Source organism: Platalea leucorodia (genome assembly GCF_965183815.1).
Source record: "Platalea leucorodia genome assembly, chromosome: 3".
Classification (NCBI taxonomy): domain Eukaryota; kingdom Metazoa; phylum Chordata; class Aves; order Pelecaniformes; family Threskiornithidae; genus Platalea; species Platalea leucorodia.
Genome location: NC_138825.1, coordinates 65286409 through 65429696, shown reverse-complemented (window position 1 = coordinate 65429696; position 143288 = coordinate 65286409). Strand labels below are relative to the sequence as shown.

The 143288-nt window shown below is 44.9% G+C and overlaps 4 protein-coding genes across 9 annotated transcripts; 2 read left to right on the top strand and 2 right to left on the bottom strand.

The window, feature by feature from the left end:
- Positions 1–12334: 12334 nt before the first annotated feature.
- On the top strand, positions 12335–14610 carry TCF21 (transcription factor 21; the record flags this gene model as incomplete). The annotated part of the gene is made up of 2 exons (XM_082306733.1): positions 12335–12784; positions 14424–14610. The coding sequence occupies 2 exons, from the start codon at positions 12335–12337 to the stop codon at positions 14511–14513; spliced, it is 540 nt and encodes a 179-aa protein (XP_082162859.1). The 3' UTR covers positions 14514–14610.
- Positions 14611–25834: 11224 nt separating this feature from the next.
- TBPL1 (TATA-box binding protein like 1) lies at positions 25835–40361 on the top strand. 5 transcript variants are annotated; one of them, XM_082306846.1, is made up of 8 exons: positions 26567–26688; positions 30355–30520; positions 32379–32565; positions 33202–33284; positions 34199–34262; positions 35997–36100; positions 36203–36297; positions 39161–40361. In XM_082306846.1, exons 3-8 carry the CDS (start codon positions 32431–32433, stop codon positions 39229–39231), a joined length of 552 nt encoding a protein of 183 aa, XP_082162972.1. In that variant the 5' UTR covers positions 26567–26688; positions 30355–30520; positions 32379–32430; the 3' UTR covers positions 39232–40361. The 5 variants fall into 5 exon arrangements, with proteins under 5 accessions (XP_082162971.1, XP_082162974.1, XP_082162972.1 ...); XM_082306845.1 differs by lacking the exons at positions 26567–26688; positions 30355–30520 and adding an exon at positions 25835–25971; XM_082306848.1 differs by lacking the exons at positions 26567–26688; positions 30355–30520 and adding an exon at positions 26380–26425.
- Positions 40362–46499: 6138 nt separating this feature from the next.
- Positions 46500–80381, bottom strand: SLC2A12 (solute carrier family 2 member 12; the record flags this gene model as incomplete). Its single annotated transcript, XM_082305605.1, has 5 exons — positions 46500–46757; positions 49182–49314; positions 51494–51616; positions 70927–72249; positions 80249–80381. 5 exons carry the CDS (start codon positions 80379–80381, stop codon positions 46661–46663), a joined length of 1809 nt encoding a protein of 602 aa, XP_082161731.1. The 3' UTR covers positions 46500–46660.
- A 30061-nt stretch (positions 80382–110442) lies between these two features.
- SGK1 (serum/glucocorticoid regulated kinase 1) lies at positions 110443–118996 on the bottom strand. Of its 2 annotated transcripts, XM_082307936.1 has the most exons (13): positions 118632–118996; positions 116058–116120; positions 115875–115950; positions 115365–115440; positions 114816–114920; positions 114272–114355; positions 114037–114168; positions 113641–113753; positions 113314–113437; positions 112882–112977; positions 112613–112768; positions 112417–112506; positions 110443–111677 (listed from the first exon to the last, which is right to left on the bottom strand). In XM_082307936.1, exons 1-13 carry the CDS (start codon positions 118861–118863, stop codon positions 111510–111512), a joined length of 1515 nt encoding a protein of 504 aa, XP_082164062.1. In that variant the 5' UTR covers positions 118864–118996; the 3' UTR covers positions 110443–111509. The 2 variants fall into 2 exon arrangements, with proteins under 2 accessions (XP_082164062.1, XP_082164063.1); XM_082307937.1 differs by lacking the exon at positions 116058–116120 and having other exon boundaries at positions 118632–118994.
- Positions 118997–143288: the final 24292 nt, after the last annotated feature.

Here is a 143288-nt window from a genome sequence, read left to right as displayed (position 1 = left end):
AGGGGGAAAGGAAATGGAGAAGGAAGTTTTTAGAGGGGATCAAGATGTTAAGCCTTAAGACTGTTTGAATGACCCATGATGACTACCCTGCAAGGTTTTATCTGTGTGATGATGGGTTTTAGGGTTGATTTTTTTTCTTTTCTTTTCCTTTCTTTTTCTTTTTTGTGTTGGTGGGGAGCTCCAGCCAAAAGTGCAGAAAGGCACTGGTAAAGGAATGCAAAGTCCATCCCCGATCACTGATGAGGAAAATCATCTGATCCATAGCAGCCTCCTTTTCTCTGCACTGAGCACACTGATCATGCAGATCCTGAGAGCTCTTTGCTGCATTCCCAGTAAAATGGGAATTTTTCCCTCTCGAAAAGGGAAATTTTCCCTCTTGAAAACACCGCTTATGGTTTTGGTAACTGCAATCACAAAATATCACAGGCTGGATTGATAGTGTTTTACCCTGAAAGCAAATTTTGGCACTTATTTGTTCCCCTTGGGCTTGGGAAAGAAAATCTTCCTTGGGGGTCTGAAGGCTGATTCATTAAATCTGAGCTGTCTGCTGAAGTGCTCAGTAAAAGTGACTGATTTATTTGGATTTGTCACTATAAAGGTCTCTGGAGACAGCTATTTATCCTATGGGATTCTTGACAAATTGGCCGAGTGGTCTGGGCAGTCCAGAGGGAGAATGGTCTTCTCTGACCCCTCATACGGCCAGAGAACAGGTAATCACTCCCCCGATCACAAACACGCACAGAAATCACATCGTTGCCAAGACTTCTCTACCCACCCAGGAGTTGGTCATCCGTGGCTTAGACAAGGACTCAAATCTATGCTTGATCTCACCGAAAGGCAAGTCTGAGCCAAAAGTATAGTCTATAGCTATAGGACTAGACAGGTAATGAAGAGCTCATGGGATGGATTTATGCTGATGAGGGTACGTCCCGCTGAACTGGAGCCTGGCAAAGGTGTTTGTCTGTAATACCGTAAGATCAATTTTATCAACTTTATCAACTTTATCAGTATATTTTAACTCCCTCCCAGCAATGCGGACTAGTCAGGCATCCCTCTAACTGCAAAAGAGAAGAGATTGAGCATGGCAAAAAGCGGAGGAGGGAATCTGCTGCTGTTTTCTTACGATCCCACTTGTGTGACTTTCCCCGTGCCGTAGTACATAAGGTGGTGTAGTGTCTAGTGTCAGTTCTTCCCTTTAATTATCCGCTAGCCTGCCTAAGAGCTGTATAAACACATTATGGTCACTTGCAAGTAATAGATACTGCAACTGCATCCGTCTTTCCCGTTTAACTCTTTCTGTCTGTCCTGCCTTTTGTGCTCCTCCGAATTTTATCAAACAGTTCAGTAATGTGCACTTTGGCCCAGCTTCTTTGGAGCTGACTCAAGCTACTGATCCATTTATAGTTGTCACAGGGAAATAAGCACCTTCAGAGCATGATTAAGGCCACTTAAGATCTACGTTGCCTCTCAGATGTAGATGGAATAAATTCAGGATGCCATGTCCAGAAGTATTGTTCCAAATGACTGGAATGGAGGTGATAAGAAAAATACTACTAAAGGGAAGTGCAGGAGAAACCTGGGAGAATGACAGCCCACCTTGGAGTTAGCTTGCCGTTCCTTAGGGATTTTATACTGTCGGCACACAGTTCTCCTCCCCGTTCACACCCGTGCGGTGAAAGAGAGGTTTGGCTGATGCCAGTATAGTAATGCAGCCCTGAAAAGTTCAAACTGGAGGAAACCAAGTTCAGTGGCAGCTGGAAGAAAGCATGGGGGGATTCAACACAGCACGAGAGGAGATCCTGCGGCAGTGACTGTTGTTTGCAAAGGATGCACAAGGATGATCTGGTCTCAGTGTGTCTAACAGCAGAGGATTCAGGCCCTGAATGAATCATTCCAGATTCCGTTCAGCATAAAAATGGTGTGAAAGTAGCTAAAGTTCATGTTGCAACCTCACAAAGAAACACCATAGACTTTTAAAAGGCACTGGGGGTGGGGGTGAGTCCTGGAAAGGTAACAGCAATGGTCTCTTTACTCTCCTTGGTGGTTGGATGACTTCAACCCAGGGGTTTTGCCTGGCAATCTGTCTTGCTAAAAGTCAGGGTAAGATAAACTGTACTCTGTCTCTGATTTCTGCAAGAAAGAAAACAATTGAACGACTGGTCATTCATCACTGAACCACCCTCCCCCCTCTCCAACACCTTGTATAGGGTTGTATATCCTGGAGCTGTTTAGCTTTCCTCATCCATTTCTTAAAAGGAAAACAAAGAATTTCAAGTAGCAAGATATGTATTTTACAGCTTTCCTGCAATAAAGATAGTTCAGAATTGCAAGGGGCAGATCAATAAAGAAATTACTTGGCCGTTATTACAGTTGCTATATTCAACACATGTATCAGCACATGCCACTTACGTTAAAGTAAGTTTAATATCAAAGGATCTCCTTTTTTAGCCCTGCCTCTACAATTGTGCTCATAAATACGTTTACCTATTCATAAAAAAATGCATTCTTTTTTGTGTACCAAGGAGCTCAAACTCAGCTCAGATGCAGTTTATGGACCTACAAATGTGTGTTTTTACCATTCAGCTGTGGAAAATGGAGAATATTATTGGAGAAGTTCCTTTAACGGTTTGAGTTAAATCAGCTATTTAAATTTCTGAGAAACAACCCTACATGGAACAACCTGCAAAAATTATAAATCTGCTGTGAGACAAGCAGACTGAAAAGGGGAAGGGTGGCAACAAACGTAGTCAGGATATATGGCTATAGGAAAAAGCAGTACCTCGGGTGATAAGAAACAGCTAGGCTTGCTCTGATGAGCTGAGTGTATGCTCTGCTGTCAGGGAAGCAAAAGAAGCTGTACTCCTCCTTCTAGCAAACCCAGCTACGTGCTGCCTGTGGTACAAAGCACTCTGCTTCGGGTGCTGAGCCTGCCTGGCTGCTTCCCACACCTGTATGAAGAGATGCTTCAGAGCATATTATCCTGCACACGTACAGGTAAGTACCAAGGGAGTCTTAGAAACCAGTGAGGTGGAGTGGGGGAACTCAAAAAGAGGACACCGAAACAAGATGGGCTTAAAAGCTGACTTCTCTGCAACCCCATTGTACCCTGAGAGTCTGCATTGGCTCTTGATTCAAGGAAGTGAGATCCTTCATGGAAGAGACAATTAGTTACAAAAAGGCATAAAGAAGCCTAGTAATGGATTTTAACTCTCCTAAGGGAATCCTGTGTTTTTACTGAGGAAGGATTACAAGAAACCAAAGTAACACTTTATTTTTCTTCACAGAGAGCCTGGGGACTTTGGAGTAATTTAGTCAATGGTGATTTGCTACTTGTGCTATAGTGGATGGTACTCATGGTCTGTTTATTAAACTTTTGGCTTGTCACTCATCACTAACACGACCAAAACTCATTGGTGTTCTTCCTATAAAAGCAACTTTTCTGTCTTTCAGAATTACTATGAAGTTGAGGGACGAGTGCTTTCATCTAAAATCAAAGTCAGGCAAGTATCCATTTTTTAAGACATGCGAGTGTAAAAATGCACCAATGTAAACATCAGGTATCTGAGTGAAAAATGTTAATTGGCATTTCAAGAAATGGGGAGACATCACAAAGATATTTTAGGCTTTCAACATATTTGTAGTATTCTAACATCAATCATTTTCTTGCAACTAACTATCAAGTTATTTATCTTAGCTACCCTCGGTATCCATTACCATAGTGCCTAAGCCCCTCATAATGTTTCTGTAGGGCAGGGAAGCGTTCTCATCCCTTTTTCACCACTGAGGAACTGGAGCAGAAAGGATCCCCCTTTCATGGTTACCTAGAAAGCCGGTAACATAGCAGAAAATCAACCCACATACCCTGGGTCTCTGGCTAGCACCTTAATCAAAGAAGATTCTGTCTCTTTTAAATTAGCCCAGTTTGCACTTCATTAATTTGCACAATAAATTGTAGAAGCACGGCTGTGTTACACATATCACTGAGCCATTAGCTATAAGACTAATTCCACTGACACTTAGAAACACAGGGACAACCTAGGGCTTGCATCACAAAACGGGCTCTGGCTACACGCTGACAAGGAGAGGTGAAAGACTACAGGGCATGGGGAGAGGAGAAATAGAAAGATGACATGGTGTATTGCTATGGGTGCTGCACCGGGCAGTTTACAGAGGCTTTATCTGGAATTGCTTGTTCTTCAGGACAGAACGTGGCTGTCATCCTGGGAAGCCCAAGCTGGCCCCAGACAGCCTGTGTGCATTGGCACCCTAGGGAAGTTTGCATCATGAATCCCCTTGAAGCCCCTGTCCTTGAACAGACTGGCTAAGCAGCTCTTCAGTGAGCATTTTGCATATGTGGAAAGCCTTTCTGAGGAATTAATCTGCAGTGTTGAGAGAAAACTTGTGGATGCTATGTCACATATATATGTCATCTTTTCCACTCTGTGGAAATCACAGTCAATACAGCTCATAGTAATCATATGCACATCTTTGTTCCATCCTTACAGAGTACAGATCAAGATACTTCTGCCACAAAATTTTGGTATATGGTAAATGGCATGGTATATGATGTCTCATAAATTTGCTACGTAATCCAAATGGCCTGTGTGACAAAGAAAGATCTACTTTATTTTGATGCAAAGTTTGGCTAACAGAGATCTTTTGTGGAGGGTAGAACAAGATGAAATGATATGGAGGTTGAAATAAGGCATCAAAATGAAAATCCTTCAGCTAGCCACAAAATCCTTTGTTACTGTTTTAAACCAGGACGTTCTGGATAACATCTCTCTCTTCACACCACCCTCAGCCATCATCCCATCTGATCTTAAAACATAAGCAGATACATATCTGAGTCCCATACCATTCTTTCTTAAAAAAAAAAAAAAAAAGCTGCTTTAATGGTTGGTCCCTTGGAAGAGAGGCCTCATCTTGCCAGCAGTTTTTAAAAACTTGGCTTTTCTGCCTTGGATGGACTCAGAGCAGCTATTAGGCGTTGTTTTCTATTTCCCCTCACCGAACTGCACAAGCATTCAGGGCCTGCTAGGCCTGGCTAGCAGAAGGTCCGATGGCTTGTCTCTCTGTTTGCCTCCTTTAACCAGGTTTCCTTCTGGGTTAGTCACGCTCCCGGTTAAGAACCGAATACTAGGCAGTCTGAGCATCACTCCAGATCTGTACACACAAAGGGAAAGAGAGGAGTAGGGAGGGAAAAGAGAGCAAGACTACCTTCACAGTCTGTGCTTGGGGCTTTTTCTCCCTTCGTTTCTGTAGTTTCAGTTCTTTAGTACTTTCTCAGTCTCATGGGACTCCACTGCAACCCACGTTTATGGCCTTCTTTTTATGCTATCCCCTGTTTCATTTTTAAAGCTATTTATTTCCTCCAAATTACTTAAATAGACTTTTATTATGCGCTTTTGCAATACCACTTTCTAAAACAACACCATTTTCTATATGTCTTATGAACTACGATACGCACCATAAAACCAGAGGACTGCACTGTGGCGAAGTGCCATGACCCCACTTTGGGGATGTTCCAGGAGCTCCGAGAGCCAGAGTTTGTGAGGCATGTATAAGGCCTGTCAGAGTCAAAAGAAATGCACAGTGACTGTGGTCTTTCTAGGTCACCTGAGTAGGATGTGTAATCTGCTTTCTCCTTTGCCTTGCCAGCTAATGTTCCCATTTAAGACTCATCCGCAACACATACCATCTTCAGCTAACTACTGTGTTGGGTGAATCCCTATGTACAATCGCACATATGGATAGCTGAATATTACCAGCTTTCTGTTTTATTATGTCAGTATTTTTGGCCCAAATATTTTTCCAGCTATGTATGGTCCCTCCTTTTGATGTCACTGCAGTTAGGCATGTGTATTTAAAGGTTTAATGTGGCCACCTACCAGAGCTGGTAAAATACAAAGCCCCCATGACAAATGGAGTGCACGGAGTCCAACAGCACAAACTGTGGCCAACTCGATCTGTAATAGTGTAAAGCAGCCCACAAAGAGTCAGGGTCCCAGCATGTGATGTTTCATTTGGATGGAAATGGAGGACATAGGCCAACCTACTGCATTTAATGATGGATGCTGTGGGAACCCGACTTTCAGAAGCTGTGAGCACTTAAGTGAATAGGAATTTCAGAAAATCTGTGTCTACATGCATGTATATCATGCCATAAACCGTACAAGTAATAAAAGCTCACCAGAATAGTTGACATTCTTCCTGCCACTCCCTTACAAAGTGTTCTTCTTTTCCAAATTTCCCTCTGAAGCAAAAACCTTTTCTTTTCCAAAATTTTATCTAATGTGCTAATTATTGGAAGGCAAAAGAGAACTTATTTCTTATCAACAATTTCATCATGTCTTAAAACCACAAAAATGCAAAGGATTAGCCAACAAAGAAACATCACGGAAAGAGATATTCAAAATAAAACAGTTATGTCTGCACTTTAATCCTTCAGTGATAATTTTGCATAAGATGTATTGGCTTTTTTGCATATTTCTCCTTTGACCACTTCATAAAAGAGTCTGCAGTTTACAATGTCAACTGTCTAGTAATATTTCAGAGATGCATCCTGGAAGTATCGGGTCCCTGCGATAGAGACAGAAGAGGACACCTCTCCTCACTGTCTGTGAGTCTCCTTTTGTATAGGAATAAACGTGCATTATAGAACAACCATGACTCAGCCACTTAGGTTTGCATCCTACAAGCATCCAGCAAAAGGAGATACACTTGCACATCTGTGAAAAGTTAATTGAAAGTTTGGGCTCAGTGCTCCTGTCGAGGATTAGCTCTCTTGTTTCTTCTTCGATGCCTTCTACAACTTACATGCGTCTTGTTTCTAATGTACTCAGCTTCTAGCTGATAGACCCTTTGCAGGACATTGCTGAACACAGCAGCAGTACCAGAAACCCTCACTAGAGACCTGGCATAGGAGGGGGAAGTGAGTCACACCAGGATTTGATGCATCCTTCATGGTTAGGACACTGCCCTTGTTGTCAGTATCTCTCTTAGGCATTAGGATATTTAATCATGACTTCGTTTCTACAGAGGCAGCTTTTGCCATTCTTGTTCATACAGTCTGTTTTGTTCTGTGAGTGGCCCTGCTGATTTTTATGGAGCTACTCAAAGGAAAAGGTACCAGATGGCATAAGTCAGGGTGACAGAAATCATCCAGATATTACATGTACAGGTACTCCCTGCACTAGACAAGAACACTACTTATATGTGTAGCTTTTAGATTTTGTCATAAATGTGACAAAAAGGATTAAAATATAAAATCCGGAATTACATATTTTGCGTTTCATAACATATTTTTTCAATATCCACTAAAGAAATTTTTTTCAAACTCCATTTCCCAGAGTTTCAATGGTTTTGGGTTTGTGACATTTCAAGGTTTACAAAGAAATGGAATTATGACTGCTGCATAACTTTCTACATATATTTTCTTGAAACTGCAGTTTATTTCCTTTTAAATTTTCTAATCTGTAATCAGTAATATTGAAATTTTTCCATTCTAGGTATTAGCAAAACTTCCAAATATTTCTAAATGAGAATAGAAGGAAATATTGTTGTTTTTTTTCCCCACAATAAACGATTCTGCAAAACAGTTTCTCAAAAAGCTCTGATTTCTCAGGGCTTTGAAGCAAGACGTTGGGATTTCTTGGGGAAGGGTAGTGATGCTGGTATCACATACAAATATGTGCCTCTTGGGCCAGTTCTCCAGGAGAGCCTTTTTACTGTCTTGGCAGTGATATTAATTTTTCTCTTTGTGTATTGCTTTACGTTATTTATCACAATGTCTTTTACCTTTCAAACCAAAACTGTGACCAGAAACAGATACATAGCACTAGAAAGGAGCCGTGGGAGGGTTTCCGTGCCCTGGCCCTTCTGAAAAGCTACCGCACTGTTACAAACAACTTTGATCCATTTCCCCAGCGCCGTCCATCCTCTACAATGGACAAGAGAGAATCCCATCGCAAAAATATCACAGGACTATTATATTACTAGTAGTATGATATTATTAGTAGTAGTTATTAGTATTATTCGCATACAATAGTGTATTATTAGTATTATTTCACTTAAGGTATGTAAAAGTATGCTTCTGAAGTCCCTCCACCATTTTACTTAGTTTCCAGGTGAGAAAGACTAAGCAGGAGAAATCTCAGTGCAACCAGATTTTTTTTTTAAATTGCAACTTGAAAACACTAATCTGGTTGTACTTTTATTCCTGTTTATTCTCAAACCTGACTGAACACAATTCATGATCAGCTGGCTGCCTGTGGGTGACTTCCTTGGTTATTCTCCAAATACAGGAAAACACCTGTATTATACTTGGGCACCAGCTACTGATTATGTTTTCCTCAACTGTGGGTGATCTGAGGTTTTTCTTGGGTGAAAATATGGTGCCTTGATAAATGACACAGAACATTAAAAAAAAAAAAAAAAAAAAAGCAAGCTATGCCATGCAAAATCATGAGACACTTGGAGAAATTTTGGCCTCAAGTTCCAAAGCTGTTCTCAGATTACCATGGTATTCCAGCTCAGGGGAGGGAAGGTTGGAGGCATAAAAAGTTGGGCTTTTTTTTCCAGGAGAAAACTGTAACCTGCCATAGACCAGCATAAGCCTATGTGTGACATCTTCCCTACCTGACACCCTTCAGACCAGGCATCCCGAATCTATGGCCCCTGCCATGTCCTAAATGACCTTATGGCTCAATGGGTCTCAATTAGAAGTAAGAGAGAGATGCACTTTCCTGTGTAGCCAGAGCAATGCAGAGAAGAAAGTCATCTACAGATTTGCACTGATGTTCCCCATCCCAGTATTTCAACTTCCTTTTTAAAAGGAATGTACTGGAAAGGCCAAAAGGACTTTAGCTCCATCTGTCTTTCCCAGCCAGTTATTAACCCAGTGGCTGGTCTGTGGTCCCAGTCATTTAACTGGAGAAGTAAGTGGCCACACCATCGCCGCAGTGGCTGCAGCCATCCCAGCTTTACCCTTCCCACAGGACTGGGTTGGTCTCCACCCCGTTGGTCTCTACCTCAAACTGGGGTTGCAATTCAGAATGAGAGTCAAGAGGAGTGCGCAGAGCAATTCAGGTGAGGGGAGAGGGATCGAAACCACGAGCCCGATTAGGGGTACAAGCCCTGGTCTTGCCAGGAGGGACGTATGGAACAAGAAGGTTGGAAAAGGAGAGGTTCAACTCATGTAACGAACAAATAAGGAACCAGAAGTTACCTGGAGATGAGAGGATGCAGTTTTTTAGGTCTGCCCAGGCTGTCCCCTTTGAAGAGGGAAAAAGGGACGATTATGTTGTTAAAAGAGTGTATAATAGTCTGTATGCATAAAGGACTCAAAGTACATTATACTACATGTATGTGACTATATATCACACACGCACAATAATCTCCACAAAATGAACACAAAAATGTGTCCTTTGTCTCCACAAAAGTGTGTGGTCTGTATTAAATCAATTTTACTGACTCTGACGACTCAAAAACATATGTAAGTTAGTAAAAGCTACAGATGTGTGGCAATTCTAAAGGCTCATAACACACATGTATGCATACCTTGATTTTCAGAACACACATGCAGCAGCACACTAAAGGCATTTTTAAGAAACCACATCATTCCTTCTGCTTTTTAAAACGAATTTTTAGAAATTACTAAAGCAAAGTTAAAAATAAGTGATAGAAAGGATGTGAGTATATACTTTTTTGTCATTTTGTTCTTCTGGGAGCTCCTGATGCTGAAATTTTGATGGGATTTTGCGCTCTCTGGTCATTCGTGCTTAGAGACACAAGCAACTTCAACTTGGTTTTCTGTCATCCTTGCTGCAGTAGGAGTCTTGTAGCTCATTTCTAACATCAATCACTTGGACTATAAATCTCTGCAGTGGATATGGCCATTTAAATCTCCACCTGCACAAACAACAATCAAGCCTAGAAAATAAGGAGGCTCATAAATCTCTGTGCTGGTGATTAGTAATATTTTGGATCTGTAACAAGGATGTTATAAAAAAAAAGGAAAAAAAAACCCAAAGTTAATTCATTCATTAGGACTAATATGCTGACAATCTGTTTAGTTTGTACACAGAGAAAACACAAACAGGGCACAGTTAACATAACATGACTTTAGAGGTTAGTGAAATCCCAAGAGCCCAGGGCTTGGAGATATGATATCTTAATGTACTTATCCTATTGTGAGTGGGAAGGTGTTATCTTCCAGCCAAACAGTAAAGAGCTGGTTTAAAGTTTAGATCTGCCCTTTTTCTTCTGGCTTATGTGAGCCAAGGAATCAAGATGGATCAAGAGATAGGAAAGACTTCCTTGCTAGTCATCAAAAATGACACTCTGCCTCCTACTGAAACTTTAATCTGCAGACAGTACATCGCGCTTGGCAAACATACCGGTTTGGCCCTCCACAATTTTTGTTTGGTTGGTTGGGTTTTGTTTAGTGCACGCAGAAAACCCAATGTGATGCTCACGCAGATCAGTAAGAGACTTCCCTGAGGCTCCAGTGACCTTGGATTAACTCCGAAGCCACTGCGTGCTACGGTGACATCTCAGGCTGTACATTTTTGTCCAGAGCTACGTGAATCCTCAGGTAAGCAGCTGAATAAGTGGAGTTGCTCCTGCAATCAGATCAGTCACTGTGCCCAGACAGGTCCCATGTGCAGATTGTGCCCAGTCCTTTAGTCCTCCTGTGTTAAAAACCCAGGCTGCTGGGGTACCTGTGAGGTTTCAGGAAGCGTGTGAGGAGGGAAGGAGCTATGGGAGCAAGTTCATGCTTCACAGGCCTCGTTGGGCTCCACATGTGGGTTTACGAGAAGATTTTATATGGAGAGGGAGAAGAGCTAGGCCAAGGGTAACTGCTTGTAAAAGCTTGCTCTGCAGAGACTGAATACACATGTGCATAAAGATCGTAGCTACAGTGTATGTCTGCTCATTCAAATTACACAGCAAGCCGCTCATTCACCATAGTGGTAAAACAGTTGGGAATGTTTGGCTTCAGTGGTTGCAGAGTACGGCCTGATGCCCTCACTCCCACCGCTCCCACAGAAGGCGCCTTATCTTGCCTCTTTATTCAGGCAAAACTCCCTGACTTTTGAGCATGCATGAACCAGCAGACAAAGCGCTCCCCGGGCACAGCAGAACGAAACACTGACATCTGCTCTGCAACAACATGCCGAGAAAAGGAGGTTTTTCTGTGCAGTCTCTACCATCCAATACCCCGTGCCTTTTCCTTCATTTCAGTGCACACCCTAGCCGCCCCATCCGCAGCCATGCTGACCCTCCCCAGCGGCACAGTGCGTTCCCGCGGCTCAGTGGGGCTCCGTGGATCACCGGGATCTCGGCCCCCCAGCACACCTGTGGATGGGGGCAGCCTCCGCGACACTTACAGCTGGGGGGACTCACAGAGTGAGAGGGGACCGGGACGTGTCGGAGGTCACCCAGGAGGGCTGAAAGAAGTCAGATCCTCTTGCCTCCAGCCCCTGGGCTGTGACGGCAAGGTCCACACTGCTGGCCGGGCGGCGGAGCATTCCCTTCCTGGAATACACTAGTAGCTGGACAGGATGCATTCGCAAATATAATCATCCACAAATCTCCCCCAGATTAGGTTACAGGACAGCATTTCGACAGCATGCATTACGAAGCTCCCTGGAAGGCTTGGCTGGTGGATCTGCTGCTCGCTCTCTGCTCGTGACCCATTTTGGCTTTCATCAAGAATCATGACACCAGCTGCCTGGGTCATCTAGGAGGCAGGGAGGGGGAGAGCAACCCTGGGCTGGAAAGGGAAATGGGGAAGGAGAAGAGGAGGAGGAGGAAGGGGGAGGATAGAAAGACGGGGGGGGGGGGGGAGAGAGAGAGAGAGAGAGTTGCTTTGCTCCAGTTGTGACGATTTGAATCCCAGTTCCGAGCTCTCGGCAAAGGCTTGCTGGGATACCTCATTCCCAGTCCTGTGCAAAGGTCTGTGATTGGGGATGTGGTGTGCTCAGCGGGCAGGGCCCCTCCCCTGGGCTGGATCCGCCTCTCTTATCCCCCAGATAAATTACTAGTGTCCTCACTAAATTCCTCGGCTTTCTCTCTCTCTCTCTCTCTCTCTCCCCCTCTCTCACACACGCTCACTCCCTCCCTCAAACACGGGCAAAGCGGGGTTGGGGGGCGGGAGGGCAGGGATCCTCTCTGGACTGGTATCGCGCCTTAGTGCTGAGGGGGGAGGGAAGGGGAGGAAAATACTGGCGCCCCTTCTCTCCTCCGCCGCCTTGAAGTAGACTTGAGGCGCTGCCCTTCCTCCCCCCCCTTCCCCCTTTCCCACTGGCCCTTTGGCATCTTCCAGACCATGTCCACTGGGTCCCTCAGTGATGTGGAAGATCTGCAGGAGGTGGAGATGCTGGAGTGCGATGGCCTGAAAATGGATACTAACAAAGAGTTTGGGGCGTCCACCGAGAGCAACGAGGAGGGATCCAATGGCGAGAATGGCTCCCCTCAGAAGGGGAGAGGGGCCTCGGGCAAGAGGAAAAAAGCTCCCCCCAAGAAGAGCCCTTTAAATGGAGTGAGCCAGGAGGGAAAGCAGGTCCAGAGAAACGCTGCCAACGCCAGGGAGAGGGCGAGGATGAGGGTCCTTAGCAAAGCCTTCTCCAGGCTTAAGACCACCCTGCCCTGGGTGCCCCCAGACACCAAGCTTTCCAAACTGGACACCTTGAGGCTGGCCTCTAGCTACATCGCTCACCTGAGGCAGATCCTGGCCAATGACAAGTACGAGAACGGCTACATCCACCCAGTCAACCTGGTAAGTCACGGCCCGCCGGGGCCAGGCACTCTGCGTGCGTGTGCATGGCGAGAGGCGGGCGAAGAGCTGGGATGGGGCGTGTGCAGGGAGAAACCTTCGCTGCGCTTCTCACAGAGAGTCTGGTGCCAGTGGGGTGGCAAGGGGTGCTGTGCCAGGGGACAGGCTCCCGGCTGCCCTCCTGCCCTGTGCCCTGGGGAGCTGAGCGTCCCGGGCCCCCATCCGCTGCTCCTGGCAATCCCCTCCAGGGGACAGGCAGGGGCCACGCTGGCCACAGATAGGCAGGGACATGCTTTACTGCCCCAGAAATGCCTGAGAAACCTCAGCAAGTTGATGGCAGCTTTTTACCTGCAAGTGGGCAGGTATAGGAATTTGGGTAGAGAAAGGTATGTTTTAGGAAGGACCCAAGCCAAGGACCCAGGGTTTACTCTTATCCCTCCGCTCTATCCTAACATTTCCTGCCATAATAATCCTCAAGCCCTAGCTTTTTAAAGACAGAGCTCTTGGGGCTCTGAACTCAGCTGCTCAGATTTGCTGGGTCCAGGATGTTTCTCCTATCTGTGTAAACTGGCAAAGGAGAAATAAATACCAGTGCAGACTCCCCAAGGCGGGTGTCTGCCCCAGGCACACTCCACAAAGCCTCCCTGGGCTGCACAGTGTCCCTCCTGCTGCTCCCACCACACACAGAAAGTTTTCCCGAGCAGCCCAGGGTCTCCCTGCCATACCCGGCCACCAGAAACATCCAGTTTTCAGCTCTCAAAATATGTGCAACTGATGCAAACCGGGGGTGGGCAAGATCTGCCTGGGCTCTTTTTAGACATACAGCCTTTACATTGCCCACACGTGTGGACCCCGCCAGATAAGGGGTGGCAGAGGGGATCTGGGGATGTTTCTCTGGGGTCTGGCTCTGCCTTTTGAGCTCTGGACTCTGGGGGAAAGTACATTACCCGCTGTGTCATCTGATAAGGGCCTGGGAGATATTTTTTTGGCTAAAACCAAAGTCCTCAAAAAAATAAAGTAAAACAAAACCAACACCCAGCCCAGAGATAACCCCCCCCGCCCCCGCACAGAGGCACACCAAAACTTGCCCCCCGAGCCGCGGGAGGCCAGGGAGGGCGGCCGGGGGATGCCGGGGGATGCCGGGGCTGCCGAGCGGCTGCTGCGCCCGGGCGGCTCGGCGGCGGCGGGCCCACGGCGGGGCGTGGGGCGGCTCCCGCGGGGAAGAGCCCCCACGCCGCTCACGATCAACCGCGGGGGGCGGCGCGGCTGCGGCGGGGTGCCCGCGGCGGCTGGGCCGGGGGGACGCCGCGGTGCCGGAGCCGCCGCGGCTCCCTCCTCCCTCCCTCCCGCCGCGGATCAGAGAGGCTCCGCCGCCCCGAGGACGCCCGGGGGGAGCCGGCCGCGGCTGGGGGGCGAAGCGGACTCGGCCGCCGGCGAAAGGCAAAGGGGTCCTCGCCGAAGGCAGCGGGCACTGCCCCGGCCCCAGCGCCGCTGAGCGCTGCCAGAAGCGGGCTCAGGCGTTGGGTGGCGGGCTCGATCCCCCGGGGCGCTCCCGAGCTGGACCCGCTGGCGACATAAGCGTTGCGATGTGCATTTCTCCGTATGTAACCCCCTTCCCACCCGTGTCTTTTCCTGGCTACAGACTTGGCCTTTTATGGTAGCCGGCAAACCCGAGAGTGACCTGAAAGAAGTGGTGAACACAAACCGCTTGTGCGGCCCGACGGCATCCTGAGCCCCGGCGGCCGGGCCAGCAGCGTCCCGGCGCGGCCGGGGAGCGGGCGGCGGGGCGGGCAGGGACACGCCGCGGCCCCGCCGCTGCCCCGCGCCCCGGGCAGAGCGACGGGGAGAGCCGCTCTCCCGGCGCAGAGGAGACCAAATGTGCCCTAGCAAAGACTCCGCCCCGAGAGATCCCGACTCTATTTAACTTTATTAAATGCGTGTACAGTCGAGTGTCCTGCAACAACAGCCTTGCTGGTTCAAGCGCTACTAGAGAAAAGAGACAGAGATCAAACAAAACCTGCCACGCGTCTGTCTTCTGTCTGAGACCTGTGAAATATGTAGATGCCTAGAAAAACTGACTTTGACAGTCATCTCTATGAAGTAATTCACCCTAAAGATATATAGATATATTTTCTTCAAGCAGGTTTTGCTCTATTTCTGTGAATAAACCTTCCTTTCTACTGAACACAGAGCGGTGTAATGTTCGTTTCCGACGCCCGGGCTCGGCGGGGGAAGGCCCGCGCCTCCGCCGGCCTCCGCCGCTCCGCCGGCAGCCCGCCTCTGCCCCCGGGCCGCGGGCGGGCTGCTCCCCCGGAGCCGCAGATACGCAGCAAATCGCCGGGGCAGGGGGTGGCTGGGCCCGCAGCCCCTCCTCGCCGCGGGAGCCCGGCCCGGCCCCGCCGCCCGGGCGCTGCGGGAGCAGCCCCCGCCGCCCGGCACCGCTCCGGGGGGACGGGAGCAGTTGGCTATTGATGAAGTACAGTCGGATGGAGGGTTCCCCTCTGGCCCCGGTCCTCGGCGCCGGGAATTTTTAACTTAAACATCTCCCCGCTATCGATCAGCGCGCCCGTGGGAGACGGGGCCGGGATAAACAGGAGTGCGGGGCGCTCCCCGGCCGCGGCCGCCGGCAGCTGATGCGCCAGATCCCACCGCGCTGTTTAATGTTTCAGGGTTATGACCGCACTGTTTACAAGACGTCTTCGGTTATTTATACTGTTATTATTAGCAGAGGGTCTTTAAATTTCCGCTTCACTTGCTCGCTCAATACCGTCCCTCTGTTCCGTCTGATACCTGGGTACTTTCTGGAGGAAAGCGGGAGAGGGGCAGCGCCCTGCCCGGGGGGTGCAGGGGGGCCGGGGGGGCACGGCGGCCGCCCCCGGGCCAAGCCCTCCGTCCCGGCCGGGTTTCGGGGGGCGGCGGCGGGGGCCGGGGGTGGTCGCGGGCAGCGCGGGGCCCAGGGCCGCCCCGGGGAGCCGGGTCCCCCGGGCCCCCTCCGCAGGCGGCCGCTGAGCCGGCCCGGGCGGCCCTGCGGGCTGGCTGGTGTTTCTTCTCCTGCCCGCCTTCCCCCCGCGACGACTGGGTGCGGTAGCGCGTCCTCCAGGCGACCCAAATTCAGCAGTCGGGTTCATGCGTGGGCTAGGTTTAATTAAAGCAGCTCGCTGGGAGCCGAGGGCTGTGCAAACATCTCGGCCCTCATTACGGAAAGGGCCAGGGCCTGCTGTATCGTCCTAATGGTTTTGAAGGGGAGGGCTGTTTAATTTCACTTTTTCACAGCTTTATCTCCATCCTGCACAATTAAAAGCAGAGCTCCTCGCCTGCCCTAACCACACGCAACGTCACGGTTGTGAGCGGGGCTGCGCCAGTTGATGCACGCAGGGCTTGGCTAACTTTACTGCCGAACACATCACCTTGAACAGCCAGAGCTCTTGCTGAAGACATGAGCAACTCTGGTAAGCGCAGCTGAAAGGGGTGATCTCTTTGCCCCAGGCATTGGGAAATTCAGTGGGAATTGCTGTTCTCTTAAAGGGAGACAGAATAGAGCCCTCTGACCTGAAGCTGAGTGCAAATGACTGATCCAGCAAACGCACAAATACCGTTTTAGCCACCGAATTTACCCACTGAATTGAAATTAACCGTTGGATATAACCACTCAAAATTTCAACTTAAATCCGTACTAACTAATGCTGCTCAAGACTCACAGCAAGGTGCTGTTTTCCTTCTAGAAAGCAGAAATCGATAGGCATCTGAGCCGTGCATAAAATTAAGAGTTAAATTCCGAATATTCTCACACAGTCGTCTTTGCCACCCTGCTTTGCATTGCTTACTCAGTGCACTCAGCATCCTTTCCACCCTTTTGAGCCAGCCGTGTTCACTCTTCATTTGCCCCCTGAAACACGGCATGGAGAAAAAGAAGGGAGAAATGCAATAGTCCCCCGTGAAATGCGAGGAACACAGCCGTGACCATGTGCCCAAAGCTGCAATGTAAGCGGAACGGTAAGAGGAGGCTGTAGACACCGTTATTTCTCGTGCTGCTATTCACTTTATCTAGCAGTCTGGATTGCAAGCCTCTCGGGGACTGAACTATTCCTCAAGCATCCTCCACCTTCCTCAGTCCTTGCCTCTGAGCAACAGTTCCGCAAACAAACAAAAAGGCAAAAAGCAACAAGCAATAAACAAAAGCAACCAGCAGTTGGTAACAGAAAGGTAAATGACGGCTTTACTCTGACTGTAAAACAATGAGTGGCTTTATCTCCATTTTGAAGACAACGAACGTATTTTCCAGAGGCGTTACGTGGCTGGGAACCCTTGGTCCACTGACTTCGTGTGTAAGGGCACAGCCCTGACAGTATTGGCAGTTGTCTTCAACAGCCCAAGTTTCTTAGATGAATTAAGAGTCCTGCCATGTATCTCAGGAGAACAATGAGTGAACTCATTCTTCCCCTTTGCTGAGCACGATTTTACAGAAAAATATTTGCAAACAGAAAATGTATGTTTAGTCTGACTGAAGCAATTGATGATTTTGAAAGGAACTCGTTAATGTGCTAAGGAAAAAAAGGGAACCGGTTTAAATATTGATGTCAATGATTTTAAAGAAAATACTTTGTTTGCTTTCTTGCTTTTCTGTACAAAGTGATGTATTTTTAATACTTACCAAAATATAGTTATAACCCTTCTCCATGTGGAAACAAAGCTGGTTTGATTTGTCTTTCTGTATCTACATGGACGTAGATGCAGCTGCGTGAGTGTCTGTATACATTCCCTCCTAATAACGTTTGAACTCATTGCCTGCTTTCAACTGAATTTGACAGAGGTCTCAAAGATAACTAAATTGCTACATTTTTTTTTTTTTTAATTTTGAAAACAGGCAGCTGAGTAGAGAAAAGAAAAAATCTTTAAATTCTGCAACTAAAGGAAAGGTTTCAACGTGAACTCAGCCTTCATCAGATACCAGAGCATACAGAGCAGAGTGCCAGCTGTAGATGAAGCTTCAAACACTGCTTGAATCACAGGATACAAGTTCATAGAAAACCTGCTTATGGACCTCTGTGTTTTAAGATAAGAACTCTCTAAAAATAGTGTAGTCCCATCCAATTTTAATACTATTACTCTTTTTTTGGGGGGGAAGGAAACAGTTCCACCCAACTACTTCACGACCATTTTTCAGTTCAGCTAGAGACTAGAAAAATCCTTTATTCGCAGAGCTGCACTCAGTGCTCGGGCTCCTGGGTTTGGCGCTCGTGTTGTACTGCTTAGCAGCAGTTTTCACAGTCCGTAATGTCTTTAGGAGCAAGCATTTTTTCCGTCCCTTACAGAAAATACATTTTAGGCTTAGCTTATCCTCTTGCTGGGATGGAAATCTGCCAGCCTGAGACGTCAGCAGAGCAAGAAAGCCACTTTGCAGACACCTGCACAACGCCTTCCTCTCCTGGGCACTGACTGGGGCAGCAAGGCCACGGTGATGGTCGTGCCCCCAGGCTGCAAGGTGCACAAGGAGAACATATGCTAGATAGATAGCTTATTTTTTAAAGTGCCTCCAAGGTTGAAATTCCCAGCTCACCTCGGAAATTAAAAGACACAGAAAATCTGTGTGGTTTCTCCTGTAGGGAAGCTGGTTTGAATCCCAGATATAATGACAAGATCACAAGCATGTGTGTGTTTGAAGCATTTGTACTGGTAACCCCGGAGTTGCGTCGGCCTGGAAAAACATGATTCCCTGTAAATGAATCGCATATACTTTTCAGAAGGTAATCTTTCTGAAACACTGTTGTCATTGCCATTCATTATTATTTGTAGCAAAAAAAATAAAATATGCAGAAGACATTAGCTAATTACAAATAATAAGCTGTCTAAAAGAGAACAAAACTCACATATATCTGGTGTACAAGTGGAGGGTATAATCCGATAGAAGTGCAGGGTATTTATAATTTCTGTGTGGATATCTGAATGCAGATTATCACTCAGTCTCCCAAAAGGGACAGATTTTCAAAAGAAATTTCAATGACATTGAAATGAAATTCGGTTTCAATGACACTGAAATTTGTGGCGGCGAATGACAGACCATTCTGTAATTTCCATGTATATACATAGTTAGAAATACCTCCATACAAAATTTCTCCCAACAGCCAGTGATTCAAATCATCCCTATGCATTGCTAGTCGTGTCACACTGACTATTCCCGTATTAAGGCTGTGCTGCCAAATGCAAGCCCACAGGGTAAATCCAACTTTGGGCCCACTGTTCAGCCGCGGATCGCTTTGTGCTCTTCAGCCCAGCGTGCTTTATGGATGGGAAGCGGCACAACCCGTAATAATGGTTTTTTTTGTCTCTAGTGCTGCAAAGCTACTGGAGTGTCACAGCTTGGTGAATTTCTGCAACCCTGAGAAGATGTCAATAGGTCTGACATAAAACTTATGCTCCAGGAGGGATGGGAAAAAACGTGTTGGGGAAAAAAACATGATGGGAAAAAACCCCTGCGAGGACTGCTGCCGGTAAGACTCCAAACCCAGCAAAGTTCTGCAAGTAACTGATTTTTCTTCAGTTCACTTCAGACACCGGTGTATCTGAGCGAGCTGTATAAAAACGACTTTGAGTAGGCCTAGGCATGCAGTCATCGCATTTCCCAAGTGCAGCGTGGACATAGCCTAGGGTCACAACAGTCCTGAGATGACGCATTTTCTTGCCTTACGGTTTTGCCCTTAAACCGAAACTTGTAAACAGATGAAATGCGTTTTTGAGCCAATGTGCATGCATGCACACAGCTACACCATCCTCGCATGGGGAGCAGAGAGATCCAAACCTCCTTGCAAGGAAAAAAAAGATCGTAACAAAAGCAGGAGAATAAAAACCAGTGCGAATCCTTCCTTCACATTAAATTCTAAGAGGCCATTTTCCTTAAGTAAGGAGAAAAGCCCCAAGCCTTATTTACATCTCAGGCTGCTGTGTAAACTATAAGAACATATCCGACTGTAAATATGGATTATCTACACACTCGAGTTTTCTCTTGGTTGTTTACATGCTGTTTAAGAAACAGGGATCAGAAACACTATGGAAAAAAGGGAAGGGTACAGCTACACAGCCAGGAGATGAGGAAAGGGGGAACAAGGCATTGAATAATTCCTCTTCCTCTGACTACTACTGCTCAGTCCTTGTGAAAGGACGGGCTGGGGAAGGGAGGAAGGATCAGCAGCTCCATCACAGCCGGGTGGAGCCAGACCACCGGGGAGATGGAAACCGGGAGCCTGAGAGCTGCAGCTGCCTTCTCTGGGAGGAACATCTGCGAAATCCTGTGCGGCAGCAGCAGGGGAGGAGGAGCGGGCACAGGCAGCGAGCGTTCCCAGGGATGCGCTCACCCAGATAACTGTCCCCCTGGACGGCTTCCCAGGCTGCTGCAGCGGCACTTCCCTCCCTCGTCAGGGATGAGGCAAAGACCATCGTGTGCGACAAGCAATCCAAGCATCAGTGCGGCCTCTTGCTTCAGCATCCTGTTTCTTGTGATACTTGTTGATGGCCGAGCTGACCACAATGGGAACAGTTCTTCCTCACTGACAACATGTTGTTTTGTCCTTACATAGGGGCTTTTATAGCACTGGCACCTCAGAGTCAATGCAGAAATTAAACAGAAGACGGCAGTTACCTTGGAGCATTTGCCGTCACCGCATGACCAAATGTTTTTCTATAGGAGGTCACTGTCATTATACAGATGGGGAGAAGAAGAGGCGCGGAGCTGCCAAGCGGCTGGCCGAAGGTTCACACGTAAGATTGGCACAGGCTTAGCGCGCCAGCTCTTGTGGTGCACGAACTTACGAGCTGTTCTCCTAGGCACACTGAAATCACTGGGGACCTTTGCTCTTTGAATTCAGTATGAAGATAGGAGTGAGAAGAGTGTAGGGAAGGATCCTCTCTCTCTCAGGCTGTATATCTATATCTATACCTACACTTGCTAGCATAGATAAAACAGGCTATGGACCATTCTCTGGCTCCGACAGCCAGTGCTGTGGCCGGGGTCGCACCCACACATACCCGTGTTTTATTCCACTCTCACCAAAGGGTAAGAACAGTCCCTGGCACACGCTATTCCCAAACTGTGCTTGGACACTTTCTGGGAGAAAGTCAGACAGGCCAAAGGCATGCCAAGGACCCTGCCAACAACTAAGCACTCTGAAAAATAAGCCTTGGCCCTGGTTTATTTATCAGTGCCACTGCAGCCTTAGAAGCCAGAGCGATAAAGGGACTTGATGCCTTTGTCTCACCCCAGCCTCGTGCTCTTCTCACTTGTTTTCTCGATTAACCTGCTATCTTCTTTTATGGGCCAAAAATTCTTAGTGGGGACCGTCTTTGCTACTTGTATCTCATAACTAATATATGTTAAGACCAGAGGTCACTAGAAGCAAGAGGCCAAGTTCAAGAACAAACATAACACAAGATATAAACAACATTATATCCTAAATTATGACATTGAAAACCTCTGTTCATTTGTTGCCCAACTCTAAGCTCTACAGTACCTTTTCTACCCGAGTTGTGAGTTCCCTGACGCCAAAATTTGACACATGCCCTCAGAGTATCTCTTTCTTGCCATTGCCAAGCGGCGTCTTGGTTAACCTCATGCCAAGATCTGGAACTGAGGTATTCCCCTACTTAAGTCCTCAGGAAGGCTTCAGACAGGCAGTAGGCGCTGTCTGTGCATGCTTAGCATCCTTCTGCCGGGGTAGGAAGCAAGCTGGCAGGGCGAGCCGAGGCCAGCACCCCCAGATTGCTTGGCTACCGCTCCACGTAGCGCAGCAGGGAGGCTGCTGAGGAGCCAATGTTAGTACCTTCCCGTAAACTTTTCTCCCTGATTTCCCTCACACTCGGTCTTCTGATTCTACTGCTTTCACCGTGTTTCTCTATTACTGCCCACAAAGGTCGGTATGCATAGTCTGTAAATACCACTCAGCTGTAGAGGCGGAAACTACAGATATGTATTAAATCGTTGTAAAGTTTACTGAAGAAAAACCTCATCCTGATCATTTGACTTTTATTTTGGGGTACTTCACTGCCATTTTCTTCATATGCTTATATTAAATAGTATATCTAGCTATATGTATTACACAATATAAACATACACACACAATGTAATATATATACACTATATAAAAATGGCATAAATATTTACATACTATAAAATATCTACATTTTTAATATAAATACAAATATATAAAATAATATGTATTAGAAAATTAAACAATGTCTGAATATTGTAGAGCTGGTTTAAGTGCCACTTATGGCAGGATGGTAACAGTTTAACAGCGCTGGCATGAGTTATTGTACTGTACATCATCAGAGAAGTGTGAGAAGGCACAGTTGAGTTTACAGTTTCACCCGATAAACTAAGCCTGGGAGCGAAGGATTCCCTCCCTGACTGATCTCCTGCCACAGGTTTAAGCTCGTTCCCTGCTGGCTGCCGGCTTGGGAGATGTCTCGCAATTAACCTGCAGTATCGTATATGTGTAGCTGATGACCGTTCCACACAACATCATTTCTATGGAACGTGCGAGATACGGGTTGCTCCTAGGTACCTCCTCTTCAAACACAAACACTTCAATAAAGTCTTCTGCACAGAGCCCACAGTACTTAAGACGCAGCTGTATGAAACTCTTCATCTAGCCTTCACTGTGGGCTGCCTCGAGGGGCCATCCGGCTTCCTTCTCTCCCCCTACACTTTCCCACAGTCTACCTTGCACTGGATCTTATCTGATTGAAAATTAATCCTGTAAAAATAGAAAAACCCAGATAACCAAGCGTTTGCTTCAGATTGATGAGTGATTTTTTTACAGAAACCTGCAGTTACAGCTGAATAACAACATAATGAAATCGCATCTTCGTTCACTCTCACTGCTGTAATTACAGATCAAAAATATGTGCAGTGTCCTAAGGTTCGGTTATCCTTATTTTTACTGCGCTAGTACTGATGGTCCCAAGCAGCCCACGATTCCACGCTGCAGAAAGTCCAAGCACAGGAAACAGCCTCCCCACACCTCCATCTCCTCTTTACTTCCCAAACAAGGGATTGAGAAACAAAGGCATAGGAAAATGAAATCACATAGTAAGGAAGCGACAGTGTCAGAAACGGCCTCTGTGCGTTCCCTATTTGATGTCAGTACAGCATCTGGTAAGTTAGAACAAGCGACAGCAGGAGGCAGACGAGGACACAGTTCCTGCAGGTGGGAAATCCTTAGCATCTCAGTCATACTTGTGGAGGAAGCCACGGAGCCAACTTAGAGCTGCACAGAGGAATGGAGACCAGGAGGGGGAGAACGTAAGGACAGGATAAGCAGTTTTGTAACTATATAGGTGTGGAATAAAATTGCAGGCACAACTGATAAACTTGCACGTCAAATTAGGTAGGTGCCCAATCACCTTATTTGCATTCCATGTTAATGTGATTATAACTACTTGCATACATTTACACATTTTCCAAATACGTATTTAAAGATGCAATCTTCAGAACATGTCCTAGTCTGAATGGGAAAAGCTCAGGCTGACAATGCAGCCAAAACTTTGAAATGGTAAGGATTCATCTCTTCATCAGTAAAAAAAATGTTCTTAATCTCCAGTGATGACTGCACATTTCTGTGGAACACCTGCTAGAAAAAGTTATGTCCTGGAAAGAGCAAGCATGTGGAGATAGACAATGGCTGTGTATTTGCTAGAAGACATTTTGTGTTCAATTTATGTAGACCTCTATGAGTATGCAAAAAAAAAAAAAAATAGAAGCTGTCAGGATGCAAGCAAAATCAGGGTGTATAAAGCTTTTCTTCATAACTTGCCTATGCGATCAGCTATTCAGAAAAAAAAATACCCAACATCTGTTGTGATAACAGCTATACAGCACCTCGAAAGAACCGTCAGGGAGAAGGCATCACAACAATCTACCGCTCATTGGCAGTGTTAATTGTAACAACACAGAGCCTTCAGGCTGAAGCCCATAAAGAATTAAAAGAGCCTTAAAGCGCTCCATAAAAATGCCGGAGATCCCGTCCAGGGTTCCTGAACTGCGGTAACGGTTGCTCTCAATTCAGCATCCCCGTTTCCAAAAGCTCTCCTCGCTTGGCCGTCTTCACCTGGAGGCGGCGGATCCGCTTCTGCGAGAAGCCGCCGGGCGGCCGCGCTGCGGCGCTGGGCCGAGAAGCCCGCCCGCCCGCCGGCGGCAACACCCGCACCCACCGGCGGCAACACCCGCGCCCGCTGGCAGCAACACCCGCACCCACCGGCGGCAACACCCGCACCCACCGGCAGCAACACCCGCGCCCACCGGCGCCGCCGCCGCCGCGCTGCTCGCAGCTGATGGGGAGGGGGAGAGTCTGGAGCAACTGCTCTCGGCGAGCGAACCTAGTAATGCATTTCAAGGATTGAACGGAACCCAGCGGAGGGAAACATCCCAGCTCTGAGGACTTCAAAATTTAAATTTCATGCTGTTCCCTCTATCCCAATTAAAGTTATTCTGCCATCACGTCAGATGCGGAAAGTACGTAATTACAGGACCTCAATTTCAAATGGTCAATCCAGTGAATCCTTTGCACCACACACATATAGATATGCATATATATGCTTTTCATATGAAGACGGATGTGTCTTTATAAACCTGAAGTCAGCCTGACAACCTTATTTCATTCTCCAGTCTGGGTGCTGGGTCCTTAACTGGCCACAGTGCAGCCACACGCAGTCGTTCCTGGGTTCCCAAGTGAAGCACAACAAAACGCTCTTCCAAGAGAAAATATAAGTATGGCTGAAAGGCAGTTCATCACAGGCTCTATGCCCTACAGACAGCGTAGGTGGGACAGTGCCAAATTTGGAGGACTGCCCTGGACAGAGAGCAGCAGTGCTATCCCAGCCACCCCCACTGTGTCCTCAGGTCCCCTTCCTTCCCTCCTCAAAGCGTGCACGATGTGCCCACTTTGCAAAGATTAAACAGCCTGCATATTGGAAGACTGCGAAGCAGCAGTCGTAAGTCATTTTAACATTAAAACCACAAAAAAAATGCTGAGGGCCACACATTCCTCACGGGACTTGGGAATATTCGAGGCTTCTCAGTCACCTGCTCCTATCTTTGTCTCGCTTGGGGTCAGCAGTCTGCTCACACACCAAGGTACCACAGTTTACTGCTGTGGACTATCCCTTCAGTACCAAACAATGTGGCTTTAAATTAAAAAAAAAAAAAAAAAAATTTAAAGCATTTTTAAGACAAGAGGCAGCGACCAGAATCCTGCTGCAGCAGCAGCAATAGTGGCATTATGTTGTTGCTGTAAGCCCTAATGATTGCTGGATTGCATCAAGAGCACCGCTGACCGCTCGGTTCGGTCAGACTGCGCACATGGAACAGCCAAGCCAGCGATCAAGGTGTGTGTGGCAAACTGAAGAAGTCTGAGGGCGAGTAGCCTCTCAGAAACGCCAGGTACGTGCCACCAGATACGTGCCATCAGCGTTCACACCATCTGATCTGCAAACTGGATCCGATCTCCTGCCGGTTTGCTGGCAAAGGTGCTACCTCAGGCGATGTGGTTGGGATCAAGCCTGTTATCAGCCAGGGGCCCACCAGCGCCAGGCCCACAGGCCCCGGCCAGCCCTCCCGCTGCACCGCCGGAAAAAAAATCACCAGAACCCGCCCCCGCCGGCTGCTGCGCGGCCTCGGCAGCTCCCCCGGGAGCTGAGAAGCAACAACGCGCCTCCCCAGGGCCGCTTCACGACGGGCGCCGTGGCGCAGCTGACGGTGAAGCCTCGCTGCGCCCGGCCTGGGGCGCTGAGCCAGCGCCAACACCACCCCAGGCGGCGGGCACTAGCGGGCCCCAGCGCCGGGGAGCGAGGGTAACCGGCCGCTTAGGCCACGGCAGAGCAGCCCGGAGCAGCCCGGAGCCGCCCGCCCGCCCGCCTCCCCCGCCCCGGGCGCTACCGCCGCCCTCTTCCCGCCGCGCCTCAGGGGGCGGCAGACGAAAGCGGAAGTACGCTGCTAGCGCGGCCCCCATTCCTCCCTCCTCGCCGCCGTGACTTCCGGCGGCCGCTCTAGCCGGCGCCGCGTCTATGCCCGCGGCGCTGGGGGATGTTTATTGTCGCGGGGAGTCGGCCCAGGACGCGGAACGCCGCCGGGCGCCAGCGGCGGGGCGCCTAGCAACCGGCACCCCGCGCCGCCCCGCCCCGCCCCGACCGCCGCCCGCACGGTAACGGCTGCCGCCCGCCGACGGGCCGCGCTCCCCCTCCTCCTCCTCCTCCTCGCCGCCGCCTCGGCGGGCCCGGCCCGAGGGGACCTGCGGCCCCTGCCCGGGGGGACCAGGCCCCGCCGGGGCGGCCGTTGGGCCCCCGCGTCCCGCTCCCCCCGTCCCTTCCCGGCTGAGGTGAGGGAGGCGGCGCGGGGCCTCCCCACCCCCCTCCCCCGCTCCTCGCCGCGGCCCTGCCGGCGCCTCCCGCCGCGGTGCCGTTCCCCCCTGGGGCGGGCGGTGCGCGGCTGGGCGCAGAGCGTCCTGCGGGGGCAACGGCCCGTTCCCCGGCAACCGGCGAGGCTTCCCCGAGGGGCGCCGGCTGCCCCGCGCCCCGGTCCCCGAAACAGCGTGCCCGGCCCCGGGGGCTTTGTAACGGCCGCGGCCCCCGCGGCGGCGGCGGCCGGCGCCGCTGCGGGTAAGGAAGCGCGGGCATCACCCGGCGCTGGCGAGCGGCGGAGGCCGGCGTGGGTAGGCCGCCCGCTGCCTGCGCTTTGTTTCTCCTGCGCTGGCCGGAGAAGTTTTCGGCTGGGGCTGAGGCGGGGGGGGGTTGGGGGGGGGGAGAATGCTTATTTGTGAAGCCGAGTGTTGTGGCACTGGTGCGTGTAGGGCTTTGAGCGAGATTCCCGGCTCTGTGAGAAGAAAGAGTGCTTGGATTTCCTCCGTCGAGACGTGCAAATGGTAAATGTTTGACTGGGAGGGGGATGAGAGACTTACCTGTCGTGTTAGAATATTTCATAACAGGAAAACAGATTTTTATTTTTCTTACAATGTTTAATCAAGTTGGAATGGCCACCTAACCTGTTTGTTCAGATTTTTATCATACTTGTGACAATTTTCCACATATCATAAAGACCTAAAGGATTGTTCTTAATGCCTGGCGTTCGACTATTGCTGGATCTTGTAAGGGAAAGACGACACAAAATTGGATGCAAGTGATTTTCACTTTAAATAGGAACGGATCTTTTTGATGAGAAAGAGTTGAGGAAAATGGCCTGTTATGACTTATTTAAGAATATGCTTCCTGGTCTTGTTCTATGAGCTGTTGGGCTTTCTTCCTGCAAGTGGATTTGTGTGGAAAGACCCCAGGTCCATGGGGATGCAGTAGGCTGATACAAGAGATTTGACAGCAGGATTGGGCATTTGTGTCCTACTTGCTTATGGTATAGCTGGTATCATCATTCTGTTCATTAATCTGATTTGACAAATCCCTACTTTGACGCTGGTTTTATGCATACTTGGAAATTTTCTCTTTCTCCAAAATATATTTGTTTTAGTTCTGCAGGAAATAGTCATGACTGTGCAAATCTTGAAAAGTGAAAAAGTGAAGTGAAAAGTGAAGCTTCAGGATGGCCTTTTGCTTTAGGGACAATTTAACTTGCCCCTGGAGACAACAGAAGCTAAAACCACACCTCTCTGGCTCTGTGACTGTAACTACAAAAGTTGTTTGGATCAGAGGATTTTCTCTACAGCCAGTAGTAGCTGTGTTGCTGTCAGTTCTGGGGAGTCATCTACCTACCACCGGAACTGTATCGTATCTAAGAATTCAAGCAGATTTCAGAGGTCTGTTGCCTCTGGCGTTTCATACGGACCTCTTTCCTGAGGGGCTGAACACAAATCTTAAAAAATGTACCTTCAGTGGAAGGAATGTAATCGACTCCCTCCTCGTTCCTGATGGGCTTTATTTTGTGTGTCCTCTCTTCTCATATGGAAACCTCATATGGAAATTCCTGTTAACTTCTTCAAAAATGGTTTTCAAGCAATAGTTTAATGAATGCCTACTGGCACAGTAGTGACAGCATCCCTTCAGCTGGGCTGTTGGAACTCTTTGTGGGGTCAGTCACTTGGTGAACTGCTTTGGAGCAACGTTAAAAATAACCAGTAGAAGTTGCTTATACTTACGCTGCTGGTTAAAAAGGTGTTTGTTAAACTGTTCTGACATTAATGTAACCATTGTTAAATGCCTCCCATCTACTTCTATAGCTCTGAGTTTCTTGGATCAAAGGTATCCAAAAGCTTAAAATAATACTTTGTTCATATACCCCATCCCAAGTGCCTTTCCTCTCTCTTTGATGATGATGGTGTGGTTGGTTTGGAACTTTTTGAAGACAGAGAACGCTGGCTTTTTTTAGATAGTAAGATTTCAGTGCAGGGTGTTTGTCTTCATGTGTGTTTATATAGTACCTAAAATAGTATGGCTGTGGTCCTAACTGGGGATGTATGGGTAATGCTTTGTTTAAGAACATGAGTGCTTATTCCTTCCTCCAAAGTGTTTCTTATTCTGCGAAGTTTCTCAGGTTTCAATGTAGAATATGTTACTTTACAGTGTCAAATATCCTTAAGTTAGCTTTTGTTGTTGTTTTTATGTTCATTATCATGCTTTACCTATCTACTTTTTTTTCCTTCCTCTTTTTTTTTTCTTCTTAGGGTAATATTCCAGAGGTATCCCTGAAATCTATGTTGAAAAGAAAGAACAAACTTTTAAAATTTCCTTGATAAAATAAAATATACAAACTTCTACAGAGATGTATTTAAGCTTCTCTGTCAGGGTAGATTGTGTTACACTAGTGCAAGAGAACTTGAAATCCAAGTTGGCTAGTTTCTTGTGCTGGAGAAAGCTGAATGAAGTACACAGTTTAAAAGAAATGCCGCACATATAGACAAGTAAATGATTTTATTTTCAGTTTTAGCCTATTATTAAATTAGCATTAACTGGTAAAATACAATTTTAGAAATGAGATTTAAGCTGCCAAAATTCTAAGGTTCAAATGAGAGAACCTTTGGGCAAAACTAATCAACAAAACCTAAGCTGAGCTCAATAAAATCAACTTAGTCATTTGCAAATCCAGAACTGGAAAGAACCAGATGTTTGGTTTCTACTCAGTCCCTCTGTTCCACAAGTGTAACTGCATAAATATGGAATAGTAACAGGCTTATATGTAAGGCTGTTGCTTGATCTCAAAATGTTTTTGTAAAAGCATGGGAGCATTATTTTCCCCATGCAGAAATTCAAGTTTTGGGAAATAACATAATGCGTCAGGGCTACGCAGCAGGGATACAGTAGTGTGTATCAATACCACACAAGACAAGAGAAAACTGGGAAAGAGGATGTTATTTAGGACTCCTCCGGGATATGTTTAAATGAGAATGTCTATCTTTCTTTCTGAGAACATGGTAACATCTTGAAGAAACATGTTCTTCATTTTTTTTTTCCATATAGTGCATGTATTATTATTTTTTTAAAACATTTAGCTTGCTTCTGTTCACATGGTTCCTATGAGTTCAGATTTCATTGAGACTTCCCAAAGAAAGGTAGCAGGATGTCGTTTCTCTAGATTTTTTTCTTTGTCTGCAGTACAGTGTGAGACATTAAAATGAACGCTTAAGGCAGAGGCTGTAATAGGTTATGCTCACTCACTTCTTGGACAAAAGTATCCAAGTCTAGAAACATTTTGGTTTACCCAATATTTCTAAACCACGCCTTGGAAGAGGTTAACACTGTATTTGTACACTAAATGGGAATGGGTGTATTCAAAATTGTTGACACTTAGATTCAGGTTCTTAAAGAACACGAGTAGCATTTAGCAGCAGTAAATAAAGAGTTTTCTCGATACAAATGAGAAAAACTTGGTAATTAATATTTGAAATGTTCAACATTTGAGTGAAAAGTTCAACAATGAAGTGCTTCTGTTAGATCAAGTAACATTAAAGTAGAATAAAAGCAGTTTTCAGTATTTTTACGCTGTATGCAGATACTGCTTCTATAACAAATTATGTCCCTTTTTAACTGAATGTCACAAAACATAGTCTAAAATATTAGCTGCAGCTCAAATTAAATTTCAGTTAAAAAGCTCTTCCCTAAATATCTGTTGTCCTGAACTTTCAGAACATGGCTAATGAAAATGGGGGCACATTACTGTAATGCTGTGTAATTTTTCTCCCATTAAAATCTATGCAAGTAGATTGTACTTCTAACCAAGGTACACCATAACTGCTGAAAACATCCTTACTGACAGCTCCACAGCATATTAATGTTCTTTTTTCCTGTAGATCCCCCTTTAATGATCTTTTCCTTTCAAGCTGTAATTTTCCTCTCTTTCAAACACTTTTTCCTTTGTCCTGAATGAGCACGTGTCTTTTCTCCCCAGATCTGTTTAAGACAAGCTGTCAGAGTTTTATGGGGACATTATCATGCAGTATTATGGTTTGCTGAGAGGTTAGCAGCCTTTCAAGGGTGCGGTGCATGATGGTGTTATTCTTTCAGAATGTAGAGATTGAGGATGCCAGTTGAAACTTGCTGATAATTGGGAGACACTCTGATTTGAGGTATCTGGTTTTCTTATACAGCAGTCATTCCTGGGTTCCAGTAGATGAACTCGGCGAGAGCCAGGATTTGGAGCCAGGGTGGAACACAAATGCCTCTGTGAAGATGCCACGGGTTCCAGCTCCTTGCTCTGTGCTGGCCCTGCCTGCATGCCATTCGAAATCTGCACATGTGCTATCTTTGGATCCGGTGCCATAAATTGCTAACCCAATCTGTAGTAGTCCATCAAAACCAGATGGGATAAGTCATTTCTAACTTTGAGGATTCATATAATTTTTGGTTTTTTAAAAAAAAAAAAAAAAAAAAGGATCTGGGAATACTAATTAGTTACTGTTTGTTCTCTTCTTCTTTGCCTGCTTTCCCCCCCACCTCCACACATAGCCTTTGGTTTTTCTGGTTTTCTCTTGCTGTTTCTTTGTCTCTTTTCTGTGTTATCACCCATGTCGGCTTTTCTTATGTTGGACAAGCCAACAATTACAGAATGTTTCTTTCAGCCAGGAACAGGCTGCACAGTAGAAGCAGCAACCACCACAGCAGTTGACCCAATACGTTACGCACATCTGCCTTGTAGTTTATTACTTCTGTATTGTCAGTGAGTTGTAGTCAAAGATGCACCTTGAGTGAGTTCTTGATTACAGACTATGGCATGATGTTTAGGAAGTCATAGTCAGATGAAAATGCTGATAATAACGTTAATTTTTAATCTTGAAAACTTCTGATATAGAACGTAAGGCCAAAACATTTAAAGCGGTAGAAATGCATTACAGTCTGTTACATATATCGTTGTTCCTGATGCATAATCTCCTGCTTCTTCCATGGCAATGACCATGTAGAGCATTTCATATATATAACTATTTTTATTTGATTTTGCTCTTTGCTTTCTGTTGTGTTCATTTTGGATGAAATACTACTAAAATTTTAGATGAATAGATCAAGATAATATTGCCTTTATCTCTTAGGCTATGCTCTACATAAGCTACTTCTCCTCGAGTAAAACTAAGATTTTTACATTCTTCTACGGAGAAGAATTCCTTAACGAACTACAGTATTTTGATATAAGTCCTTTTCACTATATAGCAATGTTCTTGCTCTTTTCCCCTCCCTTTTCCCCAAATACTTCACCTGAGATTTATTTGAGATGTCTGCTGTCTTGGCTTTGGTATGCTTAGAGAAGAGATGTCGGGCAGTCTCGGGCTGGGCTGCGCGGTAGCCCAGCTCCCTGTCTTACGATCCTCCTCCCCAGTTTGAGATATGTGTCACCGTCAATGTGCACGGGCAGACTGGACGCTTCCTGGCTGCCTTAGGTTTGCTGCGCGTGCACTGGGCAGAATCACTTGATTTTACGCTACATGGACAATACGTTCATTCTGTGCCGTTCCTGTGGGCAGTGCAGAAGGGGGTGAGAGGCCACTGCGGCTCAGCCCAGGCGGTCGCTGCCACCAGGACATTTTGTATAGTTCGTGTTATGCTGTTATATTGGGAGAGACGGGCCAAGAGTGCTGGGTGAAGATGGGAAAGCTGTGGTAGCAGGCTGTCTACAGGCTGCAGTTTGTGTGACCTGTGTTAGTTCAAAGTTATTCAACAGGCTCATCCATTCCAGCACAAACGTCAAGCTGTTCAGAATTATCAACTTCAGCAGGCAGAGAAGTGCATTTTCCTGAGGTGTCTAATGACATCCTCAAATGAGCTGAGGAAAGATTATCCACTGGAGCTATGGAAAAAGTTTCAGTAATCTGTACTGTGTCCTAACATAGTTGGTAGGAGTTGTAACATACTTAACTGACAAGTTTAAATATTTTATATATATATATATGTATGTATACACACTTTATTTCTGTTAAGTCTGGCAACATGGCTTCAAACAAGTAACCTCCTATTTTCTAGCATACAGGATGCAGACACCCTCCCTCCCCACACACGGTTAACTTAAATGAGTCAGAGCGTAGTCACTTCTGCTTCTTGTCTCATTTAAGGGACGGATGTATACAATGGCATTAATAGGCAATTTTCTACTCGTATGTTTAATTTTATCATTTTCCTTTCTCAGGATGTGATCTTCGTGGTGAGCTGGTGGGAAAACTGAGTTGTAAATCACCCCAATGGATGCGGACAGTGATGTTGCATTGGACATTTTAATCACAAATGTAGTGTGTGTTTTTAGAACAAGATGTCATTTAAACCTGAGAAAGATCGCATTAGAAGGAGCAAATGTGATATACAAGCGTGATGTTGGGGTAAGAGATTCAACATACCTCAATTATCTGTTCTTATGAATGTTCCTTAAGCTAAGCATTCTTGTGTCTGATATTTGTGTATGGCTGATAGAGAAAAACATAGTTTTATTTCTGTATTTCTGTCTTGATAGGCATTTAGTCTGTCATACAATAAATGTACAGTAAGGGGAGGGGATAAATACTGTCTCAGAAGACTGCAACTAGTGAGGTGAATGTTGGGTATAAGGTATGTGATGAGACCTCTTACACTTCAGGGTAATAACATTGATGGTTTTGTTAAGAAAATATATCCTGATAAGAAGTCAGCAATGTGGGAGTCACTATAATAAGAAAAAAAATTAGCACAATGCTCATGGCTTTCAGCTTTTTATCCAGAGGAAAATACCTTTATTTAATCTGTTTTGTGAACACTGAATCACTGGCTGAGATATTCCATGCTTATTTTGCTCTTCTCAGGAGCTGATTCTTTTTTTAATTACTGAAAGAGATGAAGGAACAGTTCAAGGCTATCAAAAATAAAGGAAGTATTATTAGTGTAACAGTTGATTTGTCTAATGGTTTGGTTTTGTTTTGTTTTTCAGTATGAAATTGAACTACCACTAATTCCCAATTCTTCCACTTTTATTTTCTTTTTAGAAAGTATTAATGAAGCTTAGGAAACCTAGGATTACGGCCACAATTTGGTCCTCAGGAAAAGTTATTTGCACAGGAGCCACAAGGTGAGTTCATGAAGATTCTTTCTCTAGTTGTAAATTCTTGTGTATTTTAAAATATAATGTTGGAAATGAAGAAGATGACAAGAGTCAGTACTTGCCAATGTTAGGATTCACTCACACCAGATCACATGTAGATCCTTGCCAAGCTATGTATTTGGGAGGAAGTTTTCTATGTGAAGTGTCTGCCTCAGACTGAGTTGAAATCTCAAGCAACATCAGTTCAGCCTTCTGGGAGAGCAGCAGGGAAAACTACTTTATGAAGAAAATCGTAGAGATTTCATTTGACAACTCTTTAGGAAGTCTATGTTTTTAGCCAGAACTTGAAACTTGGGAAGGGATGACCTTTTTTGAGGAATATCTCTTGCTATTTCACAAAAACGCACCTGAATTTCATCGAGTTATGCAGTGTTGAGGGACTGGAAAGAAGCAAAAGCAAGCTCTCAGTTCGGATACTTCTGAGACTCGCTAAACTCTTAACAGCTGAATTCCTTTAAGGTATGTCTGCATTGTGGATGAAGGTTAAGGTACAATAGTAAATTTGCATACTTTCTGTACATGATCTCTGTCTCAAAATGGAAGGTGATTGTTCAGGATGTTAACTCCAGACTACCCGTGATCATATTGTCTCTTAAGAGTATTTAGTGCCATGTATGATAAAAATACGTCTGCAACTTCAGCTGGAGCTAAGTGCCAAGATATTCTTCAAACAGGGCATCAGGAACTCCATTTGAATATCTAGGTAGTTAAAATGTAATACGTACAGTAGGATAAAATGAAGGCTGTCCATGTGATCATGGTTCATGCATTGCATGATTTAATGGTTCATTTTGTAGTCTGAGTAGCTATTGTGGTATGTGTGGGCACAAATATATGCTCTATTTCTGTTAATGCTAGATTCTTTTCTTTCTCCTTTATAGTGAAGAAGAAGCTAAATTTGGTGCCAGACGATTAGCTCGTAGTCTACAGAAACTAGGTTTTCAGGTAATTCTAATGAAAAAGGACTTGTATGACTCAAGCAATGCTGGTACTCCATTTTTTAGAAAGAAACAAAAATGAGGGAGCATAACAACTTAGCAGTAAGCATGTTTTCACTCAGATGCCCCTTTTCTGTCGGCATACATTTTCCAGATGCTGGTTAAAGAGAAACTGTTTTATTTTATCGATTTGAGTTTCGTTTGGCAGCTCAAAGTAGTGCTTCTTCACTGGCTAATGAACAACAAAATTTGTTTAATAAATGAACGACCCACAGATGTTTCTTGGGTAGAATTTACAATATCTTGAAAGATTTATTTGGAAGAAGTGCTGAAGAGTATAAACCTAGCTGTCATATCAACATACTTTTCCCTCGTTTCTGATGGAATAGCAGATATGTGTGCATTTTGTTAAGGGCAAGTTTGAGCCTCTTTAAGTGGGGAAAAAAAGTGCTTCTGCGCTGTCAGGTTGCGTAGTGGCAAATAAGCCAAATAAAATACTTAAGACATGAAAGCCCTCTTTCTTCTGGGTTTGGGTTAACATTACCAGTCAAAAACACCACTTGCGTTTCATAGTAAAGGTTGAAAACCACCAACATGAATGACTTAAAATGACACGTTTTAGTACTCCAAAACTTACTGGTAGTCAGTTGAGCTGTTTACCCCCAGTTTCAGTTCACGGACAGATAATTAAATAGAAACAGTGGCTGTCCTTTGGCAGGGAGAGGCTCCCTTTGATTGTAGTACATGAAGGCAGTGGTGACAGCCTATCCTGGTCATGCTGCATCAGACTCAAGCAGAAGTTAGACGCTCTTGCTGTTACAAATGCATACGTTAGCCTCAGCCTCTTAAAGTTGGAATGGAACACTAAATCAGTGAGAGAAACAGTGGTTCCAGGGTGGACGCACCCAAGTTTTATAACAAAGTGAGCAGTTTAAGTGGAATGTATTTTGAAGATTAAATTGATAGTTGACCTTTCATAAGGATAAGTTGCTTCTACTGGTAGTGTAATTCTAAAAAGTTTTGACTGAGGAACGGTCATTTTAAGTTTAGGCAATCTCAGAAAATGAACAAAAGTTTCTTCAGTGATATTGCCAACACTGACTTCTCAGCAGTGCATTTGTTTGCTTAGGAATTGTCTCTTGGCTATTTTATTGTCATCTAAAATGGCTGTGGTAAAGAAATAACTGAAAGCCAGTAGTTTGAGCTGGGTTTCAGAATGTAACGGAGTAGAAAAACAGCTTGCTGTACTGGCCACTGGGGATTTGAAACAAAACAATTTTCACTTTTTTCTTATTCTTAGCTTTAATAAAAATGGCGTATAGCAACAAGGCATTAAAGAAGTTTTCAAATAGCATAAGATTCTTGTAACAATGAAATTTAAGCTTTTTCTCCGCTTATTTTGATGTTCTATGAGCTATTTAATTTATTTTCAGTTTGGAGGTGCTTAGTACAGCAACATGAGTTGTTTCTATGTCTCGTTCTTAAACTGTACTATAACCATATAATACAACTGTGAAGTATCTAGTTCAACAGTTACTGTACCATAGAAGGATAAAGTAAGCGATTTGAGTCCATTAAGTACTGTTTAGATTCCTATTAGAAATGTATCAATCACAAGGTTTTAGTTTTGAAATCTCATAAAAATATTCTAATTAGCATTCTTCTAACTTTTTTGCAATCCATACATCTGCCTCACTGTAAACCGAATTTCTAATGTCTTTTTTTCCTCTCTTTTGAAAAGGTAATTTTCACAGATTTTAAAGTTGTGAATGTTTTAGCAGTGTGCAACATGCCCTTTGAGATCAGATTGCCAGAATTTACAAAGAATAACAGACCTCATGCGAGGTACGGTAGGATTTTAAAGAATTATAGTCTTGCTGTGTTTCTTAAGGTTTTATTTTTTCAGTTTTAGATCTATCTTTTTTTACCTTTTATTTTGTTTTCTAGTTATGAACCAGAACTTCATCCTGCCGTGTGTTACAGAATAAAAACTCTCAGAGCTACCTTACAGATTTTTTCCACAGGCAGTATCACAGTTACAGGTATTTTGATGTCAAAAATAAATATTTAACTTGTTGGGAATATTTAACTTTAGGACCAGTAGGTTTAGGGAAGGAAGACATTTAAAACAGTCAAAAGATATGTTGAAGGGATTTTGTTTCCCAGTGCTAGCACCTAGTATGTTTTTGAGTGAAACTGCCAGAAGAGTTGTAGAGAAAGTGTTATTATTGGTAGGCTCAAAAATTACTTTAAATGAATGTACGTAGTCTGATTTTTATAAAAACAGAAGTGAGAGAGGACTTGAGAATGAAGATATTTATTGTTTATGTAAATCTTTGAATTTTCTTCCTTCTTTTCATCTTGGTAGTGCTGTAAACTACACTGCATGTAGCATTAGCATCCCTTTCATAAATACATGTTTCCAAACTGGAGATTTATGGAAACGTATAGGATAGCATAGCATTTTGTCATAACTGAAGTTGACCAGTATTTGCAGTTCTTCAGACTTGTGCTCTCTTCTGTTAAAGCTCAACTGAGAGAGAACTGCCACCTGAATCACAGGCATCAGTGATTTTTCACCCGTGATCAGTGATGTGATTGTCCTGCGTCTTGGAGATGCCATGCCATGTTTTTTTCCTCTCCCTAATTTTCACTTTCCATTCTTTGTTATGCTTGCTTGTGCGGTGTCCACCACAAGTTTCCAGATACGAGAAGTCAGGTTTTCTAGAGAATACCTGTTAAAATGGTACAGAACCAAAAAATATCACTTTATATCACTTTAGTGGGAATTCTGTCTTGCAGTCGTTAGAGCTCAGCTCAGCTGCTGGTGTCAGAAGTTGGGTAGGGATTTTTATTTTCATACCTTAATTCCTTAGCCTAGGCTTTATGGGGAATGTTTCTCGCAAGATATCGGGAGAAGTGTTTTTTAAAGAAGACAAACTCCATCAGATTTGGTAATCTGAAAATATAGGGCTAAAAAGCATTTCAAGATTGCCATATATGTTCTGAACAGAGCAACTGGTGTAGCCAAAACTAGAAACTAAATTTAAAATAAGTAAGAAGCTCAAGTAGCACTGCAGTAATAAAAGGCTCTCAGCGTGTCTTGTCAGCCTCCTAATGAGATTTAGCCTTTCTGCAAGATTATTATTACTCCATATATGGGACAAAATTCCAGAATTGTCCTTTCAAATATGAAGGCAAGTATGGTAAACATCGAAGTTTTACTTCCTTCTGGTTTACTTGTTACAGTGAGTTTGAAATACCTCAGACCTGTGTTGGTTTTGAAGGCTTCTGTTTTTCCTAGGCCTTTCTTCTAGGGGAAAAAAAAGTTCACAGTCTTACACTTCTTGTTCTAAAAATGTTTTAAATTACTTTTCAACCTTACTGTACTCCCTCTCAAGTGTATTCAGATGAGGTTCCTTTTGACCATTCATGTTTCTGTAGTACTAGTACTTGTCATGCCACTAACTCAAAGAATTTTATTTGAGATACATAATTAGAAACGTTATAAAAACAACCCCACCTTCCTAGTTTTTTTTAATGGGACAAGGATAAAAAAATTTAGAGTTACATTGAGAAAAGAAAAAGAACTGATATGTAATAGGAAGTAGTATTAATTTTTCTTCCTCCAAAATGAGCGATGATTTGTTTTTGGGTTTGTTTTGTTTTGTTTTTTCTTCTCTTATACTCCCTGCAATGATGATCCAGTTTTTACATCTCCTCAACCGTACAGGGAGTAGCAGTTTTTTACAAGAATTATTTGCCTACTTGTACTCTTGCTTTCTGAAGGCTTTCTCTAGAACTTGCATTTCTATAATAGCAGGTAAATTCAAGGAAGGTGCAGTATCTGCCAGAAGGCAGGTACCTTTCAGCAGGCTTGTTTTAGGTGAGTGCTTAACTCAACTTGACAAGTTTGAAAATACAGTAAGGATCCTATTCCATTCCATTTTCTTTCTGACTGTGTAAATTAAAACAATATTTCCAGAATTACTTAAGTAATTTATAACTTAGTTATTTATGATTTTTGGGAACCATTTTGAACAGTTCTCTATGCTTGGAAGAAACTTTTGAAGTTTAAGTGAGGTAAAAAAACCCTGAGTTCACAGGCATCAAAGCATGTGAGAAATTGCTGGTTTCATTTATCTGCATCACCAAACTTCCAGGATGAATTTCTTCTGGCATGTTACTGCTCACTTATTTGCAATCTTAATTCTTCATTGCGTAAAATGGTCTAGCACCATTAGAAAGCATCACTAGTTCATTCTCCCTTTTCTTTTCTCAAATGCTCATAGATCGTGTTAGATAATCTTCATCCTGAGACAATAACCATTCCCTGGCTTGCAGGTTTTGTCCTGAGATCAGTGGTGGAGCTATTTGCAAAATCCAGACTAGAAAGTAATAATCCGTAATTTTCAAACATAAGATCATACCTGGATTAAATCCAGAATTTTTTAGCAGTAGTTTTTATTGGTAGGTTTTTAAAAGAATAGATAAAAGTGGCTAGGCTTTGAGTAATACCAATTCCTAGAAGATGAGCATAAGTAAAAGTATTTCGTTTACCTCTGACACTCTGCCTCTGCTGCCTTCTCTGGGCTGACTGTTTAAGACAGTAAATCGAAAAGCACCCAAGTTGTTATGAAATTAAAATGATGGTATTATTTATTGACCAGTGTAGAACATCTTGCAGATTTCATGTGGCAGTCTTTTCTTGTAAGTAGAAGTGATCAGAGGAACACTTTCTTAAGTTGGGAGGAATGGGGGGGAAATTATTTTTGTCTACAGTATAAAGTTGTGGTAGCTACAAATATTAAGGTTATTTTAAAGATACTATTGTTGTTTTAATTTCTGATTCCCTGATTTTTCTCTTCCTACTCTTTTTTTGGTTTTGTTTTTAATATGTCTCAGGGCCAAACGTAAAGGCTGTTGCCAGTGCTGTGGAACAGATTTACCCATTCGTGTTTGAAAGCAGGAAATAAATTTTCTAATTCACCACTTGATGGTTAGGTTCCCTAACCAAGCACCTTTAAAGACTGCTGCACATTGGACTAAAAGCAAAAAGGAAAACTGGACCAACCATAGCAGAGGAATACAGACTCTTTTACTTGCTCATGGCCACAGTATAAACTCCAGTTCTTTTGGATTTTACTCTTAACAGTGCTGTATTGTAAAAACGGAAGTTTACAAGATATGAAATTGCTGCTTTTAAAAAGACATTCTATTTATTTTTGCAGTAATTTCTGTGTATTCATAAGCAAAGCTGTCACGATGTGCACTACCTTTAAAACTTTTTTTTTTTAGTTTGAGCTTGTGTTTTATTTGTGAATAGTCTTTTACATTTTTGTATGCTGAATATTGGGCACCAAAGAAGCTGTAAAAGTTATCTTTTTCACCTTATGAATGTGCACAAATAAAAGTTTGGAAAATATTTCTCTTCATACCTGTTCTGTTATATTCCTTTCCCTTTTTCTATTACAGTTAAAATTGTATAGTTGCGAATTAATTTGAAACAATGTAAGAATAGTCTTTTGCTGATACCTTCTGTTTCTACTTGTAGTATGTGTAAAACTTTGTGCGTGGGTTAGATTGAAATCTATAGTAGTTACGTATGTTTATCCGAGGATGAAATTTGGTTTGTTCCCAGTTTTCTTAACTACATGCCAGACTTCGAGTATTTTCTTGCTGTTACCTGAAGAGAAGACATTTCTAAATATAAAGATCTACAGCAAGTGGTTTCCTATAGATGATGAGGAAATCTTATCAACTAAAGAAGCTGCTGTAGGAAAACCAACTGCCTTGTCCACCTACTGGATGCAAAAGGAGAAAAGTTACTATGTGAGCTTCGGTTTTCAGGAAAGTCGTGTTGTGCTTCAACTCGAGAAGACGGTGTGGTCACGCTAATCCAGCCCCAGCTTATTGCTGAATGATTAATACAGACCTTTTCTACGCTCTTCTTACTGTATAATATTCTCATGACAGGAGCTGCCAACAAGCAATGAAGCTTGATTCTGGCATGTGTTATTATTGGTATTAATCTTGGACTTGGAAGCCAGTAGATGTTTCTCTCAATAAGTGCACATTTGAAGCAGAAGAGAGGTGAATGCTTAAAAGTAACTGCAAATGCTACTTTTAAAAAGATACAATAAATATGTATAAATATATGTATGTCTTTTTTCCCTATCTCACTGAAGAGAAATGTAACACTACTGTTGTGTGCTGCAGGTAATATACAGTCTTAGCAGGTGCTAAAAACAGTAAACCATGAGTTGTTACTGCACCAGAAGTCACAGTTGCAAACGAAAGGTGGAAGAAGATCCTGAAGAAGCAACTGCCTAGCATAATGTACTTAATCTGTCTGAGGGGATGGTATAGAAGTTGGGGTTGTCCATAGTGACTTCATGCAGAAATTAGGGAAAGGAAGGAATAAATAGGGAAATGCTCAACCAAACCCTTCAGAACAAAAAGAAAGAAGCAACAATTTGCCACAAGCCTTAAGTGATATATTCATATAAGCCCTTTTAAGCTCAGTGTAGGTAGGAAAGAGAGGACTTATAACCATGAAGTTACTAAGTTGAGTTCAACAGTCACAGAATTCATGATAAAGAGCAATATGTAAGCTCTCCAGTTTGTATAGGAGATGATGTGGACCTCAGCACTCCTGACACTGATGAGGATTTTGTGAAAAGTCACAGAGAGCAATGGACAAACCACCATTAGGGAACACTAGTGTATTATTATTACAATTTTAAAAAGAAAAAGCAGAAGGTATTTGAACAATGAACAAAATTGTAATGGTTTTTCCAGGAACAAAGTGCAGTCCTAAACTGATGAATGAGGATTTGGCCGTTATAACTACAATAGCTGTCTGAGATTAGGCTCGCCTCTTTTTCTTTTGGATCAAATTACAAAGCACTTGAGTGCTACCAGTGAAATTCTGGAGCTTTTATCAAGCATATGCGTCTCCTAAATTTATCTGTGGAGAAAGAAGAACGTTTTGCTTTTTTGTTAGCACTGTCACGTAGTATGAAATCTGCCTGTTGGAACAAAAATGAAAGGTAATTATAAGCTGCCATGTATTAAAATGGGAACTGTTTCTTTTGCAGTGCCGCTTGGATCCATGCTAGCAGTCTGAGGCCTTCATAATAATCCATAAGGGACCCAAAAAGCACACTACTAAACTTGCAGGGTAGCATTGAGAAAGGGAATAACAGCAAATGAAAGACCCCTTGAAATGTGTGCTTACCTATCCTTCCAGCTCCCAGGGAGCCTCAAACTGTTTGTGACAAACACGCTTGAAAACCTCTGATGATGAAGGGCGTTTGGCAGCGTACGCTTACGCTCAGGGATATCGCTCTCTTTCCCATCGCGGCTCTAAATGAGTAGGTCCCCGCCTCCGTCTGGAAGAAGCCTTGCTGCTGCTGCTGCTTATTTCTACATGGGTGCGCATACACGCACACGCCTTCCCCACCATCACGCGTTGGCCTTTCTTGCCTTTGCCGCGTTGTGGTGCCTCCGCCCAGGCCCTCGCTATCCAGTCCTGCCGTCGTGACGTGGACCCTCGGCCAGACGGCACGCCCCTGCGCGCTAGCCCTCATCTCCGGGTGTGAGGAGCCGTGCTTTGGGTTAAACTTAACCTGCCGATCGATCAGCCCTTCCTCAACGGCCGTGTTTTCTAGAGCCCTGTTCAGCAGTCCTTGGATTCTCCAGGTGGATCCCATGCAAAACTCCGCACAGTGCTCAGCGGCGGCACTAGCAGCACCATGAAAAGTTTATTTCGTGTTCCTTAGAGAGAAGGGTTGGTTCTATTTATACAACCTACTAAGGCTCCTTTTTGCAGTAGAACGATAACTCTGACTCATTGCTAGCTTGTGAGTTGTCATAGCCACTAGATCTTTTCCTGCAGTTTCTAGCTCCATTTCATCATTCTCTGACTTGCAATTAGCGTTACCAGAGAAATTGGCGCTTAGGCTTTCAGATTTGTATCCTGCTTTTTTCAGACCCTTCTCACAGATTTGCGAAGTTCTGAATTCCAGTGCAGTCTCTCCCAGTTTAGTATTGCCTGCAAATTTAATAAGCATATTCTCTTCTGTAATCCAGTCCATTAATGAAGATACTGAATAATTTTAGATCTGGGACAAATTTTTTTGTGGAGTGCTTCAGAGACCCAGGGATGTGATTTGTAAGACGTGTCCCTTTTTTCCCTTGTATTTTCATAGTTGATGAGGTTGTGACTGCCAGTTCTGTGTCATCAGACGCGCAGGCTTTGTTATAAAAGAGTACAATTAGGGCTACATCCATAGGGCTATATAGGGCTAAGTCTGTAGGACTACAATTAAGTCTACAGCTATAACGATTTAAAAAGACCTTGCCTACGGCGTCATCACCTTTTGGAGGTATCTGAAGCTATTAGGGTCTCTGCAGTTAAACCAGTGTTGGAACTATGCCTTCTTCAGAAAGATGGTATTTTTACTTACTTGTTCCTGCACTAAATAGCTGTGCATGGGGAAAGTTTAAAAGAGCTCGTAATGAACCCAAAACCTGTAAGGTGGGGAGGTAATTTCTATGGTATTTTCTAACTTAAATTTATTTTTGTAAGAACACTCACAAAATGTATTACACAGAGGTTTATTTGGGAAGCTGCAATGCTGAGAGAGATTTTGCAGAAGCCCCTTTCACTAAATGTGATGTAATAGAAATGGTAAGGCGATACGGGCTTGGATTGCATGTGCAAAGGTCTGCTGTCTAGTGGCAACTATCAGAAAACAGTACCAACCAGGGCAAATGGGGATGCTATTGGAAAAGCGGGTAAGCCAGTACCTGGTAACGTCACAGATCAGGAAATGGATGAATTTCCTGCAATATAGTCTTACTAAAAATACATTCTATTACTTGATTTAATCTCAGGTACTTGTTAGTATAAGAAGGATGTTGATAAACTAACAGCATATGTGGGAGACTACCCAGAGTCACCTTAATGTTTCTTGTTCTGAAGCTGATTTAGTAGAATGCATGATACTGATAACCGTCCTCTAGCCTAAACATGAAGCAGGTGGAGAGATTTCAGTAGACATCAATGCTAAAAAAATGAGGAGGGTACTAACATGCAGAAACCTGGAAAATGGTGCATTCAGACTGGTTTTTGATGATCATTTTACCAGTGTTCAGAATTGATAGTGGAATTTGTAGGTTTTATAAGAAGAAAGTATCACTCTTGGTCTAAGACAAAAGCTTCACAGTATTAGCAGGTCCAGCCTGCAGCCCTTTGCTGGCACTTGAGATCTGTTCTCCTAGATCTTTTGCTTTTCTTCAACAAATGCTTGCCAGGCTTCCAGGCTTGACACATACTCATTAGGCAACACATGGCACCAACCATGTATCCCATGTTTTATTATTCTTTCCATTTCAGTAATAGAACAAATTTGTCTAGCAAGAAGGCATTGATATTTTTCAAAACTATTCTTTGCTTGAGCATACTATGGTTAAAAAAAAATGAAATTCAGGCTGTGTATCACAATGTGAGCTGATTCCAAAAGTGCAAAAATCAGGATGCTGAACTGAGCATTTGAAATGAAAAAACCAACAACAACAACAAAAACAACAACAAAAAAACCAAACCCCACCAAATCCTGTGGGTTTTGGCCACGTTCTGGTTCTTGAATTCCTCACACCTCCAAGTTAAGTGTGAAAATTTAAGGTAAAAAATTCAACCTTCTATGCATGAAACATCTACGCTTAAAAACTTCAGCTGCCCCATTTCCCCCACTGCCAGAGTCGATCTCTGACTTCACCTCTCCTTGCATTTTGTGTGCCCTCCTCATCCATGGCTTCTCTCCCACTGCCCCAAATCCAGCTCTCCAGCTCTCCCCATTTTACACTGCTATTAAACGTTTATGTGGCTGAGCTCTAATGCATTTTGCATCCTTTTTCTGACTATTTGTAAAAGTTACAGGAATACTCTTACCTTTGCCAATTCCTGCTGCTGCAGCGTGGAGTAAACTGTTACTGCTGAGGTCAGGGGAGCACAAGGAGGCTCCTTGCTGTGGGCTCTCTCCCACGCAGGGGCAAAGGGACCTCTTCTCCTCGCCTCTTGTGGTCGATATTGGAACCGTAGACCTCAAACAAAATTCTAAGCAGTTCTTCAATTTTTATTGGAAAATTCAAATAGAAACCAAAGTTTTCCATGTCTGTGGAAAAGGTGGAAGCACCTGAAATCCAGGGTGGAATTTTAGCTTGGGATGGGAACCTGCTGATTCCCCATAGGGAATGAGAGCAAAAGGCTTTCGAGCTTACTGCTTCTGATGGGGCCTTTGGTCCTAAGTCTCAGGTGCACAGCCCCACTGTCTTTCCATCTGTCCTGGGTGTGCTTGGCCTCTTGTTGCTTACAGACTATGTCAAAAGGGCTCACATCGACCCTTATGAGAAGATTTTACTTAATGTTTGGTATGTTGTGTATGCCAAAAACTGCATCTTGCTCAGCCTTATGCACACTATCATAAGCATCCCTGAAAGCAGCCCGGTCTTACAGCTCCCATGAGGTTATTGTGAGAACCGCTGGCTCTAGGATCAGGACAGAAAAAATAAGGCAGCCATAAGCTGACCAGTTAGCCAGTGGCTTAGCAATTCAGTTTCGCTTGCTTTAGATGACACGGGATCTGCATACTGAAAAATCCTGCATTGTGGTAACTGCTTACCTGACCTTGGTACCAGAAGTCCAACAGGGTTGTGATGTTGGTTCCCTTAAAGCTTACGATGCAGGGAGGTTGTGGTACAGATTTGGCCAGTAGGTTCCCATCCTGAGGTAGCTAAATTTCCAATGACTTCTGGCAAATCATGTCCTTGGCTTCAATAGTTTCTTTTCAGGTTTTGAACCCATGCTCACTGTCTGAATAGACGTGCTCCTATAAATTTACGATGTCAGTATCTACAGGTGTGACCATGTGAGAATCTGATGAGAACTGATCTGCTCTGCTCAGAGGTAAAACTTTGCCTCGATCAGTAAGTTACTGTTCCTTCAGTGCAGGACACAGTCAGGTGGTTTTAATGCTATGAGACAGCAAATAAAGCGGGATCATGTGCTTGGGCATGAAGTAGTTTCTGCACTCCAGCTGACAGTGTCAGTCTTGCTTCCTTAATCAAATGCTGGACGAAATGCTGCTGTGTGGCTGCTGAGGCAGCCAGCAGGCTTTTAAAGCATGCTTTTTTCTTTAAACAAAGAGCCATTTATTTAACCGCTAATAAATATTTATCTACTGATCATTCTAACAAAATCTATTAACCTTCTATAAAAAAAAGACTTATGTTCCTTTATGGGAGCCATATAGATAACCCTTTGTAGAGGCTTGGTGAGTTCTTCAGGATACACTTGCTAAGCAACAATTTGACGCAATTTATGATTTGCAGTGATTATGGTTTCTGAACTCCCTTTGTGCTGCCCTGTACCACACAATTCTCGCTTTCTGAACCCAGAAGTCAAAGTCTAGTGTGCCCTGTGTTGAGAAATAAAACGATTTTGGCATCAACTCTGCTACCTCCAGCTTCCAACTTTCCTGGGACTGGGAAGCCAAAGAAATCTTATCTCCTCTTCCGTAAAGCCATCCTCAATCTAGAGTAATTGATTATGCAAATGTCCCCCCATTAAACAATTTGGCTATGTTTTCTGAGGAGGATTTCCCAGCTCACTGAATCCTGGCCCTCCCAGGGAACTGTATGTAACGTTCCTCTTAGAAGCTGAGCTTGCTCTGTGCTAATTAAGTTCTGATAAACAGGAGCCTTTTCAAGTCTTGTTAAGTTGAAGCCTAAATTACTTTGTAAACAGTTCATACCCACTTGTTCTGCACTAACATCATCCTTTACGCTCCATAGTTGTCCATTTTTGCTCCGCAGCGTTGTCTTCCCTGATGTACTGACAGTGTTGTTAACCCTTTTCAGCCCCTTTTTTGCTAGGCTAAACAGACCTGTCTCTGGTGGGCTCCTCCTGTGAGACTCTTCCTTCTCCTTGGCACCCCAGCCGTTCTTTGCACCCCTTCCAGGCTGAACTCTTGTTGAACACGGATAACTAGAATTGTGCACAATATTCCCATTTCCATTCACCTCCTCTAGAATTGTGCACAATATTCCCATTTCCATTCACCTCCTGTGTGTAAGAGGTGAGTAACCTCAGGGGAGGCGAGGCATGGTGGTTTGAAACAGACGGAGCCTAGATATCCAGTCAGTTACAAACTACAACAACCTTTAATGTTGGCTGTAAACTGCCACTGAAAGAAGCTCTACTAAGAAACGAAAGAGAGAATATCTTGTGTATAATAAAGATACCACGTGCCCCATCAGAGTGTGAGCATCGCTGAACTTTTTTTTTTTTTTTTTTTTAAATCAGTCTTTTGGTGAAGGCTGCTTTGATTGCCCCGGGTCTTAGTAGAGCTGCCCGTTCTCTCTCTTGGCAAGTTCCAACGGCACCAGTTTCTCTCTGCGCTGGCTCACCCAGCACAACGGGGTCCTCACGTATTTCCTGGAGAAGCAAAAAAAAAAAAACAAACACCACCCCGCAGAGGTTTGCCCCGGAGTACGGCCGCCGGAGCGGCCCCCCGCTGCCCGCGCCTGCGGGCCGGGGCCCGGCGTGCGGCAGGGCAGCTCCGCGCCCGGAGGCGGCGGCCCCGCGGAGGCGCCGGCGGCCATCCCCCGCCTGCCCGCGCGGGGGCGGCACCGCCGCACGCGCCTCCCGCGGCGGCCGCCGCCGGCTCCGGCTGCGGGGGCTCCGTGTCCTCCTGCACCGGGGAGCGGGGAGAGGGCGGGGGGGGGGGGGCGGCAGCGCGGGCGGGGCCGGCGGCGCCGGTTCCTCAGGCCAGGGAGCGGCCGTCGCTGCGAGGGAGCGCGGGGGCGGCGGGCGCGGGGCTGGCTGCGGGGTGCTGCGCTGGGGCAATCATGGCATTGCTTAGGGCGGAAAAGACCTTGAAGACCATCAGGTCCCACCGTTAGCCGAGCGCTGCCACGTTCACCACTAAACCATGTCCCTAAGCACCACATGTACCTGTCTTTAAATACTGCCAGGGATGGGGACTCAACCACTTCCCTGGGCAGCCTGTTCCAGTGCCCGAGTACCCTTTCGGTGAAGAAATTTTTCCTAATGTCCAATCTAAACCTCCCCCAGCTCAACTTGAGGCCATTTCCTCTTGTTCTGTCCCTTGCTACTTGGCAGAAGAGACCGACCCCCACCTCGCTACAGCCTCCTTTCAGGCAGTTGTAGAGAGCAATAAGGTCTCCCCTCAGCCTCCTCTTCTCCAGGCTAAACCACCCCAGCTCCCTCAGCCGCTCCTCATAAGACTTGTGCTCTAGACCCTTCACCAGTTTCGTTGCCCTTCTCTGGACACGCTCCAGCACCTCGACGTCCTTCTTGTAGTGAGGGGCCCAAAACTGCACACAGTACTCGAGGTGAGGCCTCACCAGTGCCAAGTACAGGGGCACTGTCACCTCCCTGGTCCTGCTGGCCACACTATTCCTGATTTAAAATAATTGCTCTTTCCTAGCCCATAAACGAACTCCTTCAAGCCTGGCTGAGTTGCAGGGTACCCTTTAGAAAAAAGATTCTCTGGTAATTTAAGAAAACCCAAATACAGGATGACCCATCACACTAGGCTGTTCACACGTTAATTACTTCCACTGTCAAAAAGTATGTATCTTATTTTCAGTTTGAATATTTCTACCTGTGCCTTCAAGCCTCTTTCCCTGGGTGTCATTCCTCTTGCCGGCAGGCAGCAGCCTGCTGGCAGGCTGTCAGCAGGGAGTGAGTGAAGGAGTCTGCATTGCCCCGCCGAGCCTGGGTGTGTGGATGAACCGGGAGATGCTGCCTCGCCTGCAGCAGCATGCCACCAGCTGGGGTGAGGCCTGACCCTCACCCCAAGCCATCAGCTCTGCAAAAATTTTGTCCACTAAATTGTTTCCCCTATCATTTCTCTACCCTTTTATTCATTATGCTGATAACTTCTGAGATGAGTCCAAAAAAGCAAGTAGCTGCTGTAGAGCAGCTCTCTGAACAGATCAGGAGAGTGCTGCATTTTAAAAACCAGGGCTGCTTAGTTTTTTCTGTAATTTTTTATGGCCAAAAACAACTGAAAGGAACGGGGGCAGTAGCAAACTGACAGTAAAAATTGCCAGTTAATTTATGGTCAATGACACCTGCGTTTGGAGATTGTAAGTAAACAGCATGTGTATCAGCAGACCGTTTAATTCTGTTCTCCAAATTGATGTGCTACTTTTGTTGAACGTCTGTAATTCCAAGGGCCACTCTACTTCTGAGGGATGAGAAAAGACAGGTGGAGTCAAAAGACACAAAATCAGTCAGAATGGGTCATATTAAAGGAGCAGGTACATGGCATTCACATCACCAACACTCTCTCCCTCTCATGGCTCTTCTACCCTTTTTATGTGGTCAGGTGGGGACACAAAACTCATGATGGAAGAACCTTTTTTGTGTAGGAGCTCATAGAGTCTACAGAGCCACAGGACTCGGGAAATGCACAAAAAATGCCCATCTAGAGGAGCTATCAAAACTCACATGGAGCCTTGAAGTTTTTGAGATAGGGCCTCTCTCCTTCCCTTTTTCTGTGTGCAAGCCAAGACACACAGCCCTAAATGTGAGAACACAGTTATCCTCCTTCTCCGGGAACACCAGTCAGCAGAAGTGCTGGGGAGCCAGGTCTGGCCGCCGGCGTTGCTCACAGGGGTGCTGGAAACCACCACCCCTTTAGGGCCAGCCCTTCAGCACCAACAACATGTTTGCTTGGCCACTGAGATCAACATGTACAAGCTTAAGCCTTGAGAGAATCTGATTTTTTTCCAGAAAAAAACAACACAGTTTCCTTTTTTTCAGCATGCAGCATTAAAAGGCTTTGTCCCTCTGGCACCCGGGGGATGCGGTCACACGCTCCATACTTACTGTTTAGCTAGCTCCATGGATATTTGCTCCAAAGAGCATCCTTTCGTCTCTGGTATAAACACAATAACAAAAGCCAGGGATGCTAGGCTCATTATTGTGTAAATGAAGCAGACCCAGGACAAGCCAATGAGCTCTACAAAGGAAGAAAATATGTCTTTTTAAATTTTTAAATATTACAATTTTTTTCTGTTATCATATTTTTATAGGATACATCCCTAATGCACAGGAGATGTTAGAAAGAAGCTAGGCTGTTATTCTTAGCTCACTTGTTTGTGCCTGGCCATAATTTGAAAAAGGAGAGTGGTTTTGCTTTTTCTAATACTCCTTCTGAAAGAAAATTCATAAGCCCATATTGACCCATTTAGCATGAACTTATCGATTTACTTTGCTTGCAGTCACTCTGGATGAAAACTGAGTAGCCGTCGTTGCTAGTTTGTGCAAAGGTACTGGGGGGTCACAAGCACCTTGAATTTCTACCCGTGTCTGGTTTTGCTGCGCGAATGCGTGGAGCAAAACCAAGCATTTTTTCACACTGCTGCAGTTATCTCCAGCTAATCCTTCCCGCCTGTAAGTTCCCAGCATTTCCCCTGCAAGTCATGGGTCCTGCGCCAGAAAGCAATCCAAGGGTGACCTCCTAATGGGGCCAGCCAAGAGCTAGTGGTTTTCCGAGCCGACAGTCCAGGGGCAGGTAGGTCCTCAGGATGAGGGATGCGCTCTGCAGCCCCTGGAAAGTAAAGCATATACAAACCCAACAGGCTGCTGCAGCCCCCTTAGCCTTTTTCCCTGCTAAAACTAAGACAGACAGTTGAGACGTTTGTCAGTTGTGTCAAGAGTTAAAAATGGCAGCTGAAGCTGCTAATCCAGCCACTATCTTTTGCATCAGATACCTAACTGCAGGTGCTGCTAGCCACTGTGGCCTCCACATGTATTCATTTGAAGACAATTTCCAATTCTGCCTTTCTGCCGTAACTAGGAACATGTATTTGCTTGTAGTTACATTTTCATAAATCCAGATTAGACCCAGCTAAGCCCGTAGAGTTATTGTGGCTTTGCATTCATGGAAACGGAGACCAGAATAACGGCTAGGTGCGTATTAACAAGTAATGCTGCACAATAGGAGGGAGACTTCAGGTGAAACAGTTGGTGCTGAGGACCCGAGGTCTGCACTATCTGGTTTTGGTGACATTTCCTTAGGAATAGCTCTAGCTTGGTCCAAGAACTGAGCAAGTGTTGGCAGCTGGAGTGTATTCACTGTGGATTTTATGGTTTGGTTTTGTACAAAAGCTTGTGCAGTTCAGGACTGCCCTGTGATGCAAACCACAGTGCAGTGAGTGGAGGCAACTGGATGATTTGCTTCTGAAGAGGACCCTTGGTCTAACTGAAGTGCTACGGTGGACACAATGAGTTTGGCCTGGCATATTTTTCCTAGTTTTCATCAAGATAGTACTCAGGGTTTTTTCTCTCTCTTTTCTTTTTTAAGAAAAGAAAACACCAATGTGAAACACACTCATTTTCAAATCCATCTCAAAAAGCATCTAACAGGATGAAAATGACCTCAACTTTTTGTGGGTTGATTGCCTGCCTCCGGTGGAGAGTAATGTAGAGTTAAAGGAAGTGTGGAATTTCTCTTCTCTTATATATTGTGATTTTCAGCACATATTTTCCTCAGAATAAGACTGAAAACTAAAATTTGAAAAACTTCTTATGAAATAAAATTAGAAAAAAATATTGGCCAATCAATGAAGTTCAACATCAGCATTTAACCTTTCCCCTTGTTTGTCATCACATTATAAGTTACTATATGGTAGTCTACTTTCTGTCATTAAAACATGAAACATTTTTACCTTACAAAGACACCTTTTTCTAAAGGAAATTTTCTTGAAGGCAGGACATTCCTGTGAAAAGGAATGATTTCAATGGGATTGTCTTCAAAAATGTTTGATCAGAAAAGCCGTGGTCTGATCTAGAGCAGAACTTCCATTGACTTCAGAAGATGCAGGACTAAATCCTAAATATTATGTATTTTCAACCTACTAAGGCAATGGTGTTTTTAAGAGCTGGGGTTCACAACCTATGGAGTTGATGTGCAAGGTGCTCTGATAGGCAGCACCGTGAGGCTGTAATTACTAGCACAAACTTCGAAAGCTGCGATGGAAACGGTGAAGTTACGCTCACAAACAGCACCTAAACAGAGATCTGAATTTGGCTCCTGGGGCATCATGGCTGCAATTTTAGCTGTGTTGTTTGTATAGGAAAGATTCATTTTGTCCACTAGGAGAATATCGACTTGGAAGGACAGAAAGAAATCTTACCAGTTACAGTCAAAAATGTCAAGGAGATGAGGAGATTTATACCCCAGTTCATGCTAGATGTCAAAGCCATGGCTCGTCCTCTGATCCCACCAGGAAAAATTTCACTCAGGACCAGCCAGGACACTGAAATAGAAGGGGAAAAAAAAAAAAAAAAAGATGTTGTCTTCGAGACGATGGCTTTCCTTGCTGTAAATTTAGATAGCCTGTGAATTCAGGTGAGGCCACCTGAAAGAAGAAGGTGATTTTCAGGGACGTTAGGTTTGTGTGGGCCCAAGCCCCAGCGGACCACCCATGCTCTGCCAGCAGCGTGGGCAGCAGTCAGCATCACCCCAGGGCATCATCCCTGCCCGGCGCCCTGCGAGCCAGCGGCGGGTGGCACTGGCGCCCAGCACCAGCGCACACGGAACCGGGCAAGTGAGCTCTGACTGCACATCTGTGTATGAAAGGGAGCTCTGACTAAATAAGTCTCAAGTGGTGTAACGCTAATGGAACTGGGGCAGCAAACCAAAGTAATCTTCAGCCTTGGAACAGCACTGTGTGTTTATGCCACCTTATAAATCGACCTGCCACACTGAAGCAGGTTTGCTATTCCAGCTCTCCGTTCCATATAAATGAGATTGCTGAGGTATAAATGAAGAGAGAGGGCCTGATTTTTGGCTCCTTCATATCACACCACACCACACGTGATCTAAATGCTAGTGTTGCTAGCCCACAAAAACAAATTCAGACATGAAGAGCTGACTGTGTAACCACCTTGACCGCAAGGGCAAAAAAAAATAGAAAAAAAAAGACACCATATTTCTGCACCATTCCTGGTTATTAGAAAACAAAATAAAACAAAAACCAAACCAAACTAAAAAAACCCTCTACCCTCCTTTTGTTCATGAGCAAGATGCATTAGCAAGAGGTTGCTGTGTGGAGAGGTTGTGGGTTAGCAGATGACCAGCACAAGAGCAGAGAGGTTCACATAGATGAACTGTGTCTTCAGACCCGTGGACATGGCCATTATAAATTGCTCGTCTGTGATGTTGTTTCTGCAAAATGACAGATGGGAGTTTCCACAGGATACTTGCACTGGGCAGTCTTAAAGTTATATTTTAAAAATAGGCTCCTGTACGTGCAAGTGTGTGTCACGATGCAATATTCCTTTGGATTCTTATAGGATTCCTGTGTGACAGTACTGGTAAAGGTAGAAAAGAAAAAAGTCCTGTGGAAGGAGACTGGAAAGGACCAACTGAAAGGGGAAAAAAAAACCCTTGGCCTCGAGTCAACAGAGCAGATTCGAGTGAACTCTAGATTTCTTTGTACCACAGATTTGAATTCAATAAAGTTTTCTGGAGCTGGGTCAGATTTTTTTTTTTTAAAGGCAAAATACAAAGAGCTTCATTCCCACAGTGGGAGTGACCTGGCAGAGTGGTGATTTTATTCCAGAGAATCAAGACCATACTGCGTAATGGCCTAACACTGTTACGCATAGTTAAGTGGCACACAGTCATAACACAGCCACCGCGTTTAACAGCAACTGTAGAGAGGGTTTTTTTTCTTTTTTTTCTGACTTGGATCACAGCAAAGTTTAATACAGTTGCTACTGACAAGACAAATGTTGCTGTAAAGAAATGCCCTGGGCATGTTCTGTGGGGTGTCTACACAGAAGTGGGGAGCAAAGAAGAAGAGAACTGGCTTCTCAGGCCGGAGTTTTTCCCTGTCAGGCCAGCTAGCCCTGCGCCTGAGCAAAACCAGGCCCTGGCAATGCATGAGGATCTCACAATTGTATTTTGCCCCTCCTCAGCATCAGGCCTCTTGAAACCAGTATTGTTAGTCACAGACAATACAACATGTCACGACAGGGAGTGCTAGCCAAAAAGCAAAAGCCGCAAGTAAGAGACATGCAAAGGAGCCCTTCTGAGCTGTGCGTGCACAGCCCGTGGAGTTCGTCTCCATAGGATGGCCTGGCAGCCAGCAGCCAAGCTCAGTGGGAAAAATGGTTATTCACCAAGACTGGCAAGGGAGATATTCATAGTCACATTAGACAGGGTTAAAATAAAATTTGAAAGAATTCAAACTCGCTTTCTGCTGGGCATAAACCAACCTTCAGGAATAAACTTTTTCTGTGGGTACTTTGGTGTGTATTTTCTTCTTCTAGAATCTTTTTCCCTTCAAGCAACTTGCAGTGGCTGCTCAGAGAGGCACCGAGCGAGGAGGATCAAGTCCCATGCACTGACAGGGCAGCCCTGCCGGGCTGGGCGAGCCCCGAGCTAGATGAGCTTCAGCAGCGTTATGGGCACTGGGGATGGGCTCATGCCACAGCTGAAATGTGTAGCACTGCGGCAGCTCCAATACCATGCATTTTTCCAAGGACAGGCTGGTCCTTTCAGGCTAACTACAATTTGTCTGGAGGTTTGAAACATATTGTTTTCCTGTTAAGAAATCAAAATAGTTGAGGATCTGCATCAGCCGCAATAGTGGTTAGCAGCTTTTATTTCAACCGGTTATTTAGTTCAGGCGGATCCCGCCGACACATCAGATCTGTTCTTCATGTCTGCTAATGGTAGCTACTTCCTCTGGCATGGCCCTGACCTCTGCTTAGCTGGCGAGGAGTGGATAGGCTTATTCCCCGCAGAGAAAGAGCAGTTGTAGAAATCTGACACTTATTACAGTCTGTTTATCCCTTTCCCCCAGCTGAGGCAGTGATAACGATCGATTCTTTGCTTTTAGCACCTCTCTGGGATTGTTTTTACTATTTGTACCTTTGCCAAAAAGCAGCAGCTGCTGTAGGTATGGCGGGGATGTGGCTTTCTCTTGGGGAGCCAGTAACTAGGTTCGGGCTCCCATTCATAGTGACTGCTGCTACCTTGTGCGGTGTGCAGGCAGCGCTGCAGAAATTAAACCTGCACGCTCCCAAAGTCGCTGCAAAGTCAGCTGTGTGCTCTGTCTTCACCAGCCTAAGCAGTGGCATTTTACAGGAGAAATCAGCCTAGCCTTGAAAAGACGGTCCAAATAACGCCCCCGCCACCTCTCCATCTGCTGTGTAATCTAACATTATTTCAAAAGGATGTTGTGATAGTAACCACATTGCACACACTCAATAGTTTTTAGTGTTTTCTCCAGCCACCCTTGGCTGCTGTTTGTGGAACGGATGGGAAAAGAGCTGGTGCTCTCCAGGTCAGACATGGGTAAGAGATGAGGCTAAGGGCTCAGCGTGAGCCTCTGTGCTAGATTCAACAACTGCAGGGTTTGTTCATGCAGTGGCTGAAGGTAATAATTCATCTTTGCTGACCTGCAGTGCATTGTATGTTGACAGCGGTTAGGAAAAATCGTACAGTTGAATGGTCTTTTATTATGGTACAATCTAGAGAAAAGAACACCCACTGCAAATGCAGAAGAAAATATTGCATTGGATCAGAAAGCTTAACAACTGTTTCATTAAATATCACAGAAACTCGATGCCTTGACATTCCTCGCCCAAGTAGGAACAGGAGAGGATTCAGGTATACAAACCACCCCTTGTGCCAGGATGGTGACATTCACCTCCAAACAAAGTCACAGGGGCTGTAAAGGCAGAGAACAGAATAATAATGGAAGTTTTCAGCTGCTCCCATTAAGGCTAAATAAATTGCATAACGGAGCACAGAGCTGGGACTACATTTTAGATACCATAGATGATGGTTTCTTTTAGCACTTTGCCTGATACTTAATGAGAGCAAAAAAAGGAAATCTTGCTTCAGTGCTGAGCAGGGGTAGTTCAAGATGTAACTGTCACAAAGATGCTCTGTTACATTGGTTATAACATTTCAAATTCAATATTCTTGTAGAAATGGAAGAGCCAAGAGCCTACCACATTTTGTTTCAAAAGGAGAACAATATTAGAATAAGCCTGCTTTCCCCAGGGCTCAGTACTGGGGCCGGTCCTGTTCAACATCTTCACTGATGATCTGAATGAGGGGATCGAGTGCACCCTCAGTAAGTTTGCAGATGGCACCAAGTTGGGTGGAAGTGTCGATCTGCTGGAGGGTAGGAAGGCCCTACAGAGGGACCTGGACAGGCTGGACCGATGGGCTGGGGCCAACTGCATGAGATTCAACAAGGCTAAGTGCCGGGTCCTGCACTTCGGTCACAAAAACCCCATGCAACGCTACAGGCTGGGGGAGGAGTGGCTGGAGAGCTGCTTGGCAGACCTGGGGGTGTTGGTTGACAGCCACCTGAACATGAGCCAGCAGTGTGCCCAGGTGGCCAAGAAGGCCAATGGCATCCTGGCTTGTATCAGGAATAGCGTGGCCAGCAGGACCAGGGAGGTGACAGTGCCCCTGTACTCGGCACTGGTGAGGCCGCACCTCGAGTACTGTGTTCAGTTTTGGGCCCCTCACTACAAGAAGGACATCGAGGTGCTGGAGCGTGTCCAGAGAAGGGCAACGAAGTTGGTGAAGGGTCTAGAGCACAAGTCTTATGAGGAGCGGCTGAGGGAGCTGGGGTTGTTTAGCCTGGAGAAGAGGAGGCTGAGGGGCGACCTTATTGCTCTCTACAACTGCCTGAAAGGAGGTTGTAGCAAGGTGGGGGTCGGTCTCTTCTCCCTAGTAACGAGTGATAGAACGAGAGGAAATGGCCTCAAGTTGTGCCGGGGGAGGTTTAGATTGGATATTAGGAAAAACTTCTTCACCGAAAGGGTAGTCAGGCACTGGAACAGGCTGCCCAGGGAAGTGGTTGAGTCTCCATCCCTGGAGGTATTTAAAGAACGGATAGATACGGTGCTTGAAGACATGGTATAGATGGACTTGGCAGTGCTAGGTTGACGGTTGGACTCGATGATCTTAAGGGTCTTTTCCAACCTTGACAATTCTATGATTCTATGATTCTATGATTCTATGATTCTATAAAGAAATTAAGAGGACAATCGGGGTAAATGCTTCAGTGGTGTTATGGAGAATGTTTACATTACCTGATTAGAGGCTTTAAATAGACATACAATAAAATAAAATAAAAATAAATAGCTCAGCACAAATAAACAACTGAATGAAGAAAGCTGTTAGAAATAGACATATGCTTTCTTTAAAGCTGTACGCTGTGTCCAAACAAAGAAAACACAGTATAATTGCTGAACATGTGCAATAGCATCATCAGGCAGCCAAGTATTTTGAGAGTCTGCTGGCTGAGAGGATGAGAGGCCAGGGACGGAGGAGGTGACACATGCCAGCACTGAAGAAAATATTCCATGGGCATGAGGGAAGGGATCACCCTGGTAGACTTCTGTACCGAGCTGCTGGTTGGAGCTAGGACAAAGCTAAGTAATCTCAGCTGGAAGAAGGAAAGGAGGATATGTACAGTGTCTTGAGGAAGAGTTGTCTAGTTTTTGCTGAGGAAAGCCATTTCTCTTTTTCTGAAAGAGTTAAGGAACGTGGGGTTCAAAACGAATGAGCCACTGTGCTTTTCAGTTTCAAAGAGCTTTGGTGAAGTGTCATAGACTAGAAGAGAAGGTATTCATATATATCAATAACTGCTCATAATAGGAAACAAAGGACAAGGCCAGTTCTCACAGTGGAAGGAGATTACTAGATCTGCTCAGTATATTTCCAGATCTCTCAGGAAAGGGAGGTGAATGCACATGCAAAACTTACTGATACTACAAAATTATTTGGGGTAATAAAAATGAAAAAGGATCATAAAGAATTGTGAAAAGATCTCAAAGTATTGAGCACTGTGAAAAAATGACCCATGAAATTCCTTATCAACACATGCAAAGTAACACGTAGGAAGAAAACCAGGCACCAGTTCCCCACACCAGCATGCCAGCACTGCTCCGGGCAGAAGTGCTGGAGCCTCTGTGGCCAGTTCAGGGGCAGCATCAGTTCCCCCGAGGCAGAGGTCATGGATGCAAACAGAGGCTTGGCAATTATTAGGAAGGGAACACTGAATGTGCCACGGAGCATGCCTGCCGTGCCTCTGTATTTGTCACGTTGCATGCAGATTTGGTCAACTCGGAACTAGATGAGCCGCAGAGAAGGGTGTGTAAGGGGCTCTGCAAAGAGCAATTAAACAGACGAGGACTCTTCAGCTTAGATAATGTACAGCGGAGGGAAACACAGTTGAAGTGGAGATGAACAGAAGAGAGGTTTTCATTACATTTTTAAAGACACAAACCAAGAGAATCTAAGTGAAGTTACCAGGGACAGCAGTTAGGCGAGGCGGGAGGATGTGCCTTTTCAGACAATGCTTATTTCAGCTATGGAACTCACTTTCACAAGATGCTTCAGATGTGAAAAATATTAGTAGGTTAAAATGATTAAATACTGGCTCTTAAAACATTATTTCTCTGTATGTGTAGAAAAAGATCCATCAAGAACTATTGTTCACAATAGTAAAAACAAATCCCCAACATTTTTCTTGAAGTTCTCTAAACTACAGATAGGCAGAAGGACACGCTGTGCATGCTGTATGGGCCTTTTCTTATGTATTTTTCCCTCAGCATCTGCTACTGGCTATTGTTGGAGGCAGGGTCACAGACTGATTGAGTGGCCCTTTTGTTTGAGCCAACATAGCCAACTTTATGAGCTTTATATTTAGGCCATAAGCAAAGAGATGTCTCGAACCCTCGCATGATTTGTTCCTGACTTCCTTACTTTACAGCTATTCAGTAAATAAAAAATAATTTTAAAAAATTAACAGACTTACATCAGAGAAGCAGAAAAATCTGAGAATATCTGAGAAGTACTCTGAGCTTGAGGGTACTCAACATTCAAGTGAGGTACATGAATGAAAAATGTCCTTGTTTTGACCTTATTCCTGCCAGGAGGCAGAAGCAAATGGGAAGCTGCTCAGCAGCTCTCATTAATGAAATATTAGATTCCCTTAGTATTCATTTGCTGCTTAGCATTTTTTCGTTTCCTATACATGTATTGTGTGAGATCAAGTTCTTTATGGTGAGATTTAGAAAGCGGCCGTTGCAATACTTGAAAGAATTCAGGTTTCTGAGGTATAAACTCTGGAAATAGATTAAGTGGACTTACAGCTTAGGAGGGGAGTAGGCAGAAGTATGTAAGACTTTGAAAGGGAGGACTGGGTTGTTAGCAACACGAGGTCCAAGGGAAGATAAGGAAGGGATTATCCCATCAGTAATTCAGGCAGAGCATCTAAGAACGTGTTATAAATGATCAACATTGGAGAAGGATGCAAGCAAGCCACAGTGAAGCTGCCATGAGAGGAAGGAAGTCAAAGGACATGGCTAATGACTGGCTTTGCCAAGACCAGATTTTTTTCCCAGGCTTATGAAACCCAACAGGTTTTTCATTTACCTGGTTTCCGGCTCTGCTAAGCATTAACACAAATAGCCAGATGGCCAACTACTTCTCACAAAAGGCCAGCTTCAGCACTGGTTTGCCTTGATTTGAAAGGGCATGTTGCAGGAGATGGCACAAGCCTTCGCGGTATGCATGGTGATGAGGTGTGTACCTGCGAGGGCACACAGCACTGGGGCGGAGCTGCGATTTGGGGTGGGGGGGACCTGCTGCTGTAATGCACAGCACTGTCCCGGCACTGCTCCCAGCACCCACGCAATGCAACCCCTGCAAAGGTTTTTGCAGCAGCTCCAGTGAAGGAGACTTGGGGGGCTGGCAAAAGTAAGGGATGCTTAGATTGGAAAGAAGAGAGGGTGAGAGGGAGTTTGTCCTTTTCCAAAGCAGGTAAAAGAGATATGACACATGAAAAGTGGACTGAAACTCTGCCCAAGGTTTTGTGCAAGAGGCCAATGATCATGATTAGTGTTAAAAATCAATGACTTTGCTTAATGAGAGCCATTTGTCTCTCTGGCTCTGCCCCATAATATGAGACTGAAGCGGCTGCTCAAAATTAATAACTGGCAAATATGGAGCAAATGAGTGGCTATATTGCTTTGGAGACCGTGTAAGCTGCCAGTGAAGTGCCACCCTGCCAAGGATCAAGTCAAATGCTGTGTGTGCACATTAAAAGGAGTGGAATTGCTCTATTGCTGAGAGATAGGAGAGTCAGGAGAAGCCTCAGCTAATCTCATGCCTCTGGCTGCATCCTGATCTCTGCGGGCGAAGGTAATATGTACCTCATTCTACAGCTTCCAAGGCGCTTCTCTCCAAGCAGCTTTATGACTACTGGTTGCAAGATACCCAATACCATTGATGATCCAAAAGGAGCTGATATGGTGTGGCAAATCTTAAATTCTTCTTCTTTTCTTCTGGCACACTACATTTCTGTTTCTAATAGTTAATCCTTTAGGCTGACTCCTTGAAGTAACATATGTTAGAACAAGTGGGATTTCATCCTTTTATCTCTGAGGCTGTATCAGAGTACATAAAAATTGTTGTCCAGTGTTTGTACTATTTGCATCACTATCTAATAGACAGGCTGAACACTCACATGTGCTTTTTTGAGGAACCTTGCAGTGGACCACGGAAATCACCCTTCACTTGCACCTCCTCCAGTTTACATTAGAGCAGTAGGAGGGTTTTGGGGGAAGAGACTGTGAGACCAACGCATTACCTCCTTCCCCTGTTTTCTGGGCCACTTGAGAAGGAGGCCAGTGAGATGTACTTCACCTCTGATTTTCTGCAGCCATCCTTCCTCCCCTAACCTTCATGCCACTGTGAGCCTACATTTTTTTCTTTTACTATTGGAATTTTCATTTCTATGAACTTGAAAAAAATGTAATGCCTGGTATGGGTTTTCCTGTTTTGTGCAAGCTGTTCAATATATTCTTAAATCTATTTTCAGTCATCTTCAATTACCGTTCATTTTCAGCTTGAAAGAATAGTCACAAACAAGAAGAACTTACAGACAGTGATTGCCGTCTGAAGGATTACTGGGCAAGAAGTGATAGATGTATAAGGATCTAGAAATGGTAGAATTGTCTTAGTTAATATGATTTGTGGCCCATCTTGCCCAATAACAGTACTCAGCAGCAAATACATCAGTAGGATGCATCATAGCTTTACTGTAGGCAGGCATGTAATAGTCTGTACCTCTTTTCAGGTCCCCTAATAGAGGTTGATTTGAACTGATGTATGAGATGAAAATTCTGTTTGCAACTCGATTTCACAGCCACTGTACTTCTCTCTCATCCTTTCTTATGTGGACACTCAAACTGTCCCATCAAGACAGAACAGCTTGTAGGGCAAGAAGAAATGAAAACAGAGAGAAAAAAAGAAAAAAAATCAAACAAGCTTTCAAGGGAGAATTACATACTGCCATCCAAAAAAAGGCCTTTTAATTAAAACGTGCAATGTGTATTCCCATTCGTAGGTGTTTATTTGTTCAGAATATTGAATCCAGGATAATCCTCTGAGGCATTTGCAGAGGAATTACTGCAGAAGCCAGAGGCTCTAATGCACAAGGAAGTTGTGCGTGACTTAGTTCAGATTATCACATATTTCACTTCTAAAAAGTATGGAGAGGAGAAATTACCCAGCTGGGTGGGCTAAATGAACCTGTTTTTCCAGTATCCAAGGGCTAACATTGATCCTTGAGGAGGCACACAACAGAAAAGAGCTGTTGGGACACAGCAATTGGGGGCAATTTAAGTCTTTGCTCTTGCAAAATAGAAATTTGTGCATATGCTTTACAAAACTCCCAGTGGAAAGAATAAGCAACCTTTTACAACAGTGACTTATTTAGTGAGAGGCCTGCAGTGATCCATTTTTTTTAAGTCCCTCACTGGTCACTGCTGCTCATGCTTTGCTTTGGTTGCTGCTGGAGGGAGGCAGCCAGGAGGAAGGTGTGAAGGTTCTGGGTCCGCTGGCCACAAAGTGACTTTCAGTTCTTCTTTCATAAGAGTTTTCTGCACTTAGGGTTGATTTTCAAAGGCAACAGAAGCTGGGTGCCCTCCTGTGTCCCCTTTCCCTTTGAGAAAATCTTCCTGGCTTTCCTCCCAGAGCTCAATGTGACAGAGAAACTCAGATGCCATGGGGAGAAACAGTCTCCTGACTACTTGCACTGCCTTACCATCAGGCCATGCACTCTGCACGTTGGCTGCCAGTCTACACCTTCCTCAGCAGTGCCAGTAAGTTCCGTGATTGCACATTTTTACCTTTCTGGCATAATTATTTTCTCATACTTTATAATACATGTTTTAGTTTGATGATCTTTACGAGTGAAATAAAATACTCTCTTTGCACTTGAAAACCTATTGACAGTTCTAGTTTTTGCACAAAGCTGGCCCAAGATCAGTTTACCTCTAAAAAATTCCTCCCAGCCCTCTCTTCCAAAGGAAACTTGATTTTATGAAGCTTGACATATGCCCTGTAAACTTTTTCACAGATTTCAGTGTCACAATGATCTTCTCTCCCAGAACATGCTCAAGGAAACCAATGCAAAATTTTTCATTGTCTTTGATATGATTATCAAAGGCCACTAGTATTTACTGAATGCTTAAATGCAACACTTGACCTACAAAGTAAGAAGGGCAAATTTGGCTAATGATAGGCAGCCTTGATTATCATATAAAAGCTTGTATGAGATGGTATGCTAGACTCACTTGACAGCGCAGCACTTTACAGAAGGTAATGTCCCTGTGGAAGAAAAGACGGTTGTTAGGCCCAATTACTAGTTAGAATCACAGCAATATTCATTCTCTAGATTTTTTTATAAAGTGGTTCTGGAGGTAAGATGCTTCATTTTGGCCAGTGGCTACTAACTACCCTGAGTCGAACTTTAAAACTGTTCCTAATTTTAAGCACAGGAGCCATTCCTTTTAAGCAGTACCTTTGTGTCGATAGGTTTATTAACATACAACTATTAGTAGAGAGATATTTATGTAATTCAGAGCACCAGGATCAGAATATCGACTCAATTGCTGTTTAAGTGGAGCATAGTACACCAAAACACAGGCAGTCCCCTACCTTTTCTAGGTAGTTCTTGGAGGGCCAAATTTTGTGCTCAGCAGAAATTGAACCACCATCGTTGCAGAGACACAGGAATATTCGTTGGAGCACGGTGTCGTCACTCCCTCTTTTCACAGTACCAAGGGCTCTGTCTTTCAGAAGGCAAAGCCCTGGGCCTGATCTGCCAAGACCTTCCCTCATTCACATACTTAAAAGTAAAGTTAAGTTATGAACAGGAACACAGATGTCAGCGAAAATGACATCCCAGATTTCAGGTATGCACCTCAGCATATAGTTTAAGTTCAGTCTCGGGGTTGAACAAGCTTATTCTACTCTTTGCAAAATGGAGTCCTGAAATAATTAAGGAGACGCTCCCACTGACATTGCCATGTCTCATTACTGCAAAAGCATTTTTTCCCTTATTATGACCTGTTTCACACCTAACAAAGCCTCCCAAACTTGTAGGTTCTATCAGGTTAGATAAGATTAACCTACTTGGCTGGTATTTTAGAGAACACATCCTGCAATTTGAAATCCTCTAATTCAGCACCCAGCTATCCAAAAATATCTTAAATTGGCTTGCACTTCACTACTACCAATCAGCCTGTGAAAAGGCAAACTGATTCCTGGGTTAGCCGATGTGTTAACAAGGGGCTTCAGATAAATCTTGTCTGGGGCAAGGAAATAGGGAGAAGTGGGCAATTCACAATCTTTGCTTTATTTTTCATTTTGGCATGCCTTGTCTTTCTACTGCAGCTTGGTAGTACAGACACAGTGTGAAATAAAAGGCCACATGAGGCACCATTTGAATAGCACAGGAATAATGAGCTAGCTAAATACTAGGAGTGTCATATTCAAACCACATGGATGCATGCATTAAAAGATGATTCAGTACAAATGAACAGTGCTAGGAACCTTGTCATAAAATAAAGAATGCAAGATCATTTTTTAATTAACTAAACTAGGACTTTCTGTACTGATCCTCAGTGAAACATGCACAGTTCCAAGGTTTATTATCCTGGTTCAGATCCAACAAAGCATTTAAGCACTTGCTTATTTTTGAGCACCTGATTTAATCCCCACCACTGTCTCCTTTTCCAGAGTGAACCACAAAACAACGTAAAATTGATGCTGCTCATTTCTGTGAAATTTAAGGCCAGGCCACAGCCGCTCTGCAAAATGTAGAAGCTCAAAAATAAAACATTGCAAACAAATGTCATGCAAGGCAATGTTGAAAATGAATGCCTGTTAACATCAAATTCATGTGCACTATAAATTAATGTAATAACCACATGTTTTGTAAACGCCTGAAATATTGCTCTAACATCAAAGATATTGATGTGAATTCTAGACAATCCTGTCTTTTGCCAGTGTTTTCCAAGCTAGCACAAGGCCATACAGCTTACAATATTTCAAAACACAGGAACAACCAACTAAATCCATGACGGATCAGAATTTCCACACTGACAGTTCTCTTTCCCACAAGATTTTCCAGCTTCTGGTAGAGCATTTGGTGGCCAAGATTAAGTCCAAGAGCATTTTGGGGCAGCGAAAAAGCAGTCCTGTGCAATCTGGATCATAAGGGTGGCAAGAGATACGACCTCTGTGATCGAGTCCCTGGGCTGTTCAGTGTCGTATGTGAAACCAGCTGTTCTGGGTTTGTTACAGATGCATTTAGTGACTGAGGTGAAGGACACAGAAAAGGTTCTGCATTTAACCATCCTAATGAATCATGGTTTAACTCAGGTAGCCAGTTAATCTAAGAATTACAGGAGAAAAGTCAAGGGGACTAAATTTGTCTCCAGTGTAATTCTCTGGGCTTTAGGGGAATGTTCCAGCTCTGGGTTTTGGCTTGCTTAATTGAATAAAATACATAAAGAAACAGTGCCATAAACCACATAAGATTGCATAAGAAGGACAGTGATGGATTGAAAGAGGGATTTATTTCCTTCCTCACCTCCATGGATTTCACTTTAGTTGTGAACCCTTGAGCTTTCTTCCATCTTCCTTGATCCTTCTTGCCTAATCCTTCTTCCATCTTCCCCACTGTCCCCCAACATGGGTTTAAAACTGCATTTAAATGACTTCAACAACTCACAATAAGATGTAGAAAAACAAGTGGGTTTTTACATGGGAATAGAATAGAAGAACAGAACAGAACAGAATATTTCAGTTGGAAGGGACCTGCAACGATCATCTAGTCCAACTGCCTGACCACTTCAGGGCTGACCAAAAGTTAAAGCATGTTATATGTGGAATGCTATCACACAGTCTAATTTAGCTTCCTGATCACCCTAAACTCCCTCCATAGCCAGTGAGGAAAGGAGGGCTGTGCGAAAGGAGAGGTCAGAGAGCAGGGGTCTGAAAGCCCCCCTTAGGTGGGGAGAATATTTCCCTTCGTTAATTATCTGAGGAACCTGGCTCCCACATCAGTTAAATTTCCAAACATGTTGAAACATCTGTTCCATTTTAGGTATCAATTAGCTCAGTTTTAAAGCATCCATTCAAGCTGATATAAATTTAGCTTCAATATACTCAATATGGCAAATCTGCGCAGGTTTAAACTAGAAATGGACATCTCTCATTCCCAACTAATCTTTCATGAGTAAAAATTTGCTCCTAAGATTTGCCCTCACTAGGGGCTTTCGTTCACTGACTTCCCTGCGTGGGTTTTGTTCCTTACAGGGCCAAGAACCCACACAGAGACCTCCCACAGCAGTGAGATGGTGCATTGCAGCAGGGCTTGCTGGAGAGCACAGTCATTGCCCCTTCTTGGGAAGACCCAGCTGGGGGACACAAAGCCACAATCCCAGGTCCCTCATGTGAGAGGAATTTCATCAGTTTGAAACCAGTAACCCAAGGGTGGCTTGGTGGCCTGCCACCCTTCCCTGCACTAGGACCATATGGATGCTTGAACATGCAGCCCAAGCATCCAGGTTAAAGCTGAATGGAAAGCAGAGACAAAAAAGTCTTTAGCAACAGGTAACTCAGAAGGGAAGCCATTTCCCTTCTGAGCCTTGGCTGTGAGACCAGGTTTCCTGGTAAAGAAAGTGACTGTAGTGACCACAAGCTGCTGGTTTGTTAACCTGCGTGGATGCAGGCGGGGATTTGTCCATCCCTCTCTTGTGCCTGCCCTAACAGCTTTGAATCTGCCTGCTAACTTCAGCCAGGCAGTTGTATGTGCCTCTGCACCCGCACACAGAGAGCAGGGAGATGTTAGGGGTCCCCAAATGCAGGAAGAGCTTCAGTCCGAGGTGGCTGTGAGTCAGCGGCTGAGAGTCCATCAGGGAGACATCCTGGGGGGAACCGCTGTCCCCAAAACTGCCCCTCATTTTGTGGGTCCTGTGCTTGCCCTCCCCTAGTACATGGTCCTCAGACAGGCTTCGCATCCACTGCGGGTCTGGACTTCACAGCCCTGGGCACTGGCGAGGTGCTCCCACAGCCAGCTGGTCCCCTGGTTTGTGGGTAACGTGCTCACTTCAGAAGTTAAAAGGAAACACTGCTGTGAATGGAGTGATAGGCATGCAATTTTTTTCCAGTTTTCCAATCAGAAATATTCACCGGAGGGCTGAGGCTAGCAGATGGCGACAGAGGGCAAAACATCCCAGTCTGAGAAGGCTTCCCATGGGTATTTAATTCCACTATTTAACAGGTTTTAATCAATACCAAAGTACTGCCAGTCCTAGAGGCACCCACTCACAGGAGCTGTGCTTTGATGGGACTGTAACAGCTGTGTGGAAAAGCAGAGTTTGCAGTAAGTTCTTAATCCCTCCTCCAAGACCCTGTTATGCACTTATTTGTCAACCACGAATATGTTAAAAATATTTTTAAAATTTTATATCTATGTGAATGGGTATATGTGGTATTTTTTGTGCCAAGCCCTGAAACCCAGAAGACATTTCTCCAGCTGCAGACACTGATCTGCCTCGGGTGTGTTGTGGCCACAGCTGTGTGTGTGCCAAGTGGGCTCTGAGCGCTTGGTGCTGGGGCATCCCTGCAGCTCCAGGAAGAGGAGCCTGTGATGGCCTCCAAGAGAAGAGCTCTAGAGTTTGGCCCTTGGCTTTGGAGAGCTGCACAAAGCTGGCAGCTGCTCTAGGACATGCAGTAATAGAACATCTTCAGTCCCAGGTTGGCAGAAACATAAATACATTTGGACTTTATGCATCTAAATGGTTTTGAGAATGATTCAGGTCATGAAACTGCCCCTCAATCCCAGTTGTAAGTGCTTTTGTTGATCTACATTCGTATGCTCAGCTTGAACTGCTGTGGTGTCAGTGGAGCTGATGCGATTTGGACCAGCAGATTATCCCAAAGTTCATTGGCCAACTGCCTGAATGCCTTTGCAGTTATAGAGAAATGTGTTTAAAGGACTGACAAAGGAGGAAGAGCTCTTTTGTGCAAGGCATCAATGCCATACATGCAGTCCAAATGCACGCATTTGACATCCCCCTCACAATAAAGGTGTTCCCCACTCCACAGCAAAAAATCCCTGTGATGTGCATGGATCTCCTTGAACTGCACTCCCACAGTATATGTAAAGAGATCCTGCCCAAGTCCTGTTTTGCTCACTTGCTTTTTATTTGCTAGAACAAATTGAGACAGGGAAAACAGATGCTCTGTTGGGTCCAGACTGAGTTTGCATTACTTGCTTCTCAGCCTAGGACTTGTTGGACCCCCTCTGATTTTTGTTTGATAAAGACGATGACTGCCTTCAGACCACGCTGCATCCCTGTATTAATGTGTATGGCTACTTTCAGCTACTTATTGGTGAGATCACCCACTGAGACCTTCTCACTCAGGGGATATATAGGAAAATATGGAGGGAAGTTGTCCCTACTGAGTCTTTGATCCTAAAAGGTGCCAAAGGAGATGATCAGAGCAGAGAAGCAGATCTTTGGTAAAGGGTGCCATCTGACACCGGAATCTGAATTTTGTTCGTCAGGTCCATGAGGAAAGCAGCAGGGCTCTGGGCACCCACTCTGTTTCAGAAAGGCTAGAGCTGCCCTACAGTTGTTAACCAAGAGAACTCTCTTGCACATGCTCCATCCAACCCCAAGAGTCCCACATTTATTTTGGAAAATAATTCTGATACTCCAGGAGCTTGGCTTTCCTAGTTCCTACATCTCAACATGTTGTACGACACAACAGTGATGAGTGAAGGACGTGACACCTCTTTATAAGAAAGAACCACTATTTTTTGCCCCTCAAGTGGTTTGAACAGAGCATCTGGCAAATTAGATGCTCTGCAACTATTTGAGTTAACTCTGTGTCATATAGTCATGCATGGTTGTGGCCCTGACTAGAATTTCTCTTGTGTCCTTTGTGTTAAATTAATTTCCAGGGTCACACTGAGCCTTTAGCTTGGGTGGCAAATTGTTGATCTACCTCCACACCGCACTCATCTCATTAGCCTGCACTCACTGCTCCCTGTGCAAGGCATAGCAGCATTTCTGTGAGGCTCAGATTTCTAATGCCTCTCCTTGCAAACACGTGCTGAAAACAATGAAGACCCCTTCTCGCACTCCTCACCCTTCGCGTGGCAGCCAGAGAGAGGTTTCTCTTGGGGTCTGCAGGCATCTTTCCCTGGTGAGAACAGTCCTTGTTTGACCTTTCTGATATATAGACAAAGGTAATTCAAGACAAAGATGGGTGTCAAGTAAGTCCCCTTAGCTAATAACTGCCTTGAAATGCCTCTGCAAACATCCCTGGAGAGACGGCATGTGCTGTTCTGCAAAGTGATGCAACACTGATTTGTTGCACCTACAAAACGTCCTCATAATTGTGTGAAATTGAGTGTGAACAAGCAGTTGAATCGCGGTTCGTCAAACATAATTGATTCAAAACAGAGCAGCAGAAATACTCCTTTTATCTTGCCTAAGGGTTGATGATATAAATACAGAGCACCCCAGAATCAAAAAAGTGACTAAGCAGATGCTTGCTAGCCTGTGAATTCTTTTATAATGCAAAAATGGCTTTTATCTCTCACTGTCTATTTTTGAGTGCTCATCACTGTGCTGCCTGGGTGCTTTGATAAATGGCAATAAATATATTTAGCATATGTTTAGTTCATTAAAAAATCCATCTATTTCATGTAATTTGGAGATAAAAGAGAAATCATGGAGAAATACAACATTTATAAATGTCTGCTATGCAAATCTGGACTGTAACTAGCTCTTTGACCAGAATCCCAAAAAAGGAAGGGGAAAAAAAAAGACAAAGTAATTAAAAAAAAGATGATAGACCTCAGGTTGTGTGATCTGCCCTATGAAGAGCGTGTCATTTTCCTAATGGCACTACACAGACTCTCCTTTATCCCCACAGAACATAACACAGCATGGACTCAAACTAAAGTGGGTGAATTTGTTCCAGAAATGGCCTTGTGGGGTGGAAGTAAAAGAGCAAGATCCTCTCTGCTCTCGGTCCAAAAGAGGCTGATTTCATCGGTAGGTTACAAACAGACACATCTCCAGCACTGCCTTCACCTTAGCCAGCAGGATGGGCAGACATCGCGCAGAATATGAGATTTTTGCATTGAAAATACAGTGATGCGGGGGTTACAGTGCTTCTGTCCCCAGGCACCGGGGCATTGCCTGGCCACAGCAGCCAGCGAGCGCAGCCTCGATGCCTCCTTTCTGTTGCAGAGTAGACAATGGCTGACAGTCTGGTCCAGACCACAGACCAGATTTAGAGATTAATAACATAAACATATTAAAACTGTTTACTTTATACCAGCAGAGGGGCTTGTTTTTTTTTTTTCTTTGCACTAAGAAAAGCACAGGGAGGATAAGAAAGCTAGGCTTTTAGAATACATTCAAGGGTTTGGACTCCAAGCAGCAGATGTTGAAGGCTGCACATGAGACAGAAATCATAACCCCATGTTCCAACCCAGACTATTGGGTCAATAGATCCTTTGCAGATTCCAACAATCTCTTGATTCTCTGATCCTTGCATTTTCTATACATTGACAATTTTAACTAAAAAGTGTACTTTTAAACACATGCGAATGTCTTGAAAGTACTTATCTGCAATTTGAAATACCTGTGTCTCTCCTAGACCTGGACTTCACTGGCTACACAAACGTATCCATCAGTTTAAATTGCCTCGCCGTGGCTTTGTCATACATGATTTCAACATGCTGGAGCTGAAGACGGTGCCTGTTCTTTCTCATTTGCTGTTTGAGAGCATTTGTGCTCTTAGTCAAGAAAGAGGTCAGAAAGCAAGCACGGGCCTCAAAGGCTTCTCAGAATAGCCTGGCAAACACACCTCAGTTTCTGTATCCCTCAAGGAAGTAGATGTCGTTATCATTAACTTCACATTAAGCCAACTCAAATGACCAGGAACCCATTCACAGCCAGGTCAAAAGGAAAGCAGCTTTCAACAGGAGGCCAAGCCTGAATGCGCCCCTGCCTTGAGGGTCATTAAATGTGTGTTTGAAACACCCACGTAAAAGCTCAAGTAACATTTTCTTTTCAGGGCTGCACCCCTGGTTTTGAACCTATGTCATCGAAAGCAGAATCCAGCCCCACGATGGTCTGCAAGGGAGGGAATAATGCTGCAATAACAGAGTCGAGCTCGCTGCCCTGGCAATGAACGCTTATCTCACGCTGCTCTCCCAGTAAGTAATGTTTAAAATAAATAAATACTGCAGGGGAGTTGCTGTTAGTGCAATTGTTGGGCTGTATTCTTGTGGCAAGCTCTTTATCATAATAGTGCAGCAGGAGTACAGTGTGTTTGCAAGGCAACTTTGAGCCAGGGCACAAAAGCACATACAGTCTGTTAATAAATAATGGACTCTGTGTATGTGGGTTTTGCAGTGCAGCTTAAAAAATCAACACCTTCAAAGTACAATAATATGCAAGTGCTATTGAAACAAAACAAAACAAAACAAAATTGAGAGATTTAATTGCTAGTCCCTGGGAATGGCAGACATGTTCTCCTCTGGAGGGAGTGGGAACCATGCAAGTGTGGTGGCAGCTGCAGCAGCACCTCGGTTGTGCAGTGACACACCTTTGTGTTCTTCCACTTGTGCTGTTCAGCACAGGCAGTGGTGATGATACCACAGTTTGCTCATGAACTATTATACCTTGAATGTCTTTCCTATATCTGAAGACTATTATATAGGCAGGGAGCCAGATCCTCAGCAGGACTCAGGCATGCTGGCATTTCATGGGTTTGATGGTGTCATACCATACAGAGGTCTAGAGCTTATCATTACCTTGGGTTTATGAGTTAGCAGCAGCAAATGCCTACATCTTAACCTTCCCCTTGTAACGACACAATAGATGAGGAAGAGGAAAGATAGCCAGGGGCCCCATAATTTTGCTTTACAAAGCTCACAGCAGTTCTTCACTGAAGAACAGCAGTTAATTTCACTGAATTGAAGGGAGATTAGGCCGTTGACCTTAATAGGCAGGACCTCTTCCTCAAAAGTACACCCCAGGCCCACCAGGATGGTCTATAACAATACTAGCACATATTAGCAGAAAACTGCTTTGCCCAATTTGGGAACTGCCTGATGCCTAGCTGGGCGTGTCATCCCAGCACTTAATCCACTTGTAAGTAAACCATTACAAAGAGTTAGAAAAATGAAACACTTACTTGGTCCAAGACCTATGGAAAATGCAGCAACATAAACAAGCAGGCTGGCCAGCGAGAGCCATTTCAGGACAACAGGAACCTCCCCACTTTCCATGTGAGACCCAGTTGTGCTTTTGCCTCCCGCCAGGGCAGTTCTGTTCGGTTCTCCTGTCCTGGCAACATCTGGGCTTCTCTGCACATCAAATGACAGTCTTTCTGGTGAAGCCATGCTAGCAAAGAGGTCCTTGAGACTCCCATTGGTGACACCAGTGAGGTTTCCCATCCCCTGGAGAAAGAAATCCTCTGGAGACTGGCTTCTACAGACGTTGGTGAAATTCACATGTATGTTACGGTTCACTAAGCCCATAGTGACCAACGATACTGCCATAACAGAAGAGCCAATACACAGAAAAGTTTTGCTTCCAACTTGATCCACAAAAACTGTGGCTGGGACTGTGCTGACCACTTTAACCACTCCAACTCCCGTAGAAGCCAAACTGGCAGCTTCATTGCTCTGGAACCCAACTGACTTCAAAACAGTCGATGCGTAAAATAAGATGTTGGGTTGCCCAGTTGTTTGCACAAAAAAGACTAGAGTGAGTCCTACCAACATACGGGCCCTCATGTTGTTTTTTGAACGAAACAGGTCCAAGAAACTATACTGATGTTCATCTTTCAGGGAAGACTTGATCACAGTAAGTTCTTTAGTAGCATCTGATGTTTCCCGTAGCCTCTCCAGTACTTTTTTTGCACCTTCATCATTATTTTTCATGACAAGAAACCGAGGACTTGGAGGAAGGAAATACATGGCGATAGCCTGCAAAGCACCTAATGGAATCACAAGGCCAAACATGTACTTCCAGCCATGAGATACACTGGCAAATGCATAATTTGAAATATAGGCACAGAGAATGCCTGTCACAATCATGAGTTCATTTAATGATACAAGGAGGCCTCTTCTGTGCTGTGGGGCAATCTCAGCAATATACACACACGTTGCAATTGATGATAATGATATGGAAATACCTATGGCAATCCGTCCCACAATAAGTATCCCATATGATTCATAGGGTAGTAAAATCAGACTCCCCAACACAAGTAAAGAAGATGCAATAATAATAGCAAGTCTCCTTCCAAATCGGTCTATCAGGAATCCACCAGTAAGGGATGCAAATAAGGCCCCAAAAAGCAGGGAACTTACGACGATTTCCTGCTCTTTGCAAGAGAGTGCTAATATGTTGCTCATCTGAAGAAGAGCTCCAGAGATAAGGCCCAACTCATAACCCATCAGAAGTCCACTTACGGCAGCAATGGCAGAAGACAGAAATGTAAATGTTCCACAGCCTGAAATAAGAGAAAAAACACAAAAACTTGTAAGTGTGACTTCTGCAACATTCTGAAAACTAGTAATAACTTTATTTGGTATACCAGTCCAAAAAATCTTTTTTGTAACTTTTAGGCAAAGCAGTTAGGTGCATATAGCAGTGGTGACATAAGAGGATATTTCTGGAAAAAAAAAATTCATTCATATAAAACCCTCTTTAATTCTAATGCTTTTGGGTTCCTTATCTTCCTGATCAGAAGTCAATAAGGTTTTGATCAGGCCCTAAATAGTTAAACCTTCTGCCTCAGAATATAATTGCAAAAGGCAACACTGACAATACAACCTTTTGGTAAGAAAGCAATTTTTTCCTTGAGACGTGCTCAATGTTTTTTCCTGTACGAAATTGAGGAAGCCTTGTCCACCCAACTAGTGTACCATGGGCAAGGAAAGCAGTAATTTCCTAGCCAAATTGCTTCAACCTTGACTTGAACAAACAAGTTGAGTTTTCCCTTGTCACTGACTAATTCCTTTGCTTCACCTGAGGATGCCATGAAGGCTGCTGGTACCGGTGTTTTTATTTTGCCAAATGGAAACTTACCCACTGAGCACAAGGCTGATCCAGATAACTGGGATATTCTAGGGAGACCAATCTTCGAGGTACAAATTCATGAACTTTCTGGGCTTTGCTCATCACTAATCTCAGATTCTTCGGAATATCAGGATCAAATATTTTGCATAGTTTATGACAGCCACAATGTCAGGAATAAAAAACAGATGATGACAATATAAACCAAATGGAGATTATATGCCTTTGAATGTCCACTTTAAAACAAACTCACTTTATACAACTGCGATTCATTGTTTATTGTTACAAGATAGATTTGACTGATCGTAGTCTACTAACTGTGAAGCCTTTTGCACCCTAAACCTTGAGGAATATATCAGTTTGTTATTGTTGGTCTTGTTCTTTCTTCCAGCATGATTTTCCTCTCATCATGATGTTGGCTCCCACACAACTAGGAAAAGAGTAAATTGACTTCTGATTTTCTGGTTAGTTGGACAGATAGGACATGTCTGAGGAGAAGTAGCTTTTGCAGCTTAACAGAGTTCGTATTTCAGTTAATTCTCCTGGAACAAGCACTTTCCAGCTTGGCTGGAAAGTAGTATATGGCCTAGTTGAAAACGATACATAGACTTTGTTTATTTTTAGCTTATTTTTCTAAGGCATTGAGGCTCTTTGATCACGCTGACTGCCTGGAGTTCCTTGCCAATAACTTTTGAGCACATTGGCAAGGATCAGTCCCTTTTGACAGAGGATATTGCATTTCTAAAGCAAGTTGTGAAAAGAGAAGAGGAGGGCAGCCCTAGCAGTACACCCTGGCACATGGCTGCCTATCCTACTAAACTGCTGGCATGGTCCGTGGCATGGTTGTGCCCCAAGCCACCTTGTGCTCTCCTAACAATTCCCAGAGGCAGTTGAGCCCACCATTATGCCCTGCAGCCACTCCACAGGAGGCTGGGTTATTTTGGAGGGTAGCAGAGTATAACTGTGTGAATATAAGCGGTCCCTCCAGGGTCAGGGGAGATGTGTAAACCCATTAAGCTTATTAAGATAAGTATCGCCTACTAGCTCTCCTACCTGGCTCTCTGTTTGCTCCCTTTGAGCCAAGCAGAAGGCAAGCAGCAGCAGGCCTGAGCTATTGAGTGCACCCAGCACGCTTCAGCCTGCTCTGCCTCTGGGCTCAGGTGGCTGGCAAACCAGAGATATCGACAAGAGACAGGCAAAAAACACATGGTTTTGTTATGATTGTCCATAAGGGCATGGGTGAAATGGGAGTATTGTGAGAAGGCTTCCAGAAGGTGGGGGTGGATGGTAGATTTATTGTGATGGAGGTGGGACAGCTTGAAGAAAATGTCAGAAACAAATTTGCAAAATGCTCCGGTGATGGAACAATCTTTTTTTTCTATTGTTGTTGCCCATGTTGGTATTACGTCTAAAGTTTTTTCTTCCTTTATGTCTGCAGTATCTGAGATCATTGCACTTCTTTTAAACAGAGATTAGTGCATGGTTTGGGGCAAGATTCTGCTGTACTTCTTCACACATTGAACAGCACTTGAGTGGAAGTACTACTGACTCCAGTTAAGCTGCTTTGTGCTACATGTGCTCGATCCTCCAACGCATGCATGCAATATATGTTTTTATCATTGTGAAACCTAATTTCTCCCCCCTCTTCATACTTTTGACTTGCCTGCTTGCTGTATATTACTAGATCTGGAAAATATACCCTTCCAATGAATCCTGGCTGGAAATCAAGGCTGGTAACAACACAGTGTTGTGCTGAATGAATGAGCGTGGGTATCAGAAGCTACACTGCTAATTTGATCACAGTGCTCTGCCCAATATCTGCTACTGATATTTGTGCTTTCTTGGATATCACTTTTACGTCATTGAGCCATGTAGATTTAACCTAAGATTTTGCTTTGATTTATATATTATGAAGCCAAAAGAGACCATTGTGGTCATCCAGTCTGACACTCATGAGCAGCACAACATAATCCTTCAGACACATTTAAATTACATTTGATTTGAACTAGGCCATTTTAAATATTCAGCTTTGATTTAAAAATTACTAGTGGTTGAAAGCCAATGACTTTAAGTCATAAGTTGTCCCAATGGCTAATTGCTTTCACTGTAAATTATCTGTAAATTATTTCTAGACTTAATTTCTGCAACTTCAGCTTCCAGCCATCAGATCCCATTCTCCATTTGCCTGCACTTAGCTGTGTTCACTAAGTAGAAAATTATAGCCTGTCATCCCACAGACCTCTCCTTGATAAGCTACTTAGCCTGTGAAGCTTTGCAAGTTTACTAGTCCCTTAAGTATTCGAAGCCCTGTTCTCTGAACTCTATCCAGATCACCATGTACCAGTACTTAAAGGGTAGTTACAAAGAAGATGGAGACTCCCTTTTTACAAGGAGTCACATGGTGAGGACAAGGGGTAACAGGTCCAAGTTACTCCCAGGGAGATTCCAATTGGACACGAGAGGTAAATTTTTCACAATGAGAACAGTCAATCAATCATTGGAATAATCTCCCCAGGGAAGTGGCTGACTCCGCTACACCGGACACTTTTAAGACTCAGCTGGACAGGGTGCTGAGCCATCTCATCTAGACTGTGCTCTTGCCTAGAAAGGTTGGACCAGATGATCCTTGAGGTCCCTTCCAACCTGGTATTCTATGATTCTATGATCATCAACTTCTGCAATAAATTGTGAGCCAGACCCAGTGCTCCTGCAGTAGTTGCACACTGCCAGATAGATAGGAACTGGACATAACTGTCCCACTCCTGGTGGACATTTCCCCCTCTACTCATCTAAAGATTGTCACAGCCATGTACAGGAGCTCATCTTCCGCTCGTTATCCTCCAGGACAACCAACTTCTTCTATGCTGGATTCTTTCCAAGGCACTGCCTTTCCTTTAAATACAGCCTGCCTTCTTGCATCCTAGCTAGGAATGCAAATCACTTTACGTTTGTCTGTATTAAAACACATAGGATGGGTTCAACTTACCTAACTGTGAGAGATCTACACCATCTCTAGATTTCTTCTGTAACCACTTGCAAAAAATAGGCACTTCTAGATGTCTGAAGTAGGTCAGATGCCTATTTCTCTCCATTGCCTATAAAAGGAATCTCTGCGGCTTGCTCAGATGCAGATGTCTAAAGTTAGCAGAGAGGAACCCCAGACAGCACATTCTCTCACAGTCAGCAGGCCAAGCCATCCGAATTGCATTCAGCCAACAACATATCCCATTTATTAATCACCCATCACCTTTATCACCCACAAATATTCCGTTATTATCTTCTTCCAGGCAATTGAGAAAAAAACGTTAAGTAACAGAGGGACAAAAACTGAGTTTAAGGCTCTCCAGCAGAAACACAGCAGTGTGGGCAGTATCTCCTATTGATACTTGGAGGTCTATGCCATTCACAGCTTTTAGTTCTTTAAATGTGCGACTGTCAGTTTTGTATGGTTCCAGTTTCTGATTCAAAATGACAGTGCCAAGTCTAATATCTTGATGGAGTCCACCATCAGTGCTGTTCTTTACAATCCAGACTGTGCTCTCCTCAGCCTGCGGTCCTCAGACCAGAGTAACTGAGGTGATTATTTATTTTTAATCTGAGAGGCTGTACAAGCTGGGTGTGGAGCTTGAACACCTGGGAAGTTGCTAGGGAAGCACTCAAGCCCATATATTTCTTGCTTCTCCAAGTACAGCAGCTTGACCAATGTCTTAATGTTTCTTTGGTTTGTTTTTACCTGGTCAACTACTATCCTTGTTCATGTGTCCAGTGACACACTCCTACAGTCGTATAGAAATAGCAGAGGGCTGTAACTAAAGCAGACCCCTGAATGAAAAGCAGATTCTGATGTGATTCAGAGGGAGACACATCGTCTTTCTGCATTAGCAGCAGCAAACTCAGCAGTTAACTCAGTGTCTCTTGTCCCTCACAGGCACTCTTCTGCTGAGCAAGATCCTTATATCACTCTGAGGTTTTGTTGTAACTGGTGTACCTGAGGATTGCCTGCTCAGAACTGCCTGCTGAGTTAAACCCTGAAATCTCTCCTTGGTTTTCCTTCATGGTCTTCCTCCAGACAAAATTCCCTCTGACTTCAGCATATGTTTTGCTTTAACATTTCCAGATAAAGTATGTTGCAGTAGTTGTATTTACAATCCTTTTAAGTGTCACTTTTAATGATGTTGCTGGCATTTTTTTAAAAAAAGCTTCTTAAAATGTATATTCCTCTTATTTTTATGAGATGCCTGCAAAATACATAGCAGTGTGCAGCCCAGGGGAATAAAATATTTTAATGATGGCTTCCAGAGAAATTTCTCCTTCTGCCTGCAACAAAGACCATGGCTACTGAGTGTGTGGCTCGTATGAGACAAGTGATTGGAAAATCTATTCTCTAGTTTCCCCATGTAAACAAAATGGTATCTCACAACTGTTACTCAGGTCAAAAGCAGCACTACTTGGCAAACAAACTTATCTTTATGAACATTTGCTGGAAATGTTTATGCTTGGTTCCTGAAAAGGAGACCAAGCGCAGTTGTAGTATAGCACAGTGTACTGCTGATGAGACTGGATGGGGCCAAGTAGTAAGGGTGTGCCCCTTTACTTATTTTCAAGCACATACTAGGGAAAATACAGTCCTTCCGAAGGCAAAATATTTGGCCTGTGCATGTATTTTATGGGCATTACGGATAAATGATCTGTGCCAGGGAAGATTTGCAAGCAGGCTGAGCTGGGAAACACCCGCTTCATGTGCAGGAGAGCTATGGGAAAGGTGCCTGGGAGCCCTTTCCAGCTCACCTTGGCAGTACCACACTCCACATTAGCCCAGATACGGAGATTTTTGTGATGTAGTTTTTCTTTCCTTTCTCCCAAGAGAACATGCAGTGTACATACAGAAAACTAGTGGGATGGAGAAGGGGGGAGATTACTTCTTTATGCGACCTGTGCAAGTGCATCTATTTTGATAGGAGGGGACTCGACAGTCTCTTCCAACATGGTGCCTTCTTCTGTTGACTTTGATTTAATCTGAGGTGAGAAATGTCTCAATTTGGGAGGGAAGTATTTTACTAGAAGGTCAAACATATGTTCTTTAAATCCTTGAGGATTCTTTGATCTATTTAGACAGTTGGAAGGTGAAATCAAGCTCTGTCAACACTTGGTTAATAAGCACAGGTTAGAAAAAAATGATGAGTTGCGTGCATTGCATAGATATGAATCCACAGCATGGAACCTCCTTTTTTCAATAGAACAAGGCATCTACGTTTATCCATGATAAATCTTAAAACTACAGCATCTGTATCTGAAAATTTTAAGCTATCTTTAACAACATATTTCTTCTCCATCTAATTGCTGTCTGACATACAAAAATTTTGCCTTTACAGTGAAACAGTGTTTAAAATTCCCCAAATTGTCTTTAGAGGAGCATTTTGCTAAAGTGTATAGTGTGTGGATCACATGGTTTTGCAGGATAAATATTTAATGGCATGTGTTGGGAATTGCTGTGTAGTTAAATCATGGTTTTGCTTCTCGTAAAAGGTGATTATCCCATTTTTGTGCCATCATGATCTTTTGTTGCACTGTCACAGTCATCTTCTCTGTCTCATCCAGTTGTCTGGTGTAAAGAGATATGTTACCCTGTTGATCTATTCTAATGCCTGAGGTTTCTTTAGATCCAGTAGCTGCTCAATATGTGCATTTCTCCTACTAGTTAGGATACATCTGATCTGACTGTCCATCTAGAAGTCTGGCATGGGATCTAAACCAGTTACCCAACAAGACCCCGCAGAATGAAACAAGTGGTGTCGCTGGGACAAAGTTATGTTGCAAGCAGAGCTGGAAAATCTCAGAAAATATTAAATTTACCTAAAAATAGTGTCAGGGCAATGTGGGATCATGACCATTTGACAGATGTGACTGCTCCCACCTAGTGTGAAAGGCAGAACCAAAACAAATATTTTGTAAATTGAACTAAAAAAGAAGGCAGAAGGAAACTAATGTATCACACATTTTCACACATCTAAATTCCTGTGATGGTGGGAAGCATTGTATACTTTGTACAGCATAAGCCCCGTGAATGTATTGTGTGAGCAACATTTGAATTTCATGAACAAAAGCCCCCTGACACTGATGGAAAGACAGGGAACGCAGATCCTGGACAGACCCACCCTGGCAATCTCTCTATCTCTCTTAGTGCTCTGCCATGTATTTTCATTATGTCAACACGCAGCCTGGCCCTTCATTACATTAAATGAGATTTGGGTTTTGTTTTGTTATTTTCCAGGAAGAATCAACAAGTTCTTTTAATTCCTAGCTAGGTAATTATGAATTCCTCAGGTTACTCCTTTAATTTCTGAGGGTAAGGCCAAGTGTGTAATTTGCACTTACTCTTCTAACTGTAGCCCTTGTGCTGTAGTAACTTTGCTGTCTGTTTATTGTAACTGCTGTGCTTTCCTTTGATAACGCTATCCTATAACCATCTGCATTGCTCCCCCCATACCCTAAGGTAATGTTAAATATGTCTGCACACTGACTAGCTTTCTCTTCTTGATTAACCTCTGCTTCCTCTGCTTCCAGGTATCAGTAGATATTGCCCGACTGATTGCTATTACACTCCAACCAAGCATTTGTGCCTGTGGTATCTGAACATACATGGATTAGTCAGTTCATTCATTTTTAAGTGAACAAAACCTGCTCAGGACAAAGTCATTTCTGGTTTACAGTCGTGCTTTCCTCTTTGCGTAAAGCTGTTTTGTAGGTGAGAAATGTCACAGTCGTGGGTCATTTTCCCCTCGATCTTATCATCAGTGAAAGAAACTCAAGATGCAAAACCATGCTGTAACTTAGAAAAATTGGCTGGGTAGGACAGCAAAGGTGAGGAGCTATGAAACCCAGCTTCAGCACTCAGACATCTTTGCATAAGATAGTTGATTTTTCAGGGCATCAGCACAGAAACCCTGTTTCTTCATGAAATGCTAGGGGAGAAAAGACAGGAGGGTGTCCCCATTCCCCCCACCCTGTACTTTCTCCCTGCATGAGCAGGTGCGCTGCTTGCCTGGCCTCCCTCCACTTCAATGAAAAGGGCTGAATCTCTCCCGAGCGTGCAAGTACCGGAACACCGTTGTTGTACTAGACGGCAGTGGGTTCTCCGATTTTTCAGGCGACTGATCTTCATAAAGGAAAGGGATTTACACAACAGACAGTACATGCACAACAAGTAGGACTGAGGCCTTTTGGGAAAAGTATCACATAAACCTTCATTCAAAATTCAAGCTGGCATTTCCCTTTCTTACTCACATTTTCCCCTCTTGCACTTTTAGAAATCGAGACAGCATGCCCTGAGAGTCCCTTGGCTTTGTGGGGCTGTTTTCTCCCAGCCCCGAGCATTAGCTACACGGGCACGCTGCTGCTGGCTAACAGCTGGCATTCAGCTCCTGCCACTTTACCTGCTGCAGCCGGGAGCTTGCGGAGGTGGCGGCGGCTGCTGCGGCGGCTGCCCTGGCTGCTCTCCTCATCCTCCCCTGCTCTCATCGTCTGACTCTGCTGGCCGAGGTCCTCCGTGCTCTGCCCAGGTACCATTGCCACCCTCTTTGCACCTTGGGGCAGGAGCACTTCAGAGGGCAGCGGTCCTTCCCTGGCCGCCGAGGAAAGCGCAGGTTATTTTCCTCATGGCAACAAGTTGCTGAAGCTGGCTGAAACCAAATGCAAACCACAAAGTGGTTTGTGAACAACTTTGTTGCTATTTCAGAAGGCTTTGCCCTTTGCAGTGACACAGGCTGTTGCTATTCTTGGGAGCCTATTGCAGGCGAGGGGAGGGCCGTTTGTCGGAAGTATTGCTTTTGCCTTTTAACAAATAGTTGGAGACATCAGACGTCCACGCACAGCTCAATGCACATTCCTTACCCATTAGCTTAAAGGGTCTCTCTCTGCCTCCTCGCTCGTATTCCTACGTACAGGTTTTTAACAGAGAAGGTGCGCGGAAGGGGGGGATTTGAAGTGTTTGCTGTGTCAGCTAAAGTTAGGGCACCGAGCACACACACGCGGCATTGCTTCGTTCTTGTAAATTGCGAGCAAGTTGTGGTGAGAAACAGCAGAGAGGAAAAAAAAGCCATGGCAGCCCTTTGCAGTCTGCAACAGTAGGAGTCAGGATTTTTCACGGCATAGATGCACATGCTATTTTACCAGCAAATGAAAGGGTCGCCACCCTCTCTCCCATGACAATTATTTGTGGGAAAACTGAGACTATCTGTCTCAGTTATATTGAGTCAAAGGCTTGATTTTGAGAGCTGCTAGGAGTCCCTCCATCCCTATGAGCTTCGGTGGAAGCAGTGGCCAGAGGCTGGAGCGCAGTGGCCGGGAAGGCTACAGCAGGTGCAGGCGAGCTGCCTACAGGTGCTGCCTGCCCCGTCCTGGTCCTGGTCCTGGTCCTGGTCCTGGTCCTGGTGCGGGAGCCTCTGAGTGCTCTCAGCAGACCCTCTGGCCTCAGTGAGGCAAATTGTCCAAGCTATCCCCAGTGGGGATTGCTGTTGTATAATTTGGCAGTGCTGCAGGCTTCTTGTTTGTGCTCTTTTTCTTTTTTATTACTTGCTGTTTTGTCTTGGTTGTTTTTGTTTTAGTACACTAATGCCTGCAGATAGCATGGGAGGGAAGGCAGAGGTGGAAAGTTGGTAGTTTTTGCAATATTTCCAGGAAGGAGAACTCCTAAACATTTTTTCCTTAAGTAGAGCAGGCATGATACACCCTTTATCGGTGTTTGCTTAACAAGAAAATTTGACAAAAGGCATTGCAACTGCCCTGTCTGACAGCTGCATCACTGTCAGCTTCAGAAGCTGGAGCGTCGGGGATGCCACGGGGACACCGGTTCCAGCGGGGCGCTTGGTTTTGGCAGTGCCTTTGGCATGGAGTTAAATGAGTCAGCCTAGCTCTGCTCTCATGTGTGACATATTTTCCATGTAAAATGTCCACCTGTCAGGCAGTACAGGACGCTATCAGGGCTGTTAACAATTTCTTGCCACATGCAGAGAGGTGTTGTTTCCTCATGGGATATGTGCAAAAAGTAATGTCAACTTTTAAAGATATTATTCTGATGTTTTGGGAAAAAATGAAAGGCTATTTAGGCTGGGGAGGGAGAGGAAATCTTTTCAAAGATTAAACTCAGCCGTGACAAGATTCCTCTGTTATGACACGGGGTGTGACTGACCTCCTTTAGCAGCCCACACTTCATATAACCCACAGCTCGGCTCAAGCGCCGGCTCTCTGGAAACTCAGCTAACTCCATAGCTACACACTTATTCCCACCTCCCAAATGCCTTTATATGTAATGGTCCTGGAGAAGTCAGAGAACTGCTGAGACACCCGCGGCAGCTTGCCAGGGAGCAAAGCCATCCTCCCAGCCATGGGGCCTTGGAGGATGCTCTGGGGTTGGCTCCTCCTGCCCAGAGCTGCTGCCTGGGGAGGGCTGGCCTCAAGGCAGTGATCCCCCCTGCCTGCTGCGGAGCCGAGAGAAAAAGAGAGTTCAGTTCAGTGTTCAGTTGAAGGGCAAGTTCAGCTTCACAGAGAATCGGTGAGAGCTTTTCTGGGCTCCTGGCAAGGTCTGGCTGAAAGGGGGGACGTTTTTAAGGGGGAATGCCCAGTGGGAAGTGAGGCATCCTGAACAGCCTGAATAGATGATGGGCTTTCCACCATCCCATGCTCTTTTTGCACCAGGGTTATTCAGATAGTCTCAATTTTTAAGTTTGTGCATGTGGAGTTACAGAAGGTTTCACGTAGAAAACCTGTCCCATCCTTAGGTAATCAGGTATGCAAGAACTGGCTACTTAATTTTACTATTAGCTTTTACCATCCAGCTGTCAGGAGGCTGCTTTGCTGATATAGGGACTGCTGTGTGAAGTTATTGAGACAAGCTTGCAGCACAGCATTGGTGGGACTGGACGTATCCATCACTCCTTCTGGCATTTGTGAAGAACTTCTACAGCTTGTCTTTGTCCCCTCATTCCCCCAGTTCCACCCAAAACTGATTCTGCAAATCTCTATGAAGACAGCCTGGGCAGGCATCTCCACTCCTGTCACACTTGTAGAGTGTCCTTCTTCAGCTGCGAGCTGAATCGGACTCATCAACTATCTGATCTGATCTGAATTCTCTCAGTGCCAGGAGGCACACAAGGTGCGAACATCGTTCTTCCACTTCGATCGGTCCGCTGCTGCGTGCTCTGGAGTCAAGGGCCACAGCGCAGTCTTCCGTCGGTTTCCCCCTCAGGACACGACCGATCCAGCTCCATCTCCTCCTCCTCACTTCATTACTGATTTTCTCCATCTCCGCCATTTCTGATGCTCGTCGTTTCTGCAACTTTTTTTTTTTTTTTTTTTTTCCGGGAGGAGGTAGTTGGCCTCCTGCCCAACCCCCATGACTTGGAGGGCCAGTGGTTTTTCTGTCAGGGTGGCCTTCCCTTAGGCTGCGTTGGTTCGCGGCACCTTCTTCAATTTTATCCGGTGCACCCTCCAGAGAGGGATCCCCTATCCACCACCCAGGGGACGCGCCTTCTAGCCGTGCAGCCCCAGCCGAAGGCTCATCAACTATAGGGTATTACTAATTTTGACAGAAGGAAGGGGTGTAATGCAACTGCAGCCCTTTCTGTTCAAAACCTTCCCTCTAAATGTAGTCCTTCAACTAAATATACTGATTGTGTATAGCTGCTGGCACCTATATACTTTGGGAGAACTGAAAATCTTGTCAGGAACTGCACCCTTCCCCTCAACAAGAAGCATACTACCCCAGGAGCAAGTAATAAAAAGTAAAGGCTGCTTTTCAGCAAGTTCCCAGATCTTGTGATGAACAGATTTTAAGTGATGAATCTTAACTGAATACACCAGTGAATTCCATTCTTCTTTTTTTAATGGGAAAAAAAAAAGATATTCTAGACAAAGAGTGGGATTTCTTTTAACTGTATTTAAACCCTGTATTGGGTCTGGCTGAGATGAAGTTAGTTTTCCCCATAGCAGCCCTCATAGTGCTGTGCTTCATATTGATAGCTGGAAGGGTGTTGATAACACACCAGTGTTTTGGCTGCTGCTGAGCGGTGCTTGCGCAGCATCAAGGCTGTCTCTTGGGAGGGACATAGCCAGGACAGCTGACCCAGACTGACTAAAGGGATATGCCATACCATATGATGTCCGCTCAGTAATAAAAGCTAGGAGAAAGGAGGAGGGGAAGGCATTCATTTTTTTTACAGCGTTCATCCCCCGGAGCAACAGCTACGCGTGCTGGGGCCCTGCTTCCCAGGGGGTGGCTGGACATCTCTGCTGATGAGAAGTAGAGAATAAAGCTTTCATTAAACTGCCCTTATCTCGACGCACGAGCCTTTTGTTATCTTTCCTTTCCCCTGTCCAGCTGAGGAGGGGGAGCGATAGAGCGGCTTTGGTGGGCACCTGGCGCCCAGCCAGCCTCAACCCACCACAAACCTGGAGTTCAGTGCTACCTACATTCCCCTCAGAAGCCAGACCTCAGCCTGATATTTAAATGTTTACCTACTTGTTTACTCAGAAATCCAGCAGACTAATCTTCTCCTGAAAATAAAGGCCAATAACCCATTTTTCCTTCCTAGTTCTGCCTTTATTTCACGGTATCTATGCCAGCTGCAACACAGCAATGGCTTAGCTTTGTCCCCTGTGGTAACCCCAGGAGGTACCTAGCTTTCACGTATGGTAAAGCAGCCAGCACACAGCACAAACCATAATGGCCAGACAAAAAAGTAAAGGAAGATGTTTTTATTCTGAGGATTTGTGTTTGGGCTACCCAGAGGGCAGTACACCTTTGCCATGCCAAGCTGCAGGTCTGCAGAGGTACCAAGGAGCTTCCTAGGCTTTGACCTGCTCCCTAAGTTACACGCCATGCCAAAACCACTGTATCAGGATGATAAACATTTCTTTACATAAAGTCTTGGGGGGAAAATTTCCCCAGAAGTAAAAATGTGAATTATTTTATCCTGAGATCTGCTGCTTGGCATGGCCTTGGTATGAGGGCTGTTCTGCGGTGTCACCAGTAGCCAGCTGATAGTGAAAAGCCACAGCTCAGCAGGTGTGAGAATCTGTTTTCACAATTGTGGCTGAAAAGCTGAGGCACCGATGTTATTGGTGTTCACTGGCATTAACTGGCATCGCAGAAAAGGAAGAGACTGGAAAAAGGCCGGTGCCAGCTAATGAAAGCAAACAGAGGGAGGGAGAGCAAACAGCCTGTGCTGGTTCTGCAGCCAAGGCGATCATAAAGGGATCTTGTGAAACGCAGCGACTGTGAAACACTTGCTGGTGGCCACAGTGTCCTGATCCCAGAGCCCTGTATCTGTTTCCCAGCAGAAATAAACAGGCAAGTAAACAAGCAAAACTCCAGTACAACAGACATAAACGGGATAAGCAGGGAAAAAAGGGAATGTGCTTCGCTACTTTTGAATTCTCTGTTCTTCTCCTGTTACTGCCTTGCCTGTGTAAGCTGTTAAAACAACGGCTTGGCTCGCGCTGCGTGCCTGAGAGCGAGAGGTGTCAGAGCAGGGGCAGGGGGGCTGCCGGAGGGTTTGCAGGGTGGGAAAGGATTGCACCCGCTCTGCCCCTCTGACTGCCGCCTGGGAAGGGAGTCCTCCTGAAACCGGGGGGTGGGGAGAGATGTTCCAGAAAGCAAAAAAATCCCAAACACCAGGACAGGCAAACAACTTCATGACGTTCCGAAGAGTACAAGCCCCAGCTCCACAACTGTGCCGTTTGGGGCTGGGCAGAAGGTCATGCGCTTCAGGAGAAAGACGCGTAGAAAAAAATCAGAAAGCTAAAAGCAGGAGAGGGTCAGGAGACAAGTCAGGGGTATGAGTGTAACACCGTCATGAGATTCCCCGTCAGTCTTGTTCACGTGCAGTTGGCAAGAAATATCTTTTCTGATATTTTCTCAGTTCCTTGCTTTCAAAACTGACCAAACTGTTTATAATAATATATACATATTTAATGTAAGAAGATAAAATAAGACATTCACATTAAATTGCTGAATAATCTGCCTGGAAAATCTATGAGGCTGAGGTGGGCATTTCTTCTAAAATCTCTGGTCATGTGATTTGTATTTGTCTGCTTTTTCAGTGATCTAATAACTCAAATTTGGGACCGTGGAGAGACAGGAAAGTTGGCGTTAAGCCAATAGGAATGAATCAAGAGCTGAAGGGCTTTCTGAATCAGTTGTCTTTGGCCATTTTTATCAGTGTTGGAGTAAAGAAGGTCATCTTACTACCCTGTAGATGTTATGACTCTCAGAAAGAAGATAGTGGAACTCTCCCAATCATTTATTCTAAAATCTGGAAATAAAGCTTTTCAGCAAAACTATGGAGAGGATTTTCTTGATATATCAGCTGAAGTTATGTTGCCTACAACTGTGATTGCTGAGCTTTACTCTCAGAACTAACAGTTCACCGTTTGCAAAAGAGGTTCATAAGATAGCTGGCACAGGACAATGTGAGGGAGGCTGGGAGAACGAGAGAAGGAAAAGTACATGAAAAAAAAAAAAGAAAGAAACAGAGCAAAAACCATGAGAAAAATGTACCATTTATTCCAGAAAAAAGTACCAATCTAAAAAAGCACAAATAGCCTTTCCCATTAGTGTTGACGCATTGACACCCACACACAAGGTGGAAAATGTGCCAAAATTCCAGTCACAGAGAAATGAAAACTAGATGAAAAAGACAGAGAGAGCTATCTCAAGAAAGTGAAATGATCCAGCCTTGAGAAACTGTGAATATAGAGAAGATAATTGTTATTACTGTTGTGCAGCAAATTAATTGCAATTTAGGAGTCAGCTTTGCAAAGAAGATTTTTATAAATGTAAGATAAATTTTGTAGATGCAATATTTAGGCTATGCCATTCACCTCATTTTGCAAATGAATAAGCTCTAAACACATCAATAAATGGATAATACTAAGTAAATAAATAATATAGTCTGATGTCACATAGCAAGTACATGACAGAACTGAGAACACAAGTTTCTTCAATTTGAGTCCTGTGTTTTACTTACTAAGTCATTCTCTTTGCGTTTTGTTCTTACTCTTTGAGAGGCACTGATTTATGCCAATGTATTTTTATCTGACTTTAAAAAAGAAAAGTTCTTGACCCCTTTTGATAGAACGAATAATAGGTACAGTCCAGTGCTCATTACACTTTGCAACTCCTTCCAGGGCCTGAAAAACACCTGTTGACTCACTGCACAATTATTTGTTCCTGCTGCTCCTCTGTTAGCATCTTCTTTAAAAGTACTCTTTAAAAGTCTGATGTGGCCATTGAAGAGTTATGTTTTGGCAAAAACTTAAAATCAATGCAATAAAAACTGAATTTTACTTCAGATTTTTACTTTCATGGCAGTGTAGCCTTTCCATCAAATAAAAAGAAAGGTCTCCTAGCTTCTGGGTAACCTGAAGCGTCACTTGTAATAGTTACTGAATAACATGTCTGTGTTCTGCCATTGGACACTGTTCTTTCCTGTTTGCTTCAGATACTTCACATGTACCGTTTTTTACCAAACCATAGAAAGACCAGCCTCATACATTTGAAAGAAAGTTCTCCATCTGAAATAAAATCAGGAGGCAGTGATAAATGAAAGCCAGAAAGTTTAGTAAAAATGCCTGTACAAATTTTATCCAGTTCATTATCTTGTGGGAAATGGCAAACCAGTTTCTCTACCTAGACTGAAATTTTTATGGGCTTGATTTCTTTCTTACCTGCTTTTCATATAATTTTCTGGAATAAGTGGAGAAAATCCAGTATGAACAGCAAGAAAGGTGTACCAGAGCTACATTTCAAATGTTTTTACAAGTATCCAGCACACTGCTTTGTGTGATCGAAGTCATTTCAACCAGCTACTTCACTGGCAGAGGCTGAACTTGAGCCTGAACTTGGAGGAAGCGTCTCAGAAAGATGGCGGGGGAGGAACAGCGAGCGCATGGCCCTGATTTCTTGCTTTGCTTCCACCATAAGTGCACTGTCACCTACGTGGTGCAGCGCCTGCTGGTGCACAGTCCCAGGGCAAGGGCTGGGCCTGGAGCAGCCAATGAGTAATGTCACCCACTGCCTGAAATCAGGCGGTTTTTAGGAATTTCCAAACAAGGTGCCAAAAATGGAAGCCTTTAGATCACTGCACAGTGGAAAAAGGGTTTTGATCTTTCCTTATGTGATGAATTGTTAAAAATGTGTAAGCTGAAACTCCCTTTGACTGTTCCAGTTAAGGAAAGAGATGTACATTGCTAAGAAAAATGTGAGCTGCTGAAGTGGGTTTTTTTTTGTTGTTGCTGGGAAACATTTTCTCCCGCATGGAATATGTCAGTCACACAGGAAATGCAGTCATTTTCATGGTTTTAATTATTTCCACTGAGAAAGTGTTTTGTTTTCTCCTGAAAATCTTGTTGTTGCAAAAATAAACAACTAATGTCATTAATGCTGTGCTTTGACTTCTTGCTGATTTTTGACCACAGCTGGCAACCTGAAAGGAGTTTTGCATGCATTCATTAATACCAAATGCATGGGTAAAGCTTTATAAAGTCCATCAAAATTTTCAAATCATTGCAGGCAAGCAGGAAACGAAACCAGCCCCCAATGCACAGGTCATTTCGCATTCACCCGGTGGGCACAAAGAAATAAGCAGCGTACAGTCCTGTGATGTGGTGAAAGCTTTAAGTCAGTCATCCGTTCCCAGAACGCTCCTCATCTTGGTTTGTTAACAGGCAGCAAAGACGGTCTTCAATGAACGGTATACGTCTGGAGGTGTCCACGGGAAATTCAGTTTGAGACCATCATTCCCCTTCACAGCAGGGAACACTGAAAGCTCAGCAGATGGAGTGATGGGTCTGATATCATCCAGGACAACATGCAAGAGGCCATTTGGAGGAAATGGAGGGTTTCTGCCCCAGAATCCTTCCCTGCCTAGGACTCACCAAAATCTTGTCTTTCGAAATACGGGTAAGGAAAATAATACACTGGCAGCGCTTCGACAGGGAGGTGCCAGCAAGGTTTTCTTTCCCCACTGTGCCAGCCCCGTGGGCCAAGTACGCACTTTGCCGGCAGAGACCAGGCAGGAAACTCTTTGCTTCCCACTTTAAAAAAAAAAGTCAGTGTGAGGAGGGAGCGAAGACCATTTGGCTGCCAGCTTTCCAGCCCCTCGCACTGTCTGATGCAGGTCCCGAAGGCAGGTTGTGCCTGTGTGGGCAGTAGCCGCTTTGTTATCCGGCACAGATCGGCTGGGTGTGTGCCTGTGGGACCCCTGGGGACCTCCTCGGGGAGGAAACCCTCGGTGGGGCCAGGGCCTCAGAACGGATCCCCAACACGCACCCTCTGAAAGCACTTGGTGCTGGTTGCAGCCCACTGCAGTTCAGGGGCTGGCATTTGTTCTTCAGTCATTTACATTTTTATTTGCTTTTTTAAAGCCCAAGGTACATATCACCTCTGGTAAAGCTGATGTAGTGATCTCCAGGGTAGAAGCAAACCCTCTCCTGTAACTTTCTGTGTAGATCACCAGTGTGATTTTTACAAAGGTCTTCCCCAGGCCGCTGAGGACGGCAGCCTGGGGGCTGACACCGGCTCCCTCCCCGCTGCTGGCACAGGCCGACACAGCCTTGCAAGAAGGCAGCTGCTGCCCGTCACCAGGATTCCTGCCGTCCCAACGTGGCTGCTTGGCTGAGTTACTTCTGTGAAATGAGATGCTCGCATCAGGACGTGGACCTCTCCAAAGATAACAAAAGTCCTGGTGCACTCATTTGGCTTCTCCGTGGCTTGGGCTTCCAGCCTATGAGCAACTCCATTCGGCAGACACCCTTCTCCCTCACTTCTCATTCAGATTCAGACTCCGTGCTGCTCAGCTTGGCTTAAACCTCTCTGTTTCAGACTAATCACTGAAGCATTAGTTGTTTAAATTCACACTGATGAAATAAGCGTTGGCAAAGACCAAGCGGCTGCCAGTGGTACAGCGTGGGCTGTGCAGGAGATGCACAGTGCCCCGAAGAGCTGCCGTGCTGCCTCTGAGGAGGAATGCCCCCAGGGAAGGGATGTCTGAGATATTGGGTTCACAGCAAACAGGGTGCACACAATGCTTTAGCCTTCCGATACAGCTTCTAACTGCAGCAAGTCTTGTCAAAGAAATGTGGGCAAAGCACAGTTTTGTAGTTAGCTGTCATAAAGTTTAGCTCTTGGTAAGGACTTTCCTACTGTGGACTTAGAGCACAAGAAAGCTTTTGAGGAGTCAATAGGCAGCAGTTACTGACTCAGCTGAAGATTATTTTCACACCACAGAAAGTAATCAGAAACTCCAGAGCAGCATGAGGGCGGCTGCTTAGTTGCAGCTACTTTTATGAAAGCAAGGGAACTTGCTAGTCTCTTCCTGGCCTCTCTGGGCAAGTGAAAGACCCGTTTTCCTTCTCCATCCTCATCACAGAGAGATCACACCAATCTCACTGACTTTCAGGGAAGCTGGTGAGGAGTTTTGGCGCTGCTTCAACTTCTCCCCCCCTAGACAGGGAACTTGGAACATTTCCCTCACGCTCCACCTTCTTCTCCAAATCTTACCCTATCCTATGTAGTGACCAATATGCACTCCACTGCCCAAAGAAAAGTCTCTTCTTCCCTGTCTGTGACTCTCCTAAATTGCACCTTGGCTTTTTGCAGCGGCTGTCTGCCCTCTCCTGATGGACAGCTCTGAAATTTCAATTGTACTCAGTGAACATGCCTTCACGCCCCCCGTCACATACATGCTCATGCTTTCTTACTCTCTGACTGTGTCTTCTCCTCTCCCTCAGCCCACCCAAGGGGGCAGAGCAGCTCCAGCAGCAAGGAGGGAAACTCAGAGCTTCTGTCCCTTCTGAAGAAAGTCCCAGTTCTCTGCAAGACATCTGACTTTTAAACAACTCTCCCTGTGGTTTAGAGTTTTCTGTGACTAACAACACATTTAGACATGTATGTCCATATTTATCATTGTAGGGTTTGGCTCCCTTGCAAATTCTAAAAGCGAATACACTTGGGCCAGCTCTCAAGCTCTTGGACACATGCCACTGAAATCAGAGGCAACACATTAAAGTGCCTAATTCCTGGATTCAGGATTATCACATCTACACAACCCACCCTCTCGGTTGTAAAAACTTGAAAGCCTGAGTTAGTTGAGCTTCATTCATAGAAACTCAAGCATGACAATATGAATGTAAATAACTCAGCATTTTTTATTTTTAAAACCCATGTTTTCTAAGCCAGTCTTTTGATTTTGATTTTCCAAAAGGCATATGAAGTGTTTAACATTTCATCTTCAGCTTGAACATACATGACGTTAAAATTGGAGGAGAAGCAATTTTATGGATAGAAGAGATTTAATCATAGAATCATAGAATTGTTTAGGTTGGAAAAGACCCTTAAGATCATCAAGTCCAACCGTTAACCTGACACTGCCAAGTGCACCACTAAACCATGTCCCTAAGTGCCACATCTACACATCTTTTAAATACCTCCAGGGATGGGGACTCAGCCACTTCCCTGGGCAGCCTGTTCCAGTGCCCGAGTACCCTTTCGGTGAAGAAATTTTTCCTAATACCCAACCTAAACCTGCCCTGGTGCAACTTGAGGCCATTTCCTCTCGTTCTATCACTCGTTACTAGGAAGAAGAGACCGACTCCCACCTCACTACAACCTCCTTTCAGGTAGTTGTAGACAGCGATAAGGTGTCCCCTCAGCCTCCTCTTCTCCAGGCTAAACCACCCCAGCTCCCTCAGCCCCTCCTCATAAGACTTGTGCTCCAGACCCTTCACCAGCTTTGTTGCCCTTCTCTGGACACGCTCCAGCACCTCGATGTCCTTCTTGTAGTGAGGGGCCCAAAACTGAACACAGTACTCAAGGTGCGGCCTCACCAGTGCTGAGTACAAGGGGATAATCACTTTCCTAGTCCTGCTGGCCACACTATTTCTGATACAAGCCAGGATGCCATTGGCCTTCTTGGCCACCTGGGCACACTGCCGGCTCATATTCAGCCAGCTGTCGACCAACACCTCCAGGTCCTTTTCCACCGAGCCACTCTTCCCCAAGCCTGTAGCGTAGTGTGGGGTTGTTGTGACCCAAGTGCAGGACCCGGCACTTGGCCTTGTTGAACCTCATGCAGTTGGCCCCGGCCCATCGATCCGGCCTGTCCAAGTCCCTCTGCAGAACCTTCCTGCCCTCCAGCAGATCAACACTGCCACCCAACTTGGTGTTGTCTGCAAACTTACTGAGGGTGCACTCGATCCCCTTGTCCAGATCATTGATAAAGACATTAAACAGAACTGGCCCCAATACTGAGCCCTGGGGAACACCAGTTGTGATCAATCCTTCAGGATTATGACCACAGGATAGCTGGAACAGTCCAGCCCTTGCACCATGGACATGGATGGGTGCCTCTGACAGTCCAGTTTTCAATTTGCCAGTGAGAAGGGAGGGCCCAAGCACAGCCTGAAACCGCTTCATTCATTTGAAATCCTCCCTGCCAAATGACACCCGTGCCGGTGGCAAGCAGAGCAGTCAGGGCTGGGGGACACAGCTGCAACGGGTTCCCCCTGAGCTGATCTCCTGCCTGTGTCAGTTTGGAGGCATTGGGAGCTTGGGGCAAGAGCAGAGCCACCTTCCTCATCAAAGTCTCAGCCTCTTCTTTGTCAGATCCTGCTTCATCCCAGATAACGAGTGATGTGGAGCAAGTGGGATTTGGAGGGAGCTTCTTGGAGAAAAAGTAGTGGAGCTACACTGCACTGCATTGCTCTGCATGGTAACTGCAGCTGGCCCAGTGCAATGCATGGGCTTGCACCCAACACATAGGCTCTGCAGCCTGCTGGAGCTGCACAGGCTGCGATTGCAGCACTACAGCGACGATCTACTCTCAGCTTTGGCGTGGCTGCTTTCAGAGACTTCCCACATCATTCCACCCCTCTGGCTTTGTTTCCAAGTGACTGGCAGATCAAATTGAGGTTTGATTGCTGTAGGTTGCCATGAGCTCAGAGAGGAGAGGCCTCTGGGCAGCCCGCCGGGCCAGGGGCCACCCTGGCTCCCTGCAGACATGGTTCCTGCCTGGGCTGCACCACCCTGGGAAAGAGGAAGGTGGGGAGCAACTCACAGCTGTCTCAGCAACAGCTGCTGTTGTGCCCCCCCTCGGCCCCCTTAACTGAGCAGGGAAAGGAAGCAAACAGCTTCTCCTGTTTAGGCTGAGTCTCCTGATGATAAGACAGTTTTGTCTCGATGAATCTTATATAAATGTTCTTCGTGTTTGAGTACTGCATAGGTTTCATGCACAAGGGCACCTAGAAACACAATTACAGAAGGCACTTATGCGAAAGTTGGGCAATCCCAGAAATGGAGAGTATTCATGCTTCTGTAACTCGGCTCTTTTGTGCATACACACAATACGTTGTTTAATATCTTTATTGCATACAGTTTCTTTCACACGCCCTCACCTTCTTCAGTACACAGAGCAGATAATGTTTAGTTAATAATCATTTGGAGGTCTGTGTTACATCAGAGCTCAGACTGCAAAACCACAGCCATTGCTGCTGCCCTTATAACCTGCAGTTACAGTACTAGTCAGTATTTTGATTTTGTTTGGTTTGTTCCAGCCAATGGTCCTAACCTTGGAAATGGAGATAATCTGTCACTGAGATATGGTTAACAGTTTCCCTATAAAATGCTAGATGGTATTGTAATATATAAAAATTTCATAAGCCTGAATTAATCCACTTTCACAACATGCCAGTAAAATGCGTGGATAGCATTATCTCTGCATTGGGGTTGAGGAACTGGGATGTATAATTTTAAATCCAAAAACATCCCTTAAATTTGGATGCCCAGTCTGAGAAACCTAGGATCTGTCCTTGTCATTTAGTATTAAACAAGTCTTAATACATATGAAGACAGTTAACAGTGACTTAGTTTGCACTTGGGAGTCTTGAACGCAGCTGAAAATAAAGCTTCAGGATCTCAGATCATGCAAAGAGAAAAAAATAAGTCTGACAGCATCCTCTGTAGGCCATCTAGTCCATCTTTCTGCCCTAAGAAAAGGTCAGTTATATCAGTCTTCCCTGGGTATCCCTATTGCTAAATTGTTCCTGTCTAATCTGTTCTTAAAAATCCCTAAAAACAGAGATTTCACTGTCTTCTGAGGCAGCTGTCTTCCAGTGCCTAATTACGCTTGTGGCTAGACTGGTGTTTAGACTAAACCCTCTGTACTACAGCTAGGTCATCTTTCCTTGCTTGGTCCACAGGGGACGTGAAGAACTGTGTATTCCTCTGTTCTTTGAAGATGCTGGGTATCTGCTGCTGGCCCCCTGAGTCCTCTCTGGCTCACACCTCTCTTTGGGGAGCCCTGTTCAGAATGGGACATGAAACACCAGCGAAGGCCTCAGGGGTGCTAAGTAAGGCAGAAAAATTTCTTCATGCCTCTTATGTGTTATTTTTTCTGCTTATATATCCCAGATGTGATCCTCACGTTTCTTCACAACAGTGTCAATGTTATTGCTTATGAATAACTTAGGGTGTGCTACAACCCCAGTTCCTTTCCTGCAGAACTATTATCTATCCCGCCAGGTCCCATTTTGTAATTTTGTAATCAATTACTCTTACTTAAAGGTAGACCTTTGCGGTCTTCCTAACTGAATTGTTTCCCACATTTTTTCAACTTACTACACTGGTTTGATAGTCTTCTGCCCTCCCGTGTGCCTGCAGCTCCCTTCCCAGCTGGGTGTTGTTTGTGGTCTCCCACACAAATTTAATACACACATCTGCTAAAGACAGGAGTGATAGAGCAGAAAGCACAAGAGAGAAGCAGACCCAGGACAGACCACTGTGAAAGTGACAGCAGGTATTCTTCCAACTTGACAATTATTCGTTAATAATTCTTAATTAATAAAAGCAGATTTCCTACTGTAATTATTTTCCATGCATTTCACAAACAAGACATCTACAAATGAAGAAACTACTGTGGAAAGTCTGGTGTAAGTGACTTTCCCAGCATCAGGTACCAACTCTGTGTCACAGGCTGGGGTTGGAGCTCCACTTTCATCTGCCTCCAGCATGAGGCACGTTTTGGCCTCTGCTCAGTTGAGAGCTGCCTGGGGTGGCTGGATGGGGGCAGCTCTGCTGGAGAAGTGCGAGGTGCAGCCTCTTGGGCACCAGGAGCTGGGAAGGAAGGACCACTCACTGAGGGCAGCACCTTTAGAGACTTCAGCTTTTAAGCTCTAGCATGCCTTAACCAAAGCTAGACAGGTTTTTGTAGGAAGAGGAAAGCACGCATTCTTGGCACAAAGGTTACCCTTGCTAAATTTTGAGTGATTGGTATGAGGCAGAATGGGGGAATAATTATGACAGTAATGTTTTTGAAAGTAAATATATTTTGGAGCACTGGCAAAAGTACATTTTTCTCCTAGCATTGTTCGTGGAAAGAACACTTTGCACTGAGCTTTGCTGCAAGTGGATCTTAAGTGCAGTGGACCTGCTGATCACAACGGCTGTGGCTGGAGTGAGGTTTTCAAAGTCAGGGCAAAGGGAGGTCAGGGACTGGACAAGTCGGGTGTTGTACCAGGCCGCCTTTCTGTCCAGAAAACATGAAAAAGACCTGGGCAGGCAACCAGAGAGCCCAGCACAGGATGCTCAGCTAGAAGGAAAGATGGCAGCAATTAGTTAGTGTTCAAAGTGCCTCAAAAAAGCAAGGCGCAGTTTTACAGTTACAGCCAAGTCGCATTTTTTGTAGCCATAGGCAACTACAGGGATTGCTTCATACGTTTATGAATGGAGGGAAAAAGGCAATCCCTAACTCTTCAGTTAAGTATATTAACCAGACTGGTATGTATTTAGTCAAAAGGAGCCCTGCCTGTTGCTAGCTGCAGCATGTGTACTCACAGCAGCTATTGACGTTCACGTCAGGACAGCTCTTACTTTTTACAGCTTTTACTTTATTTTCCCTTAATTTCAGCCAAAGCTGTTGAAGTTTAGTAAGCTGACAAGCACCCCAAAACAAAGTAAGTACCTAGCACAAAGCAGTGGGCAACTTTATGAATACCTAGTGCCACTTACGGGGTGTCCATTGAGAGTCCACCTTTGAGAGACCAACTGCCCTCACGTTCTCCACCCTCTGGTGATAGGGATGAACAACAGCAAATCCGGGGTGGGATTCAGAAGAGGCGTGGGGAAAATTACCCATTATGGGCTCTTCCCCTTCGCTCAGACACCATGGTTAAATGTGCTACACCGATATCGTGTACCTCCTTTATGTTAATAAAGGTATCATAATCTTCATCATAACATCAATCCATGGGAACTATGGGCTCACAAAAGCAGGTTTGGTATTATTGATTTGGGTTTCTGAGCATAGACGAGCAAAATAAGCTCCCATTTTATGGGGTTCAGATTAATACAGTTTGGAAAAAAAAATCCACTGCTTTGAAAGGGAATTTTTGGAGCTATCTGAACAGAATAAAAGATGTCTATTTTTATTCCACTAGAGGTCACCAGCACAATATTTTTACGAAGAAGACTACAGGAAAGAGCAGAATAATTTCAGTTCAAGAAGTTCACATAACTGTGTGATGAATTTGGCCAGCTACTTATTCTGGAGTAAGTGTGCATACACAACTACTTCTCACACAGATTTCTGCTTTGGGAGCTGAGCCTTCTTCTGAAAAAAAAAATCACTTTAATTCTGGACTAGAGTGTTCACACCATAAAGGATAGCTTAGAAAAGTTAGATCATACCAAAGTAAGTACACTGAGCAGTTATCTTGAAGTGGTTAGGCCACAATTAAACAGTGGAATGTTCACTAAAAAGCAAATTAAAATAAGGATTTGAAATTAGATTCTGTGCTCCTTCTTTCCTGTAGCCAGTAAATGAGGACCAGAGAGGATGTTCTGTGGCACATGAGGACCAGAGAGGGTGTTCTGTGGCAAGATACATTAACCCAGATTTGGGACTAGCCCTATGGCTGCTCTGAAGTCTGTAACACTTTGCAGTATGCTGGCAGATACCCCTGCTGTGGCACTTCTGCTGCCAACCTCACTGCAGCCGTATGGGAAGCTACTCTGTGATTGCAGCAACAACTTAACTTGTTAGGGAAACACTCGGTCAGGCACTGCTTTTGCTGTGGTGCCGTGCCTGCGGTTACCCTGCCTTTTCCATGGGGCTTGGAGGCTGTGGTCAGCTAGTGGTTGTCACCTTTCGATTGTGAGTGGTATCACAGCTGGCTAATATCAAATTTGTTGTGATATGCTATGCAACATAGAGATAATCAGAGCCAGGGGTGGCAGCAGCAGTTGTTAAATTGTCCCCGTGTCTCTGACACATCTAATGACAGGAGTATCCCAAAGACAGCTCCATGTCATTGCAGCAGTGTCAGGTTGAAGCCTTACTTAACTCATTATCCTGAGGTCTTAACATGGCCTCGCCTTGACACCTCATCCTATGAAAGGATCAGGTCGTATAGCAGAGCCACAGGCTATGTATATTGGTTCAGTTGCTGGAAGGTTATATTTTCCCATGAATAATGAAATTGCAGGCCTCAGCATGCTTTCCCAGAGGGGAGTAGGGCCATCACACATCCTGCTGCTCCAGGAGATAAGGGCACACAATAGCCTGGAGCCATGGTGCATAGCCCCTAGCACACCATGGAGAACTTCACCTTTGCTGACGGACTGGGTCAGGGGCCAGGCAACAGGAAACAAAATGAGTCTCTTCCCAGAAAGTCGTGCATTGCTCATGAATCACCTGATGGCAAATGCAGCTGCCAAACATCGTGCAGCTCCATAAGCGATGGCTTACGTAAACCATTTAATGAGTTCATATGCACCTTTGCAGATATTTTCCTCTTCCATGTTCTGCCCCCAACTCTTTGCAAAGCCTTACATGAGTTATCTCCTTTTTCTTCAGTCCACTGTTGGGTGTACCCACCTTCCCAACCTCACCACTTCTGTGGGCATCACTTTGGCTGTGCTCCACCAAAGGAGGTCAGGAGACAAAGGGCCATCCACCTGCACGAAACTCGGAGCCACCGCAGTCCCTGTCAGCTGCTGCCTGTGAGAGAGCAGGTGGTGTCAGGCAGTGAGCAATTCATGATAGGGCACCAAATGTGTTGGCTATATAATCACTGGGTAATCTGAGTGCTTGCCAAAATGCAACAAATGTCACTCTTTGAAACACCCAGCTGTGAGGGGAGCATGGCAGAGAGCTAGAGAAGATGGCTCAAAACTTCCAAATGGTTCTGGCAGCAAGTAGCGGTTTAGAGGTATCAGAGACAGCAAAACCCCCACCTGCTTAGCTGGGCCGCTCACATTTGGGATGGCTGGAGCAGGAACTAAAGCAGACTCTTTCCAGTGCTGCACTATGCACCACGATTTTGGAAGGAACAGCTAAGCCACTGTATATGTGAACAATTTTATTCCTCACGGCACTTCACAAACATCAGTTGCCATTAGTCCATGGCAGCTAGTGCCTCTCAGCAGCATTATCACTGCAACAAAGTCTGTGTAGTTTAGAAAGAGCACGATGCTCCTCCAGTTCTCCTCTTGGTCCTTGCCAGCATCACTTTTGCCCTTTCTTGTTCAGGATCAAAAAACAATGTGCATAGCTTAAGTAAGACTCTGGGATGGAATAAAATTGGCCTGTCACTAAATCGTGGATGCTCACCCCCTCGGTAATTGCTTTTGCTCTCCTCTAGCTGAGTGTCTTATAAATCACAAGTGGCATGGAAAGGGTGAACAGGGATTGATCATGCACTGTCCCCTTAATACTATAACTCTAAGTCATCAAGGAGAAGAGAGATAGAAGAGAGATCTGGGAGAAGAGGTAGTTCGTGGCCATAGTCAAGCACCAGTGCTGTCCTCCCACAGCAGGGACTGACAGGCAAGACATGGCCTGCGGCGTATGACCTGACACTTTTCTCTTGCATATCAGGAAGGTGGGAAGTCTGTTGCCACCAGAAAGTGTGATGACAGGACAGGGAAATGCACTTGGTTGAAACTTAATCTGGTGAGTAGTGAAGAACATGGCACATGTGGTTTCTGCAAAGGCTCACTGCTGAAGTGAGCACCGCATGTCCCCTGTGGGTCTGCTGAGCCTAGACCGAAAGCCCAGCTGTCACGTCTTGCTTGCTGTTGCTGTCAGAGTTAAGTAGGATAAGCATCAATCAAGCTAACAATGCTCCTGCGGCAGAATTGAGCGCAGATTGTCAAACCCAGCTAAGAAGCACAACACGTATTTGACCAGTCAAGCTCCCTTCTAGCAGCCTCCCGCATAGGGCTGGGGATGTTCACGTCAGCTCCTTCGGGAGAGCAGCCTGTAAGTACCTTAGATCCAGTTCAAGGATGCCTGTGCATTCATGCAGGCACACTCTGGTTGCAGGGTGTACATTCTCCCAGGGGCGGGTTCAAGCTATGGTATAGGAAACAGAATTTCTTACTTCTGAGATGCAATACCATGCCTCCTCCTAAACAGGTGTATTGCGTTTGCATGGCAAGGTTTTAGTAGTGGGGGGGCTACAGGGGTGGCTTCTGTGAGAAGCTGCTAGAAGCTTCCCCTCTGACAGAGCCAATGCCAGCCGGCCCCAAGATGGACCCGCTGCTGGCCAGGGCCGAGCCCATCAGCGACGGTGGTAGTGCCTCTGGGATAACCTATTTAAGAAGGGGGGAAAAAAACCTGTGCATTTGCAGCTGGAGATAGGAGTGAGAATACGTGAGAGGAACAGCCCTGCAGACACCCAGGTCAGCGAAGAAGGAGGGGGAGGAGGTGCTCCAGGCGCCAGAGCAGAGATTCCCCTGCAGCCCCTGGTGAAGGCCATGGCGAGGCAGGCTGTCCCCCGGCAGCCCAGGGAGGTTCACGGTGGAGCAGATATCCACCTGCAGCCCGTGGAGGACCCCACACCAGAGCAGGTGGATGCCTGAAGGAGGCTGTGACCCTGTGGGAAGCCCACGCTGGAGCAGGATCCTGGCAGGACCCGTGGACCCATGGACCTGTGGAGAGAGGACCCCAGGCTGGAGCAACTTTGCTGGCAGGACTTGTGACCCCGTGGGGGACCCACGCTGGAGCAGTCTGTTCCTGAAGGACTGCACCCCATAGAAGGGACCCACGCTGGAGCAGTTCGTGAAGAACTGCAGCCCGTGGGAAGGACTCACATTGGAGAAGCTCATGGAGGACTGTCTGCTGTGGGAGGGACCCCACGCTGGAGCAGGGGAGGGGTGTGAGGAGTCCCGCCCTGAGGAGGAAGGAGCAGCAGAGACAGCGTGTGATGAACTGACCGCAACCCCCATTCCCCGTCCCCCTGCGCCGCTGCGGGGAGGAGGCAGAGAAAACTGGGAGTGAAGTTGAGCCTGGGAAGAAGGGAGGGGTGGGGGGAAGGTGTTTTTAAAATTTGGCTTTATTTCTCATTATCCTACTCTGATTTGATTGGTAATAAATTAAACTAATTTCCCCAAGTTGAGTCTGTTTTGCCCATGACAGTAATTGGTGAGTGAGCTCTCCCTGCCCTTATCTCGACCCACGAGCCTTTCATTATATTTCCTCTCCCCTGTCCAGCTGAGGAGGGGAGTGATACAGCGGCTTTGGTGGGCACCTGGCATCCAGCCAGGGTCAACCCACCACAATTGGTAAGAGTGGCAAACAGGTACTTTGTCATGTGGTTTTGGATTTATCCAAAAGGGAAGAGCTTCTTATATCACTTACCTGAAGGGTAGAAAACCTATCCTATTGTGCTCTTGATGCTGTTGAGGTGAAAAGGCTGAAGATAGAAGTGGTATACGTAGGGTGAGAAAGTGTCAGGGTGTACCTCTGCTAATTTCAAGATGCACCTGCTATCAGGGTTTGGGTTCGTGTGTCTACAAATTCTCTTTTGTTATATTCAGAGCGTAAATGAACTTGTCATTTAAGTCATTAAGGAGATGTCATTAATTAGCTTATTCCGGGAAAATCACTACAGAATATTTAAAACAAATGGAATTCTGATGAAGAATTTATAGCATGAAAGATCTATAATCCTAGCTCTGGAATATATTGGCAAGCTGATACTATATTGAAAGGAGGGAAGGGGAGTAGGTTTTGCGTTTGATGTAATCAGCTAGTTTCTGAAGTGACTCTTCATTTTAGTAACGGCGCTTTTCCAGCTGCCTTTTCAGAGTGCAGATTTCAATAAGTAAAAAAAAAAAAAAAAAAGGCACATTATAGAGAACTAAGCTTCCTGGAAATACCACATTTGAACTCACAAGATTCTTAACATCCTTTTTATATCCTGATGGTGTAATCAGTGTATTTTTGTCCTTAGCCAGCAAGTAATTTACCATTAGCGCCTCACCTTATTTAGGGCTGTTGCAAAAGACTCCTGATTTACAGCGAACAGGAGAAGCTAAACCTGTAAAGACAGACAGTCTAAATTTAGGAAGAGTAAAGGAAAGCATAGTACTTAGAGCTAAAAAGGAAAACGGATAGCATCGTGGGAACAGATTACTGCCAGGCTATTTGGTTCTTTAGCAGGACTCGCCTATTTAGTAGTATAACCATGATGGCCAAATTTTGTTTTCAGTTTTAACTCTGAAAACCCATAGGACTCTTTGGCCTTACTGTAATTTATGTTGACATAAATAACAGCAGATTTTTCCCCAGATTTCTTTAAAATTATTTTAAATTTTACCCTTTTTGAGAACTGACCAGTTCAAAAATGACTGAGACAAAGTTTGCAGTCTTTCAAATAGGGATAAACTCCTGTTTGGATCTAGAGCCTCCAGGACTAATGTGGAACCTAATGATTCTGCAACAAGTATCTTGTGAGTCTATGAATTCAAAATCTCATGTTGGATGAAAGCTTTCCTGTAAATAACAAGTGGACGATCGATGCAGGAAAAGCTGGTATGACCATGGAGATATGTGAGTCCCTACTTCTTAGATCTGATAGAATATTGTTAGATATGTTGCCTACAAATTTAAAAAAATTGGGTTAGACCGTTTTGGGCTTGCTATACCATGATCAGATTCATACCTGAATCAAAAGGCTCTGAAAGCAAGCTGTCAAAGGTGCACTTCAGTGCCTTACATAGGAAACTAATGCACCGTTTATGGTTGGAAAAGAGAAGACGGGAGATTTCATGGTCGCAGAGATAATACCCTTGTTTGAATCTGAGAGGGACACAGAGACAGGGGTGTGACAAAGGGCAGACAAATAGAGAGGGTCACAGGCAACTGGGGTGAGGGGTTTTCAGCTGTCATCTTTGTGAAACCAAATTGCAATTACAATTTGCTACTCAGCGATGGATAAATAGAGAGGTATAATAGATCCTATTCTTAATATGTGGTTACATAGTTAGCTGCTGGATTTTAAACTATAAGCAATGTGTATTTTATCTCCATGTGTAATGGGCTTGGGTACTGCATGTGCCTGTATGACTAATACAGTGTACCTAAGTGTCATCCATCAGCGATGAGCACCGTGCCAGGAGTAAAAAAGCACTGAAAATTGAATTCTTGAATTCTTGTCCAGGGAAGAGTATTGATCTCTGGGTTTAGATGGTCTCTTCAAAAAGGCAATTCTGGGACCCATGCAGCATTTTTCTTTTTTTCCTTGAAGAGGACTTACAGGATGACATGATAATATAAAGGTGTATTTGCTGCAACAGATGAAAGAGCTAAGCTGAAATGGAAGCACTGAATAGATACTATATACTTAGCTACACATGGGAAAAATATCCACTGCTGGGTTCATGTGCACCCATAAAATGCCAGAGCATAGATGCAAATAACCTGTTTGCAATTCCTCACACTTCGTAGATATTTGTGATTTGTCTCATTTAGAACTGTCATATAAAACTATGTAGCAGCAGAAAAGGTAAGGATATATTGTCAAAAATTAATATCACTATAAAAACCTGCTTGTAATTTGAAAACAGTTGTGGGACTAATTTTTTTAATGGCACAGCAGAAGCTCAGATTAATTTCAGTAGAGTCAACCTTGCTGTGCCAGAATCAAACTGACTGAAAAAGAGGTAGGAATCAAGCTCACTCTGTTTTTTCTTACTTCACAATCAATCAGTGATCTTTCCAAAATAATTTTATTTATATTTATCAAATTTATCAGGTTAAAATTCAGATACTTAAGTTGAGCATTCCTGGATTTCCAAAGTGACTGGAGATCTGACTACGTAATGGGAAGAAGAAAAACCCAGATGCATGAACACACTTGAGAGAAGATTGCCTGGATTCAGTTCATGCTTATCTGGAAGATGACACTGCTTCTCTTAGAGCCTTCATGTGAACACTATAGTTGAAACATAGGAACCTTTTAAAAACATTGCACAGTTCATGAACATTGCAAACGCGTGCTGGAACATTGCTGTTGCGGTCCACAGCCCTGGGGGCTGATACATGGGGTTATACACAGGCAAAACAACAATGAAGGTCCTGTTGCCCGCAGCTAACAACCCACCTGCAGCCTCGAGTCACCACCTATAGGCTCCAGTTACAGTCTCACGGCTCAAAGGGTTCAATTTTCCATAGCCCAGCTGAGTGACCATCAGCGGCTGTGACATGTCCATGAGACTACTGAGCCAAATTAAAGTCTCACGTTTGCCAAAATGGCGGTGTCCTGCTCCCCCTCACAGCTTCTGGTCCTCACCTCTGCGCTGGACCCTTATACTGTGCCAGCCGCAGAGCAGGACAGAGGGAGGGGGGTTACGGGCCCCTCCCATTTTGGTTAAGTGAACTGCTATTTTGGCTCAGTGGTCTGTGAAAACACACCAGCGCTACTGGACTGACCTAACAGTCCTCGGGTAGCTTAACCCTCTAAGTTCTACTTTGCAGCCTCTAGCAAGGACAGTCGGCACCTCAGCTGATGGGCCAGGGTTCATTAAAGCGAGGTTACTCACAAGCTCTGTCACCACTGTTTCTCACGAGGCTGCTCCGATCAAGAAACCAACAGACGTTGCTCATCTGGCCTATCCGTTGCAACAAAAGTTGCATAGTTGGTGCAGAGTAAAGCAAAACAGTAAATCACATGAAAAAATGCTCATTTGAACGCATCAGCAAGAGCTAGAGTACGTGCAGTGGTAGCGTAGGTATTCACCCGCGTTAACTTTTATTCATGTAAATAGTCCCACTGAAACCAAAGGGAGACCTGGAGTGCATACGTTGCACGAGTTGTGTGTTGGAAGGCTCTGTAATCTGACTCAGAGTGACTAACCACAGTATTTTAGCATGAACAGTTGGTGAATTATTTTTTACCCAGATGGTAATAGGCCCTCATCAAATGTTTGGTTCGATTCATGCTAGCTGAATGGCTCTGCTAACAATGCTCTCATGTTGTATGAAAAAACAGTTTACAGGTTTATGTGATTTAGTATAACTCTCTGTAGATTTTGGCACTGTTTCACACAAAAAGTACTCTTCTGCAAATGATTTTCTAATGGAGCGTCCCAGTATCTTATCTATTTCCAGCTCTCTGCCATTACCTGTCACAATATTTTGCATGATGGTAACATGCCAAGAAATGCAATGTCATGTTAATAATTGTTAATATATCATGTATATTTCAGGGCAGATAGCCAAAGTGATGGGTGCTTTAGAAATAATAAAAAAAAATACGTTTTTTGTTTTTCATATTTCTCGTTCTCCAGCACTTTTCATTTTATAGACTGCTTATTCTTCTCTCCTTCTCAGTTGCTGAACTTTCTTTTTTTGTGACCACAAAATGAGGGGCAGTATATCACTAGTCATCTGTAAACCATAATTTAAAAATCCATGCTTTGGAAGTATGTTAATTGTCATATCTGATAAGACTTCTGCTGGCTTGCAGTCATGTGTTAAACAAATACAGTTTTTCTTTGCAATTTTTTTTTAATTGCTTGCAGGGCTTATCAGCATCTGCAAAGGTAAAATACTTCAACTCCCTAGTGAGCTGCATGATTTCCAGTTAGTTCTACATCCTTTTGATATCAATCCCATGAGCGTATAATGTGATCTGCTAAATACACATCGATGTTGAGCAAAATATGCACATGCTGAATGATTACGTGGGGGGAGGGTATGAATCTGTTTTAACTGACTGCATTTACTAGTCAGTGAAAACTCCCTTTACAGGCAATGGAAAGAAACCATCTCCTCCAGAGGGTCCACCACTCTGTTTAAAACAAGTTACATGAATTTTCTCTGTAAACTGTGAAGTCACTGTAAAGGGAGACTAGGTGGCTGGCTCAGGTCTGACCCATACTTACAAAGCAATGTGATTTAATTAACTTAGCCATAGGCTGTTAACCGAAGTGTGACTCAACGTATCTCAGTGAGATGATATTCCATATTCAGGGTTGAATAAAATAGTACTTGGATAATCACTTGTTAAGCAGGAATGGTTCTTACAAGGTTTAGTCCAAGTCTGCAAATTCATCGCTCAAAACACATCAGTAAATTATAACTTATAACCAACCTGATGGCTAGAATTGCTTGTACCCACACCACCAACATCTGTTTCTTCAGTTTAAGGATGGCACCTAGCCGGGGCTATGCAGTGTGATCCCAACCCCAAAGCCGAGTGATCCTGGAGCGCAGAGACACTTCAGACCCAAATCTGGAAACATAAGTCATATCTGAGACCCTCTTTACCATTAGTCAATAAAGCATGTCCCATAGCTTGTTGCGTGGTCATCACTTAGAAGAAGCAAATGGGCTATTTATTTTGTGCCTTTGGAAAAGCTGTATACCCACATATCGTCTCTATTTCTTAATTCAGTGTACCTCAGCACAGTTAGTCATTAACTGCAGTTATATGGCATATATTACTTCTGTTCAAGTGCACACAAAAGGCTATTTTTAGCATATATAACTGAATTGAACTGATACAGCACAGTTCTCTGCAGGAAGCTTCTCTGTACGGCTTATACTTTGCATTTGGGGAGACATTAGCCACACAGCTGTCTTCAGAGTAGTGTGTGCATTTACCTGCCCTAATGAGTTGATTTCCCTGGGAAGAGCAAAAATGGTAACTGACTGACTTCTTACAATGTATTTTTGAAGCCATATAGGACTCTGTGCTAGATTTCTACTCCACTCTCCAGTACATTATAATGAAGATTACCTCTTTACAAAAGTAAAGATATATTTCTATAGATTTCAAAAGTAAAAATATAGATTTTTCTATACCAGTATAGAAAAACCTCAATACCAAACCACTAGAGAACAGTCATAAATATAGACTCTAAAGTGGTACCAAGAAAGAAGGATGAAGTCTAAGAAGGCTTAGGCCTTATCCTATGAACCACTTATCTGTGTGCTTCATATACTACATTCATAAAAGATGGCCGGAACTGTGGGATATGTTCTCCTTATCAATGTGTGAGAGACCACTCACAGACTATCGAGTTCCCCACATCCTCCCACACGGCGGGGACAGACGATTCAGTGAGCAGCCCCGTACCAAATAAATGGGCCAAGGCTGTGGCCCATTTCCTAAACAGTTCAGTCTTCCCGACTAAGGAGCTACTGAAGGAGCCCATGGACACGGTGCAATGCTTTTCTTGCCTGGCGCTGCTTATCCCTGCCTGCTGGAGGATGGGGAGGGAGGCAGCATGGATTGGAGCAGTCGACAATCTATGTACCAAAAAAATAATCTGGAGGAAACCCTTGGTGTTAGCTGGGCGCATCTCGAAGGCAGATGGATCCAGAGAGGGATGGGACAGAGGAGACGGCACCTGACAGAAGGAAGGGTTTCTCGGGGCTGATCAAGGCCTGCACAGCTTCAGGAAAGAAAAAACCTCTGCCAGCGGGAGGTGACGCCTGTGCGGGAGAGGAGCTGGAGCAACGAGATCGTTCCTGTCCCTCACCGAGCAGCAGCTTAAAGCAATCGCTAATCCCGGTGCAGGAGGACATCGTGTTCCAGATGCGTGACCTTCCCCGCCTTCCCGCCGCTGCGCGTTCCCGGCCGCGCCGAGGCCTCCCTCCCGCAGGCCGCAGCTGACCACAGGGTGTCACCCTCGGCCCAGGCTGCCGGCCGCCGAGGGCAGCGGCCCCGGCGGCGGCAGGGCGCCGAGCTGGGTAGCCCGGCGGCGGGCAGCTGGCCTCCGGAGGGCTCCCGCGGTCAAACAGCTCCAGGGGGCTCCTGCCCGGGTGCAGGCGGGCCCTCACACGGGAGAGAGCCGCCGCCGCCGCGCCGGGTCAGCGGCGCCAGGGACAAAGAGCAGGGACCGTGTGCGGGGACGTTGGCTCCCTTCTCCCAGCGCCCTGGCAGCCCGGCAAAGGCCCTCGGCAGGGCAGCAGAAGGCACCGCGCCCTCCAGGCCCTCCACGCTTCACCTGCCCGAGAGGCCTCCGCTCTTTTCCTTCCTCTTTTCTTTTATTCCAACAGATGGAGCAGGAGGAGACTCCTGAGTGAACAACAGACCCCTGCTCTCCCCAGTGCTTGCAGACACCCAAAGTTGGGAAACTCACGTCACACAACTGCAGCTGACCAAACAGAAACGTGTCGTGGTTAGATACTGTCACTGTGTTGCCCGGACCCGTACAGGAAAGCCACAAACTACTGAATTTTGGTCTCTCAAAGCGGAGGGCTTTCGTTTAGAGCCTTACATGACACTAAAGCAATCTGCTGGCCAAACTGTCTCTGATTCAAAACATAAATGCAGTACATATCTGTATTAATTGTTTAAAGTTCTCTTTTTCAAATAGCAAACTTTTTTTTTTTTTTTAAAACCTCATTTTTTGGAAAGTAGTTTTGGAAGCATTTTTGCAGAAAATTTCCATAGACAGTTCCAGCCAGCATGGAAAATTTTATCCCAATCTTTATATGTTGGTCTTCATAGCAGAAACTGTAAATGTAGGGAGTGCCAGAAACCCTCTTTCCTATAAGCCATCTTACTAGCTCTACCGGGGAACCTATAGCCACGTGGCATCACATAAACAGCTGTAGAGCTAGTACTGCAGTTAAATAGGAGAGAAATTTCACTTCTTAGAAGAGTACAGATGGGCCAGGATTCATCTAACCTAACTTTAGGTACCCCAGGTAAGATGCCCAATTAGGACCACCACGCAAAGCTCTTTTCTGAGCAGTGTCCCTGATTTTTTTCAGCTAGCTGTAGAGATGTTTCACTGGAGGTGCAAGGCTGTACAAGAGTTTTGGTTTTCTTCATTAATTTCTACAGGCTCTTTATGACAAGTGTACAGAAGATGGGCATAGACTACTTTTTGAAAACCTTTCGGGGAAGAAACAGGCATCTCCTGCTTAACTTGCTTAAGATCCAGGCTGCCCTCCAGAATTAACTGCCTGTTGAGTATAGAGGGAGCACAAGAAAAATACTGTCAGTAAGAAGCTTCACTTATCTTCATAAGGCTCATGAAACGGTACATGGCTTATGGTACAGAAACAGTGCATGGCTTATGGCACACAGAGATAAGTAATACAGAGTAAACCATGTGAAATGTCTGAATTTATGTATTTAAATGTTTATGTGTTTATTACCAATACACTCCATCCAAGGGGCATATGAGAGCCCAGGCACGCTCACCATACAAAATACAATATAATGAGTGTTTTAAGGTTCACTGGATTGACTGTTCTGCTAAGTAAAGCTACCCAAGCTGGTGGCAGTTACAACACTGCCACCAGCAGAAAATTTGGATGATTACTTCCATTTTACAAATGGGTGAAATTAAACCACAGATGCAGCTCATGGTCAAAACAACACATATCACCTATGTGAACTGGGATTTCAGGAGTCCTAGCCCTTTGCTTCTCAGCCCAGAGACTTTTCTCTAAAGGAAATATAGACCTTACAGACAGGGAATTCTGTAAAACAAGCAAAACAACAAACAAACCAACCCAAAAACCAGCTGACTGCCATAGACTCCCTCCCTTCAGCCATGACTGTAATACATCGAGTTCAAGGAGATTAAAAACATGGACAAATTTTTCACCTTTTCTACACTAGGAAATCGAGGCAGCATGTGTTGAATATTCATTGTGAGCAGTTGCAGACTTTTGCACAAAGCAGCAGCCGCATAACGAGCCTACTCATGGTAGAACAGTTAAAATTACAATCATTGTTTTTTAACAGTAACCCATTAAAATAATACCCTACATCTTGGCAAAGATGAAAGGCACCCAAGGTACACCTCCGAGTCGCTGAAGTTCCATACTTCTTCATTATTAATGACTCCAGTGGTTTTTTTTCTTGAAAATGATCGGTAGCATTTAATGGTTTGTTACCCTAGGGCTGCAGTTCTCTGCTTGCATATCTGCACGTAGCACCTTGCTAATGCTTGGGAAATGTGAGGCAAAGATAATGTGTATTGCAGAACTTCATCGCTTAGCAAGTGCAGTTTCATTTTCTGTAGGAGCTTCTGTAGGAGCACTATATATTTTAACATCTCTAGCCTACAAGTCATCAACTCAAAAGATGTTTCAGGCACATTATAGCACTGGAAGACTTTGCGAGGCCTGTCAGTACACTATTCAGAGATATTGAACGCATGAGTTTGGGATTGTTGGAGTTTGAGGGGGAGGTGGCTGCATCTCTTTCATATACTAACATGATCTGAAAGGAGAGAGGCTTCTTGTCTGCTATAAATCAGCATTTTCAGCTCTGAGTGTGGTCTCCCAGACACAGTTTATAGCTGAAGCTATACAGGTTTTTTTGTTCCTACATCCAACGGGTAATAAAAGATGGAAAGTTACTGCATGCTTTTATCTCAGAAATATAATGAACAGAAATATCACCCCATGAGAGCTTTGCTTACACTGCTGTTATCGCAGTGGCCCGAGCAACAGTTGACTCTGTCCAGGTTTTTCTCAGCAACTGCTCATTTTGATTCTCCGAATTGCTGAGACCACCAACTGCAGTAACCAGTGGATAATGGGAGCTGTAAATAAGCCGTATAAATAAGCTGTAAATAATCCATCACCATGCAGAAGAAATTGAATGGGATCACCCCAGAAGAAGTGGTTATCTTAATTCTTGGCTGAAAGTCCCTCTTGCAGGCCACCCAATAATAAAAACCTGTATTTAACAGCTCAGTTTTAGATGAATAGTCTGTTTTACCCCACCCAGGTAAGCATACGATCGGTTGGTGAAATCTGCCTCCCCAACAGATTTTGGGACACTGGTAAACTCAGGATGCATTACACTGCCCCACACTATAGCAGCAATATCTGATGCTCCAGGATGGCAGGAGTTTCCATCAGCCTTACACCAGCCTGCTTTTAGCATTCTTCTCCAGCACAGTGCTAGAAGAGCTCAAGTCTTCTGTTGTAGAACTCACCTAAGGACTTCATTCTTTAAGTGTAAGTACGCTTTGTCCACACCAGAGAGTAGTACTTTTGCTTTGCTAAAGGTAGAAAAACTAATTTTGAGGAAGTGTGAACATTTGTACCACGTAGCAGCACCCACACCGATACACACCCACTCGAACACCCACATTTGGAAGACCAAGTATTTTGTCAGGGTGTATCCATGATAAGACTTGTATGGCTGCAGTCTGACGGAATAACCATCACGCACCTAAGCAAAATTACACAGGTATCTTGGCTGATTGGCAGCTCAGATTTGTTCTTTATTTTTTTTTTTAAAAGCTGGCTGAAATTTTTCAGGGAGAAAACCTTTGTTTTGAAACAAAAAATCACAGAGTTTATGGAAGTATTTTTCAGGATTTTACTGCAAACCAATGGGTTTGGTCACCAAAAAAATATGATACATATAACCATGTTAATTATATTACATTACAATGATGGTATACATTACAAGTAAGTCTGTAAGTTTAAATATACATCTAGAGTTACAACTGAATGTACAGATCTTTTTTACAGTACATACAATCAGGAATGAAAAACCCCCAAAACCATAAATAATGCCCATTTTACAGATGACATCTTTTAAACTAAAAAAGAAAAAAAAAAAGAAGAAAAAAAAAAAAAGAAACCAACAGCTTTGACTGACTGCAGCTGGGGCATTTTGGTCCATAAAAACCCTTTCTAAAAATAGAAATCTTTTTTCATAGCAGCAATGCTTTCTTCAAGCATTTGGATACAAGTAATTGTGAGCCCATTTCAATAATTTTAGTTGACTGTATAGATTTACAAAAGAAATTTCAAAATTACACTTAATTTATCTTCCAAATATGGAAGAAACAAACAATGCCCCACATTGTGGTATCCTGCAAGTGTCACATTGATGCTTTAAACTAAGTCCATCTGTAGTACGCAAACCACACGCATACCATTTGTTCACATAGTAAACCCACATAAAGGAACTGAGAAAACACACTCTGCAACAGGGAAAGCTTTGGAGCTCACAAGATCTCATCAGAAAAAGGCACATTTCATAAAATCCTTATCACGTTCAAGATAGATCTTCAGGCAAGGCTTTTCGGAGCACGATTTCAAAACATCTTGTTCTTACTCCTACGATCTGCCGTAGCAGTCTATGGCAGCAGTCACTCTTGTTTTTCTTTCCCAAGGAGACAGCACCACTTTGGGGGAAGAACGAATGGAAATGAAAAGCCTGTAAAGCTCATTTAGAGAGTGATGTGCTCTTCAAAAAAGCTTCCAGCAAACAGTGTAGTTGAAATTAAGGCTGCAAAGCTGCCATGGTGGAAATGTGCAAATTCTCTTTCAAGATGACTGGCCAACTGGCAGTCCCACCAGAAGGCCAAACAAAAATAAAAATAATAGTTATTATTATTAAAAAAGAAAGAAAGAAAAATGTTCACAAGAAAGAGTCCATGGGTGGGGCATATGAGAAGCCCAAAAAAGCCTCAGCGGCTTCCTTGACGCTGGCGGTGATGAGGATGCTGTCCGGGGACTGGCCGATGGAGTTGGGGACTGGCTCATCTGTAAACTCTGGATCGAAGTGTCGCAGGTCACTGGGGCCACTCTGTGCAAAGGGCAGAAAAGGAAAAACGCAACATTTAGACCCACATGTTTTGTGAGTGCACAGTTCAATTCAAAATGGGGACAAGCACCCTTGTGCGGAGACCCACAGTGTTATCACCTTGGGCCCACTGTTTAACAGCCTTTGCCAGTTTTAGTTTGACCTTTTTTTCTATCCTGCTGCATACTGTCTCACTAAAAACACAATGATTCAATTTAATACGCTACCTTCCAACTAAGCTCATGCAACAAAAGCCAAATGCAAACACGCCACTCTGCCATGCAGCAGTTTGCAGGGGAGGACTTTGATCTCTGGGCCAGTTATTAAATTTCATTTATAAAATGCTCAGAAAGTAAAAGAGAACAACCTCCACAACCAGATCCCTCTCTTTAGATGTTAGTATCTGACAAGCCAAATGTAACTCTGCCCTTGGGAAGCTACCTGCTTTCTACACCTTACCTTCCCCTTCTGTAAAATAGGGATGCCAGGGATTATTTCAAAATAGACATGCAAATGAAGCATTTCTGAGAGGCCAAAAAACCCAGCTAAATTTAGACTGTCCATCAGTAAAAAGCCAGCTACCGTTTATTTTTAACCTTGCCTGGCCAGCCACAAGGGAAGGAAAAGCTGTGTTCCCCAAATACAGGCATCTGGCCAGTTCCTCTGGCTCCCAGGCACCCCGCAAAGACAAGGGGGGGAAAAGATGCTCTCCATGCTTTCTATAATTAGAAGTGATACATACCACATTAGGGTTAAAAGGGGGTGTAATCTTCTTATTAATGAGATCATCCCAGTTAATTGGGGAGAAGAAGATGTGATTCTTAATCTCCATCTGTTACAGAGAGAAAAATAGATTAATTCAGACCCAAGCTAATGTAAGCAGCATGGCCTAGTCATCCTCCTGTGCTGCCTACAGGTACTGGCTAGTTTGCACTTACGAAGTCCTCCTTGGCGCCAAGCCTCTTTGTCCTATCCTTCTGCAGGAGGCCTTCCAGGAGATGTCTAGCTGAGTTGGTAATATTTGGCTTCAGCTGCAAGGGTTTGTTCAAGATGTTGTCGTACATTTCTGCCGTGTTCCTGCTGTAGAAGGGTGGCTGTGGGAACGGGAGAGACCCAGGTTAATGAGGCTGACAGGCAAGCACGGGGTTTCTTGCAGGGGAAGGACGAGTAAGCGAGTTTGGTCTGTCAGGAAGGATTCGTTGCTTACCAGGCCATAAAGCATCTCATACAGGACTGCTCCAAGGCACCACCAGTCCACGGTCCGGTCATAGGGCTGCTTATGAAGAACTTCAGGAGCAAGATACTGTGTAAGAGAAGGAAGGGAACTGCGTTAGCCAAAGGGATCTTTATAATCAGGAAAGCCTGTCCATTCTTGAATGAAAGCAGCTTACTGAATCCCAGCAGTAGCTAAGCTACCGGAAAGCTACAAGCTCTTTATAAAGAGCTCGAGAGCTGTTCTCTCCTGCTCAACAAGCTCTACAGGTCCCACACATCCTCACCAGCAGCCTGATGCTACAAGACCCGTAGTACCCCCTGCTTGTCTAACCAGCTGTAAATATGCACAGGAGATATCAGTTTTCACTGAGGAGGACAGCACTTGCTGCCGCTCTGCGAGAGGCGGGCTGAGGGCTGGCCGTACCTCTGGCGTGCCGCAGAAGGTGGAGGTCGTGCCATTGTGCTCAATGTTTTCTTTGCAGAGTCCAAAGTCAGTCAAGACAATGTGCCCCTGCGAATCGAGCAGGATATTCTCTGGCTTCAAGTCACTGTAGGAAGAGATGAAAGAAGACAAGCGTTCATTAGAGGAGCTACAGTGAGAATATTTCAGATGCAATTGTTTACAGAACTTCACTTAGTCATAAAAAATATTAAAAGCAATTCTGAGCTCATATTGAGATCGGCTTTTCCATGCTTAGTCAACAAAGCATTTGGTTTTTTTTAGTCTGACAAACTGAGCAAGGCTGCTTACCGATACACAATGTTCAGGGAGTGCAGGTAGCCCAGCGCACTGGCAATTTCAGCAGCGTAAAATCGGGCCCTGGGCTCCAGGAAGCAGCGCTCCCTCTGGAGATGGTAGAACAACTACAGGAGACAGAGAGAACAAAGTTGTGTAAGCGGCGCCAAAGCCTGTTAACAATGCGCTTAATTAGACTCAAACGTATATAGCGAGGGAGAACAATAGCAGGAAATGGCCTAACGATCCTTTGGTAGTTCAAAACTTGGCAGGCTGGAAACATTCAATCTAGTAACTTTTCCCCCATGACTCTTCCCCTTGCAACTCTTTTATTTAAAAGGAAAGGTGAAAAAGTCTACCCCGCCACCATGCACATGATAGGAAATACTATTTCATTTTCTTACTGCTTACCTCTCCACCATTGATGTAGTCTAGGACAAAATACAATTTGTCTGCAGTTTGGAAGGAAAAGTGAAGCCCGACCAGGAAGGGGTGTTTCACATTTTTCAGCAGGACATTGCGCTCTGACATGATGTGCTTCTCCTGAAAACATAAATCATCATCAGTGTTTAGTACACTTGCTTAGTAATAGCAGTAAAAATACATTTGATGGACATTGCAATGGCATCGTGAAGAAGCAGCTTACCTCCTTCTTCTTCAGGATTGCTTTTTTCTGCAGGACTTTAACAGCATAGAACTGCTCTTCTGCCTTATGCCGTGCAAGGAGAACCTGGAAGAGGATAAAATCCCAGAACTGAGCAATACTGAAATACAGAACAACTTGTAAAGACAACTGGAAACAAGCCTTTATGTTAACTGCTGAGCACTGCTACACCCCTCTGGCTCAATCTGCAAGCTCTTTGCTAGAAATGCCTAATGCTTATTACCGCTCTGGCAGATAAAAGTTATATTTAGGCCAAAGTTTTAATGTCTAGTTCCCTTCCCCTCCAAAAGCGAAGTACATCTTCTTCCCAGCACCACTGCCTCCTCGCTCCCTTGCTTTTTTATGACCCTTTCAAAGGCAGCACCCTGCTCCCTCTCCCTGCAGCTATGCAGGGAGCCAGGCACTGGGCACACTCGGGTCTGGTTTAAATGACTGCCATTTACCAAAGCCAGTACAAACCCGACTCTCAGGCATTACATACAAAAGCCGAAGAGTAAATAAATTACAGCAAAAAAGTTAGATTTACCTTCCCAAAACTGCCTTTTCCAATCACTTTTAAGAAATGAAAGTCTGATGGTTTGGCATGTGGGTTGGATGACGGACCCAGATTGATCTGCTGTGAAGGACTGGGCTAGAAAAATAAACAGACAGAAACCACATTTAATAAAACAGCTTGGTAGTGAGAGTCTCAACAATGTCTCTTTTTTTCAAAATATAAATAAAGCAACCTTGAAAGTGAAGATTAGCACTCTTCTTATCACTAAAAATTTAATCTTGACCTCTGCCAGATATCTTAAACTATTAGGTACTGCCTACAAAGAGTATAACAGCCCTAGTTTACTTAAAAGTTCTTGTTGAGGTCTTAGCCACATTCCATAATGAAGTAACAACCCATAAGGCTTATATTCTCCATGTTGGGAAAAAGTTTCAGTCTAACTTGATAACTCTCTTTCCCAGTTACATCAGTGTGCTATGAGCTGAACTACAGTCACACTCATGATGCTGATTTTGCTACATTTCTATTACCGGCTGATTCGATGGTCTAAAAATGCTTCACTGAGTAAGATCTACTCACCGGAGGAGAAGGATTAGCATTCATCAGTTCAGGCTCTTGAGGCTGGGAGATTTTCAAGATAGACTGAACTTCAGGGCTGCAAGGGTAAGAGCATGCATGATTAGAAGAGTTCCCAGAAGCATCAGGCAGATCTTTCCACCAGAGGGCACACACGTATCATGAAAGATGAGTTTTGGTTTGGGCTATTACAGAAGGCAACTGAAACAATCTATTCGACTTAAGGAGTAAAATTAATCGAGAGAAAATTCCATCATAAAAAGAAATGTATTTATACTGGAAGTACAGTTCAAAATAGGGATGGGGCTCTAGAAACCCCATCCACCTTATTTCTCCCAAACCCAGCTCACGAAGATTTGCTGCCAAGTGAGTAATACTTCCAGAAGATCAATTATGTCTTCCGTAAGAGTCATGCCACAGGTATTACAGTAAACAAACATTTTTTTTTAACTAGATCTCGCAATACGTTGTGATATTTGTGACTGAAATCCAGCCAGAATTTCTGATACTTACTGCTTGCATGCATAGGAGTTGGTGGCTATCTTCTGAATGAAGTCGTTCAGCCCCATTCTTCTCTGCTTCATGAAAGCTATAAAGTAAAAAGACAAGGAAAGGAGAAATAAAATCGTTAAGCCATCCTGCGAGAAAAATCACAGCCCCCAAAGCATCCTCGGAGAAGCCCCTGCCGCCGCTCACCGATGAGGATGGCCACCATCCCCCTCATCTTCGAGTAGGTCAAGGTAGGACCAGACGCCTCGGCTGCTTTCACGGTCATTTCGGAACGAGATGGTGAATAAATAACGAGCGCACGACAGCACCGGCTCCCAGCAACGCACTGCCTCGGCGCGGCCACCGACGGCGCTTAAGTGGCGACGGTGATGGGCGGGATCGGGGCGGGGCGGCCACGCTCGTCGTCCCCGTCCCCCCCCCCCCGACGCCCTCGGAGGCCAGGCCGCCTCCGAGGACATCGGGGGGACACACACACACACACACAAGCGTCAGTGCCTTTGCCACCACCCTGCACCCCCCAGGGGAGCCCCCCACAGCATCCCCACCGGGCAGAGCATCCATGAGCAAACGCATCCTTTTTTTTTTCTGCACAGCAAACTCCCTTAGTCCTGTCTCTCTGTGCCCCCAATTTTCTTTATGTTTTGCGCTTATATAAAGTTGAAATCTGGCTCTGTCCTGGACGAGCACCTCTTCCTAAAGCGCCCCCCCCACCCCGCCGCTCTCCGCAGCCCGCGTCCGCTCCCGGGCCCCGCCGCCCCGGGTGAGCGGCGATAAGGGAGGCTGGCGTTTCCTTGAAGGAGCCGCGGTGACTCAGGGGAACAAGATTTCCTGCCCCGTTTTCAATAAAACAAACAAATGTCCCTTCTGTGCACTGCCCTGATCCCGGCTGGGACATTACTGAAAGGGAAAAGGGAAAAAAAAATACGTCTTTTTTTAATGCCAAAAACGGAAACAAGGGGGAAAAAAAAATCCCAGTCCCCTGAACTTGCAGGAAAGGACAGAGATCTGCTTCTAGAAAAGGTGCTGAGATGACCGAGAACTGGACAAGTGCAAAAGGGGGGGGGGGGGGGGGAAGAAAACAGCCCCGCTCCGCAGTTGTTGTTTCCACTGTACACGGCCATTTGGGAACACCGTGTACCCGGGACTTAATTGCCCAGTCCCTTCCTTGCGGGCGCACCGGGGGCGCGTCGGCAGCGCTGGTGCATGCACCGAGCGCAAGGTGAAACGATGCTGCCGGGGACCCCCGCCCGCGGGGCGCAGGCCGGCACGACGACGGGTACCACGGCCCCCCCGTCCTGCCCCGGGGCGCATCCCCGCCTGCAGCCCCCGCAGCGGGCAGGCGCGGCGGGGGGCTGCCGGGCGGCGAGGGGCTGCCGGGCCCCGGCGCGCTGCAGGCGGCTGGAACTTTCCACCCGACGGGGCGTTATTCATCCGCCTGTTTCGCCTTGCTGTCTGAGCGAAGGGCGCTGGGCTGCGGCCAGCGGCTCCAGCTGCAACGTGCCCCCGTCCTCCCCCCGCCCGGAGCCCTTTTTATTTTTTTCCTCCTTTTTTTTTTCTCTGTACACCCGATGCTGCTGCCTCCCCCCAACCCCAACCGGCCGCTGGGCGGCATCCCTTGGCAGCGCCTGTATCGTCTGCCTCGGGGGCGGGAGGGAGGGGTGATGGCAAGCACCCCAGTATAGCAGCCGTGAAGGCTGCAGCTCACCCTGAGCAGCAAGACGGATAATTTGGAGTAGAGAGAGAAGCCCTGCGAAGTGGGCACAGGTCTTATAAAGCGCTGCAAAGGGCTTTACAGCGAGAGAGCCAAGAGGGATGTTTGCGGGCTCCGGGCGTCTCTGCACCGAGCCGCCGGTGTCCCTCCCGCAGCGGAGGGGGGCCCTGCCCGGCCCCGGCGCGCAAGGGAGCCGGCGCCAGGCACGGAAGGGGCGACGGGAGAAGCAAGGCAAAGCTGGCTGCGGCTGGCGGGGCTCTAGCTTCTCCCACTTGCTGCTTTCCTCACTCTGTTGCAAAACCTGCCACTCTCATGAATGGAAGCGGAGACAAAAAAAAAAAAAAAAAAAAAAACAACAAACCACCAAACCACACCAAACCCAAAAAACTAAACAACCCCAAACCCCAAAACCTTGATAGATTGGAATAGGAGCAGCCAGCTTCCTCTGCCCCTTCTGGACTGCTTTCAGAGTCCTGATGCTAAAAACTACTGGACCTCCCCAGTTTTGAGGGTACCGCAGTTCCCGTCCCCCGCTCGCTGCTCCCCTGGCATCTCCCTCCGGGCCCACGGCGCCCGGCAGCGGGGCCGGCGGGGCTGCCCCCCGCCACACTCCCGCCCGCTGTGCGCCGAGGCAAGCGTCTCCCAGCCCCGGGGCAGGCTCCGGCGCAGCCCCCCCCGCTCTTCTGCACAACCTGCCGCGGGCGGCAGCCCGCTGCCCTCCCCCCCGCTCCGCCGCGGCCCCCCACGCTGCCCGCAAATGCCCACGGCGCAGCCCGAGCGCGGCCCCGCCGCTGCCCGCTCCGGCCGGTCACACCGTCGCCCCCGCCCCCGCTCTGCACCGGTGTTTTTGCAAGGGCTCCGCTGCTCTCGCCAAGTCACCTGGCCCCGTTCAGTGCCAAGCGCGGCCCCGGCTGTACCCCGCACGCACCCCCCTGCATCCCCCGCTGCCCCGCTCCGCGGCGGCCCCGCTGCTGGAGGGGCGCTTTCCCCCGGGGGGAGCGGTTTTCCTGCCAGGGCAGGGTGTCCCGCCGGCAGAGCGGTGAACCCACCTTTCAGCGACGACTTCTCCTCTTTGCCCCTCATCTCGCTCCCCGCCGAGACCCCGGGCGCGGCGCGGCAGCGCTGAGGCTGTGACTGGGCTCCCGCCCGCCGCGGTAATCCCAAACGACTCCCCTTCCTGGCCGGGCGGCCCGCGGGCAGCAGGGAGGCGGCGAGGGCGGCGAGGCCGGCCGCCGCTCCCGCCGACCCGCTCAGGGACGCGATATCGAGGGCGGCGGACATGCAGGAGCGTTATAAAGTTCAGGACGGGCCGCCCCGCACACTCTGCCCCGTTGCAACATCGCCCTCAAAATTACTGTAATCAGCGCGCACACGCACAGGCGCAGGGGCACCGGCGGGGGGGGCACCCCGGCCCCCGCTGCCCCGCCGCCAGCCGCCGGCCCTGCCCCACGGAAGGAGGCGCTGCCCACGCTCCCCCCCGCCACGGGCACCCACGGCGCGGGTCCTGCGCTCCCCCCTGCGCCCCCCCCCCCCCAAAAAAAAAAAAAGGCAAAAAGGCGCGGGGCCAGGAGGGGCAGAGGCGGGGCCGCCCGCGGGGGGCGGAGGGCTGCGGCCGCCGGCCGGGCTTCCCCGCCGGCCGGATAGCGCCGGGGCGGGACCGGCGCCCCGCTCCGGCCTGGCACCCAGCGCCTTCCGCCGGCAGCGCCCCGGCGGCGGCGCCCCCCGCCCGCCCGGCTCCGCTCCCCCGCCGCCCGCCCCGGCCCGGCCCGGCGCCGCGCACCCCCGGCCGCGCCCCGCCGCGGGAAGCCCCTCTCCCTCCGTCCGTCCCTCCGTCCGGCACCCACCTGCCGGCTCCCGCAGCCCTGCCCGGGCTGGAGGTGCCGCTCGTCCGGCGGCGGGCGCTTCACAGCACGGAGGTTTTTAATGTGGAAGGGAGGAATTCCTCCCAAGGGAGAGAATTATTATTATTTCTAATTCACGCGGCGCTTTAAAGTCGTCAGCTGGGTTCTGAGAAGCCCGGGGTTTGGCTTAAAAGCCTGAGTGTCCTAAGGTTGCGTTTTAAAACTTTTCTCTACAACGGCAGCAGCAAACTCCTTAACAGCTGAAACGGGCGAGAGAACACAAGCGAGGAAAAGGTACCCAAAGCTCCCCTTGTTCGGAAGTCTTGTAGAGAAGCATCAGACATTGTGAAAATCTCAATAAACTGGAAGGGTTTGCGTCGATAATTTGTATAGTCAGTGTTTTAGGAGTGTACAGCTGAAAAGTAAATACGAGAGAAAATCAAAAAATTACAGTGATGTTTCACACTCGTGTTGCTTTTGTCCCCTCAGGCAAAAATTTTGATAAATCGCCCTGAACTTCTAAATTAGTAATTTTTCAAAGCAAAATGAATAAAAATAATGTAGAAGGTGGACATTGAAAATAAAAAGGACAGGGAGACACCACACAAGGAGTATTAAAAGTTACAGAACTCCTTACCCCAGGATGTGCGCACACCAAAAGTGTGGATGAGTTTGAGAACGGCTGGACAAATCAATAGAAAAAGAATGATTTGACTACAAAGGCAACGTGTCTGACATGGAATGTTCCTGGACCACAAATTCCTGGGAGCCAGGGCTGTTTGGAGGCAAACCACTGAATAGTTGCCTCTTCCTGCCCTCTCCCGCAGCAGTGCGCTGTTAGCTGGTGCTTGTAACCCAGACTGACCTACATGGCCCTTGGGCCTGTACCTTCACTCTGGTAGCCTTATATTGCACTTCTAAGTGGCATTATACTGTTTTTTCAGTCACAGAGTTTAACCAGCTCACAAACCCCCAAGAACTACTGCTTACTGGCAAGAAGAAAGAGAACTGATTTGATTTGTAACCTAATGTAAAGCATTTGACTCTGCCAAACAACTGTATTCCATGTAAAGGTAGCACTAGGTAAACAGATGCTCATCAAGCTCTTCACCATGCCAGCATCCAAACCAGGGCCCCGCTGCTGGGCTGTGAGAGATGCAGAAAGATACAGCCTCTGCTGGAACCGTGGGGGACCAGGGCGTAAGGGCAGACCTGGCACGACACCCCATCTTACTGCTATGGGTAATCCCAGGGTCCTGCTGACACAGAGATTGGGACATGCCCAACGTGAAGCCAGGAGGGATGTGATTCAATTTATCTTAAAGAATGAACCCATACACATCGCTAGTGTGGGCCTGTGTTGACCAATGCAGTTCAAAGCACCTTCAGCAGTAGCTGGACTGTGGAAATTTGTCACCCTAGAGAAGTCTTGCTGTTTGGAGGGTTTCTTCATCTGCGGTGGATAGACAGATGTTAGTCCTGCCTGACAGTGTTTATGAGGCACAGAGAAACTTTTCCCTCTTGCCCTTCAGGAAGGTCAAAGGCTTCAGCAGCTCACATGGTAACTGGAATTTGTGAGCTGTCTTCCTCTGATTCTGTCCTGGTCCTCACTTTCTGCTGCGGAGGAAGATTTATGAATGTAATTCAGTGCCTCCATCCTTCAGGAATTAGATTCTCAGATAGCTTCTGAACCTCAGTTTGGCAATGAATTCAATGCTGAATGGATGAATTCCTGCTTACTTATCTTGCTGAATCAAGACCTTAGGATGCAGTAGGTTGAACTGTTCCTAGAATTACTTGGCTGACCCTGGAAGGAAGCTTCCCAAAATTCTGCAAATATTCTCAGCAGTATTTGGCTTTGGGTTAATTAAACAAAGGTGGAATTCAGGCCTTGGACTGCAGGAATGACATAGCCCCCCAAATACAAAAGGAGATTGCGCTCCTAACAGCATCTCTCTTCTGAAGCAAAATCTCAACAGCTTTTCTTTTCCTCCTGTAAATCCCCAACAAACAAGTTCTTGTCTCTGACCTTGTAATTAAGTTTCATGTGCAACAGCCAAAACTTTCAGTCAAGACTTTCAGGCTGCCCCCACAAATGATGTCTACAAGTAGCAGCAGATAGATAAGGAACTGAATAACAGCTTTAATACAACCTCAACAGATATTTTAAATCAGGAGCTTTTGAATGCTGTCAACAGGTCTGCTAGACATTGTTCTGACAGGAGGTTTATTGACTGAAGCCCCTATTGATCTGGAAACATCTAATTGATTTCAGTGTTGTATTTTGCCAAGCACAAATTTGGAACATCTTTTATTTCCCTTTTCTGATGCTTACGGAGCAGGTTTACTGCATCGTCAATAAGAGGCTTTAGTGCCAAGGGATTACGCTCACAGGATCAGAGAGTGATGCAGGGCTGTACTGAGAAAAAAGTCATTCCCGTCCTTGCAGAAAGCAGTGGAAAATTACAGCATCCTTTAGATGCACTGACCTCTAGTTAAAACAGCTGATAAACGATGGCCCTAACTTCCATTTTAATTCCAGCACACTGATTTGAGTCTAACGGAGTCGTCATCACAGCGACTTTATGAGCACATGTTGCAGGTATTTCAGCCTGTAGCAGTCAGAGAGGGGCGACTGCAGAAGCAGCACATTTGTATGCCTTCCTCTGAGCGTGCCCACCCCCCCCAGACTGGTATAAGTCCTTGCAATACTGTGGAGCCTCTCTAGCTTGGAGTCCTCATAAAACCAGGTTGGATGGCAGATACTTGAACTGATTATTGTTGTTATGGACTTAAAATAATGTGCTGTGACTGCACAGTTTGGTCTTATCAGAACTGAATAAGCTAGTATGGTAAAGGAGGTGAAAACATAAGATGGAAAAGTGATAAAAAATAGGCTCGTGAGAAAAATGAAGATTCTTAGTCATGCTATGCATTCGGTCTGCTGTCTCCTTTGGTCACAAGGCAGCCTAATGTGAGGAGCTGGTACGTGCTCCAGAATTAACAGTGTAAGCATGTGCTGTCTGCTGGCTCTGGCACTCAGATTTTCCTTCCAAAACTTCACCCTTTGAAGGATAATAGCAGAGATGGATTTAGGCATTTTTCTATCAAGGATACAATCTGAACAAGTTTCCCTGTACCTCACGCTTGACCATATGTGCTAAAATACAAATGATAGCTGATCTAACCTAGCTATCAGGTCATCTGTCTTTGCCTTATCTCTTTGCCTAGTGTTCCACAAGGTGTTTGCTACCATGATATCTCAATGCCTTTTATGTGTATACAAAACCCCCATCATCACCATTGTAGTTCGTTATCTTAAAAGAAAGGATCTCTTTAAGTCTGTAAGCCCTCCGGCAACCTTGGAGTTAAGGCACCAAATGCTGTAAATATTCAGCAAATTAGTCAAGGAGAGGAATTTTTTGCTAGAGAGAGGTTCAGCTGGCTGCTAACTCGAAACAGCAACTTGGATCCTCGGAGATGAACTGGATATGAAAACAGAGGCCTGCTAAAGGGAGGCTCGCACTGTCAGGTCTTAATGCTTTTCCTCTTGGTGATACCACCACGTCTTGCCATTATGTTGACTGCTTTAATATTCCTTATTATTTCTAGGAGATTTTCTTTCAGGAAGTATAAGAGGCTTCCTGGGCAGAAGGATGCACAACATGCATGCTAAACAGGGCTTTATCTATAGGAATTTCTCTCTAGTAATCTACTATTTTAGGACGTATTTGCCACTTAGTTGTCTGGCTCCATTGCTTTCAGTGGGGTTATTACAGTATTTCTGAGGGTAGACTAATCAGTCTAAGCTAGAGGGTGAGGGAAGAAGTGTTAATTTTGCCCTGGGTAACTGGTCCAAAATGGAGTCAAAATATGTATTTATATATTCAGTCATAATATATTTACCCTTCTTAAGTGTTGGCATTTGAGGCAGGCATATAGTCACCAAAGGTACCCTCCTTGGTCAGAAGAGACAAATAAGCACCCTGGAGGCAACTCAGTGCATCTGTGGCCTGAATCAGGCAGTGCCTAATGTTGAGTTGAAGGAATGTGGGCCTGAAACCCACAGGTAGGTAGAGGCATTTTTGAATCACAGGTGATTTTTTTTGTTATTTCTGAAACTTCATATGTAAAAGATGTGGAATTATTTTAAAGGATCATGTTGTCAACGTACCCTGAGAGAGCTGATCCTTTTTTTCCTGATTTGTATATATTTATACAAAAAGATAAAATCTTAGGGCAAGTTTAAATACCATACATGATAGGCAGAGATTCCTGACCTGGCTCAGTTCAGTCCAGCCCAGCTATGAACCTGGGAGAAGACTTGTAACATTGGTATAACCCTCCATAGTGCTCCTCAAGGATGAATTATGTATCTTGGCTTCAAGCTAGTAGCCCTGCATGTTTCTGTATTGTGCTGGAGAGACAAGACATACCTGCTTTCTTGAAATTAGTTGACGTTATCTTACCTTGCACTGTGCCTGATACCATCTCAGAGAGATGTGGAAGTATTAGTTCTATTTTATAAAAATGGGAATTAAACCACAGGGCAGACAATGTGTCTCATCTGAGGGAGGTCTGTGGCATAATCAAAAATTAAATGCAAAGTTAACTTTCTCCCATTCTAATAACTGGATTAAGATTACTGTACAGCACTATATATTCCATATCTGCCAACCTCATTCATGTAAGTACATGCATTGTAAACAGACAACTTGGGATGGCAAGAGCCAGAGCAGGCACTGCAGGTACCTTGGTGGAACCCTACCTAGATATCTGATATTACTGTAGCCCTGGTTCCCTTCCCAGCATGAGATACCGATCACAGTGAAAAATGAGGGACTTGGAAACACTGACACCTAAAAGGTTTTCTTGTGATTTGAGAAAGGACCTGAATCCAAATTTGTGGGGAAGAGAAGGAAGTATAACTGTATCCACATTGAACTGGCCAACTGGTAGAGTCACCTGCCACCATCCCACATGTTGGAAATGTCAGGACAGTGCTTTTCCCACAGCACACAATCACCACAAAGAATATTACTGTAAGACAAAAAAGTCCCAGAGCTGTTTCACAGGCAGGCACAGAAATAAAAAGCCACAAACATCTGCGGCATTAATTTCTTTTTTTCACTTCCAGATGCTATTTTCAAACCTGTTCAGTCATTCACTGCATTGTGAATCTCTTTGTAGTATTCCAATTAGTCCAAATTTTTTTAACACATTAAGCCCTCAAGTGAATTGGCAACCTTTGATATGGGTTTCATTTACTTTGATAGGAGCTGCCTTTACTTTTTTGTTAATGCTTTATGTGATTCCACAAAGAAGAGCTTAACTTCAGGCAGCCAAGCTCAAATGGTTTGGCCATGGGTTTACTAGACTTCAGGACCAAAAGCATCTGCTATAACGTCTAGCCTGGCTGTCTGCGGAACATAGCTTGTATATGCTGCTACATATATCAGGTCCAACAACTTCACCTCTGAGGTTTCTCGTCTCTTCCTCTTAACTTGAGCTTGACTATCTCAAAATTTTCATCCAATTCAAGGATAAGAATCAGGAGGTTTTGACAAGCACAGACACCCATCCATGCATAATCATGCAATAGACCACAGGCTGTGAGCATATGACCCTTCCAGCCTTCAGCAAGGGCTTCCTTGCCCCAGTGCGTCTGCAAGCTGCTCATCAGCATCCACATGGTGGGTGTTACCTACCCTTGGATCAGCTGGCAGGTCTCCACGTGGAAGCTCCCACTAACTTGCATTAGTCAGCCAGGTGAGGAGCACCTGGGCACAGCCTCTTCAGCTGGCACAGCTGAAGCTGGAGGCAGATGTGTGTCCCAGCCCGCTTAGTCAGTGTGCAAGGCAAACAGTAAGCGTAGCACCACTGATCTTATACACATTGGCTGCATTGTCATTTTAACCTCGTAAAAAAAGGATACAGATTTGGAAGTGCACCACGGTCCAAGTAGTTGCTGATACTTCTGTAACACTTCCCGTCAGAACCTTATAGCTGCTTTTCTCAGAAGGTATTTGCCTACAGGAATGGGGAAGGGCAGGTCTAGCATATTGGATTACTGGCGAATGCAGTGTGACTGGTACGTAATTCTCAGTGTGACACTAATCGCTATACCTGCAGTGAGATGAATGCAACACCTCTCTGCTCTGCCTAGCTGAACATCATGCGTTGATCTTTCAGACAAGACAGGTTTAATAATGCTGTAGAATATTCTCTTCAGGAAAAAAAGAGAAAACCAACCAACCAGGAGAAAGAGATTCAACCTTCTGCATGTATTTTTAATAGGGCGTTAGAAAAATTAACTCCTGGAACTCTGGCATGTTGCAAACACGTCTCAGCCTGCTGCACTATAGGAAGCATTACTAAGCAGTTCATATTTTGTTGACAGTGGAGTTCTTTAGAAATACAGATAAAATTCCAGGTGAAGAAATTGAAGCATAAAGAGGTTAAGCAAAGTACCGTCCAGTGAGACAGAGGATTGAAAACAAGACTTTTGGCCTTTGGTGTTGTACCACTTGTGTAGACAGATGAACCACTGAGGGCAAATATACAGTTTAAATACAGAAAGGCTATGCACAATGTAGCTACTCATGGCAGCTTTAGTCACTTGCAAAGTGTAACACTGAGGACTTCTTTACAGTTATAGGGAATTGTGTTACTAGTGCTATTATTCATGATTTTCACTTAGCAATGATTTTCACTTATGCGTATTTTTATCCAGAGCTCTTTAAGCCCTCACATAGGCAAATATTAATAGTGACATTTTAAAGAATGAAGATATGGGGAAGTTGGATGACTTGGGTCATTGTCATATGATGAGCCTGAAATAGAATAAGCATTTTGTAGGGCTTGTGACATTCAATCCCATGCTCGACTCGTTGGACGTATAGCCCACCTCCTACAAGCCAGAACTTGACAACAGTTTTGCTCATTTAGTGACTGACCCAGACTGACTGACTCAAAACTGGTTGAAATCACAGATATTGGACTCTGAATCAAAGTCAAATGCTGCCTTCTCCCAGTTTCCATGAGGTTTACAAATAAAGCTCTAGTTTTGACCCTTTCCGCAATTTTGAGATTCTTAGTGCTTTTTACAGAAGTAACGTATACGCAGACAAGGAGCAGAGAAAGGAAGGGAATTTCTCAGAAAGGAAGAAAATCTCTTTGTGCCAGCGTTTGAGATATGGAAGCATAAAATACACAATGAGCTGCATGTGCCAGATTCAGCTGAGTAGTAACTCTCTGCATCTGCGTAATGCTTTTTAGATTTCACTTTACCTGCTTCAAAATGGATAGTACATAGTAGTAAAGTATGCTCAGCTTTGTCTGGAGATAGCGCTCTGAAATATTTGAAACAGACCATGGTTTTCTCATCTTCGGTGTTATATATACATGTATATTTATCGCTGTGATCATGTTTTTCATTTAATATATATTTATTCTAGCTTGGTTAACTTTTCTAATTTGAACACCATAGACAGAACTTATAGCTCTTTCATCTAGTCTCAGGTTCCACTGATGAAAGATTTGTAATCACTCAAGCCCCAGAGCGTTCACCCTGGTTATTTCAAGTATATTTGTCTTTAGGTGCTGCAACCGCAACTAGTAAACTTCCAAGTCACTTTGGCTGTGTGAGCTGAGTCATAGAATAATATAAAAGGACTTCTATTCATGCATTTGTGCTCACTGGAACATACTTATGTGTACAGTAATGACTAATGAACTAGTGAACGCATTTGTTAAAGACAGCTTAATAGGAAAATGTGATTTGTTCTTGGGGGGGGGGGAAGGCTGTTGTGATGTTAGAAACTGTGAGAACCAACATTAATTCATTAATATAATGAGTGTTTTTTATTTATACACATTTTTATTCTCAGATGTGGTGTTTTTAAATATTGAAGAATATTATGAGCCTGAGACATCAGGTCCCAGTTCATTGTATAAGCCGATTTGTGGCTGCCAGGATAAGAAATAAACTTCTGTGAGCATTTCTGAGTATCTTGTGCCTTCCCCTTTAACAATGTCTCTCAAATCCTGTTAATTCAGGGGTTGCTCAGGTTTTTGGAAAACTATCCGTGGACCACCTTTTACAACAGAGTTACAAGTTTAAATTCACAAACAGCTATAATGAAGCTAAGCTTTGAGTGTTCACTCACTTGCCTTTTTCAAGAATGCTTTGAGAATATTATTACTTTTATTTCTGTGCTTCCTTTGACTGATTACTTTTAGAAAAAAAAAGTGACCTTTTTTTGGATCACCATCTGATGGTTAATGACTAACAGTACTGCAGAGGCCACAGGTTGAGAAATACCTCTGAATGGTATCTAACACTGACCATTACTGGAGATGTGGTCCTGGGCCAAGTGGACCTTTGGTTGGACTGAAGTGGCAATTCAAATGCTCTTAAAGCAATTTAAGAATGCTAAACTGGTGAAAAACTATTTGATCAATACCTTACAGCTATTGACTTGTAAAAGGTCCTCTTTCATCACTCACTATCATTTTCCCAGAAGATCTTTAATAGATTTCAAAATCACATTTTACTTTGAATTGGCTCCACAGGAAGAAAAACAGGCTTCCAGGGTGTACGCCATCATTCACGAGCATGGCTCAGCATCCTGACGCTTCTGCAGGGCCGGCTTACAAGAAATGTGGAACCGCTGAGATGTTGAATTCTTTTCACAACACGAAATGTTTAGACTGCTAGGAAAGGAAAAAAAAAAGGGGAACTGGTGTGGGAGTGCGTGGCGAGCTCCTTATAGAAAGAGGAAGCATCGTGTGTGACTGATCAGGAAATGGGTACAAAGCATCTGTTTTGGTAGTATTTTCACTTGTTTTGGGGGCATTTCCATAGTGAACTGGAATCTGGCCCTGCGCGTAGGTATTACTTCACTCCGGAGCAAAAGGCAGGCACTAATTTGGAGCAGAACACAACAGCTGTCAGCATGAGCACATAGCAACAAGGCACAACAGCTGAAGGCAGGTCGCGTGCAGCACAACGGCCCGCTGAAACTGCAGAGGGTCGTAGAGCCATTCTGGGCTGCGAGAATCACAAACAACGCTCTGACTTCTACAGAAAGAGAAAGCTATTTTCAAGGCTGTCTTTTCTGACAGGAATTGGTTCTCTTTTGCCTCCAAAAACTCTGGGATACAGTTCCATCTGCGCTACAAAAACTCTAGGGAGGTATGCAAGGCAGCAAGGTGCAAATGCGATGAAAGCCCTTTCTGATCCTGCCTGGCAAGGCACTTCTTTACCATGCACAGATTTGACAGGAGAGAAGTTTAGCCCTCATTTTTCCATAAACATTGGCTGGTCTGGAGTGCACTGCCAACCCCCGTGATGTCAGGGCTGTTCACTCCTTTGGTTTTGTCACGTGATTTTTTTTTTCTTTTCCCCAGAAGCTGAGTCCAAAGATATGACAGTTTTTCTTGTGTAAAGTGAAGTTCTGCTTATGCATTAGCTCTTGAGCAAGTTGTTGTTCGTCAGATCTTTGCAGAGTTGTGGGGAGGGTAGTGTACTGCCCTCAGTGCAATGAAGTAATTTTTAGAGGAAGTCCTTGTATGGACAATTTATTCATTGTTTTGGAAGACTTCAAATAGCATTTCCAGGAGGGCCAATTAAAATTCCAGATTTGGTTCTCCTTATTCAGTCATTCCTCAGTCAGCTGGGAGGCAGGGGCAAGCTTGGATATGCTGGTGCAAGTGGGCAGCACAGAAAGCTGAGACAAAATCCCTGACAGAGGGTATTTTGGACCACCCCCTCCAAGACAGAAATGTAATGCTCCTACAGAGCTATAAAGGGATTGAAATAAATGAAAGATATAATTCAAGGGCTGTCATTGTAAAGCTCCTGAGCAACATACTCAGTGAGATGTAGAGTGAGGCAATTATTTGGAGGACTCTTTCTGCCATTGGCTTTCCCCTCTCCGGAGAATGAAACTTGTTAGCTTAAATGATTTCAAATGTGACCCACCCCCATTTGCTACGTAGATCATATTAGTCTACATTTGTCCTGGATCTCAGTGTAACGATAGTGACAGGGCATAATTTTCTGCACTGCTCCCCTGCTCTTCTTTCTCAGCCTTGTTTTTCCTCTGTCTTCTTTCCATCCTTTCCACTGCTCCTTGGAGGGATCTTTTGTCCTTAGTCTGCTCCTACATTTCACTTTCTCTTCTTCCTCAGGCCTTTCTTTCTTCCTGGCTGCTCCTAGTTGAAGCCAGCACTCTGAAAGTAGCATCATCAGCTATAGTCATCTTCAGAGGAACATCATGAGTTCAAAGGCATCTTCAAAATTATTTCAAGTGAAAGCGATCACTTTCTGACATTTTTATTTCATAGAGTGGAGTCGAGTAGAATATGGAAAACTGTGCACAGTTTTAGCCACCCACTTCAAGAAGGATGTCAAGAAACTGGAGAGAGCCAGAGTGGAGGGCTACCAGGACGGTCAGGGGTCTAGTGCACAGGACCACTGAGGAGAGGCTGAAGAGCTGGGCTTGTATAACCTGATGAAGAGGAGGCTAAAGGCAGTTGAACAGCAGCCTATAACTTCATGATGAGAAGCTACAATGACACCAGAGCCAAACTCTTCTCAGTGGTAACAGAAGGTGCAAGAGGGGGCAATGGCAGCAAGATGCGTGTTCAGCTTGGACATTAGGAAACAAAATGCCCACCAGGAGGGTAATGCAGCCTGGAAACAGGCTTCCTTGAGAGTTGGAGGAAACCCTGTCCCTGGAGGTTTCCAAGCCTCAACCAGACAAAGCCACATGGACCTACTCCGGTGCTGGCCTCAGGGTGGGATGGGCTGAGCGACCCACAGGGCCCCTCTAAGCAGCACTATAACATTGCAAAATCATGTACTTGTCCTCTCAAAACACTTAGTGTAGAGTTCACCATGCTGTCCCTCAGTTTGCCAGTCCCTCCTGAACTGGAAGAAGAGGATTTTTTTTTTTTTCTAAGGGAAGGATAGTATAAATCAACCTGAACAGTTATGGTAATTCTGGCATAAGTGAAATACTCGTGAATACCTCTAACGCGTGTTTTAAACTGAATGTATTTCATGCAAACAGTGTCCCTTCAGTTTTCACTGCCTTTCAAAATGCTACGTTCTTGCGGGTGCTGGAAGATGGGCAGGCAGAGCACAATGCTGAGAGCCTAGCAAACACATACCCAGCAGAGCAGAACCTGTAGCTTCTGTAGTTAAAACTGTGTTGTAATTCTGCTACATCTGCCATGTAACAACAGACATAAGAGAAAAGTGTGTGGATGGAGAAGTATCTCTGTCCCCCAGTCAGGCTGCTCCTGAGCTACAATCTGATTCTAAAGTAGTCCTGCAGATGATGTTATATTTCATCTTGAAGGATATGTATAGACCCCAGGGCATGGTATGTCACCCTGTATTAGAACATATACTCTCAGTTCTGCAAACCAGTGTATTTATTTTTAGGTAGGCAAGTATCCTCCTTAGTTTTAGTGGGATGATTCACATACATGTGATGACAAATACATGTGATTATAGAATAAAAGTTCTTTATTTGTTGTTTCAATATTTATGACTTTTCCCTGAGTTATTCTAATGAAATCTTTGTTCAATTTTTTTTTTTTTTTTTTTTTTCCTGGGGCTATCCATAGGCATCCAATGCTTTTTGTGGAGAGGTGTTTCTTTTAAAGTTTCCAATTCCTTTTTACGAATAAATTCACTTATTCTTACTGGGATGCTTGAAATACTTCGTTTAGGGCATAGGTTGTAAGCCACAATCTTGCATTTGCTATGATTACTTTTAACATACTTGCAAACTTAATTTTTTGTGCAGCTATATTAAAAGCAACAGCAATTTTCCATCTGTTTTAATTTGCAGTAAATGAGTTTATGCTGCTGTGTTTTAGGCAGACAAGTGCTTGTCTTCTTCAGTAATTATCTCCAGACAATGCTGTTTGAATGATGTGATAGGCTAAATGAAAATGATAGCGTATCTCAGGTAAACTAAGCAATTTTGTTCCAACATATTAAAGTCCGATTATAATGAAAGGCTTTGAATTCATTTCCCTAACCACTGAACTGATATTCACAAATTGCCTTTTGAGGTGTACAGTGACAAAGCGGATATAAGTATCTCCTTGAGACTACGGAGGGTATCAAAGAACGATATGATTGTTGACATCATTTAAAATGAATCCTTTTTTGTACCGGTGACTGGGATCGCACCCCTTACTCCCCTGGTTCCTGAGAAGTGGAAAGGTTTTTGAGCCTTTAATACAGTCATAGGCATCGGTCATTGCTACATTTCACCTGAAAAAGTTTACAACATAGTTTTTTCTTCACATGGACAGAAGCCTTCTGTCTCCTGTATAGGAGCTGGAAAAGCAGTAGGTTTCTTTGAGGAAGCTTTCCCCTTTTTCCTAAAGCAATCACTCAGGGGACAGCCAGCTCTCTGCCTAAGGCCTTGAGAGGTAATTAGGGGATAACGAATAGCAAGCCTTAGTTAGCCCTTCTCTCTTAAATACATTTACCTTGGAGTATTTGCATTGGTGCGAAAACAATTAAATGCCTCCTTGGTCAGGCTATTCTGTTATGGGATCCATTTCTGCTGTGGGATGGTAAGGGCTGATGAACACAGACGTGCCCGTATGTGGTATCCTACCTTGGTTAGGGTTCCCCCTTCCTGGACAAACCTCACCCTTTGAGGATTGCGGTCACACAGATTTCTCTTGCAAAATATATTGCAGAAAAATACAATACAGAGAGACCTTGTGGTTGCATTACAAAAGACAAAATATTGACTTTTTTCTTTGTAAGGAAGCAACATGGGCATGTTCCCAATTTCAAGGTCACCTTTAGAAACAACAGCAAAAAATACAGAAAAATTATAGCAACTGCGTATTTAAATTTTTCTGGTGGGGCATCATTCAATATGGCCTTTTTAATGTTAGGGTTTTTTATAACTACTTCTTTAAGTTTATTTCAATGCCTATAAAATACATAGCAATAGTTCTCCTTGGGCAGGAGCCAAGCAATCCAAACGAACATCCAGGAGACTCCTGATACTCAGCTTCTCTTCTGTGCCACATTTTACTAGAGCTTTTCTCTATTAATCTTGCAACAACCCATGCTTCTGTGTGATTTATTGCTTAGCTGAATAACTGCACAAAAGGGTGGTTGATGATGCACCTCGTACTGCTCTTAAAAAATATAACACTCTCTTATAAGGCCTGGAGTTCTTTTCACTGGCAAGATTCCAGGTAATAGGGCTTTCCACTAGGCTTTGCCAGCCAAGATGTGGATCCCTGCTGGGGAAACATGCAGTTTAGATACTGGCTGGAAAATACATAGAATCACAGAATCATAGAATAGTTCAGGTTGGAAAAGACCTTTAAGATCATCGAGTCCAACCGTTAACCTAGCGCTGCCAAGTCCACAGCTAAACCATGTCCCTAAGCGTTACATGGTGGTGAAGGAAATGTCAGGGTAAGAGAAGAGGTCAGATCTGGATATCCTTCTGGCACCAGGGAGAGCAATGGATGTGGTGCCTCCTTGTCACTGCTGTTTTCTCCAGTGGCCTCTTTCCTGTCCTCTTGCCCTCTCTTACCTTCGCCCCCCAGGACTGCACCAATGTATCAGTTCCTCTAGAAATCTCATCTACTACCACACTGGAAGAAGGCCCTCCAGGGCCTGGGATTGGCTAATTTGGTGCTGCCCTCCTTCACCATATTCTGTGGTATGTCAGACACCAGATTTGTAACTCAACAGAACAAGAAGCAAATTTTTTTAAAAAATGATTAAAAATACAAATACTTAGCTCTGTGTTATATCTGCACGGACTCTCCAAGAAATGGGACTTGAAGGACAATAACATAATGCTTGGAGGAGGAAAGAAAGGAGTAGAGGGGTATTGAGGAATCCCCACCACTGAATGTTTTTAAGTTAAACTCAGCTCATCTAGCCTTCCTTCATAGTCAGGGGAGAGAAAAGGACACAGATAAGGACTGATTCTTCTCCTCTTCAGACAGAAAAATGGTGGACTGTTCCTCTCCATTCATTGCCACAAAAACCAGAGTGACAATCTGTGACACTACCACCTGCTTTGCAGAAGTCTGAAGAAAGGTGAGATTATGGTTTTGGTTTGTTTTTGTAGAAAAAACTCTTCAGAGCTACAAATACTGGGAACACAATTTTTAATGAAAAATTTAGAATGGGTGGTCACCACAGACCTTCCAAATTGCAGCATCTGAGCTGCCGGAGCCCTGCTTGCTGCCTGACACTGGTGGCTGCAGATCGGCATGAGGCTGTCGTGCAGGAAAATCTGGAATGACTTCACATGCCTTCAACCCAGACTGTTAAATTTCTTTTTTAGTGCAAGTTCAGTATGACACATAGAGAGACATTTATATTAACTGCAATTAAGCTCTATTAGACCTTTGATCTGCTACCATGTTGTAGTGTATAAATGAATACATTAAAAGAAAAATAAAATATGAAATAATTATCTTCTATAAGTTGCAAAGCTGAATTTCAAGCTGTGCCTTTAGAGCAGTTTCATCACATTTTTAATTGTGCTAGCTTTAGTGTCAGGAAAAAGAGCTTTATTGGAAAAGATGAAGGAAAAGTAGAACAAAAGCTGATGTTTCATTAAACTGAGAAATGCCACGGGCTTGAAATTGTAGTCTTTAAAACTTGTGTATTAGGAAATCGAATTACCAATTTGTTAGGTTTTCAGAAGTAAAACCTTCGTTTCCTCAAAGAGACATACATCGGCAAGAAAAATACCAAGGCTGGTTTGGAGATCAATTTAAAAAAATGTTGTGTTGAAAGGACAAAATTAGCCAAGTATGATGGTCAGCTGATGTGGGAAAGTGAGAAAAAAATGACCATCCTGATAATGAATCTGAAAAACAAACTCTCAGTTTCTACAGCGAGCTGAATCAGACTGATGGTTTCCTTGCAGAGAGGCACTGGCTGACTTTATTGCTGTGTACCTGAAGCACAGCTGGAGCACAGAGTGATGAGAGAGGGGGAGAGCAGGGCTGGGGAGAAGGGCTGGCTGAGTGCAGCGATCCTCTCTCTTGTACTCTGATGAGGACAGCTCAGGGAGCTTTGTACAGGGAGGGAAACGCCGTGCTTCTGCATTTTGAACACAGGTATGTTTAGGAACTACATTTCTGCTTCCAGTCCTCACAGAGAGCAAAGAAAGAACACTGAATTGAGGGCTATGTGCTCCCAAATGGGGAGCACCCATCCAGTTTTCTTCATTGCAAACTCCGCAAGTGCAAAGGGAAGCGTTATGGTACTCCCAAACAAGAATATCCATACAGGACTTCAGAGGACCATTCTTGGGATCGATGTTTGCACTGAACTGTGGAATAGCATCCTGCCAGTCAAATAAGCAACAGGTCTCATGAAGACTATTTTTAACTTCTCAAGGAGGAGAAAGGAGAAATAATGGCTTTTACTGTCCCTTCAGGATTTTTATTTATTTATTTATTTATTTATTTATTTTCCATCCGCTCTTTGTATAGGCTGTTTTCAGTTACACTGCATATCATGGTTTGCAGTAGAATCTGCAGATGTGTATAAAATGGAGCTGCAAGATGAGGTGTAGCACCTAGGGAAAATTTCCAGCAAATGCCCCAATTATTACATTTCTTTCTCTCTGGCTGCTGTTCTCTTGAGGCACCATATATTCTCATGCAGAAGGGGACAGTCCATTAATTCCCACTGCAAAAGCAGGTCTCTCCATGCATATGCTCCGAAGATAAACTGTCAAAAATGGAAACTACACCTCTCTCCCCACTCTGTTCAAGGGGCTTTTAAGTTCAAAGTGTAGTTGAGAGCCTTAAATTACCAATGTTATCAAGTGCATTAAACCTGGAAACCCAACAGACTGATTATCTGTTGGTTTGCTCCTTGGGTAACCACTGATATCTGCCAGAGTGAATACCACGGTAGGTGCAAAATGATATCAAATCTAAGCAGTAGCACTCTGCAGAGCTTTGGGCTAAGCAGCAGAAAATCAGGCCCAGCAGGTGCAGATACATGAATAAGATTGTGGGATTTCAGTCTCATAAAAATCTCCCTTTTCTTTCTTTCTGCTTTTCCCTTCCTTCCTTCCTTCCTTCCTTCCTTCCTTCCTTCCTTCCTTCCTTCCTTCCTTCCTTCCTTCCTTCCTCCCTCCCTCCCTCCCTCCCTCCCTCACTCCCTTCCTCCTTCCCTCCCTCCCTTCCTTCCTCTTTCTTTTCTTTCTTTCTCTTTTTCTCTCTTAGTAGTGAGTTTCTAGTCCTCATGGTGAAATATGATCCAAGCAAACTCCAAAGCCTCAAATTAAAATAAAAACTCCACCATTTTAAAGTTCAAGTGTGGGGAGGAAGGGAGGAAGACAGCAAAGAGAGTGCTATAGATGTAACAATGAGAAATAGTATTTGGGAAGCAGACTAGGTTTAGAAAAATACTCCGTTTTGTAGCCTGCAGACAAAATGACTGGGAAAGATCCCAAATAGCTTTGGTAAAACTGGTTGAGTAAACACTGTAGGTCTCATTATCATGATGAAAGTCATTAATATAGACCTACTCAGTATGAAGGTCAAAAATCACACAGAGCTGAGCTCTTGAACTGAAGTATTTTGGGCCAGGGACAGCTGCTTTCCTCCTAGTGTAAGTGCCCACTGCTCAGACTACAGTAATCCTGTGCTGGATAGGCAAGTGGCACTGCCAGCTCGATTGTGAAATGCTGTAGTAAATTGAATTGAGTAGACAGGAATAGAGGACTGAAAATGAAACGGCTTCTAACGTGAACAGTGTTGCAAATCTCAAGCATTCCAAAATCACAAGTCCAGACACTGTCCCCAAGTTATGAAATTTGTTTACACACCATTTTTAAATAAAAATAATCAATGGTAAATTTGTTCTTCTTGCTTTCTGCTTTCAGAGCTTCCACATGCTTCACAGTCTCACATTTACTCTTCAGCCACAAATATTAAGTACCTAAACACCATTCCCAGTCTCCTAGGTCAAGCAGGTAGTTATATGTAGAGGAAACTTGAAATATCATGAGACTCATCACCAAGTTGCAAGAATTGGCAAGGCTGCTATAAGCCTGGCACTGCAAACTAAAGACATTAAGTATCACACATTTTTGAGCTTCATTTAATAGGTACTTTAGATCCAAATTGTTAAGAACAATTTGAGATAAATGATGTAGAAAAGTAAGAGCTGCTTCTTGCTAACAACATATCTTTGAGCTCAATGAATGTGTGGAAATGCAAAGCATTGTAGGGATGGTTTCCCACCCCCTGTGATTTGCCTGTTGCATTGGCACTGGTGTGGGGAAGGCATTTCCCCTCCATGGTTTAAGAGCTGGTGGAGCTCAGATGAAGGCAGAGCCACCCTGTGAAGAATGGATAGCAAAGTCTTGTTTGCTGTGCCACTGTTTAATGTTATGCCCAGCAATTCCAGATTATCTGGTGGTAGAGACCATGGATAGCAGGGCTTTGTTTCTGTTCCCATTTACTTTGCAAGCCCAAGAGATATATTATATGTATTTATGCAAGATAGATAATGGGAGAATTCTATAGATGTTAGCCATGGTTTGAGTCTGTAGACAATTCACACACTTCTTTCAAAGGTCACAGTAGGCTTAGGACAACTGCTCCTTCATTAAGACAGACCCATCTTTGATAAAGCTTTTAAAGATCATTTGGAGAAATTATTTTCTCATGGTTATATCCTGTCTTTTCGTGCTCCTCATCCTCTGACCAAGGAATTATTTTGCCTGTTGCAATCATCCCAAAGGACACCCAATTTTGTCATGTAAACACAGTGCAAAATGGCCAAGTCATAAGACTCACTCTGCTTTGGGCTGGGAACCTGAACCCAAGAGTTCAAGCTTTTGCTTCAAAGCGGTTTAAGTCCTCTGGCATAATCAAGAGCCAGTATGTAACTAGAATACAAACATACTACTTTAGTCTTGACTGAGGGGATTATGCAGGTGCTAAACAAGATTACCTTTATTGCTGTTGTCGAAACCTAGGAAGAAACACGGCTTTAGCCCTCTAATGGCATTTTTACAGACGCCTAAGAATTGGCTACCAAGTTTGCTATGATGAAGCAATTGGGTTTTAATCACATTCAATTAACTGATATGGTGAAGTAGTTGTTAAATGCTTCTTAGGTAGAACCGCTGGAAAACATTTAAAAATCAAAGGTGAGTTAAGATGTTATCCTAAGCATCCCTGCCCAGCCAGTGCAATCTCACATTGAAGGAACCATTTAGGGCAGTTGTGTCATGGCAGAAGAGCCCTTAAAGTTCAGCCACCCTGGGACTAGGTCCCAAAGTGGTAAACCATGAGCACTGTTTCTTCTTTAACCGAAATTAGCCTGGATACCTAATCAACCCACGTAAGAAAAAGACCGGCACCCCCATCCCATCACCACCACCAAGAAATGGCCCCTAAATACTGTATTTTTAACTGGGACATTCCCCAGATCTGGTTTCACGTGTAGGCAGCTCTAGCTGAGAGGACAATAACTTCTGGTAGAGAAGAGAGGGCAGGAGCGAGTGGGAGAGCCCTCACACTGCCCGTGCAGCTGGCAGAGGGGTAAGGCAGGCCACTGGCCTCCTGCGCTTCAGGCAGAAGAAAGCACTGCTCAGATTAGTTAAATCAGTGGAGCTACTCTGTGTGGACTCCCATATTTTAGAAAAAAAAATATTATGGCCATAGATAACATTGCTTAGGAATCAGCGTAACCTGCAACATTCACACAACATAGTAATATCTGACAAAGGAGTGAGAGTGTTTAGTTAATTAAATGTATTTCTAAACTTGTTTCATAAAAGTTTACCATCTAGATCAGCATTTAATCTCTATTCATAGAAGCCAAGACTGGTTATAGGTCAGGGGAATTAACCAGGAGCATTAAGCATTCAGAATCAAAGCGAGGAAGTGAAAGATTTCCTCCTAATGGGGACAGAGGCTTCTGGGATGTTTCCCAGGGGGACAGTTGTAAAAATGGCAAAGAGAGCAGGAAGAAAATCCCCAAACCATTCAAGTGAAATCTGCCTCAGGATCTGACAGCTGCTTATCATGCTAGGAGCAGTTTATGTTTATTGGGACATTTGCACTGTGTAGCCACAGCATTTTTGGGGCATTTCTTTTCTTGGCTTAAATGCAGTTCTGGCATGTCATCCAGCCACAGCACCAACAGTCTAAGTTCATCTGGTACACTTTTCGTTTTTAAGTAAGATCTAAGCTTATGACAAGACAAAGAGAACTAAAGACAAACAAAGCACAAAAACTTCCACATCCCCCCCAAAAGCGATACCCCAAGACAGAAAGGAGACAGAGTAAGAAGGATATGCATGAGCTCGACATATTGAGTTCATGCTGTCTATGCTGTGCTTTCTTCCTTCTTGTAAAACTAACGAAGCTACTCACGTGCACAGCGCTTGTGTCCTCGGTCCTCCTGCATACAGACCGGGGGTCACTGCGTGGCCACTTTTGCCCTCAGACCTATTCACAGGACTCTTGCTGGGAGCTCACGAGAGCTCTGCTCGCATAGCAGATCAATGCCGAAAGTTGGCTGACGGCTTATTAAACAGATCTGTTATAATACTTTTGTTTCTCCTCATTATGCCGTAGCATAATTCCTCAGGAGCCTTTGTGCAGCACATTGTGGACTGTGACTGTCCTGCACGCAAGTGAGTTGTTGTTGTTGTTGTCATCCAGCAAACACTCAGTGGGTGAGAGCCTACATCTCGTTTTGACGTGAAAAACATGCTTCAGTTAAGCTTGGCTTGGGGACAAAGCACTTCAGCCCTGAATAAAGGCACATCAGAAGCAGCCTCCCACAGAGAGAGCTCTGCCTGCTCGTCCCCGGCCGCCCCGGCCCCGCTGCCCGCCCTGCCGCACGCTGCCCATACCTGCCTCCTCACCGCCCCAGAGGGGCCTGGGCTCGGGCTTGGGTAGCGAGTCTCCTTTGCTGTGGGGCTCCTTCGTCTGAAAAACAGAGGGAACACATCAGGTCATGAGAACTTCCTCTTGTGCTGGGTTATTGCTTTACAACACTTTACAACACAAGACTAAAATTATTTTCCATCCAAAGAAAACGTGTCAGGTGGCAGTGCAAGGCCCCTCTCCAGCTGTTTCTATAATCAGGGGCAAACTTATGAGGTGCCAGGTACTGCGATCTTCCAGAAAAGAAAAGGCCTCTGTGCTCCACTCTACTTTGAATTGCATTTTTCCAAAATGCGTGTGTTGATTTTACACCCATGGACCAGATGGTTAGCCCCGTTCTCCTGCCTTGGCTCCACTGAGGTAGGGGAAGGGAAAGGAAATGGTAAGCAGGGTCCCAGCAGGGCTGTCTTCTGACATGGGGCTGTTTGCGGGGAGCCACTTTGCCTACTCTTTCACCCAGGGCAGGGACAGCCTTAATGGGGATGGGGTTTGGGGTACGGGATGCACAGGTGTAATCCCTTCACGTATCCTTGAGTATCACTGATGGGGTAGCTCCAGACCCCTGTTCCCTTCCCTGATTAACACTTCATCCTCATCCCTGCTATTACAGTGCATCTAACCGCTTGCCCTCTAGACCTCTCTTACTCACAGAAGAGGCTCGGATCAGAGCTGTGCAAGAATCTGGGAGAAATGGGAGTGTGACTGTCCTCTGGCACCACTTTCAGAAGGGTACCAGCCACTGGCCTCAGTGGTTCTGCTTCTGGGTGATAAACTGAGTGTGAGGGTGAAGTCAGTCAGCAGGATTACACATTTGCTAACCCTGTCTATTCCAAAGTAATTTCCAGGCTCTCCATCCCACTGAAACGTTGCATCCAGCATCAGGATGGGAAGCAGCAGTCAAATGGTAAATAAGCTGCTGCAGAAGAACAAGGTAACGAATTCCCACTAGAATCATGGCACAAGCTTTTGGTAAAAAGTTTTGGTGTCCGAAGACAAGAGAAATTTTCTTGCTAACATCAAAACTTAAGTGCTTCTTCATACAAATGCATTGTTCTCAAAGTCTGCAGTACTGAAGGATTAAAGAGTTTGTCAGTATGAGTCTGGGGCTCTGGTGAGTCATTCAAGTAGAGTTTTCAACTCTGATGTTCTTCGTGTTTTCAGCTTAAGCAATGCTTTCATTCAAAAGATTCCCAACAAAAATGACAACTTGACCAACCGTTACACACGCTCCAAACAGGTGTGAGGCTGGCTGAAGGATGCCCAAGATTGCAAAGCATTGAAAAGGTGGCTCACTTTTCTGATGCCATATGTCTGACTATCTTTATTCAGGAGATTAAGCACATGATGAATAGCAAGAAAGAAACAGGCATTCCGGACTGCCACTGTTCTAGCTACTGTAAAGCTCTGTGATTAAAGAGCCAGAGGGGCTGTAGGAAAGGAGCAGCATGGGAATAGAAAGTAAGTGTGCGATGAAGGAAGGGAAGGAGAGAAAGTGCTTAGTTTAATGCATTCCAGGCAGAACTGTGATTATGCCCAGAAGGATACAAGCTCAGAAAACACAGCGAAAAGCATTTAAGAAAAAGCGTGCACTAGACATGGATCTGTCCCTACAGAAAAACACATCTTTACGTATGTGCAAAACTATATATGGCAGAGCCACCGTGTCAAGGACAGAAGTGTAATGTCCACAATGTCCGTGAGCAATAAAAGGCTGAATGCTGAAAGCTGCAAACCCTGAACTCTGTTCCCTAATGGAGTCCAGTAAAAAGGGAAACTCTCGGTCACCCTGCCATGAAACAAGACGCATCGCACTCAGAGTTCTGCAAAGGTGAAGGTCTGGGAAGCTGTACAGAGTATTTTCTGACTGAATGTGACACAAATATCAACAATGTCTTGTCGCTTTTAGTGGCCCCAGAGCTATGGCGGACCGCACCATGTTGGACGACATGCAGCAAGTCCCAAGGAAGCAAATTATGCTAAATAGGTACTAGAGAGGAGCAGAGCAGAAGGGAGGACACTGTTACTAAAAGCAGCGGCTCCCAGGAGGATCACACGCACGTCCCTCCCTCACCTCATGCACACACAGTGTCCTGTGTGTGCAAGTGAGGGCAATGGAGGCTTTTGTCAAGGGGCCTGAAACACCAGTTTATCCATCAACCAGGAGTAGCACTGGGTCAGAGTGAAGGTGCCTCATTTGTACATTTGTACCTGCCGACAGAAGGAAGGTTCCCAGCAGAAGCCCGGGATTGCGCTGACACTGCAGCAGCATCACCCGTGTGTGTCTCACCCGGGTTAATGCCTGCAAGTCACAGAGCTGACAACCCCCTCGCTGCACTCCAGAGTCTGCCGGTCTGGGGACCGCAGCCAGTAACACTTCTGTATCTCACAGTAGTGGTGGGAAGGTAAAAACATTACATCTTGTGAAACACAGAGAACACCAGTGACAGAAGTCACACAAACAGGTAGGAAATCTAGTTTGAAATAGCTTGTGGAGCTCCTATAGCACTAAGTCTGCCCACTTATTTGTACATCATATTGCTAACAAATACATCCATTCCAATAATTTTGCTCGTCCATGTTTTTTCTCCTTTAATTGCTTCACAATTATCTGTGTTACAGTGACACTTTAATCACGCCTTCCATTTTTATGTCTACTCTGCTGTTTCAATTGAGGTTCTCAAACAGGGAGGTATCCTTAAGGAAAGCCCACTTGTTATTGTATACAGGATGTTTCTTTTGCATGTTTTCCTGGATTATTTTCACGTACTACCCATTCAACTGAATAATCCATTCTCTGAATATAGGAATTTCACATGAAGTACAGGCATTGTTGATTGTCATGTCTTAACATGTGAGAAAAAGTACAAGGCCACCATATCCACAGAATAAAGTGTTTTGCGGGTGCTTTTTTTTAAAATTATTTTTCCCCTTTATAATATTTGCACTGAAGACATTTTGCTTTTCATGTGTGACTTAGTGAATATCTTATCATGGTGCTTGTAAAATGCTGGATTAAGTCTGTTTCCTAGCTGACATCGCTCAAGCCTAAAGTTCAATGAGGGGAAAGGAGACAAATAGTTTAATGCTAGTGGCCAAGTCTTTGTGCTAGCTGAGTACACTTAAGCCGCAGCAGATAAGACCTCAACAGGTCAAATATTTTAAAACAATTTCCATACAATAGTGACTCGGTGTAGAAAACAGCACATTCTTTCATCCCATGAAGCTCAACTTCTCCCTTCCCACATTTCTTCTACTCCGATAACGTGACCCCGAAAGGCCAGCCGCCCTGGTGAGTGAGACTGCTCCCACTGAGCCTTGCCCTAGGAGTCAGCTGTGGAAAACTACAGCCTCCGATTTACAAGAGGTAAACCATGTTAGAGGATCTATCTCCGACACAGAGTTTAAAGGCACTAAAATATGTTTTGGGATTACTCCAATCTCAGTGCCATTGAGACAAGATAAAGTGAAGTAGAAGTCAGAAGTTCATATGTCAGTGCAAGCAACGCTTGACTTGAAATACTGATTTTCACTAGAATTCAGTGTTTATATATTTTGTGCAAACATGACGTTAATTGCATGATCCTTTGGTTTAGAAACAGTAAAAAGACAGCAGTTTTTATAAATGTTTAATAAAGTAGCAGCTACATCACTTCCTTCTCTATTCCTTTGGACCTAGGCACACAGTTCTCTTCAGCTGCAGCACCTCTTGGTGTGTCCTCAGCCTGGAGGCTGCCCGTAAAAGAAAGACTGGAAAAGAGACAAGGTAGGCAGACTGGCTGCCTGTTCTTGCAAAGGCTGATGTAGGCCAGGGAACTGGAAAGGGGGTTGAGATTCAAGTATTTGATGAGATAGTCTGTAAAAGCTCATCTTCCTCATGGCATCCAGCATGGGATTGTTGAGGGCATCCAGACA

What these genes read in the sequence shown, in the direction of transcription:
- SGK1 (XM_082307936.1), bottom strand. Translation starts at nt 118,863, where the DNA reads ATGTCCGCCGCCCTCGATATCGCGTCCCTGAGCGGGTCGGCGGGAGCG. An exon ending in GATGGTGGCCATCCTCATCG is followed by an intron (nt 115,951 to 116,057) that starts GTGAGCGGCGGC and finishes TTTACTTTATAG; the next exon opens with CTTTCATGAAGCAGAGAAGA. An exon ending in CCTTCTGCGGCACGCCAGAG is followed by an intron (nt 112,978 to 113,313) that starts GTACGGCCAGCC and finishes TCTCTTACACAG; the next exon opens with TATCTTGCTCCTGAAGTTCT.
- TBPL1 (XM_082306845.1), top strand. Translation starts at nt 32,431, where the DNA reads ATGGATGCGGACAGTGATGTTGCATTGGACATTTTAATCACAAATGTA. An exon ending in ATTTGCACAGGAGCCACAAG is followed by an intron (nt 33,285 to 34,198) that starts GTGAGTTCATGA and finishes TCTCCTTTATAG; the next exon opens with TGAAGAAGAAGCTAAATTTG. An exon ending in TACAGAAACTAGGTTTTCAG is followed by an intron (nt 34,263 to 35,996) that starts GTAATTCTAATG and finishes TCTTTTGAAAAG; the next exon opens with GTAATTTTCACAGATTTTAA.